The following is a 144,179-nucleotide window of genomic DNA, read 5'->3' on the forward strand; positions in this document are numbered from 1 at the left end:
AGTTATCTGGTTAGGTAGTCTATGTTATATTGGTAGTGTATGACTTGTATTGTATTATTCTTTTTGAACGTTCATTCATTTCCTTTAAAGGCGTTAGACCCTTAGACCGGTATTGTGTGTGTGTTCATTATATTGCAGTGGGTAGTAGGAGCGTCTCTATCGCTCAAACAGCTTTAGTGTAAACCAGCTTACACTGTGTTGCATTCTCACCTTATCACTGCACAAGGGTTTACAGTATAAGTACATTGTTTTATGGTATAGTTATAAAGGTTTTACATTGTGAGCGTCTGCGCCGCTGGTGATCTCTTCGTGGTCCCGAGCGTCCGCTACGCTAATAGCGTATCATTACGTTAGTCGGCAGCCTATAGCGTGCCTGCCTGTGATCTCTTGGCCGTGAGCGAACGTGACGCTCGAGCGTCTCGACTACGGCTAAGCGATTGTTACGCAACGTGCGTACCCTTACGGTATACCATACGCCAATAGCGTACTGTGTTCTTCCACATTTTAGAGGGTTTTAAGTAAGATAAATATTTAGCTTTATCAATTGGCGGCTCGTCCGTCCTTCACATATCTGTACTAGGAAATTTCAGCAGACATTATCCATCAGCAAAGGGCGGGAGGTCATATTCCTCGTAGTGCTGTCTGGATAAGCGTCTGCTTCGCTTAGTAAAGGGTGCTGAAGGAATCCGGAACCGGAGGTAAGAACAACACGCTAGTGTCTTTTTAAACTGTTTATTTCTGTCTTGCGTACGCACGCACGCACGCATATATCTGCATTTCTTTTCATTCGTGTATTTTCATATCACTCTCCTGTTTGCCATTTCACAATTGTTAACGGGCTAAGAAAGATTTGTTGCTATCAGTAGTTAAAGTGTAAAGGTAATACATTTAAGGGGTAATTTGTAAAGCACGCACACAGCTTTGCCTAAGATACAAGGAGAGACTTGTGTGGTGCTTGGTAGATGATCGAGGATCACCTACATTGATAAACGTGTTAATTGTGTTACGGTGGATATCTGCTTTGCGTACACGTGTCTCTAACAAAAGGCTGAGACTCGCGTACGCAACCCAAAGGCCGACGCACGCAGCGTATATTACGCAACGGAGCGTCCGGGTACGCCCACGTAACTCAAATCACAAGATAGTATTATTTTAACAGGCGAAAAGGTGGCAACGCGATAAGTAGCGCAAGTCAATTTTAGCGTCCGAAATTTAAGCTAATAGATCCTTCTCCAATTTACGACTCATCTGGTCTAAAGGAAAGAAATTTCTGCGCAGAAATAGAAAGAAATAGAAACAAAAGTAAAGTGTACATGTGGTGAGTGAGTGTAATTATATAAGTTTCTACAATTTTTGGGATTGAACCACAGGAAATCATCGAGTTCTCGTGAGGTACATACATGTAAGTGACGTGCATGGTGGCTAGGGAGGCATCCCTTGTTAAACATAAAATTTGAGCATTAGAGTATAGCAGACCAGGAGGTCATACTGTAGCACAGACCAGGAGGTCCAGAACAGACCAGGAGGTCCAGGTACAGCAGACAAGGAAGTCCGCTATAAATAGAGACAAGTAGCCCAACACCAGGAAGGGTTGGTGCGGAACCCATATAGGCCATAAAGCTCAGGCTGAAGGAATTCGCAGCTGCTAAATTTCGATTCCACTGGTCGCTCCGCACATAAGATTAGTTGCTTATGTGCTGAACGATTGTACCGCACGTAATTGTGTGCATTAGTTAGTAATTTGACCCAGTACCATTTGCGTACGCTAGAGGGGTCATAAACGCTATTTGTACATTTTAACGTGATTTGTGAATTTTTTTTATTTTAAGGGAGGTTCGCTGGTCACTCAGGAACTATCCAACAACCGATACTTGCTGGGGACTGGTAGGTCCAACACGCCCCAGTAAGTAAAGGTTCATAGGGGCCCTAGGTTGGGTACAACAGCTCTGGATACAGTGATTGCAGTACTGGCCAACGTGGGCGAGGAGTGAGTGGAGTACTCGGTAAACTTCGCCGCCGGCCTGCCCCGGACATCTTGGTTTTTGTAAGGGTTCGCTGAAGACCCTGATTAAGGTCAGAGGTAGTAAAAGCAACACCTGCAAGTTATGGGGGCCAGTTGTTCAGGTAGGGGGCGATCAACCTCGGTTCGGGTTGATTTAGTAAACCGACCAATCGGGTCGGCAAGGTATGTAATGTGTGAAAAATACGGTTCACACACAGAGGTTTTATGTGATGAATGGGAAAGAATGACTCTACATGACGGGGAGAAGTTCCCAAGAGTAGGCAGCTTTAGCCCAGATGTGTTACTGAATCTAAGGAGAAGGATAAGTCTTATTAAATCAGCAAAGAGACGGATCAAACATTATGATTGTTTAAAATTGTGGCAACAGGAAAGTGAAATGCAAAGAAGTTTAACTGACATATCTGACTCTCATCTTGGGAGGAGAGACATGGCAATGGAGAGGATTATGGTTGCGGAGAAAGGCACAATGTTGTACGATAAAAATGCACTTAGTAACTGTATTAAGGATGAAAGTAACAAATGTAATAATGTTTATGAAAATGAAAGTGTAAAAATTACAAATGTTGACCTGTGCAAGTCGCACCCCATGTCAAACTTCCCTCAGGATTACAAGCCAGAAAGTGAGCCCAGCACGATGTCGGCACCTCTTCCAGCAGCCATCGCACAAGACATCCAGGTGGACACGACCAAATCGGTAAAGGCAATAATCAAACCCCCTAACGGAGGGTCAGGTGAGGTCGTGTCCACAGGTACGTACAATGTTTTATGTCACGCACAAACAAATGTACCCCATATTGTAAGACCAACACAAGATGATGTAGTTGAATTTGATCCTGTCAGGGTGATCACAGTCCCCAATGGGAAGACTGACGATCAGGGAATCATTCCCGTCAAGGACAGTGCAATGCGCTGTCTCTGGTCCCGGACCGAATTAAGATCAATTATGTCTGAATTTCCTAATCCTAGGAAAAATCTAGTCGCATGTCAAAGGTTTATTAAAGAACTAGGAAACGCCACAGAACCCACCAACAAAGATTGGCGGACAGTGCTGAGGGCATGTTTGCCCTCCAGTGTTGACTCTGCGAAATTTATTACTGATTGTCAATTAGACACAGAAGTACCTCAAACGGAGGAACACAATCAGGAATGTATTAAGCAGATTAACCGACAGTTGGAAGTATATTTCCCTGCCGTTGTCAAGTGGAATGAAATTTTCTCCATAAGACAAAACGAAGGGGAAAGTATTTCTAATTATTTCAATCGAGCACTGCAAGTAATGGCTAGGAACACTGGGATCACAGACATCAAAACATGCGCACAGCATAGAGAAATAGCGGTTAAGGTATTAATGAATGGTTTAAAGGAGGTATTGAGAACAAGGGTACAGACCACCAACCCAAACTGGAGAAATATCTCGGTGGCCGCATTAAGAGAGGCCGCTATTGATCATGATCGAAATATCACCAGATACAGGGAGTCACAAAGTGATAAGTTAATGGCCGCAAGTATACAGGCCCTAACCACAAGACCACTCCAGCATAAGCCCCAAACCCCTGCGAGAAATTCAAATATGGAAGTCTGTTACAATTGCCAGAAGGAAGGTCATTTTGCAAGAGATTGTAGATCAGGAAGTAGACAAAAGTCATATCAACCCCCTAGACAACAACATAACCATGATATCCAAGGAAGCAGGGAAGTACAGGGAAAACGGTTGATGGTGATGAGCATCCGAGCGTTTGAGGAGGCATCAAATCAACCAAGACCTCAGGTCATTGACACTTGGAGGAAACCCAGGATTTGTTATCTTTGTAAAAGAGAAGGGCATTATGCCAGTAACTGTAACAGCCCACATAAAGTCAGACCCCCTAGACATGAATATGACACACCAAATTGTAATCAGGGATCACATAGGAAGGAGTTTGGGCCGCACCTGTAACATGCAATCAGGAAAGGTGGTCATTAGGACTGATGGTAAGCCTGAAACTATTGTTAACAAGTTGGGAGGTCATTCCTTGAGGACACAGGAATGACCGGGTAAAATTTGTAATGTATCTGTGAAATGTTTTCTTTTTCCCCATCTCTGACGGTTATCGGCAGGACTCAAACATTGCATAGCTACTTGGTCTTTGCAGAAGTCTACCAAACCCCAGCATGACCTACCCACATCAATGTATCCTGGCCAGATACAAAGGGTGCAGTATGGAGGTGCTGGTGGGAGGGACTGAGCAAGGATACCATTGGACATGTAGATATGACAGCCTGATGATGAACGACAGATCTGACAATGTTTTAAAATGTTTGAAAAATGTTTTTCCCTGTTGTTGTCTATTGTTGGTTTATGTAATATATATGTATATGAATTGTTCTCTCTCTCTTTTGTTTTTTTTTTGTTTTCTCTCTTCTCACTCATGTTTTCATATTTTAAAGATGGTATGTCACACATCAGTTAGACAAATGGTAATGCAAGATTTTTGCTCCTTACAGAAAGATCGCTGATTTGGAAGGAATATTGTATCACCAGAGTGTTCGGTTGGAAGACTGAGAGACAGCACCTTTGAGATGACAGCAGAACAAGAAGAACAACAAGACTAGAGAACTAATTATCGTAACAAGTTTCTCTCCCCCTCAAACTGTTTTTCTGTACCCCCATTACAAATTTCTCCTTTTCTCCTCCTGTAAAATGGACTTGCCCCAAGAGACTGTGATATGGATTTTCCTGTTGACCATGATGTTGACCAGAGCAGTCTGTTTCGGTGAGAGTACCAGTGAGGTCGAGAAAGGATCCAGAAGGGTTTCTGATGACTGAGATGGAGGTGTAAATTTCCAATAGCAACACAATCACCAAGCAAAGGCGAGTACCGGAAACGATCTAGCAGCCATGTTATTTGTAAACATTGTGAAGGATTGTTAGCTGAAAAAGAGAACTGTATCTGTAGACTCTGTGACAGTGTAGTAGAGGATGGGTGTATCAAGAAATGCCAATCTAATTTTAATATCCACATGGACCGGCATCCATTGAGTGACTATCACTCCTTAGTGGGTAAAGTGTTAAATCAGACAGATTGTTGGGTATGCTCTCAAGTACCTCAAGGCCACAGCAAGCCAGGACTAGTACCATTTCCTTTAACGATAGGGGAGGTACTTGAGCTAAGTGGTGGGAGGCCGGTGGACAGGAGGTTTAATATCTCCAGTCCTCCTAGTTTGAAGCTCCACCAATATCATGTGGATAGATCCCTAGTATGTTTTAACATTTCCAATCCCCGAAAGCCGGGAAATTGGGAAGTGTCATGGAATAACCAAACCATGACCTTTTCATACAGAGCCGATAGAATGCCAACAGATACAGAACTTATACGCCACATAGCCGGTAGTGGAAAATATTTCCGATATAGGTATACCCTAGGAAGTAGGACCATGAGAGTTGGAGAGGTATCACCAGGATACTGTGCACATATCATACAAACTGATACGTGTATTAAACAGATGGGAGAATTAGGGTTAGGAGATTTCATATGGAAAATGTGTAATATGGTTATGTCCTACTCCGTCCCATATGTTCTCCCCGATGATGCATATTTCATATGCGGGAGGAAGGCGTATAAGTGGCTTGCCCCAAACTCTGAAGGATTGTGTTATATTGGAAAAGTACTGCCTGAGGTAATGACTGTATCACATACTAAAATGAAAGATATTCACCGCAGTGCCCAAGCTCCTTATACTCACACCCATTACGAGCACATCGTTAAACGGCACCTGATAGAGAGAACAGAGCATCCGGCCTCTGACCTGATCAGTGAATCCACCGGGATTCAATTCCTAATCGCGTTAGATATCACTCGTACCGCCAGAGGAGTGATAAATTATAAATATATATCTGCGCTTGCAAATTTATTAGACAATATCACTGAAATGTATGATGACACGTTCAGGTATACTGGAAGGGAGCTCCAAGCTTATAAAACAGAACTGGTTCAGCATAGAATGATTCTCAATTATCTCACAGCTGTGACGGGTGGGTATTGTGTCACCCTGGCAACTCAGTATGGAATAAAGTGCTGCACGTATATCACAAACAGCACCGAGGACCCGGTCGAGGTCATAGACCAAAAGATGGACGACATTCTCCAATTAAAATGGGAGTTCCGAAGGAAACACAATCTCACCCTTGCCGCTGTGGGTAATGAGCTGACCAGTTGGGTGTCATGGTTGAACCCGCGAAATTGGTTCTCTGGTTTAGGAGAATGGGCTCAAGGAGTCATAATGGATGTAGGGAAGTTTCTTCTATGTATCCTGGGTGTTGTCATATCGATTGGCTTGATATTTAGATGCGTTCAGGCTTTAACAAAGTGTAAACGTGGCGCCCGAGTGATGAGTTTAAGGAGTGAAGATACTGTAATAACAACGACTGATGTGATTTATGACCCAACGATAGAGACACTGTTGTGATGAAAATGTGATTCTACGGTCCGTTTCTTTCACCTGTTTCTCGTTTTTCTCCAAGGTAAAAAGACCCGCATGGAAGAGGAATTTGATGACCCGGTACACAGACAACAGATGGACTAAAGAAGAAGTTTTGACAACCTTGTACACTGACAACTGATGGACTATGCCATAGACCCCCCATATCCCTAGTACCTTTAATTTTACGCTAGCCCAACACTCTTTGTAAGTCTATGGACATTGAAAAAGCTTTGCTTGCGTTTATTGGCAAAAGCACAAAGAGACTACAGTCAACATGTACTTCAGACAAGACTTCAGACAAGACCTCAATCGGCAAATGTATATTAACCTCACATAGAATATCAATGCATTTACCATAAGTGTTCTTTATCTTCATCTCTACAACCTTCAGGTAATAACACACATAGTCGATAGGGAATATAGGCACAGATATCAGCACTCACATATTTCCCCCATTCATGTATCATCAACTAAAATGTGCTCCCCCATTTTGTTGCAACCAAAAGCCGAAGAGAGCTCGGTAAAGTTTGATAGCCCATCCACAGACCCGTACCACGGGATAAGAAGGAATTCAAATGTATACTTCGCAATACCTCGAAGCTTGATTTAAAACACGTACGGCACGATGATACATGACCCCCCAAACATGGATTCATACACACATGCTTCTGCTATCTCACTAGGTCATACCCGTTTCCTACCTTCTTCTCTCCTCCCTTACCCAACCATGGAAATGTATTTACACATGACATATATTTTTCTCTTTTTGAAATGTTTTAGGAAGTGGCAGTTATTTGTGACTGCCAAAGGGTGGACTGTCAAAGTCAGAAAAATATCATGATGCACACTGCCATATTTGCACCTCATACATGTCCGCGCTGCGCATGCGTGCGCTCTCCCGTGCGTACGCATACCCGCTGTTACGTGCACCCGCAGGCGCACGGTATGCGCATTTACGGTAGAGTTTATGTGCGCCTAGCGTGCGACTCAATCGTTACATATTTATACCATATAATGTATTTTGTAGATTATGGTCCCTTTGATAGAATCTGAAAGTTTAGTTAATGTAGCATGTTCATAGACAAGGAGATCCCTCTTTGTTTGATACGAAGGGTCAGACAAGGGTTATACAGTGGTGTTTAGTATCCATCGGAAGAGTATTTAATTAGCAATATTCCGGTGTTGGTTTGAAGCGGATTAATCGCTCGTGCGAATAGTTATGGACATAAGAAGTTTATGGACTTTTACTATTATTTGCACTTTATTATCCATGCGGCGGGAAACCTAGTTTCCCACCCACCTGAGCAGTTGGAAATAGTCACAGCCCACCTGTATAAATCAACCTATGACCTTTTGTTATAATGCGAAGACGAATTCCTGTGTCCAATGAACAATGAGATTGTAGGGACCATTGTATTGTATTATGTGTGGTGCATAAATAGACAAGCCGATCTGATTCAGCTCTACTCTCTTCAACGGTTCTCATCACTGATAATCGGGAGCTGGATATTCAGAAAGGCGCATGCGATTGTTTCCTTTGTGCGTAAGTTTTCTCCGCAATCATATTGTCTTCATTATTATTGTGAGCCATATCTCTCTCTCTTTCTCTCTTCTCCCCTTTTCCCTCTCTTTTCCTCGTAAAGTGTTATTGTACTGTTATAGTATTTTAAGTGTAGTTATCTGGTTAGGTAGTCTATGTTATATTGGTAGTGTATGACTTGTATTGTATTATTCTTTTTGAACGTTCATTCATTTCCTTAAAAGGCGTTAGACCCTTAGACCGGTATTGTGTGTGTGTTCATTATATTGCAGTGGGTAGTAGGAGCGTCTCTATCGCTCAAACAGCTTTAGTGTAAACCAGCTTACACTGTGTTGCATTCTCACCTTATCACTGCACAAGGGTTTACAGTATAAGTACATTGTTTTATGGTATAGTTATAAAGGTTTTACATTGTGAGCGTCTGCGCCGCTGGTGATCTCTTCGTGGTCCCGAGCGTCCGCTACGCTAATAGCGTATCATTACGTTAGTCGGCAGCCTATAGCGTGCCTGCCTGTGATCTCTTGGCCGTGAGCGAACGTGACGCTCGAGCGTCTCGACTACGGCTAAGCGATTGTTACGCAACGTGCGTACCCTTACGGTATACCATACGCCAATAGCGTACTGTGTTCTTCCACCTTTTAGAGGGTTTTAAGTAAGATAAATATTTAGCTTTATCAACCGTGGGGGGTGACTCCCACTTTTCCCTGTCCCCAGAGGAGAACGGATATGCCACTGGAATTCTCTTGGGAATCTGAAATTTCTTGTCAGGATTTTCCCAAAACTTTTCAAAAAGCGTGTTCAGTTCATGAGAGGGAGGAAACGTTACCTCAGGTTTCTTTCCTTTATACATACAGACCCTGGTATCAGGAACAGCAGGGTCCTCCGTGATATGTAACACGTCTTTTATCGCCACAATCATATACTGAATGCTCTTAGCCAGTTTAGGATTTAATCTGGCATCACTATAGTCGACACTGGAATCAGAGTCCATGTCGGTATCTGTATCCGCTGTCTGGGTAAATTAACGCTTTTGTGACCCCGAGGGGGTCTGGACTTGTGATAACACATCCTCCATGGATTTTTTCCATGTTTGATTCTGAGACTCAGATTTATTCAATCTTTTATTCAATAGAGCCACACTTGCATTCAAAACGCTCAACACATTTACCCAATCAGCAGTCGGCGGTGCCGACAGGGTCACTCCCACAGCCTTTTCTGTCCCGACTTCAGCCTCCTCCTGGGAAGAGCACTCAGCCTCAGACATGCCGACACATGTGTACCGACACCTACAACCACACTGGGGCTATAGGGGACAGACCCACAGTAAAGTCTGACAGAGAAACACAGAGGGAGTTTGCCAGCTCACAACCCAGCGCCTATCCCGGTTCTGAAACGTTATAAACAATGCCTCAGACCTGTTAGCGCTTTTATAATCAATAAACCAGCACCAAATTAACTGTGCCCCCCCCCCCCTTTTCACCCTGTAACTTGTACAGCAGTGTAGGAGGACCAGCATCTCTGCAGCTCTGTGAAGAGAAAATGGCGCTGATGAGAGCTGTGAGGGCTAAGCCACGCCCCCTTAATGGCGCGCTTCAGCGCCGCTATTTTTTAAATATTTATATTGGCGGAGGTCCGGATTTAGTGCCCAGGCACTTAATACCACTCTTGCCAGTCTTGAAATAAGAATTTATGCTGCTCAGGGCGCCCCCCCCCCCCGCGCCCTGCACCCTGTAGTGCCGCTGTGTGTGTGTGAGCATGGCGCGCAGCGCGCCCGCTGTGCGGTACCTCAAAGCCGTCACTGAAGTCTTCTGATCTTCTTCTACTCACTCGTCTTCTGGCTCTGCAAGGGGGGTGACGGCGGGCTCCGGGAACGAGCATCTGGGCGTACCTAGCGATCAGACCCCCATGAGCTAATGGTGTCCTGTAGCCTAAGAAGCAGAGCCTTGAAACTCACAGAAGTAGGTCTGCTACTCTCCCCTAAGTCCCACGATGCAGGGAGACTGGTGCCAGCAGTGCTCCCTGAAAATAAAAAAACAAACAAAAGTCTTTTTCAGAGAAACTCAGGAGAGCTCCTCAGAGTGCACCCAGTCTCACTGGGCACAGAATCTAACTAACTGGAGTCTGGAGGAGGGGCATAGAGGGAGGAGCCAGTTCACACCCATTAAAAGTCTTAAAGTGCCCATGTCTCCTGCGGATCCCGTCTATACCCCCATGGTTCTTGAAGCGGGACGCTCTAGGACGTATGAGAAATATAGGAGTACTCACAATTATGCATGTAATAGACTCTCAGCATGGAGCAGAGCTTGAGCAGAACATACAGACACCACTGTATGGAGGCAGCGGAACAAGATGCAATTGGTGAATAGCAGGCGTGGAATGCAGTAATTGCAGGGTCTCTTAATGAGCTAAGGGGAAAACTTTCATGTTCCAGTGTGGTGGTGTAATGGCGCAAAATGGCGCCGTACATATGCAGAAGACCAGACAGTGGCCATCTTGGTAAATGACTTGATGCCTCCCCTCAGGAGCATCATTGATACTGCGCGGTAGTGCTCCCCAGGTTTCAGCACATTAAACAAGGAAGATCTCTGTTGCATGATCACCATTGATGTATAATTGTGACTATATAGTGCAGACTCCGAACTCCTCAGTGCCTCTGCTAGGGTTGTCCATCACTATGGATTTCAATCAATGGTGGAAAACCAGACGGTTGAAGCATTCAAGGTTCGCTGTCGGATAGTTGCAGATGGAAGTAGACCGCAGGAATTTTCTGCCCTATGCTGCCTCCAAACACGTGTCATCAAGATGTCACATCGAGGGGGCAGGGCCGCTAAGACAGAAGGAGCTGAACACCTGGAGCATCCTAAGAATGCACAAGGTGACACTCTAGGCTGCAGGGTAAGGCTTCAGGCCCTCTGCAAGCAAAATGCTGGTCCATCTGTCAGGGATGGTGGGCGAGTGGTGCCACCATGCAGAGCCTAGGGTATGGCACCAACATCAGTGACACATCCAGTGGCTGAGGTGATCAGGGCAATTGCCCACATAACATACACACCTCCATATTTACTTTGGGCAGCCGTGACCTCCCTCTCCTCCCTGGGTGCCTCACCTCCTCTTAGCCAGCCATGCTTCCTCATTCTCTCACCCACAGTCTGGCATTGTAAGCCGTAAGCAAGCAGATGAAGCCCTGGGGAGGAGATGAGGCACCATGGAAGAGAGGGAGGTCGTGGCTGCCGGTTCCGGTATGAATGGACGACCATGTTATGGTCGACAGTCATTAGGTCGACCACTATTGGTCGACATTGGCGTGGTCGACATGAACAAATGGTCGACACGTGAAAAGGTCGACATGGTTTTTTTTTTTACTTTTTTTGGGTGTCGTTTTCTGCGTAAAGTGACGGGGAACCCCAATTAGTGCGCCGCTTCGCTCGCCATGCTTCGGACAGATTTCCGTTCTCAATCGTAGTCCACGTGGATCGTAAAGTATGGAAAAGTTCCCCAAAAGGGAAAAAATATGAAAAACTCACGTCAACCTTTCATGTGTCGACCATTTGCCAATGTCGACCAATAGTGGTCGACCTAATGACTGACAACCATCCAAACGTGGCTGCCTGAAGTGACTATTTAGAAGTTGTGAGGGCAATGGCCATGATTGCCTCACTCGCCTGGATCCACCACTGACTACGTTGTCGCTCCCTAGGCCCTGCGAGGCGGCACCCCTCAAATTATTCTGATGTTTGGTTTTTTTTTGCCATTGATGGTGAGGTGCAATGGAAGTGTTAGGCTAAGCAATGAGCGATGCAATAGAATAAACTAGTGGGTCTCTGCCATTGATGGGGAAACCCGTGACCATGGGTAGCTGACCATCGATGGTGATGGCCATCGCTATTTCAGTGTGGCCATCTATGGACCATTTTCACATTTGGTGGCTGAAACAAGCACAAATGGCTGGTCCCAAGCCTTCTTCAGGACTAACCTAATATAAGAGGAGGTGATAAGCCAGTGGTTCCCAAACTTTTGTGAGTCACGGCACCCTGGAGTGTCAGATTTTTTTTCACGGCACCCCTAGGCCACAAGTTTCTTATTGAGAAATTTCGAAAAAAAATATTAGATTAAGTAAATTATGTTTATGCCATCCTTAGGGTCAATTATGTGGTGAGGGACAAGATTTGCTTCTGTTTGTCCACATATTTTATAACTGGAAGCCATCAGCACTGGTTTTGCCTATTAAATTGACAATAAATAGTTTGAATTGGTCCTTGACCACCAACCCAGGGCACCCCTGCAAGTGTCCCGCGGCACCCCAGGGTGCCACGGCACACAGTTTGGGAACCACTGTGATAAGCATTATATGTGTGACAGTAGCTAGATTACTACATATAAGTGACTGGAAATCACTGGAAACCATGATGTGACCTGGGTACTGCCAAGGTAGATGCTAGAATCAAGTGGGCTAAGGGACCTTTTCCGTAAGGGGGAGGAGTTACGACGCAAGGGGGAGGAGCTAGGCCAGCGGGATAGTTCCTCTACTATCCACGCCACCAACTATTACCTTTAGTAATTAGGTGGTGAGCGAAGCGGAGCGGAGCGAGCCACCGTGCCCGAAGCGTGGCGAGCGAAGCGAGCCCGCGAGGGTACTTTCCGGGTACCCTGTCGCCCGTAGCTCCTCCCCCTGGTGACGTAGCTCCTCCCCTCAATACGTCACAAGGTCCCTTCAGCCCCTCCGATATAGAACCAACCGTACTGCCAAGGTTGGTTCTTATCCCGCTGGCCTAGCTCCTCCCCCTTGCGTCGTAACTCCTCCCCCTTACGGAAAAGGTCCCTTAGCCCACTTGATTCTAGCATCTACCGTACTGCCAATGTTATGGCCCCATCCCTACTATACAGCTGTAACACACTGAGCCACAGCAGCAGCCAATCACACAGTTTCTTCCACTCTGTAACCTGCGCTTGGCAGATGAAAGGCGGGCGCTGATTGGCTGTGGGCGCACTGCTCTCGGCTCGCGTTAGTCACACACACGTCTCGCCCCCTCCCACGCTTCCGGCCGCCATGTTAATGACGCACGCACATTACGTAGCGCGCTCTCTGCCTCCTGACGTGGCCGCCGGGATCCGCCATCTTGTGCCGGACAAACCAACGCCTCAGAGACACGGAGAGAAGGGACGGGGAGCGGCGCCGAGAGCAGGACACAGGCAGCGGCCGGGACACCAGCGCAATCCGCGGCCCACACAGGTGAGGCGGAGGGACGGGGGCTGGCTGAGAGGAGGCCCGGGGAATGGATGGATGGAGGGACGGCGCAGGCCCGGGGAATGGATGGAAGGACGGCGCAGGCCCGGGGAATGGATGGAGGGACGGCGGAGGCCCGGGGAATGGATGGAGGGACGGCGGAGGCCCGGGGGATATAGTGTATGGGGAGTGGTGCGCATCAGTGGTAGGATGTCTGGTGTGGGGGATTCCGATGTAGTACTTACAGCGGTGCGGAGAGGGAGAGAGAGGTGAGTGGTGCTGGGGGTGGGGATAGGTGCACGGTGAGTGGTGCTGTGGGGATAGGTGCAAGGTGAGTGGTGCTGTGGGGATAGGTGCAAGGTGAGTGGTGCTGTGGGGATAGGTGCAAGGTGAGTGGTGCTGTGGGGGGGGGGGGGGTAGGTGCAAGGTTAGTGGTGCTGTGGGGGGGGTAGGTGCAAGGTTAGTGGTGCTGTGGGGGGGGGGGTGCAAGGTGAGTGGTGCTTTGGGGGGGGGGGTAGGTGCAAGGTGAGTGGTGCTTTGGGGGGGGGGGGGTAGGTGCAAGGTGAGTGGTGCTTTGGGGGGGGGTAGGTGCAAGGTGAGTGGTGCTTTGGGGGGGGGTAGGTGCAAGGTGAGTGGTGCTTTGGGGGGGGGGGTAGGTGCAAGGTGAGTGGTGCTGTGGGGGGGTAGGTGCAAGGTGAGTGGTGCTGTGGGGGGGTAGGTGCAAGGTGAGTGGTGCTGTGGGGGGGTAGGTGCAAGGTGAGTGGTGCTGTGGGGGGGTAGGTGCAAGGTGAGTGGTGCTGTGGGGGGGTAGGTGCAAGGTGAGTGGTGCTGTGGGGGGGTAGGTGCAAGGTGAGTGGTGCTGTGGGGGGGTAGGTGCAAGGTGAGTGGTGCTGTGGGGGGGGGGTAGGTGCAAGGTGAGTGGTGCTGTGGGGGGGGGATAGGTGCAAGGTGAGTGGTGCTGTGGGGGGGGATAGGTGCAAGGTGAGTGGTGCTGTGGGGGGGGATAGGTGCAAGGTGAGTGGTGCTGTGGGGGGGGATAGGTGCAAGGTGAGTGGTGCTGTGGGGGGGGATAGGTGCAAGGTGAGTGGTGCTGTGGGGGGGGGGGAATAGGTGCAAGGTGAGTGGTGCTGTGGGGGGGGGGAATAGGTGCAAGGTGAGTGGTGCTGTGGGGGGGGGGGGAATAGGTGCAAGGTGAGTGGTGCTGTGGGGGGGGGGGGAATAGGTGCAAGGTGAGTGGTGCTGTGGGGGGGGAGGGAATAGGTGCAAGGTGAGTGGTGCTGTGGGGGGGGGGGAATAGGTGCAAGGTGAGATAGGTGCTGTGGGGGGGGGGATAGGTGCAAGGTGAGTGGTGCTAACTTTTAATAAAACATTATGCGGCATGTTTGGGTGTAATTTTGCTCATACCAGTCCGTGCTTTTCACCGTTGGGTAAGGGGTGTATAATGCTTGGATTAGGTAAAGGATACACACCGGATGATTTTGAGCACAAAGTAGCTCGCTTACGGCGTTTTGAGCTCAAACTTGGCCAGTGCGTATGGACGGGCGGTGAGCGCTGATGCGCGCTCCTGCATCATCGCCAGCCGCTGCCGTCCGTCGGGCTGCTTGAACAGTTGAGTGAACCACTTTCCACAGACTCCTACTGTGGACAGTGGTTCACCCCTCGTGAACATGGCTGGGCACAGGGAAAATAGCTGTGTATGCACCTTTTAGAGTCTTATGCTAAACAGGCCGTGACATTGGCTATGAAAGTGGAAGGGTGGTGTGGGTGAGGGCACTAGGTGTAGTGTATGCTCATTCATTGCACTCCAGTGGTAAGGATGTGTGACTTGTATATGAGAAGTCACACTTGGTCTCCGCACTGCCAGTAGTCCCCTACCTGTAATTACTCCCAGTGAGGGTCGGGCAGCTGTCGGGGCTTGATGACTTTTGTGGCCATGCACGACACAGAAGAATCTGAAGAGCCACTCGGTTTAGTGTCAGCGTTACAATCTGATTTGCAGCAGCTATTGGTCACTGTGGAAAGCTGCCGTCATTAAATGTGGCCCACTTTTTGTGCCTGAAATCCATGCGTGTTCAGTTGCGTGCTGTGTGGAGATCATGTGATAAAGCAGTGTGTGTAGTTAATGTAGATCTATTCATTGCATCACAATACTTCACATTTTATACAGAGTGCTTCCTAGAAAGGGAGTTTATATGCATTCATTTAGTAAGTTTCTTATAGAGCGCTGCAAATTCCATTGCTCTTTACAATATGCACTTGTCTATATAGACTATGTACCAGTGGTTCTCAAAATGTGTTCTTAGGCAGGAACTTGCAGGGGTGCTCTGGATTGGTGGTCCAGGACCAATTCAAATTATTTATGGTCATTGTAAAACCAGTACTGGCAGCTGACAATCATAATCTATGCGGACAAATAGAAGCGAATCCCGCCCCTCACCACACAAGTGAACATAAGCATGACCTCTAAACACAGTTTACTTCATTTTAATGTCTCTATCGTCCTAGTGGATGCTGGGGTTCCTGAAAGGACCATGGGGAATAGCGGCTCCGCAGGAGACAGGGCACAAAAAGTAAAGCTTTAGGATCAGGTGGTGTGCACTGGCTCCTCCCCCTATGACCCTCCTCCAAGCCTCAGTTAGATTTTTGTGCCCGGCCGAGAAGGGTGCAATCTAGGTGGCTCTCCTAAAGAGCTGCTTAGAAAAGTTTAGCTTAGGTTTTTTATTTTACAGTGAGTCCTGCTGGCAACAGGATCACTGCAACGAGGGACTTAGGGGAGAAGAAGTGAACTCACCTGCGTGCAGGATGGATTGGCTTCTTGGCTACTGGACATTAGCTCCAGAGGGACGATCACAGGTACAGCCTGGATGGTCACCGGAGCCTCGCCGCCGGCCCCCTTGCAGATGCTGAAACGAGAAGAGGTCCAGAATCGGCGGCAGAAGACTCCTCAGTCTTCTTAAGGTAGCGCACAGCACTGCAGCTGTGCGCCATTTTCCTCTCAGCACACTTCACACGGCAGTCACTGAGGGTGCAGGGCGCTGGGAGGGGGGCGCCCTGGGAGGCAAATGAAAACCTTTTTTGGCTAAAAATACCTCACATATAGCCTCCGGGGGCTATATGGAGATATTTAACCCCTGCCAGAATCCGTTAAGAGCGGGAGACGAGGCCGCCGAAAAAGGGGCGGGGCCTATCTCCTCAGCACACAGCGCCATTTTCCCTCACAGAAAGGCTGGAGGGAAGGCTCCCAGGCTCTCCCCTGCACTGCACTACAGAAACAGGGTTAAAACAGAGAGGGGGGGCACTAATTTGGTGTTAGAAATATATAAAAGATGCTATAAGGGAAAACACTTATATAAGGTTGTCCCTATATAATTATAGCGTTTTTGGTGTGTGCTGGCAAACTCTCCCTCTGTCTCTCCAAAGGGCTAGTGGGTCCTGTCCTCTATCAGAGCATTCCCTGTGTGTGTGCTGTGTGTCGGTACGTGTGTGTCGACATGTATGAGGACGATGTTGGTGAGGAGGCGGAGCAATTGCCTGTAATGGTGATGTCACTCTCTAGGGAGTCGACACCGGAATGGATGGCTTATTTAGGGAATTACGTGATAATGTCAACACGCTGCAAGGTCGGTTGACGACATGAGACGGCCGACAAACAATTAGTACCGGTCCAGACGTCTCAGAAACACCGTCAGGGGTTTTAAAACGCCCGTTTACTTTAGTCGGTCGACACAGACACGGACACTGAATCCAGTGTCGACGGTGAATAAACAAACGTATTCCTTATTAGGGCCACACGTTAAGGGCAATGAAGGAGGTGTTACATATTTCTGATACTACAAGTACCACAAAAGAGGGTATTATGTGGGATGTGAAAAAACTACCGTAGTTTTTCCTGAATCAGATAAATTAAATGAAGTGTGTGATGATGCGTGGGTTCCCCCCGATAGAAAATATGGGCGGTATACCCTTTCCCGCCAGAAGTTAGGGCGCGTTGGGAAACACCCCTTAGGGTGGATAAGGCGCTCACACGCTTATCAGAACAAGTGGCGGTACCGTCTATAGATAGGGCCATCCTCACGGAGCCAGCTGACAGGAGGCTGGAAAAATATCATAAAAAGTATATACACACATACTGGTGTTATACTGCGACCAGCGATCGCCTCAGCCTGGATGTGCAGAGCTGGGGTGGCTTGGTCGGATTCCCTGACTAAAAATATTGATACCCTTGACAGGGACAGTATTTTATTGACTATAGAGCATTTAAAGGATGTATTTCTATATATGCGAGATGCACAGAGGGATATTTGCACTCTGGCATCAAGAGTAAGTGCGATGTCCATATCTGCCAGAAGATGTTTATGGACACGACAGTGGTCAGGTGATGCAGATTCCAAACGGCACAAAGGTGTATTGCCGTATAAAGGAAGAGGAGTTATTTGGGGTCGGTCCATCGGACCTGGTGGCCAGGGCAACTGCTGGAAAATCCACCGTTTTTACCCTAAGTCACATCTCTGCAGAAAAAGACACCGTCTTTTCAGCTTCAGTCCTTTCGTCCCTATAAGAGTCATATCTGCCCAGGGATAGAGGAAAGGGAAGAAGACTGCAGCAGGCAGCCCATTCCCAGGAACAGAAACGTTCCACCGCTTCTGACAAGCTCTCAGCATGACGCTGAGACCGTACAGGACCCCTGGATCCTACAAGTAGTATTCCAGGGGTACAGTTTGGAATGTCGAGACGTTTCCCCTGCGCAGGCTCCTGAAGTCTGCTTTACCAAGGTCTCCCTCCGACAAGGAGGCAGTATGGGAAAAATTCACGAGCTGTATTTCCAGCAGGTGATAATTAAATTACCCCTCCTACAACAAGAAAAGGGGTATTATTCCACACTATATTGTGGTACTGAAGCCAGAAGGCTAGGTGAGACCTATTCTAAATCTAAAAAAATTTTGAACACTTACAAAGGTTCAAATCAAGATGGAGTCACTCAGAGCAGTGATAACGAACCGGGAAGAAGGGGACTATCTGGTGTCCCGAGACATCAGGGATGCTTACCTCCATGTCCCAAAATTGCCCTTATCACTAAGGGTACCTCAGGTTCGTGGTACAGAACTGTCACTATCAGTTTCTGACGCTGCCGTTTGGATTGTCTACGGCACCCCGGGTCTTTACCAAGGTAATGGCCGAAATGATGGTTCTTCTTCGAAGAAAAGGCGTCTTAATTATCCCTTACTTGGACGATCTCCTGATAAGGGCAAAGTCCAGGAAACAGTTGGAGGTCGGAGTAGCACTATCTCGGATACTGTTACAACAGCAGGGGTGGATTCTAAATATTCCAAAATCGCAGCTGATCCTGACAACAAGTCTCCTGTGCTTAGGGATGATTCTGGACACAGTCCAGAAAAAGGTGTTTCTCCCGGAAGAGAAAGCCAGGGAGTTATCCGAGCTAGTCAGGAACCTCCTAAAATCAGTGCATCATTGCACAAGGGCCATGGTAAAAAAATGGTGACTTCCTTCGAAGCAATTCCAGTCGGCAGATTTCATGCAAGAACTTTTCAGTGGGATCTGCTGGACAAATGGTCCGGATCGCATCTTCAGATGCATCAGCGGATAACCCTATATCCAAGGACAAGGGTGTCTCTCCTGTGGTGGTTACAGAGTGCTCATCTTCTAGAGGGCCGCAGATTCGGCATTCATTTTTGGATGTTGGTGACCACGGAGGCCAGCCCGAGAGGCTGGGGAGCAGTCACACAAGGAAAAAATTTCCAGGGAGTGTGATCAAGTCTGGAGATTTTTCTCCACATAAATATAGCTAAGGGTAAATTTATAATGCTCTAAGCTTAGCAAGACCTCTGCTTCAAGGTCAGCCGGTATTGATCCAGTGGGATAAAACATCACGGCAGTCGCCCACGTAAATAGACAGGGCGGCACAAGAAGCAGGAGGGCAGTGGCAAAAACTGCAAGGACTTTTCGCTGGGCGGAAAATCATGTGATAGCACTGTCAGCAGTGTTTCATTCCGGGAATGGAAACTGGGAAGCAGACTTCCTCAGTAGGCACGACCTTCACCCGGCAGAGTGGGAACTTCATGGGAAAGTTTCCACATAATTGTAAACCGTTGGGAATTACCAAAGGTGGACATGATGGCGTCCCGTCTGAACAAAAAACGGGACAGGTATTGCGCCAGGTTAAGAGACCCTCAGGCAATAGCTGTGGACGTTCTGGTAACACCGTGGGTGTACCAGTCGGTGTATGTGTTCCATCCTCTGCTTTTCATACCTAAGGTACTGAGAATTATAAGACGTAGAGGAGTAAGAACTATACTCATGGCTCCGGATTGGCCAAGAAGGACTTGGTACCCGGAACTTCAAGAGATGCTCACAGAGGACTTATGGTCTCTGCCGCTAAGAAGGGACTTGTTTCAGCAAGTACCATGTCTGTTCCAAGACTTACCGCAGCTGCGTTTGACGGCATGGCGGTGGAACGCCGGATCCTAAGGGAAAAGGCATTCAGGAAGAGGTCATTCCTACCCTGGTCAAAGCCAGAAAGGAGGTGACCGCACAACATTATCACCACATGTGGCGAAAATATGTTGCGTGGTGTGAGGCCAGGAAGGCCCCACGAAGAAATTTCAACTCGGTCGATTCCTGCATTTCTTGCAAACAGGAGTGTCTATGGGCCTCAAATTGGGGTCCATTAAGGTTCAAATTTCGGCCCTGTCGATTTTTCTTCCAGAAAGAATTGGCTTCAGTTCCTGAAGTCCAGAAGTTTGTCAAGGGAGTATTGCATATACAACCCCCTTTTGTGCCTCCAGTGGCACTGTGGGATCTCAACGTAGTTCTGGGATTCCTCAAAACACATTGGTTTAAAACCAGTCAAATCTGTGGATTTGAAGCATCTCACATGAAAAGTGACCATGCTCTTGGCCCTGGCCTGGACCAGGCGAGTGTCAAATTGGTGTTTTTTTCTCAAAAAAGCCATATCTGTTTGTCCATTCGGACAGGGCAGAGCTGCGGACTCGTCCCCAGTTCTCTCCCTAAGGTGGTGTCAGTGTTTCACCTGAACCAGCTTATTGTGGTGCCTTGCACTTACTAGGGACTTGGAGGACTCCAAGTTGCTAGATGTTGTCAGGGCCCTGAAAATGTTTCCAGGACGGCTGGAGTCAGGAAAACTGACTTGCTGTTATCCTGTATGCACCCAAAAAACTGGGTGCTCTTGCTTCTAAGCAGACTATTGCTAGTTGGATGTGTAATACAATTCAGCTTGCACATTCTGTGGCAGGCCTGCCACAGCCAAAATATGTAAATGCCCATTCCACAAGGAAGGTGGGCTCATCTTGGGCGGCTGCCCGAGGGGTCTCGGCTTTACAACTTTGCCGAGCGGCTATTTAGTCAGGGGCAAACACGTTTGTAAAATCCTACAAATTTGATACCCTGGCTAAGGAGGACCTGGAGTTCTCTCATTCGGTGCTGCAGAGTCATCCGCACTCTCCCGCCCGTTTGGGAGCTTTGGTATTATCCCCATGGTCCTTTCAGGAACCCCAGCATCCACTAGGACGATAGAGAAAATAAGAATTTACTTACCGATAATTCTATTTCTCGGAGTCCGTAGTGGATGCTGGGCGCCCATCCCAAGTGCGGATTATCTGCATTACTTGTACATAGTTACAAAAATCGGGTTATTATTGTTGTGAGCCATCTTTTCAGAGGCTCCGCTGTTATCATACTGTTAACTGGGTTCAGATCACAGGTTGTACAGTGTGATTGGTGTGGCTGGTATGAGTCTTACCCGGGATTCATAAATCCTTCCTTATTGTGTACGCTCGTCCGGGCACAGTACCTAACTGAGGCTTGGAGGAGGGTCATAGGGGGAGGAGCCAGTGCACACCACCTGATCCTAAAGCTTTACTTTTTGTGCCCTGTCTCCTGCGGAGCCGCTATTCCCCATGGTCCTTTCAGGAACCCCAGCATCCACTACGGACTCCGAGAAATAGAATTATCGGTAAGTAAATTCTTATTATTTCTTTCTAGTTTTCATACTAAGACTTTTGGCCTAGGGGTGTCGTGAGTCAAAAAAGTTTGGGAACCACTGCTATATGAACCCACTCTGGAATGCCCTCCCACGCACAATAAGACTCTCCTCTAGTCTCCAAACCTTCAAGTGTTCCCTGAAAACTCACCTCTTCTGGCAGTTTATCACATTCCAGAACCACTCACTCAGCCTTTATAAGCTTTACTACGCAGGTACATCCTCTCTGGTATCCAGACTGTGGGTGACACGCATTACGTCAACATGGAGAAAGGGCGACGTGAGTTTTTAATTTTTCTTTTTCTGGCGAGTAGACACTGCACTAATTGGGGTTCCCCGTCACTTTACAAAGAAAAGACAATTTAAAAAAAAAAAAAAAACCTTGTGTCGACCTTGTTCAGGTCGACCTAATGGCTGTGTCGACCTAGTCACTGGCTACCAATAGGTGTCGACCCTGAGTCCCATACCGATCCTCTCTGTACAGTCCACACATCCTTCGCATGTTCTTTCTTCACTTTCCCTTCCACCTGACCCCAGGCCAACATCACTGTGTGACCATATTATACAGCCCACCAAGAACCTTTGCAATCTGGTGGAGCATCTGGATTTGTGTGTCAATGCCTATTTCTCTATAGAGTGTAAGCTTGTGAGCAGGACTCTCCTTCCTCTGTCTATTTAGTATTATCATTGTTTCCAATTGTAAAGCACAACTGAATATGCTGCACTGTGTAAGAAACTGTTAATAAGTAAAATATATACTATAGGAACTTAACTGTATCGAACACTATACAAGAGTTATATGAAATGAGCATTTAAGTGCCAACATATTGCATTTCGTTTTGACTATGATGGGCATAGTCATTAAATATTTGCATGCTACCCGTTTTCAGGGAGTACATGCAAATATAATAACCCCAGGCTTGGTAAAGGAGGGACCGCAGCAGCTATCTCTATCTGCCCCTCCATTTCCATCTGCAAAACCAGCCCCAATAGTTTTCTGTGGGAGTTGCTGAATTGTTTGAATTACCAAGTTTCGGAAGGCTTATCCCTGGCTGCTAATACCGTCTGAATAGTTGGCCCATAGTAGCCTACGGGCTGCTCGAGCGCAGATTTTACTGGCACTGGGAAATAGTGATCGCATATGGAGGCACTGTACTGATCGCCATTATTCTCAAATTATACATTTAGGTGAATAAAGATTCCTTATTGCCACAGAATGCGGTGATGATAAAATCTGTAGTATGCCCCAGAAATAAGGATTCCTTAAGTCATTTATGTTTGGATTTTATCCCCGTGCTTGCTTGGGTTTCCTCTGGGTACTCCGGTTTCACATAGGTGGTCATTCCGAGTTGATCGTAGCTGTGCTAAATTTATCACGGCTACGATCATCTTCCCTGACATGCGGGGGGACGCCCAGCACAGGGCTAGTCTGCCCCGCATGTCAGTCCGGATCCGCCCGCCCCGCACAAATACTGCGGCTGGCCGGGAGTTAATTGTCGCTGCAGCGGCTGCGTGAGACGTCACGCTGCCGCCGCGGACCCCCCATCCCCAACGGTTCGGCTACGCCTGCGTTGGCCGGACCGCTCCATCTAAACGGCGGCTTGCTGCCGTCCAGCTCCTCCTGCCCAGCGACCGCCTCTCTCTCGGCATGCGCAGTTCCGACTCGATAGCTGCAACAAACTGCAGCAAGCGATCGGGTCGGAATGACCCCTATAGAGTGTTAGCTCCGCCGGGGCAGGGACTGAAGTGAATGGCCAGGTATTCTCTGTGAAGTGCTGCGGAATGTGCGTTATATAAATAACCGCTAGTTAATAATTACTTATATAGTGGCATCATATTCCCTTGCACTTTACATTTAGGAACAACATAGTAATAAAGAAGACTTGTTAATAACAGAGAGGTAAGAGGGCTGTGGTCAAAAGCTTACACCCTATGGGGGGAATTCAGTTGCTGCACGCAGCTTGCTATTGAATTAGAGTACTGAAAGTGACACGCGGTAATTTCTATAGAAATCGCCACGTCTTTTTTTTTTTTTTTTCTTTTTTCTTTTTTTCATGCACCTCCAGAGCAAATGTGATTTTTTTTTTTTTTTTTTTCTTCCTAAAATCATACATTTTAGGAAAAATAACTGTGACTTGGTCTGGGACCTCTGCACCTGACCCGGGAATAACCCTTTCACACCGCACAGCGACCCGTGATGACCTGGCAATATAGCGGGTTGATTGCCAGGTTATTTTTGCAATGTGAAAGGGGTTTAAGTGACTTAACAAAAAATAGATGTGGATCATTCAAGGTTGTAAGATAGAAGCCACATCCCAGTGGAGCATAGAATGTAGGGAAGGAACACAAATACAAAGAAAGCATGTGTATATGGTCAAACAAGAAATAAGTAATATGCAACACAGTTGGCATTGTGGTTAGCATTACGGTCTTACAGCTATAAGGTCAAATCTTGACCAAGGTCTTGTGTGTGGCCGTTGTAGGACCCAAGTGTGTGTTTACTCTCATGTTCCAAAAACATACTGGCCGGTTTAGCTGGCTTCTGACTAAAAATGTAACCCTACCGTATTTGCATATATAAGTATATGTATATGCATTGTAAGCCCCACTGGGGCGGAGCCTGATGTGCTAAACTGCTTTAGAAACCCCGGGGACAGATGTATTAAGCCTGGAGAAGTGATAAGTGGAAGGTGATAATGCACCAGCCAATCATTACAGATCTGAAAAATGTTAAGAGCTGATTGGCTGGTGTGTTATCACCTTCCACATAATGGCTACATGGCAGTGTGTGGTTCAACCTAAGCACACCTGGAGCCTAAAGGCCCATATAGATGGGCCGATGCAGGAGAGATGTGTGCTGAGCGAACCGGTCGGCACACATCTCTCCCGCCGCTCAGCACAGCGCGATCTGTGCTGAGCGTGCGGGGGGGGGGGGCGCTCACTCCACCCAGCGACCCGCTAGATCTAGCGATGCGTGGGGCTGCGCATCGCTATCGCTGTTAGGGCTACACACGGAGCGATCTTGCTGAAAATCTAAGCAATCTAGTCAGATTGCTTAGATTATCACTCCGTGTGTACCCCCCTTAAACCTTTCTCTATAAATCCTGAGTAGCGCAGGGAGCCAGGCCTGCATTGCAGATAGGTCTCAGAGGTATAAATAGACCATTCACGCTTCTGCATTTGGTCTGTACCAGCCCTCGCCTTTTCCTGTATTTCCAGCATTACTTGAAAGTGAACATGATGGTTTCTGGGCTGTGTTCTGTGTTGCAATAATAGAATCAGTAATGATGTCACACGTTAAAGGTCCAAAAAAAAAGACCATAAAACCCCCATAAATATTTAAATGTCAAGGTATGAATCGGGAGGTTAAAATCCATTTCTTAGTGTGACCCTGAGATTGCACTGCTGCTCTGTTACATAGTACAGTACTAGGCAGCACACCTTTGTGGAAGGTTAGGAAATACTACAGTTTTATAACTTGCATTGTCTGTATTGATCTGCATTATGGGGTCGAGTTGCTGTGGATTTGTCTGTATATGTACGCAGTGTTGAGGTACCGTAATGGCAACATATAGCTGCTCTTACTTGTGGCCGCGAGTAAGATATGTCTAATGCTGCATTCAGATCGCAAATGCCGGATCCTACCCGGTAAGAGAAACGTGTACTTACCGGGTGGGATCCGGCATTTGCGCTCCGTTGCTGGCTTTCCGACTCGGCAATATACCGGGTCGGTTGCCATAGCAGCGGAGGGCGCAGCAGGGGTGGAGGCGGCCTGGGAGATGAGAGCCGTGTCGCATCGGAACGGCTCCCATTCACACTGCGCCTGACCCGGTAATCAACCCGGGTATAACCCTGCTTTTTTTACCGGGTCAGGCGACTTGCTAATTCTGAAAAGGAGCTTTCACATCGCACACTGACCCGTTTCGACCCGATACCGGGTTTTTAGTGCGATGTGAAAGGGGTATTATTTAATCAGCGCCTATGCAATTCTGCAAGGCGCCCTTTACTTCACGCCGGGTAGATTTAATTGTTTAGTATAATTTATTAACCACATTTTAATGAAGAAAAAAAGTGTGTGTGTGTATATATATATATATATATCTCTCTATCTCTATCTCTCTCTCAAAAAAATAAAGGGAACACTTAAACAACACAATGTAACTCCAAATCACACTTCTGTGAAATCAAACTGTCCACTTAGGAAGCAACACTGATTGACAATCAATTTCACATGCTGTGGTGCAAATGGAATAGACAACAGGTGGAAATTATAGGCAATTAGCAAGACACCCCCAATAAAGGAGTTGTTCTGCAGGTGGTGACCACAGACCACTTCTCAGCTCCTATGCTTTCTGGCTGATGTTTTGGTCACTTTTGAAAGCTGGCGGTGCTTTCACTCTAGTGGTAGCATGAGACGGAGTCTACAACCCACACAAGTGGCTCAGGTAGTGCAGGTCATCCAGGATGGGACATCAATGCGAGCTGTGGCAAGAAGGTTTGCTGTGTCTGTCAGCGTAGTGTTCAGAGCACGGAGGCGCTACCAGGAGACAGGCCAGTACATCAGGAGACGTGGAGGAGGCCGTAGGAGGGCAACAACCGAGCAGCAGGACCGCTACCTCCGCATTTGTGCAAGGAGTAACAGGAGGTGCACTGCCAGAGCCCTGCAAAATGACCTCCAGCAAGCCACAAATGTGCATGTGTCTACTCACACGATCAGAAACAGACTCCATGAGGGTGGTATGAGGGCCCGACGTCCACAGGTGGGGGTTGTGCTTACAGCCCAACACCGTGCAGGACGTTTGGCATTTGCCAGAGAACACCAAGATTGGCAAATTCGCCACTGGTGCCCTGTGCTCTTCACAGATGAAAGCAGGTTCTCACTGAGCACATGTGACAGACGTGACAGAGTCTGGAGACGCCAAGGAGAACGTTCTGCTGCCTGCAACATCCTCCGGCATGACCAGTTTGGCAGTGGGTCAGTAATGGTGTGGGGTGGCATTTCTTTGGGGGGCCGCACAGCCCTCCATGTGCTCGCCAGAGGTAGCCTGACTGCCATTAGGTACCGAGATGAGATCCTCAGACCCCTTGTGAGACCATATGTTGGTGCGGTTGGCCCTGGGTTCATCCTAATGCAAGACAATGCTAGACCTCATGTGGCTGGAGAGTGTCAGCAGTTCCTGCAAGACGAAGGCATTGATGCTATGGACTGGGCCGCCCGTTCCCCAGACCTGAATCCAATTGAGCACATCTGGGACATCATGTCTCGCTCCATCCACCAACGCCACGTTGCACCACAGACTGTCCAGGAGTTGGCGGATGCTTTAGTCCAGGTCTGGGAGGAGATCCCTCAGGAGACCATCCGCCACCTCATCAGGAGCATGCCCAGGCGTTGTAGGGAGGTCATACAGGCACGTGGAGGCCACACACACTACTGAGCCTCATTTTACCTTGTTTTCTCTAACGTCCTAGAGGATGCTGGGGACTCCGTAAGGACCATGGGGAATAGACGGGCTCCGCAGGAGATAGGGCACTTTAAGAAAGACTTTGGACTCTGGGTGTGCACTGGCTCCTCCCTCTATGCCCCTCCTCCAGACCTCAGTTTTACACTGTGCCCAGAGGAGAATGGGTGCACTGCAGGGAGCTCTCCTGAGCTTCCTGCTTAGAAAGCATTTTTGTTAGGATTGTTTCTCTTTTTACAGGGAGCACTGCTGGCAACAGGCTCCCTGCATCGAGGGACTGGGAAGAGAGGAGCAGACCTACTTAAATAATAGGCTCTGCTTCCTCGGCTACTGGACACCATTAGCTCCAGAGGGGGTGAACACAGGTTCGTCCTGGGCGTTCACTCCCAGAGCCAGAAGAAACGAAGCCAGAAGACGTCTAAGGCAGCAGAAGCCTTCGGTGCTTCACTGAGGTAACGCACAGCACTGCAGCTGTGCGTCATTGCTCCATACACCTCACACACTCCGGTCACTGTAAGGGTGCAGGGCGCAGGGGGGGCGCCCTGGGCAGCAATATAACACCTCTCCTATGGCAAAAAGTATATATACATGTACAGGTGGGCACTGTACATGTATATTTCTCTATCGTCCTAAGTGGATGCTGGGGTTCCTGAAAGGACCATGGGGAATAGCGGCTCCGCAGGAGACAGGGCACAAAAAAGTAAAGCTTTACTAGGTCAGGTGGTGTGCACTGGCTCCTCCCCCTATGACCCCCCTCCAGACTCCAGTTAGATTTTGTGCCCGAACGAGAAGGGTGCAATCTAGGTGGCTCTCCTAAAGAGCTGCTTAGAGAAAGTTTAGTTTAGGTTTTTTTTCTTTACAGTGAGTCCTGCTGGCAACAGGATCACTGCAACGTGGGACTTAGGGGGAAAGTAGTAAACTCACCTGCATGCAGAGTGGATTTGCTGCTTGGCTACTGGACACCATTAGCTCCAGAGGGATCGAACACAGGCCCAGCCGTGGAGTCCGGTCCCGGAGCCGCGCCGCCGACCCCCTTGCAGATGCTGAAGCGTGAAGAGGTCCGGAAACCGGCGGCTGAAGACTCCTCAGTCTTCATAAGGTAGCGCACAGCACTGCAGCTGTGCGCCATTTTCCTCTCAGCACACTTCACTGGGCAGTCACTGAGGGTGCAGAGCGCTGGGGGGGGGCGCTCTGAGAGGCAAATATAAACCTTATACAAGGCTAAAAATACCTCACATATAGCCCATAGGGGCTATATGGAGATATTTAACCCCTGCCTGACTGGAAAAATAGCGGGAGAAGAACCCGCCGAAAAAGGGGCGGGGCCTATCTCCTCAGCACACGGCGCCATTTTCTGTCACAGCTCCGCTGGTCAGAACGGCTCCCAGGTCTCTCCCCTGCACTGCACTACAGAAACAGGGTAAAACAGAGAGGGGGGGCACATTAATGGCTATATATATATATATATATTAAAGCAGCTATAAGGGAGCACTTAATATAAGGATATCCCTTGTATATATAGCGCTTTGTGGTGTGTGCTGGCAGACTCTCCCTCTGTCTCCCCAAAAGGGCTAGTGGGTCCTGTCTTCATTAGAGCATTCCCTGTGAGTTTGCGGTGTGTGTCGGTACGTGGTGTCGACATGTATGAGGACGATATTGGTGTGGAGGCGGAGCAATTGCCAAATATGCAGATGTCACCCCCCAGGGGGTCGACACCAGAATGGATGCCTTTATTTGTGGAATTACGTGATGGTTTATCTTCCCTTAAACAGTCAGTTGAGGACATGAGGCGGCCGGACAATCAATTAATGCCTGTCCAGGCGCCTCAAACACCGTCAGGGGCTGTAAAACGCCCTTTGCCTCAGTCGGTCGACACAGACCCAGACACGGGCACTGATTCCAGTGACGACGGTAGAAATTCAAACGTATTTTCCAGTAGGGCCACACGTTATATGATTTTGGCAATGAAGGAGACGTTACATTTAGCTGATACTACAGATACCGTAAAACAGGGTATTATGTATGGTGTGAAAAAACTACAAACAGTTTTTCCTGAATCAGAAGAATTAAATGACGTGTGTGATGAAGCGTGGGTTGCTCCTGATAAAAAGTTGATAATTTCAAAAAAGTTATTGGCATTATACCCTTTCCCGCCAGAGGTTAGGGCGCGCTGGGAAACACCCCCTAAGGTGGACAAGGCGCTCACACGCTTATCCAAACAAGTGGCGTTACCCTCTCCTGAGACGGCCGCACTTAAGGATCCATCAGATAGAATGATGGAAGTTATTCAAAAGAATATATACACACATGCAGGTGTTATACTACGACCAGCTATAGCAACTGCCTGGATGTGCAGTGCTGGAGTAGTTTGGTCAGAATCCCTGATTGAAAATATTGATACCCTAGATAGGGACAATGTTTTACTGTCGTTAGAACAAATAAAGGATGCATTTATCTATATGCGTGATGCACAGAGGGATATTTGCACACTGGCATCTCGGGTGAGTGCTATGTCCATTTCAGCCAGAAGAGCCTTATGGACACGACAGTGGACAGGCGATGCGGATTCAAAACGTCACATGGAGGTTTTGCCGTATAAAGGGGAGGAGTTATTTGGAGTTGGTCTATCAGACTTGGTGGCCACGGCTACTGCCGGGAAATCCACTTTTTTACCTCAAGTCACTCCCCAACAGAGAAAGGCACCGACCTTTCAACCGCAGCCTTTTCGCTCCTACAAAAATAAGAGAGCAAAGGGCTTGTCGTACCTGCCACGAGGCAGAGGAAGAGGGAAGAGACACCAACAGGCAGCTCCTTCCCAGGAACAGAAGCCCTCCCCGGCTCCTGCAAAAACCTCAGCATGACGCTGGGGCCTCTCAAGCGGACTCGGGGACAGTGGGGGGCCGTCTCAAAAATTACAGCGCGCAGTGGGCTCACTCGCAGGTAGACCCCTGGATCCTGCAGATAATATCTCAGGGGTACAGGTTGGAATTAGAGACGGATCCTCCTCATCGTTTCCTGAAGTCTGCCTTACCAACCGTCTCTTCCGAAAGGGAGAGGGTGTTGGAAGCCATTCACAAGCTGTACGCTCAGCAGGTGATAGTCAAAGTACCCCTATTACAACAAGGAAAGGGGTATTATTCCACTCTATTTGTGGTACCGAAGCCGGATGGCTCGGTAAGGCCTATTCTAAATCTGAAGTCCTTGAACCTCTACATAAAAAAGTTCAAGTTCAAGATGGAGTCACTCAGAGCAGTGATAGCGAACCTGGAAGAAGGGGACTTTATGGTATCCTTGGACATCAAGGATGCGTATCTACACGTTCCGATTTACCCCGCACACCAAGGGTACCTCAGGTTCATTGTTCAAAACTGTCACTATCAGTTTCAGACGCTGCCGTTCGGATTGTCCACGGCGCCTAGGGTCTTTACCAAGGTAATGGCCGAGATGATGATTCTTCTTCGAAGAAAAGGCGTATTAGTTATCCCATACTTGGACGATCTCCTAATAAGGGCAAGGTCCAGAGAACAGCTGGAGACAGCTTTAGCACTATCTCAAGAGGTGCTAAGACAACACGGGTGGATTCTGAATATTCCAAAATCCCATTTAATCCCGACAACTCGTCTGCTGTTCCTAGGAATGATTCTGGACACGGTTCAGAAAAAGGTTTTCCTTCCAGAGGAAAAAGCCAAGGAGTTATCCGATCTGGTCAGGAACCTCCTAAAACCAGGAAAAGTGTCAGTACATCAATGCACAAGAGTCCTGGGAAAAATGGTGGCTTCTTACGAAGCAATTCCATTCGGCAGATTCCATGCAAGAATATTCCAAAGGGATCTGTTGGACAAATGGTCAGGGTCGCATCTGCAGATGCACCTGCGAATAACCCTGTCACCAAAGACAAGGGTGTCACTTCTGTGGTGGTTGCAGAAGGCTCACCTATTAGAAGGCCGCAGATTCGGCATTCAGGATTGGATCCTGGTGACCACGGACGCCAGCCTGAGAGGCTGGGGAGCAGTCACACAAGGAAGAAACTTCCAGGGAGTATGGACGAGTCTGGAAAAGTCTCTTCACATAAACATTCTGGAACTAAGAGCAATCTACAATGCTCTAAGCCAGGCGGAACTTCTCCTGCAAGGAAAGCCGGTGTTGATTCAGTCGGACAACATCACGGCGGTCGCCCATGTAAACAGGCAGGGCGGCACAAGAAGCAGGAGTGCAATGGCAGAAGCTGCCAAGATTCTTCGCTGGGCGGAGAATCACGTGATAGCACTGTCAGCAGTGTTCATCCCGGGCGTGGACAACTGGGAAGCAGACTTCCTCAGCAGACACGATCTTCATCCGGGAGAGTGGGGTCTACATCCAGAAGTCTTCAACATGTTAATAGACCGTTGGGAAAGACCAATTGTAGACATGATGGCGTCTCGCCTCAACAAGAAACTGGACAAATATTGCGCCAGGTCAAGAGATCCACAGGCAATAGCTGTGGACGCACTGGTAACTCCTTGGGTGTACCAGTCAGTGTATGTGTTTCCTCCTCTGCCGCTCATACCAAAGGTATTGAAGATCATACGGCAAAGAAGAGTAAGAACAATACTAGTGGTTCCGGATTGGCCGAGAAGGACTTGGTATCCGGAACTTCAAGAGATGCTCACGGACGAACCGTGGCCTCTACCTCTGAGAAGGGACCTGCTACAGCAGGGTCCCTGTCTTTTTCAAGACTTACCGCGGCTGCGTTTGACGGCATGGCGGTTGAACGCCAGATCCTAAAAGGGAAAGGCATTCCAGAAGAAGTCATTCCTACCTTGATTAAGGCACGGAAGGAAGTCACCGTGAAACATTATCACCGCATTTGGCGAAAATATGTAGCGTGGTGCGAGGATCGGAGGGTTCCGACGGAGGAATTCCAACTGGGTCGTTTCCTACATTTCCTGCAATCAGGATTATCTATGGGTCTCAAATTGGGATCCATTAAGGTTCAAATTTCGGCCCTGTCAATATTCTTCCAAAAAGAATTGGTCTCTGTCCCTGAGGTCCAGACTTTTGTCAAGGGAGTACTGCATATACAGCCTCCTGTGGTGCCTCCGGTGGCACCGTGGGATCTAAATGTAGTTTTAGATTTCCTCAAATCCCATTGGTTTGAACCATTGAAAAAGGTGGATTTGAAATATCTCACATTGAAAGTGACTATGTTACTAGCCCTGGCCTCTGCCAGGAGAGTATCTGAATTGGCGGCTTTATCTTATAAAAGTCCTTATCTAATCTTCCATTCGGATAGGGCAGAACTGCGGACTCGTCCGCATTTTCTCCCTAAAGTGGTATCAGCATTTCATCTGAACCAACCTATTGTGGTGCCTGCGGCCACTAGCGACTTGGAGGACTCCAAGTTGTTGGACGTTGTCAGAGCCTTAAAAATATACATTGCAAGGACGGCTGGAGTCAGAAAATCTGACTCGCTGTTTATATTGTATGCACCCAACAAGTTGGGCGCACCTGCTTCTAAGCAGTCGATTGCTCGTTGGATTTGTAACACAATTCAACTTGCACATTCTGTGGCAGGCCTGCCACAGCCTAAAACTGTAAAAGCCCACTCCACAAGGAAGGTGGGCTCATCTTGGGCGGCTGCCCGAGGGGTCTCGGCATTACAACTCTGCCGAGCAGCTACGTGGTCGGGGGAGAACACGTTTGTAAAATTTTACAAATTTGATACCCTGGCAAAGGAGGACCTGGAGTTCTCTCATTCGGTGCTGCAGAGTCATCCGCACTCTCCCGCCCGTTTGGGAGCTTTGGTATAATCCCCATGGTCCTTTCAGGAACCCCAGCATCCACTTAGGACGATAGAGAAAATAAGAATTTACTTACCGATAATTCTATTTCTCGGAGTCCGTAGTGGATGCTGGGCGCCCATCCCAAGTGCGGATTATCTGCAATACTTGTACATAGTTATTGTTAACTAATTCGGGTTATTGTTAAGGAGCCATCTTTAAGAGGCCCTTTCTGTTGTCATACTGTTAACTGGGTTTAGATCACAAGTTGTACGGTGTGATTGGTGTGGCTGGTATGAGTCTTACCCGGGATTCAAAATGCCTCCCTTATTGTGTATGCTCGTCCGGGCACAGTACCTAACTGGAGTCTGGAGGGGGGTCATAGGGGGAGGAGCCAGTGCACACCACCTGACCTAGTAAAGCTTTACTTTTTTGTGCCCTGTCTCCTGCGGAGCCGCTATTCCCCATGGTCCTTTCAGGAACCCCAGCATCCACTACGGACTCCGAGAAATAGAATTATCGGTAAGTAAATTCTTATTAAAAGAGCCCCCGCCATTTTTTTTATAAGTTTGAGCGGGACTGAAGCCCGCTGCCGAGGGGGCGGGGCTTCTCGCTCAGCACTCACCAGCGCCATTTTCTTTCCACAGCACCGCTGAGAGGAAGCTCCCCGGACTCTCCCCTGCTTTACACACGGTGAAAGGGGGTTTGAAAGTAGAGGGGGGGCACATTATTGGCGTTTTATACATTACACAGCGCTACTGGGTAAAACATTCTGTGTTTGTTTCCAGGGGTATATTGCGCTGGGGTGTGTGCTGGCATACTCTCTCTCTGTCTCCAAAGGGCCTAAGGGGGAACCTGTCTTCAGAAAAGAGATTCCCTGTGTGTGTGAAGTGTCGGTATGCGTGTGTCGACATGTCTGATGCGGAAGGCTCATCTAAAGAGGAGGGGGAGAGCATGATTGTCAGGTCGCCGTCGGCAACGCCGACACCGGACTGGGTGGTTATGTGGAATGTCTTGAATGCAAATGTAAATTTACTGCATAAAAGATTAGACATGGCTGAAGCTAGGGATCAGTCAGGTAGTCAGACCATGCCTGTCCCTGTGGCACCAGGACCTTCGGGGTCTCAAAAACGCACCATATCACAGATCACTGACTCGGATACCGACACAGATACTGACTCTAGTGTCGACTATTAGGATGCAAAATTACAGCCAAAGGTGGCAAAAGGTATTCATTACATGATTATTGCCATTAAAGAGGTTTTGCATATCACTGAGGAACCCCCGGTCCCTGACACGAGGGTACACATGTATAAAGGAAAAAAACCTGAGGTCACTTTCCGTCCTCCTTTGAGCTAAGCGATTTGTGCGAAAAGGCTTGGGAATCTCCAGATAGGAGACTACAAGTTCCCAAAAGGATTCTTATGGCGTATCCCTTTCCGCAAAAAGACAGGATACGATGGGAATCTTCGCCTAAAGTAGATAAGGCGCTGACACGCTTATCCAAGAAGGTGGCACTGCCTTCCCAGGATACAGCTACCCTCAAGGATCCTGCTGATCGTAAGCAGGAAATTACCATGAAGCACATTTACATGCATTCCGGTACTATCGTTAGACCGGCTATGGCGTCGGCCTGGGTTTGCAGTGCTGTCGTAGCATGGACAGATTCCTTATCTACGGAGTTGGACACCTTAGATAAGGATACTATTCTAATGACCCTAGAGCATATCAGAGATGCTGCTTTGTATATGAGGGATGCTCAAAGAGACATTTGTTTACTAAGTTCCAGAATAAATGCTATGCCCATTTCTGCTAGGCGACTCTTGTGGACCCGACAGTGGACGGGGGATGCCGACTCGAAGCGGCATATGGAGTCGTTGCCTTACAAGGGGGAGGAGCTGTTTGGAGAAGGCCTCTCGGACCTGGTCTCTACTGCTACGGCCGGTAAAACGAATTTCTTACCTTATGTTCCCCCGCAGCATTCTAAAAAGGCACCTCATTATCAAATGCAGTCCTTTCGTTCCAATAAAGGCAAGAAGGTACGGGGGTCGACCTTTCTTGCCAGCGGAAAAGGCAAGGAGAAAAAGCTGCACACAGCTAGTTCCCAGGAGCAGAAGTCCTCCCCTACTTCTGCAAAATCCACCGCATGACGCTGGGGTTTCCCGGGGGGAGTCGGCTCAAGTGGGGGCACGTCTTCGATTTTTCAGCCAGGTCTGGGTTCACTCACAGGTGTATCCCTGGGCTATAGAGGTTGTTTCTCAGGGATACAGGCTGGAATTCGAAGACTTGCCCCCTCGCCGGTTTTTCAAATCGGCTCTGCCAGCTTCCCCCTTGGAGAGGGAGTTAGTGTTGACGGCAATTAAAAAATTGTATCTTCAACAGGTGATAGTCAAGGTTCCTCTTCTCCAGCAAGGGGAGGGGTATTACTCAACCCTGTTTGTGGTCCCGAAACCGGACGGTTCGTTCAGACCCATTTTGAATCTAAAATCCCTAAACCTGTACTTGAGGAAGTTCAAGTTCAAAATGCAATCACTCCGGGCAGTCATCGCCAGCCTGGAGGGAGGGGATTGGATGGTGTCCCTGGACATAAAGGATGCATACCTTCATGTTCCGATTTTCCCTCCTCACCAGGCATTCCTGAGATTTGCAGTACAGGACTGTCATTACCAATTTCAGACGTTGCCGTTTGGGCTTTTCACGGCCCCGAGAATTTTCACCAAGGTAATGGCGGAAATGATGGTGCTCCTGCGCAAGCAGGGTGTCACAATTATCCCATACTTGGACGATCTCCTCATAAAGGCGAGATCTCGGGAGATGTTGCTGGACAGCGTGTCACTGTCTGTGAGGACGTTGCAGAGGCATGGCTGGATTCTCAATATACCGAAGTCTCAGCTAGTCCCTACAACACGGCTGACCATTTTGGGCCTGATTCTAGACACAGACCAGAAAAAGGTTTTTCTTCCGCTAGAAAAAGCTCAGGAGCTCATAGCCCTGGTCAGGAACCTTTTGAAGCTAAAAAAGGTTTCAGTGCATCACTGCACGCGGGTCCTGGGGAAGATGGTGGCATCGTACGAGGCCATTCCCTTCGGCAGGTTCCATGCGAGGACTTTTCAATGGGATCTACTGGACAAATGGTCCGGATCCCATTTACAAATGCATCAGAAGATCACCCTGTCTCCCAGAGCCAGGGTATCTCTCCTGTGGTGGCTGCAGAGTGCTCACCTCCTAGAGGGACGCAGGTTCGGCATTCAGGACTGGATCTTGGTGACCACGGACGCAAGCCTCCGAGGTTGGGGGGCAGTCATACTGGGAAAGAATATCCAGGGTCTCTGGTCAAATCTAGAGACTTGTCTCCACATCAACGTCCTGGAGTTGCGGGCCATATACAACGCCCTACGCCAAGCAGAGGAATTACTTCGGGGAAAAACCGGTTCTGATTCAGTCAGACAATGTCACAGCAGTGGCTCATGTAAACCGCCAAGGCGGCACAAGGAGCAGAGTGGCCATGGCAGAAGCGACCAGGATTCTTCGCTGGGCGGAAAGCCATGTAAGCGCATTGTCGGCGGTGTTCATCCCGGGAGTGGACAACTGGGAAGGGGACTTCCTCAGCAGACACGACCTGCATCCGGGAGAGTGGGGACTTCATCAGGAAGTCTTCGCACAGATCGCGGGTTGGTGGGGACTGCCTCAGATAGACATGATGGCGTCCCGTCTCAACAAAAAGTTAAAGCGGTATTGCGCCAGGTCAAGAGACCCTCAGGCGGTAGCCATAGACACTCTGGTGACACCTTGGGTGTTCGGATCGGTCTGTGTTTCCTCCTCTACCTCTCATACCCAAGGTGTTGAGAATAATAAGACTAAGAAGGGTCAGAACAATCCTCATTGTTCCAGATTGGCCACGAAGGACTTGGTATCCGGCTCTGCAAGAGTTGCTCACGGAAGATCCGTGGCCTCTTCCTCTAAGACAGGACCTGCTGCAGCAGGGGCCCTGTCTGTTCCAAGATTTACCGCGGCTGCGTTTGACGGCATGGCGGTTGAACGCCGGATCCTAGCGGAAAAAGGTATTCCGGAGGAGGTCATTCCTACCCTGATAAGGACGTGACGGCTAAACATTATCACCGTATATGGCGAAAATGTCTCTTGGTGTGAGGCCAGGGCTGCTCCTGCGGAGGAGTTCCATTTGGGCCGTCTGCTTCACTTCCTTCAGACGGGAGTGAATTTGGGCCTAAAATTAGGGTCCATAAAGGTTCAAATTTCGGCCTTATCAGTGTTCGCTATAGCGCGTATTTTACCCCAAAACGGAGGATGAGGACTCACTTTTTAATAATTGGAGGGTCCCCGGGGACGCGCTCCGCTGGGATGCACTCTGGCGCTTGCTCTGACGTTACTTGTCAGACGTGCGCGTCAGGCGGCTGCTGCTGGGCAGGAGGACGTAGAGAGTACCACGCTCCCGCTGAGAGGAGCGAGGGACTGCACAATCATGCCGTCAACCACGGGAAGCCGCAGCACGGCTCTCCGGGGAAGGAGGAGGTTCGAGAGAGCCGGAGTCTGTGTCGGAGCCGGAGCCGCCGCCGGGTGACATTACTCGGCAGTGATGAAGTTTGCCGGACCCGCCACCAGGGGACAGCTCCCTGCAGTGCAGAAATTGAGGATGCAGGTAGGGCGCTGGGACAGTGGGGAAAGGAGTGTGTGGTGCTGGAGTCAGTGTGCAGGGCCAGGCAGAAACAGCAGCATGCCAATGCTCCCTTCACAGTGTCTGCCCCTTCTCCAGCCCAGTGTCCCCCAGCATTACTGACCCTGCCAGCAGAGCGTTTCCCCCTTCCCTCCCCATCCAGTCCACTGTGCCATCTCACTGCCCTCCCATCTAGAACCCCCAATCAGTCCAGACACACTGATCCCCCCCCCCCCAACCCAGTGTCACACCCCTATCTCACTGCCACCTTCCCACCCTGCTCAGTGCCTCCCCATTCATAGTGTCCCCCCCCCATACAGCCCAGTGTCCCCCACCATCTCATGGACTACCTCATCCCAGTCTCCCCTCCCCCAACTAGCCCCCTGCCCCCATCTCACTGCCCCCTCAGCAAGAACCCCACCAGCCAGTCCCATTACAGTGCCCCCTCATTCATTCCAGTGTACTCCCTTCTACTACTTAAGGGCCCTACACATTTAACGATCCGCGCCGAGCTGCCCGATGGCGGATACAGCCGAAGGGCGACCCGGCGGTGGAGAGCAGTGACGGGGGAGTGAAGTTTCTTCACTCCCTCCAATACCCGGCTCCATAGCAGTGCAAGCAAATATGGACGAGATCGTCCATATTGGCCTGCATGCACAAGGGAAGGAGCACCAGCGATGAACGAGCGCGGGGCCGCGCATCGTTCATCGCTTGTGCCTCCACACTGAAAGATATGAACTTTATCTTGTTCATTAATGAACGAGATCGTTTGTATCTTTCAGTCAGTTCGACCAGTGTGTAGGGCCTCTTAGTGATCCTGCATCCCACCACCATCTCGCTGCCCCCTTCCCATCCAGACCAGTGCTCTGCCTGGCGCAATGTGTATGACGTGCTCTGCCTGGCGCAATGTGTATGACGTGCTCTGCCTGGCGCAATGTGTATGACGTGCTCTGCCTGGCGCAATGTGAACTGGCACTATTATGTGGTCACGCCCCTTCCCCATGAAGCCACGCCCCTAATTTTTAGCAGCGCGCCTTCGGCGCGCAGTCCTTGCTTCCGTCCTTTGGAGAATGGGAGGGGGAGCACCTATTCACTTTCTGCTGGAGGGCACCAAAGTGTCTAGTTACAGCTCTGGTGCAGGGTGTCCTGTATGCTACACAGCGCAGCAGCATTGTCACCCCCCCTCCTCCCCCTTGCAACACTTTTTAGTGTCCAAATCAAGTCTGTGTTTTTATATTTGAATCATTAATACGATTAATAAGAGCCTTCATTCCGATGGGACCCAGAAAAGGACAGGTAGGACCCCAATCTTTAAAAGTGAGGGGTCCCTGGGACCCACTTTTTCTCTGACGTCCTAGTGGATGCTGGGAACTCCGTAAGGACCATGGGGAATAGCGGGCTCCGAAGGAGGCTGGGCACTCTAGAAAGATTTGACTACCTGGTGTGCACTGGCTCCTCCCACTATGACCCTCCTCCAAGCCTCAGTTAGATTTTGTGCCCGGCCGAGGTTGGATGCACACTAGGGGCTCTCCTGAGCCCTTAGAAAGAAAGTATAGTTTAGGTTTTTTATTTTCAGTGAGACCTGCTGGCAACAGGCTCACTGCAGCGAGGGACTAAGGGGAGAAGAAGCGAACTCGCCTGCTTGCAGCCGGATTGGGCTTCTTAGGCTACTGGACACCATTAGCTCCAGAGGGATCGACCGCAGGCCCAGTCCTTGGTGTTCGGTCCCGGAGCCGCGCCGCCGCCCCCCTTACAGAGCCAGAAGCAAGAAGAGGTCCGGAAAAACGGCGGCAGAAGACATCAGTCTTCACCAAGGTAGCGCACAGCACTGCAGCTGTGCGCCATTGCTCCTCATACACACTTCATACTCCGGTCACTGAGGGTGCAGGGCGCTGGGGTGGGGGCGCCCTGAGAAGCAATAATAACACCTTGGCTGGCAAAAATTCCACAATTATATAGTCCCAGAGGCTATATATGTGGAAAATACCCCTGCCAGAATATGGAAAAAAGCGGGAGAATTGTCCGCGGAAAAGGGGCGGAGCTATCTCACAGCACACTGGCGCCATTTCTCCTTCACAGATCCGCTGGAAGGAAGCTCCCTGGCTCTCCCCTGCAGTCTACACTACAGAACAGGGTAAAAACAGAGAGGGGGGGCACTAAATTTAGGCGCAGTATATATTATATAAAAAAGCAGCTATAGGGGACATAACTCAGTTAGTCCCTGCATTATATAGCGCCCTGGTGTGTGCTGGCATACTCTCACTCTGTCCCCCCCAAAGGGCTTTTGTGGGTCCTGTCCTCATTCGGAGCATTCCTTGTGTGTGCGGTGTGTCGGTACGGCTGTGTCGACATGTTTGATGAGGATAATGATGTGGAGGCGGAGCAGATGCCTTTAGAAGGGATGTCACCCCCTGCGGGGCAGACACCTGAGTGGATGGGCTTATGGAAAGTAATGAGTGCACGTATAGACTCCTTACATAAGAAAATTGACGACATGCCAAATGTGGGACAGCCGACTTCTCAGCTCGTGCCTGCCCAGGCGTTGCATGGGTCGTCAGGGGCTCTAAAACGCCCGCTACCTCAAGCAGACCCAGATGTCGACACTGATACTGACACCAGTGTCGACGACGATGAGTCTAACCTGATGCCCACTAAGGCCATTCACTGCATGATTGAGGCAATGAAAGAGGTGTTACACATTTCTGATATAACTACAGGTACCACTAAAAAGGGTATTATGTTTGGAGAGAAAAAACTACCCGTAGTTTTTCCCCCATCAGATGAATTGAATGAAGTGTGTGAAGAAGCGTGGGCTTTCCCTGATAAAAAATTGGTAATTCCTAAGAAGCTACTAATGGCGTTCCCTTTCCCGCCAGAGGATAGGTCACGTTGGGAAACACCCCCTAGAGTGGATAAAGCGCTCACACGTTTGTCTAAAAAGGTGGCACTACCGTCTCCGGATATGGCCGCCCTCAAGGAACCTGCTGATAGAAAGCAGGAGGCGATCCTGAAGTCTGTATACACACACACAGGCATTATACTTAGGCCAGCTATTGCGTCAGCTTGGATGTGCAGTGCTGCCGCTGCGTGGTCAGATAAACTGTCAGAAAATATTGACACATTAGACAGAGACACGATCCTGTTAACCATAGACCATATAAAAGACTCAGTCTTATATATGAGAGATGCACAGAGGGAAATCTGCCGACTGGCATCTAAAGTAAGTGCATTGTCCATTTCTGCTAGGAGAGGCTTATGGACTCGCCAGTGGACAGGAGATGCAGATTCAAAAAAGCACATGGAAGTGTTGCCATATAAGGGTGAGGAATTATTTGGGGATGGTCTCTCGGACCTAGTTTCCACAGCAACGTCTGGGAAGTCAGCATTTTTACCCCATGTCCCCTCACAGCCTAAGAAGGCGCCGTTTTATCAGGTTCAGTCCTTTCGGACCCAGAAAAACAGGCGTGGAAAAGGCGGGTCCTTTCTGTCCAGAGGCAGAGGTAGGGGAAAAAGGCTGCAACAAACAGCAGGTTCCCAGGAGCAAAAGTCCTCCCCCGCTTCTTCTTCCAAGTCCGCCGCATGACGGTGGGGCTCCACAGGCGGAGCCAGGTACGGTGGGGGGTCTCCTCAAAAATTTCAGCGATCAGTGGGCTCGCTCACAGGTGGATCCCTGGATCCTGCAAATAGTATCTCAGGGGTACAAGCTGGAATTCGAGGCGTCCCCACCCCACCGGTTCCTAAAATCTGCCTTGCCGATTGCTCCCTCAGACAGGGAGGCGCTGCTAGCGGCAATTCACAAGCTGTATTCCCAGCAGGTGATAATCAAGGTACCCCTACTTCAACAAGGCCGGGTTTATTATTCCACACTATTTGTGGTACCGAAACCGGACGGTTCGGTGAGACCCATTCTAAATTTGAAATCCTTGAACATGTACATAAAAAAATTCAAGTTCAAGATGGAATCGCTCAGGGCGGTTATTGCAAACCTGGACGAGGGGGATTACATGGTATCCCTGGACATCAAGGATGCTTACTTGCATGTCCCCATTTACCATCCTCACCAGGAGTACCTCAGATTTGTGGTACAGGATTGCCATTACCAATTCCAGACGCTGCCGTTTGGACTCTCCACGGCACCGAGGGTATTTACCAAGGTTATGGCGGAAATGATGATACTCCTTCGAAGAAAGGGAGTTTTAATTATCCCGTACTTGGACGATCTCCTAATAAAAGCGAGGTCCAAGGAACAGTTGTTGGTGGGAGTAGCACTATCTCAGGAGGTGCTGCACCAGCACGGCTGGATTCTGAATATCCCAAAGTCACAGCTGGTTCCGACGACACGGCTACTGTTCCTGGGTATGATTCTGGATACAGTCCAGAAGAAAGTGTTTCTCCCGGAGGAGAAAGCCAGGGAGTTGTCATCTCTAGTCAGAGATCTCCTGAAACCAAAACAGGTATCAGTGCATCGCTGCACACGGGTCCTGGGAAAGATGGTGGCTTCTTACGAAGCAATTCCCTTCGGCAGGTTTCATGCCAGAATCTTTCAGTGGGACCTGTTGGACCAGTGGTCCGGATCGCATCTTCAGATGCATCGCTTAATAACCCTGTCTCCGAGAACCAGGGTGTCTTTACTGTGGTGGCTGCAGAGTGCCCATCTTCTAGAGGGCCGCAGGTTCGGCATACAGGACTGGGTCCTGGTGACCACGGATGCCAGCCTTCGAGGCTGGGGGGCAGTCATACAGGGAAGAAACTTCCAAGGACTATGGTCGAGTCAGGAGACTTCCCTTCACATAAATATTCTGGAACTAAGGGCCATCTACAATGCCCTAAGTCAAGCAAGATCCCTGCTCCTACACCAGCCGGTGCTGATCCAGTCAGACAACATCACGGCAGTCGCCCATGTAAATCGACAGGGCGGCACAAGAAGCAGGATGGCGATGGCAGAAGCCACAAGAATTCTCTGATGGGCAGAGAATCATGTACTAGCACTGTCAGCAGTGTTCATTCCGGGAGTGGACAACTGGGAAGCAGACTTCCTCAGCAGACACGACCTCCACCCGGGAGAGTGGGGACTTCATCCAGAAGTCTTCCAGATGCTGGTAAACCGTTGGGAAAAACCACAGGTGGACATGATGGCGTCCCGTCTCAACAAAAAGTTAAAAAGATACTGCGCCAGGTCAAGGGACCCTCAGGCGATAGCTGTGGACGCTCTAGTGACACCGTGGGTGTACCAGTCGGTTTATGTGTTCCCTCCTCTGCCTCTCATACCAAAGGTATTGAGAATAATAAGAAAGCGAGGAGTAAACACAATTCTCGTGGTTTCGGATTGGCCAAGACGAGCGTGGTACCCGGAACTTCAAGAGATGCTCTCAGAGGACCCGTGGCCTCTACCGCTCAGACAGGACCTGCTGCAGCAGGGGCCCTGTCTGTTCCAAGACTTACCGCGGCTGCGTTTGACGGCATGGCGGTTGAACGCCGGATCCTGAATGAAAAGGGTATTCCGGAAGAAGTCATTCCTACGCTTATTAAAGCCAGGAAAGATGTGACTGTACAGCATTATCACCGCATATGGCGGAAATATGTTGCTTGGTGTGAGGCCAAAAAGGCCCCAACAGAGGAATTTCAACTAGGTCGATTTCTGCATTTCCTACAAGCAGGAGTGACTATGGGCCTAAAATTAGGCTCCATTAAGGTACAGATCTCGGCTCTGTCGATTTTCTTCCAGAAAGAACTGGCTTCGCTACCTGAAGTTCAGACGTTTGTGAAAGGAGTGCTGCATATTCAGCCCCCATTTGTGCCTCCAGTGGCACCTTGGGATCTCCACGTGGTGTTGAGTTTCTTAAAATCACATTGGTTTGAGCCACTTAAAACCGTGGCTCTAAAATATCTCACGTGGAAAGTGGTCATGTTACTGGCCTTGGCTTCAGCCAGGCGTGTGTCGGAATTGGCGGCTTTGTCATGTAAAAGCCCTTATCTGATTTTCCATACGGATAGGGCAGAATTGAGGACTCGTCCCCAGTTTCTCCCTAAGGTGGTGTCAGCGTTTCACCTGAACCAGCCTATTGTGGTGCCTGCGGCTACTAAGGATTTGGAGGATTCCAAGTTGCTAGGCGTTGTCAGGGCCCTGCAAATATATGTTTCCAGGACGGCTGGAGTCAGAAAATCTGACTCGCTGTTTATCCTGTATGCACCCAACAAGCTGGGTGCTCCTGCTTCTAAGCAGTCTATTGCTCGCTGGATTTGTAGTACAATTCAGCTTGCACATTCTGTGGCAGGCCTGCCACAGCCAAAATCTGTAAATGCCCATTCCACAAGGAAAGTGGGCTCATCTTGGGCGGCTGCCCGAGGGGTCTCGGCTTTACAACTTTGCCGAGCAGCTACTTGGTCAGGGGCAAACACGTTTGCAAAATTCTACAAATTTGATACCCTGGCTGAGGAGGACCTGGAGTTCTCTCATTCGGTGCTACAGAGTCATCCGCACTCTCCCGCCCGTTTGGGAGCTTTGGTATAATCCCCATGGTCCTTACGGAGTTCCCAGCATCCACTAGGACGTCAGAGAAAATAAGAATTTACTCACCGGTAATTCTATTTCTCGTAGTCCGTAGTGGATGCTGGGCGCCCATCCCAAGTGCGGATTGTCTGCAATACTTGTAAATAGTTATTGTTAACTAAAGGGTTATTGTTGAGCCATCTGTTGAGAGGCTCAGTTGTTTTCATACTGTCAAACTGGATATAGTATCACGAGTTGTACGGTATGTTTGGTGTGGCTGGTAAGAGTCTTACCCGGGATTCTAAATCCTTCCTTATTATGTCTGCTCGTCCGGGCACAGTGTCCTAACTGAGGCTTGGAGGAGGGTCATAGTGGGAGGAGCCAGTGCACACCAGGTAGTCATAAATCTTTCTAGAGTGCCCAGCCTCCTTCGGAGCCCGCTATTCCCCATGGTCCTTACGGAGTTCCCAGCATCCACTACGGACTACGAGAAATAGAATTACCGGTGAGTAAATTTTTATTTTTTTTCGGGTCAGCGTGATCACTGCTTATCCATTTTCTTTCAAAAAGAATTGGCTTCTCTTCCTGAAGTACAGACATTTGTGAAGGGGGTGCTGCATATTCAGCCTCCTTTTATACCTCCGGTAGCGCCTTGGGATCTTAACGTGGTATTAAGTTTCCTCAAGTCTCCCTGGTTTGAACCACTCAAAACAGTGGAGTTGAAATATCTCACTTGGAAAGTGGTCATGTTGTTGGCCTTGGCTTCGGCAAGGCGGGTTTCGGAATTGGCGGCTTTATCACATAAAAGCCCCTACCTGATTTTTCACGTGGATAGGGCAGAGTTGAGGACACGTCCTCAATTTCTGCCTAAAGTGGTCTCCTCTTTTCATATGAACCAACCTATTGTCGTGCCTGTGGCTATGCGGGACTCCGAGTCCTTGGATGTGGTCAGGGCTTTGAAGATTTGTGACCAGAACAGCTAGGACCAGGAAGACTGAAGCTCTGTTTGTTCTGTATGCGGCCAATAAAGTTGGCGCCCCTGCTTCAAAGCAGACTATTGCTCGCTGGATCTGTAACACGATTCAGCAGGCTCATTCTACGGCAGGATTGCCATTGCCTAAATCGGTTAAGGCCCATTCCACTAGGAAGGTGGGCTCTTCTTGGGTGGCTGCCCGAGGGGTCTCGGCACTACAACTATGCCGAGCTGCTACTTGGTCGGGGTCAAACACCTTTGCAAAGTTCTATAAGTTTGATACACTGGCTGAGGAGGACCTCCTGTTTGCTCAATCGGTGCTGCAGAGTCATCCGCACTCTCCCGCCCGTTTGGGAGCTGTGGTATAATCCCCATGGTCCTTACGGAGTCCCCAGCATCCTCTAGGACGTTAGAGAAAATAAGATTTTACTTACCGGTAAATCTATTTCTCGTAGTCCGTAGAGGATGCTGGGCGCCCGTCCCAAGTGCGGACTTCTTCTGCAAGACTTGTATATAGTTATTGCTTACATAAGGGTTATGTTATAGTCTCATCGGTTTGAACCAAGACTATGTGGTTGTTCATGCTGTTAACTGGGTAGTTTATCACAGGTTATACGGTGTGATTGGTGTGGCTGGTATGAATCTTGCCCTTGGATTAACTAAAATCCTTTCCTCGTACTGTCCGTCTCCTCTGGGCACAGTTTCCCTAACTGAGGTCTGGAGGAGGGGCATGGAGGGAGGAGCCAGTGCACACCCGGAGTCCAAAGTCTTTCTTAAAGTGCCCTATCTCCTGCGGAGCCCGTCTATTCCCCATGGTCCTTACGGAATCCCCAGCATCCTCTACGGACTACGAGAAATAGATTTAACGGTAAGTAAAATCTTATTTTAAGGACATTACATCAAAGTTGGATCAGCCTGTAGTGTGTGTTTCCACTTTAAGTTTGAATGTGACTCCAAATCCAGACCTCCATGGGTTAATTTGATTTCCATTGATAATTTTTGTGTGATTTTGTTGTCAGCACATTCAACTATGTAAAGAACAAAGTATTTAATAAGAATATTTCATTCATTCAGATCTAGGATGTGTTATTTTAGTGTTCCCTTTATTTTTTTGAGCAGTGTATATTCATTTTATTTTTTTATACTGTGCAGCACTTTTAGGCAGGTGTGGGGGAAAATGCTGCAAAGCACGAATGCTTTCAAAAATAGACGTTTGGTAGTTTTTTATAATTTAACAAAATGCAAAGTGAATGAAGAGAAGAGAAATCTAAATCCAATCATTGGGGTCAATTCTATTCAGCGACAGTTGAATAGCGCCGGGAGTTAGCTCCCGGCACTATTCAATACAGCGCCAAGTGACACCAATTGTCTGTAATTTTCTCCTCTCACCCCCGGGGGATGAGAGGAAATCCGACAAAAGTGCTGACGTGCAACAGAATCGCGGCGTGGAGTTATGTCTGAGAATGCCCGTTCTGACAATTCAACCTGTCAAGTCGGCCAGAACGGGCCTTTGCTGACTTAACATGAGCTGAATTGAATAGCGATGGGAGCTAACGCCCGATGCTATTCAACTGTTGCTGAATAGAATTGACCCCATTGTTTGATGTGACCAGCCTTTTGCCTTCAAAACGGCATCCATTCTTCTAGGTACACTTGCACACAGTTTTTGAAGGTTCTTGGCAGGGAGATTGTTCCAAACATCTTAAGCTGGGTACACACAACGCTATATTTGAAATGATATCGCTCCCCCCCCCCTTTTGAGCAGTATCATTTGTAATATCGCCCAGTGTGTGGGCACTATGGGGTATATGCAATTCCGGGCGAATTGCGGCAATTTTTCGCCCATTTTTTAATTCGACCGTCTAATTCCGGCAGGTGGGTGCCGGAATTCGACATATTCAATAAAAAACGGATTCGACAGTCCCGCTGTCGAAAAACGTCTGATTTGACGGTTTTTGATTAGATTTTTAAAAATGTTTTTAAAAAAAAACCTGTAAAAAACCCGAAAAAAAATTGCGTGGGGTCCCCCCTCCTAAGCATAACCAGCCTCGGGCTCTTTGAGCCGGTCCTGGTTGCCAAAATAGGAGAAAAAAATTACAGGAGATCCCCCGTATTTTAACAACCAGCACCGGGCTCTGCGCCTGGTCCTGGTGCAAAAAATACGGGGGACAAAGAGTAGGGGTCCCCCGTATTTTTTGTACCAGCACCGGGCTCCACTAGCTGGACAGATAATGCCACAGCCGGGGGTCACTTTTATACAGCGCCCTGCAGCCGTGGCATTAAATATCCAACTAGTCACCCTGGAGGAGTGGGGACCCCTTCAATCAAGGGGTCGCCCCCCCCTCCCCCAGCCACCCAAGGGCCAGGGGTGAAGCCCGAGGTTATCTCTCCCCCCTCCCCCCCCCCAATCCAAGGGCTGCGGATGGGGGGCTGATAGCCTTGAGTAAAATGTAAGAATATTGTTTTTTGCAGAAGAACTACAAGTCCCAGCAAGTTCTCGTACCCGTTGGTAGTAACATTTTTTTGTAATGAACCCTCCACAATAGTATCTCACAAATGGATCAAAAGTGCTTGTGCAGCAAATAGACGTGGAGAATTCAGAATTCTCCACATGTCTGTTTGCTGCACAAGCAGTTTTGATCCATTTGTGAGATACTGTTGTGGAGGGTTCATTACCAAAAAAATATTTGTTCTAATTCTGGTTATACACTCAGGAGAACTTTGGCAAGTTCTATCTGAATCTTTCTGGATGTAAGAGTTTTCTTCATCTATTCAGGTGTTTTTAAGGACTTTTTTTTTTTTAATACACATTTTCCATCATGGTAGCCGATGGTCCTCATCAAATTTACTGAATCTTATTAAGATGCCTCCCTTTTGAGATTATAAAATTTCTCCAGGTCGTGATAGACCAGTTGCATTTATAATCGCAATTTCTGCTTCGGGATACACTGGGCTCCACAAGTCTGGACAATGGGGTGTAGATTAGGATCTTGATCTGAGGCACCAACAGGCTCAAAGCTTTGACTGTTCCCAGAATGCACAGCGCCGCCTCCTATATCACCCCGCCTCCCAGCACAGGAGCTCAGTTTGTCAGTTGGTGCTGCAGTAAGCAGGCACTGAACAGAGGGGCTGCTCCAAGCAGCCCTGAGAAAAGCTTTTTATGAGGTAAAAAGTGAAGACTTCAATGGCAGCAGCAGTGGTAAATGTCTTCTGACATTCACTGCTGCAGCTCCAGCTCTCCCTAGCGGCGCTGTACACTCCCGAGCCCTGGTTGCCGGGTACCTACAGAGGAGGCTCCGGTTTTCTTCATGTTAGACACACACGGCTGGGGCTCTCCCTGATCGCGTGGCCGCACTTCGGGAGGTGGTAAGTGGGTCCCGCTCGCGATCCGGCGCGGTCAGTGGGAGGCGGGCCGTGAGCGCTGGCGGTGGACACAGGCGATCCCACTAGATCACCAGGGCATGGGCGCAGGTCAGGTTTTCTCTTAAAACCAATTTTAATATCGCCCACAGTACCCGGTGGTTTTGCCAGCAAGGGGGATAAGGCTTAGACCTGAAGCCCCAGGGCGCCATTTCCCGCAAGTGTTCCCACCCTGGAGCTGCATCTCTGTCTTTTCCTCACTCCCTGTCAGTGTCTGCGGCGCCATTATCTCTCAGCTTCACTGTTCCTGGGACTGCTTGGGCAAATCCTCCTATGTAAAGCCGCCTGGTTGTCAGCGCTGTGCCTTTACATGACACTTAAGTATTCTACCTGCCTTTTTAGTCAATGTTAAACCCCTTTTCCACTAGCTGCTTAAAACACGGGTAAATGTGCGGGGGCGCGCATTTACCCGTGTTTTTCCCTTGTGGAAACGGGTCCCCCGGCAAATTCCCGGCTCAAGTGATCTGGGAATCCTACCCTGGTAGCTAGCCGGGTTGAACACGTGTTCAACCCGGCTAGCTGTCTAGTGTGAACAGGAGCCGTGTCGAGGCGACACGGCTCCCATTCACAGTGCATAGGGAGGGCGGTGCTGGGAGATCATGTGATCTGCCGCGTCACTAGCGTCAGGCGACACGGCTGCGTCCCGTGCTACTCTAGTGGAAAAGGGGTATTAGTAAGAGAGTGCATTTAGTCAGGGTTTAGCTGTGTAAGCTAGTCCGGTGCAGTATTGTCTGTAATAACCTCTGCATTGTACAAACTGTGACTATTTGTGTGTGCATTTGATAGCTGAGTGGTGTCCATCTCGTGTCTTTCACTCAACTTGCTATCCCTATATTTCATAACCTGAGGGGGCTTGGTGCATCAGGTGTTATTTACCGTATATACTCGATTATAAGCCGACTTTTTTAGCACTTTTTTTTTGTGCTGAAAAAGCCATCTCGGCTTATACTCTAGTCCGCTTTAGGAGGGACACGGAGAGCACAGCGCGCAGCTCTCCTGTGTCCCTCCTGCGTCTTCGGCAGCAGCTGCGTCTGTGTGGTAAAGGAAGTGCACGAACCGGCACTTCCTTTAACACGCGCCGCTGCTGCCGAAGACGCAGGAGGGACACAGGAGAGCCGCGCGCTGTGCTCTCCGTGTCCCTCCTTCAGAAGACAGCGCGGGAGCAACGGAGGGTAAGTATCTAGCACTGTGGGGCATATCGGGCACACCTGGCACTGTGGGGCACACCTGGCACTATGAGGTCTGTGTACGGGTAGAGCTGCATTTCCCACCCTAGGCTTATACTCGAGTCAATAAGTTTTCCCAGGTTTTTGTGGTAAAATTAGGTGCCTCAGCTTATATTCGGGTCGACTTATACTCGAGTATATACGGTAATATAGGATTTTCACAGATACTGAATTACGTATTTTTCTCTGTGATTTAGTCACCATATCTCTCCTTTATCTCTGCTGGTGCTGACTACACTGCGCAGGGGTTTGGGTTTAGGGAAATAGTGCTGCTAATAATTGTACTGTGTTACCTCATACTGCAAGTTATATCATGTCTGCTTCTGAGGGTAACGGTTCTGGGGCTGAACACACTGCTGGTGTTGCTGAAGCCACAGGCACATATGAAGAGAATATAGCAGCTGTGGGCTCTGGTTCTGGGGGCTCCTTGCCCCCCAGTGGGACTGTGGCAACGGAGGCACATACTGACCTTCTGTGGGCCGCTTTTTCCACGCTTCTGCATACGCTAGTTCATAAACTAACACCCCCTATGGGACCCCCAATGCCGGTACAAACGTATGTGGTCCCTGCAGCTAACCCGCCATGGGCGGACGATTTATCTGCTCAATTAAAGAAGTTGAACCAGTCCCTGACTACTAAAAAGTCTGACCATCGCTCGCCTAAGTCCAAGAGGTCCTCTAAGCGAGCGCTCGTCTCCTCACAATCCACTGCTGTCACTGACACCTCGTCTGATGAAGACAGCACATACACTGACCCCACAGGTTCTGACTCGGATACGGCTGATGGGGAGGGTAGTTCACATGTGGATGTTCCTGATCTTTTGGAGGCTATTAAGTTAATTCTGCAGATTACGGATGATCCCGAGCCATCCGTTCCTCCTAAGAAACCAGATAGGTTCAAGCGTCAGAAGGTGATTAAACAAGTTTTACCTCACTCTGACCACCTAGTGGATATACGTCAGGAACCCTGGCAAAGCCCGGGTACGAAGTTTGTGCCTCAAAAGAAGATGCTGGCTCGCTATCCCCTCGCGCCAGAGCTGTCTAAGAATTGGGAAACGCCTCCTCCAGTAGACTCACATGTGGCTAGGATGGTGGTTTCCTCAGCTCTACCTGTCACTACCGTCACGTCTCTAAAAGAGTCTTCGGATAAACGTGTGAAGGGTTGTCTAAAAGCGATTTACACCCTCACGGGTGCTGCACAAAGGCCCACTATTGCAGCTACATGTGCGGCAGAGGCTATTGAAGCATGGGCCTTGGAGTTAGAGGCTGACATCTCCTCTGACCATGCTAGACAATGCTTGTCATAAATTGTCACAGCTTCTCGCTTTATTATAGAGGCTGCTTCTGATGCCGGTATCCTTGCAGCCAAGGCCTCTACTACGTCAGTCCTGGCTCGCAGGATATTGTGGCTGAGAATCCTGGTCTGTGGATCTGGACTCTAGAAGAACCCTGGAGGTACTCCCTTTCAAGGGGGATATTCTGTTTGGGGAGGACTTAAATAAGATAGTGGCTGACTTGGCTACTGCCAAAACTGCCTGTCTGCCTAATACAGCTCCTTCTGTGTCGAAGGCCAAAGGCACGTCCTTTCGCCCCTTTCGTCCTTCAGGTAAAGCAAAAGGTCAGGCGTACCATAAGCAGGCCCGCACTTCCAAACCTGGTAAGCCGAAGCCCAAAAGAGCCTGGGCTGTCCGTCAGCCAGCAGCCAAGACCGATAAGCCTGCCGCATGACAGGGCGGGCCACCCCCTGGGGGATCCCAGGGTGGGGGGCCGGCTTCTAGGGTATACCCAGGAATGGTTGAAGACCACTTCAGATGCCTGGGTACGGGAAGTCGTCACTCGAGGTTACGCCATAGCCTTCAAAAACGGACCCCCTCATCGATTTTACCAGACAGACATCTCGTCGGACCAGACAAAGGCAAACACTCTGCATTCGGTGGTACAGACCCTCCTGGATACAGGAGTCGTAGTACAGGTGCCTCTTGCTCAGAGGGGCCGGGGGTACTATTCTCCGCTGTTTCTAGTCCCGAAACCGAATGGGTCCTCCTGGCCCATTCTCCACCTCAAGGCACTGAACAAGTTTGTGAAGGTTTCCAAGTTCCGCATGGAAACCCTTCGCTCTATAGTTCTGGCCTTGGAACCTGGGGACTACATGGTCTCCCTGGACATACAGGATGCTTACCTGCATATTCCTATAGCAGCGTCACATCAGCAATACCTGAGGTTTGCTATTGGCAACCTCCATTACCAGTTTCGGGCTTTACCTTTTGGGTTGATATGGCATTAGCCGCTGACACTTCTCTTGTCGTGAGAGTGTGGTGTATGTGGCTACTAACCGTTGTCGTCTCTCTTCCTGCTACTGCATTGGGCTGGTTAACTAAACTGAGCTCCTGTGCCGGGAGGCGGGGTGATATAGGAGGTGGCGCTATGCATTCTGGGAACAGTCAAAGCTTTGAGCCTGTTGGTGCCTCGGATCCAGATCCTACTCTATACCCCATTGTCCAGACTTGTGGAGCCCAGTGTATCTCGCAGAAAGAGTTTTAACAAGGGTAAGTTCTTACCATAAAACTCGTTTTGTGTATCTGGTCCTGCTTTTATTATTATTACCCCTGATGAAGTCGATTAGACCAAACGCGTAGGGTCTGTCAGTCATGAGTTTGCAATCCAGTCTGTGAGGATTCTCCCTCTTTTTTGAGCTCACACCTGGTTAAGGTGAGGGAGGATCTATTTTACCATCACCAGGATCTATTTTACTCACTGATTTATGTATTTTATTGTTGTACAATTTTATATTTTGTATGTTTTAAATCTGTGATTAAACCATAAATTGGTACTAATTGGCCTTTTGGCCGTCTGTCTGGGTGATCTTTTGGTGAAGGGTTTCTCGTCTTAGGACCCCGGATAATAATTGCCATAAGAATTCTCCAACTAGTAATCCATACCAGCTGGGATCTTGTTTGGAAGAATTTGAGAAAACCGCATTCGATCAATATAGCGCAATTGGGAATTGTGTGTTTATTCTATGTATTTTTGAGATTTGTCAACAGAGATCTCTCCTGTAGTGTCGCTCCTGCTGCCGGGCGCAAGATAAGAATACTGTTGAGAGAGATGGATAGAGAGAGAATTTTATGAGTTTAGTGGGTCAGTCTCTACTCCGTACAGCGCGGCTCCCCCCTCAATCTGGATTTGTCTGTTTTGCGGTCAGTCTCCCTGATGTGCTGTTATACACTGATTAGACTAGGGTATATAACCTCATGAACACACTATATATGCTCCTGGTTCTCATTGTGTATGAAGCCCCCTAATGAGCATGTCAGCTGAAGGCCTGATGGCGTTTTAAAAATGGGTTTATTAATTTTATTGATGAGCGAGATTGGAGTACTGACTATTTATAAGGCAGTCGGTTGAATTTGGTTGCTAATTTCTCTTAACATACCGGCATGTATAACCAAAGCCAGGGCAACATGTAAGATCCTGCCTTCCTGTCCCAACAGATACCTGCCATTACACCTATAACTATAGGCTGGCGCCACACTGTATTCTGCAACAAAATCCCATTCCCTGGTATCTCCATTAGGACCCTGCACCAGGATCAGTACGAGATCCCGGCGGCGATCGCAGCATGTACCCTCGCGGGCTCGCTGCGCTCTCCATGCTTCGGGCCCCGGTGGCGTGGACCACCACCCAAAAGGGGGCTAACCAGCCGGCGATCGGGACTCTGACCACCAGTATTTCAGCTGGTGTCGGTATTCCGGCTTTGAATCCCGTCAGGCAGTCAATTGACTGCCTCCCCCTGCACCCGAGTCATTACCCTCCATGCAGATACACCACATGTTGACTTGTTTCAGGTGACAGTTCCGAGTTTATCTTCTCAGTAACTTAAAACACTCACTTTAGAATATACGAATCTACATTTAAAAATGACTCCATGTCCTGCAATATCCCAGACTGCACACACACGGTTCCACCTGCTGCAGAATCTCCCTTTCAGTACACCATAGACCCTCCCACGCTGCGTCACACGGATGTGGTCTCCTGGAGCACACAGTGCCACCTACCTGCACATCCCAGGACTCGCAGACATGACACATGGGAACTGCTCTGCATTTTATTATAGCTCAGTGACAAGTGCGCAGGACATACAAGTGAGAAAAGGAATGTATGCTATAGAGATTAAATGTCTGATTATTCCTCTTATGGAGACCATTTATTAGATGTGGGATTTTAGTGTGCATAAGCTGAATGGGAAATACAGTGATACTGAGTAGGTTTTGCACCCCTTAATGCTGCTGCTTTTTCTCTACAGGTTTTTCTTGACATATCTTGATACCGTCACATTACCAACATGGGGAATATGTTTGCCAACCTCTTCAAGGGCCTTTTTGGGAAGAAGGAGATGCGTATACTCATGGTTGGGCTGGATGCAGCCGGCAAAACCACTATTTTATACAAGCTGAAGCTGGGGGAAATAGTCACTACAATCCCTACAATAGGTGAGTGCCTGCGGCAGTAGCTCTATGTCCATCGCTACTCAGTATCCTCTGTTTTATACACCGTCTATTTCTTTCTCCCAGGTTTTAATGTTGAGACGGTAGAATATAAGAACATCAGTTTCACGGTCTGGGACGTGGGCGGTCAGGACAAGATCAGACCCCTCTGGCGTCACTACTTCCAGAACACACAAGGTGAGAGACGCTGACAGGTCCGTAGCTTTGCAGGAGGCTGTGCTCTCTCTCATGGTAACTGTCTCCGCTCTCCCTGCAGGCAGCGCTGATAGTTGGTAACATGTATTCCAGGGGTGGGGAACCTGCGGCCCTCCAGCTGTTTTTGAACTACACATGCCAGCATGCCCTGCTACAGTTTTGCTATTTGGCCATGCTAAAACTGTTGCAGAGCATGCTGGGATGTGTAGTTCATCAGCAGCTGGAGAGCTGCAGGTTCCCCACCCCTGACGTAATCATTGGGAGGGGAGTTTTTCATTTCGGTGTTGTGCAGTACTCTTGTCTGACCACTTGGCATCGTACCTTTCTTTTCAAGTATGTTGTCCGTTGTATCCCCTTCATTATTCTCCATCTTGACGAGAACTACTGATGGTTGATGCAGATACTACAGTAAATGGGACTCATTGGACCCAGTTTATGGCAAGGGATTCATACGACTTAAGATCACTAATAAACCCTTACGCTGGGCATACACTGTCAGACCGACAGACCTTTTATCTGACACCCAGCGGATACACTGGACATATGGTGATATTTCAGCGTATGACCTCAATATGTGGGCTCCTCCCCTGTGACTGAACGGGAGATGTCTGCTGGACAGGCACGGCTGCGAATTAACATCCAGATGCGGCCGGCCAATTGTCGCATCTCTCAGACATGTCACGTGAGGACACAGTACAATTATCTGGCGGATCACCCAGATCAGTGTATAATGCATTAGATCTACATCTCTGATCAGCTGTCTTCCACCAGCAAGCATGTTCTGTGCTGCTACAACACTCAAATACTCTACCCCAGCCTTCAAACCTGTACACACCCTCTGCGTACTCCCGCCCGTAGCGCTCTCAGTGGGACTACCTCCCACCCAAACGCTCTCACCAATGCACCTACACTGCTTATTCCTTTGTATATGCAGACCGCCATTCCTGCCCCAGGATTCAGGTTACATGTATCTATTGTAATGCATAGAATGTTTGAAGTGGTCATAGTAAACACTAAGGGGCCAGTCTATCCTGAATGATTGCAGTTTAACACTTTTTAGACAGTAAGGGGGGAATTCAATTGTTCTTCGCCCTAACTGCCACAGGATGGCGCCCAACGGAGCAATTCGATTGCTGCTCCGTTGGTGCGCCCAATGCATCCAGGGGGACACATTTCAGCTCATAGCTTCCTGAGGTGCGAGTTGAAATGTGCGAAAACTACGTGGTTTGGGTTTGAGCGCCCTAACCTGGACTTTAGATGGGTTTAGCTGCTTTGCGTGGCTAAATTGGGTACTAATGGGCGCGCATACGGGGCATGCATGCCCAGCCGGGGGGGGGGCAGTTGAGTAGCTCCAGTGGACGACCATTACGTTTGGGCGCCCACAAAACAATTTCATCTCCTCTGAGTGGTATAAAGTGTGTATAGGGTAACATGAATGTGTTTACCTGCGCAGGTCTGATCTTTGTGGTGGACAGCAACGATCGGGAGAGGGTGAATGAAGCCCGGGAGGAGCTGATGAGAATGTTGGCGGAAGACGAGCTCCGAGATGCTGTTTTGCTGGTCTTTGCTAACAAACAGGTAGGCGATCGGTCGTCACTGTCCTCACAGCAGGGACACAGGCCTAGCAAGTAGTCTGCGGCAGATTCAGAACCCTGCAACTAACTCCTTTGTCACTTCTTCCAGGACCTGCCCAATGCAATGAATGCTGCAGAAATCACAGACAAGTTAGGACTGCACTCCCTCCGCCACAGAAACTGGTACATTCAGGCCACCTGCGCCACTAGTGGAGATGGGCTCTATGAAGGACTGGACTGGTTGTCCAATCAGCTCCGGAACCAGAAATGAAACCACAAATCATAATCATTGGGTTTTTTTTTTTGGGCTTTGTTTTTGTCCCTGTCCCACCTCCTCCTCTTCATGCCTTCCTCCTCCCTCTTCGCTTCTCTCTAACGTGGCAAACTGTTCTACTTTGCGGTATTGAGTGCCGGAACCAGTACATTATTATATTTTTCTCACAGTATGTATTGCGCCATGCTGTAAATGTGGCAGAGCCTGAATACAGTTGGGTATCTTATTTAATGTAAATAGTTTTTGTTTTTTTGTTTCCAATGAGGCAACTTCTGGTACTCCTATGCAATATTCCCTTTTTTTTTTTTCATTTTAAAATCAGATCAACATGTAGTACTGGAAAGGAGGGTTAGATTCATGCGTGTTTTAGGCTGCGGTATTCACCATTACATTTTCTATTTAAACAATCAGTGGAATCCTTTGCCAGTTTACCGCCACAAGCTGACGTTGCGCATCAGGCTTTCCTCTAGTGGCCGCACAGATAGCAGCGTTGTTCAGCCATGTTGCTGCCTGGGGTGTCCCAAGCGTGGTAGCCCCCTTCCACATTGCTCTTAGAGGGTCAGCAGGGTGGGCCGTCTTTAAAACGCACAACAGTATGACCTCATTGGCGCTGGAGAGGATCGTGTAACACTTAAGGGGTTAATCTCAGTGCTCCATTTCTCTGCATGGTTAGAGAACAGCTCCAGCTAATTGCTATGCTGCTGGATCTGTCTGCATTTTGCAGCTTATGTGCTAATGTTTGTGATCGAGTGACGACTATTAGAAATCTATTTCATGTATGTCTAAACAAAGCCACGGGAGTTCGTAAAGCGGGCAATACGTTTTGTTGCGTCACACTGGAACTATTTGTTTTTTTTTTTGGGGGGGGGGGATTCTTTTTATGCCTGGTTATGTTATGGGGGGTTTGGTCCTTGCAGATCTTGCTGTGCTATTGATGCTGTGCTGATGTCCCGGTTTTGTTTTTTTATGTACTTATTTAAAGAATTCATTACTGTCACATATATACAGTGAAGGCAGCCGTCCAGTTTCCAGGTAACGATGAATCAGTGAAATCGGGGAGACCTGAGTGATGTCACCCCTTCCGGCTGATTTGATTGGTTAGGTTCTCATGGAAATTGGTGTTGTGTAGAGAATGTCTGTCACTGCTGTGTGTATTTGGCAGTTACAGTGTATTCTTCACTTAAAGTATTTGGTTTATTTGCATTAGTTTTGGTACATTAAAGCCAGTTAGAGGGGGAGATGCACCAATTGTACCGCCTGTTTTCCTCTGTACCAACTTTTAAGCAGCCACCCCACTACCAAAGTAGTATTGGTGAGCGTTTATAAGTTCCACCTGGTTATCCAGTCCGGGCGTTTCTGGGGTTACTGGACGAAGACACAAGAAGCATCCATGTTGCACATTAATCTATCCATTTTCTTCCTGCATCCGGAACCTCTCCGCTCTTGGTGGTGGCGGCTCATTGCTTGAGTAACACGGGGTACGTCCCTTCTCCCGGACTAGGCGACAGCAGCCCTAAATGTCTGTGCCTGATGCCTAGCAATTCACACGCAATCATTCCATTGCAGAGCGCAGACCCCTCTCTGAAATCATTCCCCGGCGGCATGCCTCGTGCTGCAAGGCTCAGATTTGCCATTTGATAATGAAAACTATTCTTATTTTATTCTTATTTCTGATCAACACTGAAAAGCCGGAGCTGTTGGAACTTGGAACCGTAAGGACCCGTCTGAGCTGGTTCATCTAGTGATGTGGAATCTTGCTTTCAGTAAACCAATTGTAATCAACTGTTTTGTAAACTTGTTTTCATTTGGACAAACAAGCACTGTAATTACAGCTATTAGAATAAAATTCCATCTATTTCACATCCGGCTGCCTGTTTGTGTAATGTACGTTTTCTTGCATCAGGTAAATCCAGTTTTTGAACATATAAAGTATATACATGTGTATATAATATCTACGGGGCTATTAAGCTTTCATTCTCTGCATCAGGTGGTGTGATAGGAGAGTGTCTCTGTTACAGGCACACAGTGACCGACAGCCAGACAGGCTTGCAGATACTGTGTGTTCTTACACGGGGTGGGACTAGCGGTGTCACTGCAAGTCTTCACCTGTATTCGCTTCCATTATGGCACGGTCCTCAAAATGTGCTTTCCGCTGTCTGTAATGGACTGGATGGTAGTGACTTTCAAAGTATATTTTGGGTATTAATGATACTGTAAATATCTATTATATGCACTAATCATGCAGTGGTTCTCAAACTCGCCCCTTGAGGCACCCAAACAGTCAAGGTTTTAAGGATATCCATCCTTGAGCACAGATGGTTAAGTCGAATTAACTGAGGTAGTAATTAAGCCACATGTGCTCACGCATGGATATCCTGAAAACCTGGACTGCTAGTGTTCCTTAAGGCAGAGGTTCCCAAACTCTTTCCTCAAGGCACCCCAACGGTCCTGGTTTTAAATGTATCCATGCTTGGCCACAGGTGACTGAATTAGCAACTTAGTCAATTTGATTTTAACCATCTGTGCTGAGCCATGGCTATGCCTAAATCCTGGACTGTTGGGCTGCCTTGAGGACCGCGTTTGGGAACCTCTGCCTTAAGGACTGCTTTTGGGAACCACTGTGCTAATGGATGGCCAGATCATATAGAGCAAAGGTTCCCAAATAAAGTCCTCGGTGCACCCAAACAGTCCATGCTTGAGCACAGGTGACTTAATAATATCCCAGTCCACTTGATTTTATCTGTGCTCAACCATGGATAGGCTTAAAACCTGGACTGTTGGGGTGCTTTGAGGATGGAGTTTGGGGACCACTGACATAGAGGACAATAATTACATTCCTGAAATGCTACAAAATACACTGAATGTCCTGTGCCAGCTCCTGGGTTCTTGGATGTATCAGTCCTTTAAAAGAGTGGAGTTTCCCATAGCAACCAATCTGCTGCTGCTTAGCATTTATCAAGTGGTCTCCAGAATGATAGGAGAGCTGGGTAGGTTGCTATGGGCTACTTGTCCGCTCTTTAGAAAAGTTTAATATCTCTCCCTTAATTACCAGTTTCCATACTCGGATTCCTACTGGGAGTAACTGCTTTGTGGTGAGTTGGATCTACAGCTCAATGGCCGGCTGGTGTCTCGTCAAACAAAAAGGGATGATGGAAATAAGGCTGTGGGTGGTGTCGGCAGGGCGGGTACTTCCTGCTGTGTACTGGTGGCCGATACATGAAGCCTTCTGCTAGGATGTGGATATGTCACTCCTGTAATGCCTAAGCAGGGTGGACGGGGGTCAGCTTTTGCTGGGTCTCGGCCACTGGACTTGGTATTTGTTGTCCATGCTTACTATTGTTTTGGCAGATCTGTCTGTAGGCTATATGGTGTCACTGAAGCCTTGTGGGTAATTCTAGGCCAGATTGTATGTGAGGAACCAGGAGGTTATCTGGGTGCAGTATGGCTGACCGGCGGTCTACTTACCGACACCGGGATCCCGGCAGCATACCGTCGCCGGGATCCCGGCGGGGAGGGGCGAGTGCAACAAGCCCCTTGCGGGCTCGGTGGTGACCTGCGGTCGCCACGGGTTCTATTCCCACTCTATGGGTGTCGTGGACACCCACGAGTGGAAATAGTCCCTGTTGGTTGGCATGCCGACCATCGGGATGGTGGAGGAGATCATGTGACTGTCGTTCACATGAATACCACCCGGTTATCTTGGGGGTAAGCAAGCTTTGGATGTCCTTTGTCACTGAACAACAGGAAACCATTTTCCCCATTAACCACCTGTAAAAGAGCCTTTGTGAGTGAGACATATGTGACAATACTGCCCTGAGGAAGCTCAATAGGAGTGAAATGCGCATAGGCTTGTGCTATGTGTTCCCGAATTACTATTAATATTTAAATGTACAAATGTTGCACTACATGCTTTGAGACCTATACCATATAACTGGGAGCTATTGTACCAATGTTATAGAGAGAACGCTTGCACGGTTGCATCTTATACTTAAGCTGAACGCTATTTCAGTGTTGTGGATCACGCTGTCATTTAGACTCAACACGAGAGAGAGCAGGGGATTTATATAATTTACAGTGTAGTACATATACATACACGGACTTACTGATTGTGTTGGATCATATACAGGGTTATTATCTCCATGTGTTCATGCAGGCTATAATACACCTGCACACATACAACTAAGTATAGTTAACGCTATTTAAGAACTGCTATCGCTTATAAGCACAGATAGCGGGTATAAAGCGCTACCGTGTGTTACCAAAATTTATACAATCCAATACAGCAAGGCAGATAGCTAACCACTGCGTACTAATATCATACAGGAGATATTAACATATTTTCTCTGTTATACTCATCCCTGTATATTTAGTATCTGTTTATATTAAGAATGATGTACCACCAGTACGAACAGCAGATATAAAGCACTACTGTGATTTCAACTTAATACAGTGCAGCAAGACAGTCCATTATTGTCTAATGACATTATACAGGAGATATCAACTTATCTTCTCCACATACTTACTGAATTTCTCTGACGTCCTAGTGTATGCTGGGAACTCCGTAAGGACCATGGGGAATAGACGGGCTCCGCAGGAGACTGGGCACTCTTAAAAGAAAGATTAGGTACTATATCTGGTGTGCACTGGCTCCTCCCTCTATGCCCCTCCTCCAGACCTCAGTTAGTATCTGTGCCTGGCCAGAGCTGGATGCACCTAGTGGGCTCTCCTGAGCTTACTAGAAAAGAAAGTATATTTTAGGTTTTTTATTTTCAGTGAGATCTGCTGGCAACAGACTCACTGCTACGTGGGACTGAGGGGAGAGAAGCGAACCTACCTGCTTGCAGCTAGCTTGTGCTTCTTAGGCTACTGGACACCATTAGCTCCAGAGGGATCGAACACAGGGCCGACCTCGATCGTCCGTTCCCGGAGCCGCGCCGCCATCCCCCTTGCAGAGCCAGAAGACTGAAGATAAAGATGAAAAACGGCGGCTGAAGACTCCTGTCTTCATTAAGGTAGCGCACAGCACTGCAGCTGTGCGCCATTGCTCCCATAGCACACCACACACTCCGGTCACTGTTGGGTGCAGGGCGCTGGGGGGGGGGCGCCCTGGGCAGCAATTAGTTTACCTTTTGGCACAAATAGCACATAATACAGTGTATAACACTGTATATGTGCAAAACCCCCCGCCATTAACATAAAAAGCGGGAGAAGCCCGCTGCTGAAGGGGCGGGGCTATCTTCCTCAGCACAGCAAGCGCCATTTTCTCTTCACAGCTCCGCTGGAAGGACGCTCCCCAGGCTCTCCCCTGCAGTATCCAGTACAACAAGGGTAAAAAAGAGGGGGGGGGCACATAAATGTAGGCGCAAATTGGTCTTAATAAGCAGCTATTGGGAAAAATCACTCTGTATAGTGAAAATCCCTGTGGTGTGTGCTGGCATACTCTCTCTCTCCCCAAAGGACTTTGTGGGGTCCTGTCCTCAGTCAGAGCATTCCCTGTGTGTGTGCGGTGTGTCGGTACGGCTGTGTCGACATGATTGATGTGGAGGGCTACGTGGAGGCGGAGCAGGAGCCGATAAGTGTGATGTCGCCCCCTACGGGGCCGACACCGGAGTGGATGGATATGTGGAAGGTATTAACCGACAGTGTCAACTCTTTACATAAAAGGTTTGATGATGTAACAGCCTTGGGACAGCCGGCATCTCAGCCCGCGCCTGCCCAGGCGTCTCAGGGGCTCAAAAACGCCCGCTAGCTCAGATGGCAGACAGATGTCGACACGGAGTCTGACTCCAGTGTAGACGAGGATGAGACAAATGTACAGTCCACAAGGGCCATCCGATGCATGATTACGGCAATGAAAAATGTGTTGCACATTTCTGACATTAACCCAGTTCCCACTAAAAAGGGTATTATGTTTGGGGAGAAAAAGCAGCCAGTGACTTTTCCCCCATCTGATGAATTAAATGAATCGTGTGAAGAAGCGTGGTGTTCCCCTGATAAGAAACTAGTGATTTCTAAGAGGTTACGGATGGCGTACCCTTTCCCGCCAACGGATAGGTTACGCTGGGAGACATCCCCTAGGGTGGACAAGGCGCTCACACGATTATCTAAAAGGGTGGCACTGCCGTCTCAGGATACGGCCGCCCTAAAGGAGCCTGCAGATAGAAAGCAGGAGGCTATCCTGAAGTCTGTATATACACACTCGGGTACTATACTGAGACCTGCTATTGCTTCAGCATGGATGTGTAGTGCTGCAGCAGCATGGTCTGATACCCTGTCAGACAACATTGATACCCTCGACAGGGATGCTATTTTGCTAACCATAGAGCATATAAAGGACGTTGTCTTGTATATGAGGGATGCACAGAGGGACATTTGCCGGCTGGCATCTAGAATTAATGCAATGTCCATTTCTGCCAGGAGAGTATTATGGACTCGGCAGTGGACAGGTGATGCTGATTCTAAAAGGCACATGGAGGTTTTGCCTTATAAGGGTGAGGAATTGTTTGGGGACGGTCTCTCGGACCTCGTATCCACAGCAACAGCTGGGAAGTCGACTTTTTTACCTCAGGTTTCCTCACAGCCTAAGAAAGCACCGTATTATCAAGTACAGTCCTTTCGGCCTCAGAAAGGCAAGCGGGTCAGAGGCGCATCCTTTCTGCCCAGAGGCAGGGGTAGAGGGAAAAAGCTGCACCAGACAGCCAGTTACCAGGAACAAAAATCCTCCCCTGCTTCCACTAAGTCCACCGCATGACGCTGGGGCTCCACAGGTGGAGCCAGGTGCGGTGGGGGCGTGTCTCCGGAACTTCAGCGACCAGTGGGTTCGCTCACAGGTGGATCTCTGGGTTCTACAAGTGGTATCTCAGGGATACATGCTGGAGTTCGAGGCGACTCCCCCTCGCCGTTACCTCAAATCAGCCTTGCCAGCGGCTCCCAGGGAAAGGGAGGTAGTGCTGGCGGCTATTCATAAGCTGTACCTTCAGCAGGTGATAATCAAGGTTCCCCTCCTTCAACAGGGACGGGGTTATTATTCCACAATGTTTGTGGTACCGACACCAGACAGTTCGGTGAGACCCATTCTAAATTTGAAATCCTTGAACACTTATGTAAGGAAGTTCAAGTTCAAAATGGAATCGCTCCTGGCGGTTATTGCAAGCCTGGACGAGGGGGATTACATGGTATCCCTGGACATCAAGGATGCTTACCTGCATGTCCCCATTTACAATTCTCACCAGGAGTACCTCAGATTTGTGGTACAGGATTGCCGCTGCCGTTTGGACTCTCCACGGCACCGAGGGTATTTACCAAGGTTATGGCGGAAATGATGATACTCCTTCGAAAAAAGGGAGTTTTAATTATCCCATACTTGGACGATCTCCTAATAAAGGCACGATCCAAGGAACAGTTGTTAGTGGGAGTAGCACTATCTCAGGAAGTGCTGAGCCAGCACGGTTGGATTCTGAATATCCCAAAGTCACAGCTGGTCCCCACGACACGTCTAATGTTCCTGGGAATGATTCTGGACACGGCCCAGAAAAAAGTGTTTCTCCCGGAGGAGAAAGCCAGGGAGTTGTCTTCTCTAGTCAGGACCTCCTAAAACCAAAACAGGTATCGGTGCATCACTGCACGCGAGTCCTGGGAAAGATGGTAGCTTCTTACGAAGCAATTCCATTCGGCAGATTCCATGCCAGAATCTTTCAGTGGAACCTGTTGGACAAGTGGTCCGGATCGCATCTTCAGATGCATCGTTTAATAACCCTGTCTCCACGAACCAGGGTGTCTCTTCTGTGGTGGCTGAACAGTGCTCATCTTCTGGAGGGCCGCAGATTCGGCATACAGGACTGGGTCCTGGTGACCACGGATGCCAGCCTACGAGGCTGGGGGGCAGTCACAAAGGGAAGAAATTTCCAGGGACTATGGTCAAGTCAGGAGACTGCCCTTCACATAAATATTCTGGAACTAAGGGCCATTTACAATGCCCTAAGTCAAGCAAAATCCCTGCTCCTACACCAGCCGGTGCTGATCCAGTCAGACAACATCACGGCAGTCGCCCATGTGAATCGACAGGGCGGCACAAGAAGCAGGACGGCGATGGCAGAAGCCACAAAAATTCTCCGATGGGCGGAGAATCATGTACTAGCACTGTCAGCAGTGTTCATCCCGGGAGTGGACAACTGGGAAGCAGACTTTCTCAGCAGGCACGACCTCCACCCGGGAGAGTGGGGACTTCATCCAGAAGTCTTCCAAATGATTGTAAATCAATGGGGTCGTCCACAGGTGGACATGATGGCGTCCCGCCTAAACAAAAAACTAGAGAAGTATTGCGCCAGGTCAAGAGACCCTCAGGCGATAGCGGTGGACGCCCTAGTGACACCGTGGGTGTACCGGTCAGTGTATGTATTCCCTCCTCTACCTCTCATACCAAAGGTACTGAGAATAATAAGAAAGCGAGGAGTAAACACAATTCTCGTGGTTCCGGATTGGCCAAGAAGAGCGTGGTACCCGGAACTTCAAGAGATGATCTCAGAGGACCCTTGGTCCCTGCCGCTCAGACAGGACCTGCTACAGCAGGGCCCCTGTCTGTTCCAAGACTTACCGCGGCTGCGTTTGACGGCATGGCGGTTGAACGCCGGATCCTGAAGGAAAAGGGCATTCCGGAGGAAGTCATTCCTACGCTTATTAAAGCCAGGAAAGATGTTACGGCAAAACATTATCACCGCATATGGCGGAAATATGTTGCATGGTGCGAGGCCAAAAAGGCCCCAACAGAGGAATTTCAACTGGGTCGATTTCTGCATTTCCTGCAAGCAGGAGTGAATATGGGCCTAAAACTAGGCTCCATTAAAGTACAGATCTCGGCTCTGTCGATTTTCTTTCAAAAGGAACTAGCTTCAGTACCTGAAGTTCAGACATTTGTGAAAGGAGTGCTGCATATTCAGCCCCCATTTGTGCCTCCTGTGGCACCGTGGGATCTCAACGTGATGTTGAATTTCTTAAAATCACATTGGTTTGAGCCACTAAAAACCGTGGATCTGAAATATCTCACGTGGAAAGTGGTCATGTTATTGGCCCTGGCATCAGCCAGGCGAGTGTCAGAATTGGCGGCTTTATCATGTAAAAGCCCTTATCTGATTTTTCATATGGATAGGGCAGAATTGAGGGCTCGTCCCCAGTTTCTCCCTAAGGTGGTGTCAGCGTTTCACCTGAACCAGCCTATTGTGGTGCCTGCGGCTACTAAGGATTTGGAGGACTCCAAGTTGCTAGACGTTGTCAGGGCCCTGAAAATATGTTTCCAGGACGGCTGGAGTCAGAAAATCTGACTCGCTGTTTATCCTATATGCACCCAACAAGCTGGGTGCTCCTGCTTCTAAGCAGACTATTGCTCGTTCAGCTTGCACATACTGTGGCAGGCCTGCCACAGCCTAAATCTGTCAATGCCCATTCCACAAGGAAGGTGGGCTCATCTTGGGCGGCTGCCCGAGGGGTCTCGGCTTTACAACTTTGCCGAGCAGCTACTTGGTCAGGGGCAAACACGTTTGCAAAATTCTATAAATTTGATACCCTGGCTGAGGAGGACCTGGAGTTCTCTCATTCGGTGCTGCAGAGTCATCCGCACTCTCCCGCCCGTTTGGGAGCTTTGGTATAATCCCCATGGTCCTTACGGAGTTCCCAGCATCCACTAGGACGTTAGAGAAATTAAGAATTTACTTACCGGTAATTCTGTTTCTCGTAGTCCGTAGTGGATGCTGGGCGCCCATCCCAAGTGCGGTCTATCTGCAATACTTGTACATAGTTATTGTTAACCCATCTGTTGAGAGGCTCCATCGTTTCATACTGTTAACTGTGTTTCATATCACGAGTTGTTCGGTGTGATTGGTGTGGCTGGTATGAGTCTTACCCGGGATTCAAAATCCTTCCTTATTGTGTACGCTCGTCCGGGCACAGTACCTAACTGAGGCTTGGAGGAGGGTCATAGTGGGAGGAGCCAGTGCACACCAGGTAGTCTAAGATCTTTCTAGAGTGCCCAGCCTCCTTCGGAGCCCGCTATTCCCCATGGTCCTTACGGAGTTCCCAGCATCCACTACGGACTACGAGAAACAGAATTACCGGTAAGTAAATTCTTAATTTCTCTATCGTCCTAGTGGATGCTGGGGTTCCTGAAAGGACCATGGGGAATAGCGGCTCCGCAGGAGACAGGGCACAAAAAGTAAAGCTTTAGGATCAGGTGGTGTGCACTGGCTCCTCCCCCTATAACCCTCCTCCAAGCCTCAGTTAGATTTTTGTGCCCGGCCGAGAAGGGTGCAATCTAGGTGGCTCTCCTAAAGAGCTGCTTAGAAAAGTTTAGCTTAGGTTTTTTATTTTACAGTGAGTCCTGCTGGCAACAGGATCACTGCAACGAGGGACTTAGGGGAGAAGAAGTGAACTCACCTGCGTGCAGGATGGATTGGCTACTGGACATTAGCTCCAGAGGGACAATCACAGGTACAGCCTGGATGGTCACCGGAGCCTCGCCGCCGGCCCCCTTGCAGATGCTGAAACGAGAAGAGGTCCAGAATCGGCGGCAGAAGACTCCTCAGTCTTCTTAAGGTAGCGCACAGCACTGCAGCTGTGCGCCATTTTCCTCTCAGCACACTTCACACGGCAGTCACTGAGGGTGCAGGGCACTGGGAGGGGGGCGGCCTGGGAGGCAAATGAAAACCTCTTTTGGCTAAAAATACCTCACATATAGCCTCCGGGGGCTATATGGAGATATTTAACCCCTGCCAGAATCCGTTAAGAGCGGGAGACGAGGCCGCCGAAAAAGGGGCGGGCCTATCTCCTCAGCACACAGCGCCATTTTCCCTCACAGAAAGGCTGGAGGGAAGGCTCCCAGGCTCTCCCCTGCACTGCACTACAGAAACAGGGTTAAAACAGAGAGGGGGGGCACTAATTTGGCGTTAGAAATATATAAAAAAGATGCTATAAGGGAAAACACTTATATAAGGTTGTCCCTATATAATTATAGCGTTTTTGGTGTGTGCTGGCAAACTCTCCCTCTGTCTCTCCAAAGGGCTAGTAGGTCCTGTCCTCTATCAGAGCATTCCCTGTGTGTGTGCTGTGTGTCGGTACGTGTGTGTCGACATGTATGAGGACGATGTTGGTGAGGAGGCGGAGCAATTGCCTGTAATGGTGATGTCACTCTCTAGGGAGTCGACACCGGAATGGATGGCTTATTTAGGGAATTACGTGATAATGTCAACACGCGCCAAGATCGGTTGACGACATGAGACGGCCGACAAACAATTAGTACCGGTCCAGACGTCTCAAAAACACCGTCAGGGGTTTTAAAACGCCCGTTTACTTTAGTCGGTCGACACAGACAGGGACACTGAATCCAGTGTCGACGGTGAATAAACAAACGTATTCCTTATTAGGGCCACACGTTAAGGGCAATGAAGGAGGTGTTACATATTTCTGATACTACAAGTACCACAAAAGAGGGTATTATGTGGGATTGGAAAAAACTACCGTAGTTTTTCCTGAATCAGATAAATTAAATGAAGTGTGTGATGATGCGTGGGTTCCCCCCGATAGAAAATATGGGCGGTATACCCTTTCCCGCCAGAAGTTAGGGCGCGTTGGGAAACACCCCTTAGGGTGGATAAGGCGCTCACACGCTTATCAGAACAAGTGGCGGTACCGTCTATAGATAGGGCCGTCCTCAAGGAGCCAGCTGACAGGAGGCTGGAAAAATATCATAAAAAGTATATACACACATACTGGTGTTATACTGCGACCAGCGATCGCCTCAGCCTGGATGTGCAGAGCTGGGGTGGCTTGGTCGGATTCCCTGACTAAAAATATTGATACCCTTGACAGGGACAGTATTTTATTGACTATAGAGCATTTAAAGGATGTATTTCTATATATGCGAGATGCACAGAGGGATATTTGCACTCTGGCATCAAGAGTAAGTGCGATGTCCATATCTGCCAGAAGATGTTTATGGACACGACAGTGGTCAGGTGATGCAGATTCCAAACGGCACAAAGGTGTATTGCCGTATAAAGGAAGAGGAGTTATTTGGGGTCGGTCCATCGGACCTGGTGGCCACGGCAACTGCTGGAAAATCCACCGTTTTTACCCTAAGTCACATCTCTGCAGAAAAAGACACCGTCTTTTCAGCTTCAGTCCTTTCGTCCCTATAAGAGTCATATCTGCCCAGGGATAGAGGAAAGGGAAGAAGACTGCAGCAGGCAGCCCATTCCCAGGAACAGAAGCGTTCCACCGCTTCTGACAAGCTCTCAGCATGACGCTGAGACCGTACAGGACCCCTGGATCCTACAAGTAGTATCCCAGGGGTACAGTTTGGAATGTCGAGACGTTTCCCCTGCGCAGGCTCCTGAAGTCTGCTTTACCAAGGTCTCCCTCCGACAAGGAGGCAGTATGGGAAAAAATTCACGAGCTGTATTCCCAGCAGGTGATAATTAAATTACCCCTCCTACAACAAGAAAAGGGGTATTATTCCACACTATATTGTGGTACTGAAGCCAGAAGGCTAGGTGAGACCTATTCTAAATCTAAAAAAATTTGAACACTTACAAAGGTTCAAATCAAGATGGAGTCACTCAGAGCAGTGATAACGAACCGGGAAGAAGGGGACTATCTGGTGTCTCGAGACATCAGGGATGCTTACCTCCATGTCCCAAATTTGCCCTTATCACTAAGGGTACCTCAGGTTCGTGGTACAGAACTGTCACTATCAGTTTCAGACGCTGCCGTTTGGATTGTCTACGGCACCCCGGGTCTTTACCAAGGTAATGGCCGAAATGATGGTTCTTCTTCGAAGAAAAGGCGTCTTAATTATCCCTTACTTGGACGATCTCCTGATAAGGGCAAAGTCCAGGGAACAGTTGGAGGTCGGAGTAGCACTATCTCGGATACTGTTACAACAGCAGGGGTGGATTCTAAATATTCCAAAATCGCAGCTGATCCCGACAACAAGTCTCCTGTGCTTAGGGATGATTCTGGACACAGTCCAGAAAAAGGTGTTTCTCCCGGAAGAGAAAGCCAGGGAGTTATCCGAGCTAGTCAGGAACCTCCTAAAATCAGTGCATCATTGCACAAGGGCCATGGTAAAAAAAATGGTGACTTCCTTCGTAGCAATTCCAGTCGGCAGATTTCATGCAAGAACTTTTCAGTGGGATCTGCTGGACAAATGGTCCGGATCGCATCTTCAGATGCATCAGCGGATAACCCTATATCCAAGGACAAGGGTGTCTCTCCTGTGGTGGTTACAGAGTGCTCATCTTCTAGAGGGCCGCAGATTCGGCATTCAGTTTTGGATGTTGGTGACCACGGAGGCCAGCCCGAGAGGCTGGGGAGCAGTCACACAAGGAAAAAATTTCCAGGGAGTGTGATCAAGTCTGGAGATTTTTCTCCACATAAATATAGCTAAGGGTAAATTTATAATGCTCTAAGCTTAGCAAGACCTCTGCTTCAAGGTCAGCCGGTATTGATCCAGTGGGATAAAACATCACGGCAGTCGCCCACGTAAATAGACAGGGCGGCACAAGAAGCAGGAGGGCAGTGGCAAAAACTGCAAGGACTTTTCGCTGGGCGGAAAATCATGTGATAGCACTGTCAGCAGTGTTTCATTCCGGGAATGGAAACTGGGAAGCAGACTTCCTCAGTAGGCACGACCTCCACCCGGCAGAGTGGGAACTTCATGGGGAAGTTTTCCACATAATTGTAAACCGTTGGGAATTACCAAAGGTGGACATGATGGCGTCCCGTCTGAACAAAAAACGGGACAGGTATTGCGCCAGGTTAAGAGACCCTCAGGCAATAGCTGTGGACGTTCTGGTAACACCGTGGGTGTACCAGTCGGTGTATGTGTTCCATCCTCTGCTTTTCATACCTAAGGTACTGAGAATTATAAGACGTAGAGGAGTAAGAACTATACTCATGGCTCCGGATTGGCCAAGAAGGACTTGGTACCCGGAACTTCATGAGATGCTCACAGAGGACTTATGGCCTCTGCCGCTAAGAAGGGACTTGTTTCAGCAAGTACCATGTCTGTTCCAAGACTTACCGCAGCTGCGTTTGACGGCATGGCGGTGGAACGCCGGATCCTAAGGGAAAAGGCATTCAGGAAGAGGTCATTCCTACCCTGGTCAAAGCCAGAAAGGAGGTGACCGCACAACATTATCACCACATGTGGCGAAAATATGTTGCGTGGTGTGAGGCCAGGAAGGCCCCACGAAGAAATTTCAACTCGGTCGATTCCTGCATTTCTTGCAAACAGGAGTGTCTATGGGCCTCAAATTGGGGTCCATTAAGGTTCAAATTTCGGCCCTGTCGATTTTTCTTCCAGAAAGAATTGGCTTCAGTTCCTGAAGTCCAGAAGTTTGTCAAGGGAGTATTGCATATACAACCCCCTTTTGTGCCTCCAGTGGCACTGTGGGATCTCAACGTAGTTCTGGGATTCCTCAAAACACATTGGTTTAAAACCAGTCAAATCTGTGGATTTGAAGCATCTCACATGAAAAGTGAACATGCTCTTGGACCTGGCCTGGACCAGGCGAGTGTCAAATTGGTGGTTTTTTGAGAAAAAAACCCATATCTGTTTGTCCATTCGGACAGGGCAGAGCTGCGGACTCGTCCCCAGTTCTCTCCCTAAGGTGGTGTCAGTGTTTCACCTGAACCAGCTTATTGTGGTGTCTTGCGCCTACTAGGGACTTGGAGGACTCCAAGTTGCTAGATGTGGTCAGGACCCTGAAAATATAGGTTCCAGGACGGCTGGAGTCAGGAAAACTGACTTGCTGTTATCCTGTATGCACCCAACAAACTGGGTGCTCTTGCTTTTAAGCAGACTTTTGCTAGTTGGATGTGTAATACAATTCAGCTTGCACATTCTGTGGCAGGCCTGCCACAGCCAAAATATGTAAATGCCCATTCCACAAGGAAGGTGGGCTCATCTTGGGCGGCTGCCCGAGGGGTCTCGGCTTTACAACTTTGCCGAGCGGCTATTTAGTCAGGGGCAAACACGTTTGTAAAATCCTACAAATTTGATACCCTGGCTAAGGAGGACCTGGAGTTCTCTCATTCGGTGCTGCAGAGTCATCCGCACTCTCCCGCCCGTTTGGGAGCTTTGGTATAATCCCCATGGTCCTTTCAGGAACCCCAGCATCCACTAGGACGATAGAGAAAATAAGAATTTACTTACCGATAATTCTATTTCTCGGAGTCCGTAGTGGATGCTGGGCGCCCATCCCAAGTGCGGATTATCTGCATTACTTGTACATAGTTACAAAAATCGGGTTATTATTGTTGTGAGCCATCCTTTCAGAGGCTCCGCTGTTATCATACTGTTAACTGGGTTCAGATCACAGGTTGTACAGTGTGATTGGTGTGGCTGGTATGAGTCTTACCCGGGATTCATAAATCCTTCCTTATTGTGTACGCTCGTCCGGGCACAGTACCTAACTGAGGCTTGGAGGAGGGTCATAGGGGGAGGAGCCAGTGCACACCACCTGATCCTAAAGCTTTACTTTTTGTGCCCTGTCTCCTGCGGAGCCGCTATTCCCCATGGTCCTTTCAGGAACCCCAGCATCCACTACGGACTCCGAGAAATAGAATTATCGGTAAGTAAATTCTTATTTTCTTTTTCATCCACTCGGGGTCACTGGAGTACTCTTGGGACGTACCAAAGCTTCCCCCGTGGGCGGGAGAGCTGTTTGGCACCTGTAACACTAGGCGGCCAAAGCTAGATGCTGATGCAGCAAACGTATCAAACTTGTAAAAGCGCACAAACGTGTGCACTGAAGACCATGTAGCTGCACGGCAAAGCTGCGTCGTAGAAGCTCCCCGACCAGCTGCCCATGAAGTTCCCACAGAACGTGTGGAATGAGTGGTTACTGATGTAGGCGGCTGTAACCTAGCATGAAGGTAAGCCTGACGTATGGTCAGTTTTATCCATCTGGATAAGGTTTGTTTAGACGCTGGCCAACCCATCTTGGCAGCATCATAGAGAACAAACAACGTATCCGTCTTACGAACTGAAGACGTTCGGGATACGTAAATGCGTAATGCGCGTACCACATCCAGAGTTCCAGAATGTGCTGTCAACACAGGAACTACTATTGGTTGATGTGAAAAGATGACACTACCTTTGGTAAGAAAGCGGGATTCGTCCGAAATTCCGCTCTGTCATCATGAAACACCAAATACGGTGGCTTGCATGACAAGGCACCCAAATCTGAAACACGCCTTGCCGAAGCTAAGGCTAGAAGAAAAATTGTTTTCCAAGTGAGAAACTTTATATCCACTTGCTGTAAGGGTTCAAAATATGAAGACTGTAAGAAATCTAAAACCAGATTCAAGTCCCATGGCGCTGTAGGTGGAATGAATGGAGGCTGAACTCTGAGGACACCTTGGAAAAAAGTGTGTATAGACGGCAATAGAGCCAATCGTCTTTGAAAGTAAATTGACAAAGCAGATACCTGCACCTTTAGTGTAGATAAACGCAGTCCTCCATCTAAACCGTCTGTAGAAATAACAAAAGGCGGGATAACTTGAAAGATGATGTCGGAAACTTCCGAGCTTCACACCAACCTATATAGGTACGCCATATTCTGTAATAATGAGCTGCCGTAACCGGCTTCCTAGCTCGTAACATGGTTGGTATAACTGATTCTGGGATGCCCTCTCTTCTTAAGAGGGCGGTCTCAACAGCCACCCCGTCAAACGCAGCCGCGCTAAATCGGGGTAAAGGAACGGACCCTGTTGTAACAGGTCTGGACGTAGTGGGAGCGGCCAAGGATCGTCTGCGAGTAGTCCTCGGAGATCCGAGAACCAAGCTCTCCGAGGCCAATGAGGCGCCACTAGTATGACTGACAGACTCTCTTTTGATACGTTTTAGCACCAGAGGGAGCAATGGAAACGGTGGAAACAGATACACAAGGCTGTACGGCCACGCAACGATGAGAGCATCCACTGCCTTTGGATCTCTTGTTCTGGACACATACTGGAGCGTTTGGTGATTGTGGCGAGACGCCATCAGGTCCACCTGAGGATAACCCCATCGCTGAACCAACATGTGAAACACTTCTGGATTTAATGCCCATTCTCCTGGATGAAAATCCCGACGACTGAGATAATCCGCTTCCCAGTTGTCCACTCCCGGAATGAACACGGCCGACAATATCACCTGGTGGTATTCCGCCCAATTGAGGATTCGAGCTACTTCCCGCATTGCCATGCGGCTTCTCGTTCCTCCTTGTTTGTTGATGTATGCGACCGCCGTCGCATTGTCTGACTGCACTTGGACAGTCTGAGAGCGAAGCATGTGCACTGCTTGTCGTAGCGCATTGTAAATTGCGCGGAGTTCCAGGACATTTATAGACAGCAATCTTTCGTGATCCGCCCAGAGACCCTGGAGCTGACAATTTTGAATTACCGCTCCCCAACCTCTGAGACTGGCGTCCGTCGTTAGAATTATCCAATTCCAGCCTCCGAACAGTCTCCCTGCGTTTAAATTGTGTTCCTTGAGCCACCAGAGCAGAGACACTCTTGCCCTTGGCGACAACCTCACCCTGTGGTGAATCTGCAGATGCGAGCCCGACCACTGGGCGAGCACATTCAGTTGAAATGGACGCGAGTGAAATCTTCCGAACTGAAGCGCTTCGAAAGCTGCCACCATTGTGCCTAAGAGGCGAATGCACAAGTGTACAGACACTGTGCGTGGCTTGAGCACTAATTGTACTAGATGGCGTAGAATTTGTACTTTCCGTTGTGGTAGGTAAATTCTTTGATTGACCGTATCGAGAATCATACCTAGGAATTGAAGGCGTTGAGACGGAATTAGATGTGATTTCTTGAAGTTGATAATCCAACCGTGGTGAACCAGTACATCGTACGTTAGCAGCGCATGTTGGAGAAGCATCTGTTGAGATGGAGCTTTGATGAGCAGATCGTCTAAATACGGAACTATTGTCACTCCCAGGGATCTGAGATGAGCTATCATCACAGACATCACTTTGGCCTGTCGTCAGAGCCTCAGGTATTCACCAAACAGTAGAGCCTGAAACTGGTAATGGTTCTGGCGTATTGCAAACCGCAAGAATTTCTGATGAGGCTGCCAAATTGGAATGTGTAAGTACGCATCCTTGAGATCTAGCGCAATCATAAATTCCTTTGGCTCTAAACCCGCAATCACGGAACGCAGAGACTCCATCTTGAATCTGTAGTAAGTTACGTACTGATTTAGACCCTTTAAGTTCAATATTGGTCTGACTGAGCCATCCGGCTTCGGTACCACAAACAGACTGGAATAATAACCCTGACCCTGTTGATGTACAGGGACCGGAATCAAAACTGCTGAATCCAGTAGGGACTGAATGGCAATTTGCAGAACCGCCCTCTTGTCGTCCGACAGAGGCAATCCTGTTTTGAAAACCCGCAGAGGCGGAAGACAGTCTAACTCTATTTTGTAACCTTTTAACACTAAATTGCGGATCCACCCATCCACGGATGTGTGGAACCACGCCAAATGGAACGTCTGAAGGCGTGCTCCCTTCTGGATTCTGTCGTGTTTCTACTAACATCTGATTAAGAGATTCAGAGACAGGAAAACTTATTGGAGTTTTTTGTCGTTTAGTAAATACGACCTGATCATTTGTGAGAGGCTCCTCAGTTTCAGTAAACTTCAGAGACTGATGCACAGCTCTGATGAGATCATCAATGCCGGAATTGTTAAAATCCTCACTATCTGACTCCACTTCGCCCTCCTCACCCTCATCTTGTTCCGTGAGGTCTGGTATGGAATCGTCAGAATGCAACATAGCAGAAACTGGAAAATCATAAGACATATGAAATTTATCCCGTTTACCCAAAATGGATTTGGACCTTACGCAAGGCGGAGACGCCTCCGTTAGTTCTGGCGGTCTCACTCTAGACTCGGATCTTGCCGTTTCCCGCTCCTGTCGAGCGGCGGTCAATTCTGATTGCAACCCAGCCAATACATTTGCTAACATTTCCCAAGGAGGGGTCGGTGAGGAAATAGGCTGTAAAACTGGAGCAGAAATTGTATTCTGAACCGAATCCACAAAACATACTGTACATGTGGTAGATCCATCCGGTAACACACTGCTACAGACTTTGCAATTATGCTTTTTAGTTTTTGCTGGTGCCTTACTTATTATGGCGACAGACAATACAATACACAGACACTTGCACGACTCAGTAAAATAGTAGTAAGGTGTGTCTCTCTCTCTATATATATATATATATATATATATATATATATATATATATATCCAAACGTTGTGACCAAGATCCACAAAAACCAGCACACCTTATGTAGCAATAAACAATTTACTGAATCCTCATTTTAAAGTGCACCGTGCATAAGATAGTACAAATCGTATACTTAGCAGTTCAATTCACAATGGTAACCCCGCATATTGGCAACTCCAACAGCTGTTTCGGTGCAGCAGCACCTTCGTCAGGGAAAGCCAGCAGTATAACTAACCATCACCAAACACCACACTTATATACACAAAGACAATTAAAAACAATTACATACACCTGTTCATTCTAATCAAGCTGCAAGTCATGTGATCCCATGGTCCAATACCGGACCAGGGTACTGCCCCCCCCTCCGGCGCCATGGTAACAAAATGCAAGTCTGAACAATGTGTGTGCTTAAATGTAAATTATCAACTGATGGAGCATGAGTAGTTCAATCAAATGAATATTGTATACAAAGCACGCCTCACCCACTCTCTCAACAGCTGCAATGGCCGGATGCATCTAAAGCCGGTTACTACCGGCGTGCGGAACTAATCTCATGCGGTGGGGTTGGAGGGGACCCAGTTGTGAGACGCGTCATCCGGAAGTGACGCGATTTCGCTGTTGTTGTACCGTTTCCACGGCAGCGGGACGCGTCACCCGGAAGTGACGTAGTCGCGCTGCTATCATGAAGAAAGACCTCCCTAATCCACTGTGTATGTATATTAAAATACACACACACACACACACACACACACACAGAATATGAACAATTGGCGCAGTATATGGGAAGTGGCCAGAAAAATCCCATCACCATCAATCAGTCCACAGGATCACATGACTAGACTGCATATCATAAACTATAAATACATGCTAAATCTAGCAGAAAAATATAAACAAAAAAAGTTTTTTTAAACACGACAAAAATGAAATATGATCATGGACATTGTCCCAATAAGGCCAGGCTGACTGTGTCTCTACAGGTAAGTGTGAACTAATAAATCATCACCAGGCTATATCAACATGGAAATAAATATATTACGTCCACCAGACTCATAAAATGACCATTGCAAATCAGAATCTATAGGAAAGGCGTAAAGGACAGTTCTTCATTTAACCCTCTTGGTGTCATCGCATCTAGATTATAAATCCATTTACTTTCTTTTTGTAAAAGAACTTTGTTCCTATCTCCTCCTCTACGAGCCGGAGGGACTTGCTCTATAGGCATAACTTTCAAGTCCTTTATCGTGTGCTTCGCTGCTGCAAAGTGACGAGCTACTGGCGGTGTGCTGGTATCGATTTTTGTTAGTGCTTTTTTAATGGAACTGAAAGTTATGCCTATAGAGCAAGTCCCTCCGGCTCGTAGAGGAGGAGATAGGAACAAAGTTCTTTTACAAAAAGAAAGTAAATGGATTTATAATCTAGATGCGATGACACCAAGAGGGTTAAATGAAGAACTGTCCTTTACGCCTTTCCTATAGATTCTGATTTGCAATGGTCATTTTATGAGTCTGGTGGACGTAATATATTTATTTCCATGTTGATATAGCCTGGTGATGATTTATTAGTTCACACTTACCTGTAGAGACACAGTCAGCCTGGCCTTATTGGGACAATGTCCATGATCATATTTCATTTTTGTCGTGTTTAAAAAAACTTTTTTTGTTTATATTTTTCTGCTAGATTTAGCATGTATTTATAGTTTATGATATGCAGTCTAGTCATGTGATCCTGTGGACTGATTGATGGTGATGGGATTTTTCTGGCCACTTCCCATATACTGCGCCAATTGTTCATATTCTGTGTGTGTGTGTGTGTGTGTGTGTGTGTGTGTATTTTAATATACATACACAGTGGATTAGGGAGGTCTTTCTTCATGATAGCAGCGCGACTACGTCACTTCCGGGTGACGCGTCCCGCTGCCGTGGAAACGGTACAACAACAGCGAAATCGCGTCACTTCCGGATGACGCGTCTCACAACTGGGTCCCCTCCAACCCCACCGCATGAGATTAGTTCCGCACGCCGGTAGTAACCGGCTTTAGATGCATCCGGCCATTGCAGCTGTTGAGAGAGTGGGTGAGGCGTGCTTTGTATACAATATTCATTTGATTGAACTACTCATGCTCCATCAGTTGATAATTTACATTTAAGCACACACATTGTTCAGACTTGCATTTTGTTACCATGGCGCCGGAGGGGTGGGCAGTACCCTGGTCCGGGATTGGACCATGGGATCACATGACTTGCAGCTTGATTAGAATGAACAGGTGTATGTAATTGTTTTTAATTGTCTTTGTGTATATAAGTGTGGTGTTTGGTGATGGTTAGTTATACTGCTGGCTTTCCCTGACGAAGGTGCTGCTGCACCGAAACAGCTGTTGGAGTTGCCAATATGCGGGGTTACCATTGTGAATTGAACTGCTAAGTATACGATTTGTACTATCTTATGCACGGTGCACTTTAAAATGAGGATTCAGTAAATTGTTTATTGCTACATAAGGTGTGCTGGTTTTTGTGGATCTTGGTCACAACGTTTGGATGTTAACATTGGACCGAGCACCCTGACAAAACGATTGAAGGTGTGTGCGTTCCAAATTTGTATATATATATGTATATGTATATATATATATATATATATATATAAAAAAAAATCTGGCCAAGTGCAGTACACGTGGCCAGTACTATGAAATGTGATCCCAAATTCCCACTAACACCCCTGTGCCTCCGGTGGAGTAGAGATGTAGTACTGGAACGTTCTGGAATCACAGCAGGAAGACACAGGAAGCATGGTTAAAAATGGCTGCCATGCTTATACATACAATCACAGTGCAGGTTCTATTCCCACTGATATCCTAAATAGCCTGTGTAACCATCCCTGCCAGTCCTACATATATACATATACATCATACTGCCATGTTGCTGCTGTACCTCCCCCCCCCCCCCCCCCCCCCGCTCCGCCGCGGATGCAGTGAGGGCCGGGCAGCGGGTTCGTGGGGAAGCCAGCGGGACGGGGAGCGCGCTGTGAAGCGCCATGAGTAGCAGAGCAGCTGAACAAGCGGCGGCGTGAGCAGCAGCCGGGCTTCTGAGAAGCGGCGGCCGGAGCAGCGGGCGGGCTATGCGAAGCGGCGGCCGGAGCAGCGGGCGGTCCATGAGACACGGCGGCCGGAGCAGTGGCGGCGCCTGCAATCAATGTCCCCACACCTCGGAGCGGGAGCTGTCCGCCCCGCACACATACCTGCACTTCGTTGTGATGAGGCTCCGACGGGGCTTCTCAGTAAGCGCCGGCCAGCCTGTGTACAGAAGATCTGTGTGTGGCTGTGAGGGTGCTCATTTAGTGAGGACCGACACGCCCCTGCTGCTATCAGCAGCTTGCACTATCCCTGACCCTGCCTTTTGGAAGGGGGAAAGGGATGTAATAAAAATAGAAAAAATATTCCAAAAAAATAAATAAAATTCAAAGTAATTGTGGACTCAGCCACAGAGCTGTTACTACGTCGAGCACAGAAAAAACACTGAGGTACTCGGGGATATGGAGGGGTGGAGTGTTCTAAATTTAAATATTCAGTGCTGTTTCCTGCGGAAGCCGTCCATATCCCAAGAGTACTCCAGTGACCCCTAGTGGATGAAAAAGAAATGATGATACTCCTTCGGAAGAAGGGAGTTATAATTATCCCGTACTTGGACGATCTCCTTATAAAGGCGAGGTCCAAGGAGCAGTTGTTAGTCAACGTAGCACTATCTCGGGAAGTGCTGCAACAGCACGGCTGGATTCTGAATATCCCAAAGTCGCAGCTGATTCCTGCGACGCGTCTGCTCTTCCTGGGCATGATTCTGGACACAGAACAGAAGAAGGGGTTTCTCCCGGTGGAGAAGGCCCAGGAATTGTCATCTCTGGTCAGGGACCTCCTGAAACCAAAACAGGTGTCGGTGCATCACTGCACGCGAGTCCTGGGAAAGATGGTAGCTTCTTACGAAGCAATTCCCTTCGGCAGGTTCCATGCAAGGATCTTTCAGTGGGATCTGTTAGACAAGTGGTCCGGAACGCATCTTCAGATGCATCGGCTGGTCACCCTGTCCCCGAGGGCCAGGGTGTCTCTGCTGTGGTGGCTGCAGAAGGCTCATCTTCTCGAGGGCCGCAGATTCGGCATACAGTACTGGGTCCTGGTGACCACGGATGCAAGCCTCCGAGGTTGGGGGGCAGTCACTCAGGGAAGGAACTTCCAAGGACTGTGGTCAAGTCAGGAGACTTCCCTTCACATAAATATTCCAACCGGTGCTGATTCAGTCAGACAACATCACGGCGGTCGCCCGTGTAAACCGACAGGGCGGCACAAGAAGCAGGATGGCGATGGCAGAAGCCACAAGGATTCTCCGATGGGCGGAGAATCACGTGCTAGCACTGTCAGCAGTGTTCATTCCGGGAGTGGACAACTGGGAAGCAGACTTCCTCAGCAGGCACGACCTCCACCCGGGAGAGTGGGGACTTCATCCAAAAGTCTTCACGCTGATTGTAAATCGTTGGGAACGGCCACAGGTAGACATGATGGCGTCCCGTCTCAACAAAAAGCTAAAAAAATATTGCGCCAGGTCAAGGGACCCTCAGGCGATAGCTGTGGACGCACTAGTGACACCGTGGGTGTACCAGTCGGTTTATGTGTTCCCTCCTCTTCCTCTCATACCCAAGGTACTGAGGATTGTAAGAAAGAGAGGAGTAAGAACTATACTCATCGTTCCGGATTGGCCAAGAAGAACTTGGTACCCAGAACTACAAGAAATGATCTCAGAGGACCCATGGCCTCTGCCTCTCAGACAGGACCTGTTACAGCAGGGGCCCTGTCTGTTCCAAGACTTACCGCGGCTGCGTTTGACGGCATGGCGGTTGAACGCCGGATCCTAACGGAAAAGGGCATTCCGGATGAAGTGATTCCTACACTGATAAAGGCTAGGAAAGACGTGACAGCACAACATTATCACCGTATATGGCGAAAATATGTTGCTTGGTGTGAGGCCAGGAAGGCCCCTACAGAAGAATTCCAGCTGGGTCGATTCCTGCACTTCCTACAGTCAGGAGTGACTATGGGCCTAAAATTAGGATCTATAAAGGTCCAGATTTCGGCCCTATCTATTTTCTTTCAAAAAGAACTGGCTTCGCTGCCTGAAGTTCAGACGTTTGTTAAGGGAGTGCTGCATATTCAGCCCCCTTTTGTGCCTCCAGTGGCACCTTGGGATCTTAACGTTGTGTTGGATTTCCTGAAATCCCACTGGTTTGAGCCACTTAAGACCGTGGAGCTTAAATATCTCACGTGGAAAGTGGTCATGCTATTGGCCTTAGCTTCGGCTAGGCGTGTGTCAGAATTGGCGGCTTTGTCGTGTAAAAGCCCTTATCTGATCTTCCATATGGACAGGGCAGAATTGAGGACTCGTCCCCAATTTCTCCCTAAGGTGGTATCAGCGTTTCATTTGAACCAACCCATTGTGGTGCCTGCGGCTACTAGGGACTTGGAGTACTCCAAGTTACTAGATGTAGTCAGGGCTTTGAAAATATATATAGCCAGGACGGCTGGAGTCAGGAAGACTGACTCGCTGTTTATCCTGCATGCGCCCAACAAGCTGGGTGCTCCTGCTTCAAAGCAAACTATTGCGCGCTGGATCTGTAGCACGATTCAGCAAGCTCATTCTGCGGCAGGATTGCCGCATCCTAAATCAGTAAAAGCCCATTCCACAAGGAAGGTTGGCTCTTCTTGGGCGGCTGCCCGAGGGGTCTCGGCTTTACAGCTTTGCCGAGCTGCTACTTGGTCGGGTTCAAACACATTTGCTAAGTTCTACAAGTTTGATACCCTGGCTGAGGAGGACCTTGCCTTTGCTCATTCGGTGCTGCAGAGTCATCCGCACTCTCCCGCTCGTTTGGGAGCTTTGGTATAATCCCCATGGTCCTTACGGAGTACCCAGCATCCACTAGGACGTCAGAAAATAAGAATTTACTCACCGGTAATTCTATTTCTCGTAGTCCGTAGTGGATGCTGGGAGCCCGTCTCGAGTGCGGACTTTCTGCAATACATGTATATAGTTATTGCTTAACTAAAGGGTTATTGTTATGAGCCATCTGTTACTGAGGCTCAGTTGTTAACCATACCCAGTTAACAGTATGAACATCACAAGTTGTACGGTGTGGCTGGTAGGAGTCTTACCCTGGATTCCAAATCCTTTCCTGGTAATGTCGGCTCTTCCGGGCACAGTTTCCCTAACTGAGGTCTGGAGGAGGGACATAGAGGGAGGAGCCAGTGCACACCAGATATAGTACCTAATCTTTCTTTTAAGAGTGCCCAGTCTCCTGCGGAGCCCGTCTATTCCCCATGGTCCTTACGGAGTTCCCAGCATCCACTACGGACTACAAGAAATAGAATTACCGGTGAGTAAATTCTTATTTTAAGATAGGATTAAAGTTTCATTGTTGCAATATCTGAATACTAGTTCGTGACTCAATAGCAGGGTCATATATTTAATTCTGCAATACATGGTACAAGCTCCACTTAACATAGAAATCATATGTCTTGAATAAATTTAGCACTGATACAGTGCTGTATAGGCATGGGTGTGTACATTTGAAATAATTATAAGGAAGTACATAAAGGGAATAACACATCAGCTTTGTTTTTAAATCTTTATTCACATAATGTTCATTTTCTATCACATCTTTCTCTTTTGGTTTTAATAATTCGCTCTATTAATAAAGGACATATCCAGTCCCACAAGAAAAATAGTTTCGGGCAACAATTTAGGTCATGGGCATTTAAACCGTTATATGCTATCATTTTTGTGGATATACATTCTCGTTAAATTATATTTAAAATTGTCAGTTGGGTAGAGTGCACCACGAATTATACCTGGTTTCTTTTGTCCTCCCCATCTCTTGGGGATCTGTATTTCAAATACTGCCATTTTGCCTCTGTATAATGAGACTTCTGCCTGTGTTGTCCTCTGATGATCCCTTTAACTTTATACATAAATGTGGTGATTTTTATCTACCCATAAATCTACAGTTGTAGATGTATGACACAGCTCCAATAACCAAGAGGACTACACACCTTCCACTAGATCCTTTATTCTAAGTCCCCCGTCTACACGTGGAAACTTCCATTCTCTCATTATTCGTCACCAGTAACTCAGATCACTATTGCGTCAGATAACATTATCACCAGATACTGTGCAAAAAAAAAAAAAAAAGTTGCAGTAGTCTGAGGAAATGAGAATAAAATAAGAATTTACTTACCGATAATTCTATTTCTCGGAGTCCGTAGTGGATGCTGGGGTTCCTGAAAGGACCATGGGGAATAGCGGCTCCGCAGGAGACAGGGCACAAAAGTAAAGCTTTCCGATCAGGTGGTGTGCACTGGCTCCTCCCCCCATGACCCTCCTCCAAGCCAGTTAGGTACTGTGCCCGGACGAGCGTACACAATAAGGGAGGAATTTTGAATCCCGGGTAAGACTCATACCAGCCACACCAATCACACCGTACAACTTGTGATCTAAACCCAGTTAACAGTATGATAACAGCGGAGCCTCTGAAAAGATGGCTCACAACAATAATAACCCGATTTTTGTAACTATGTACAAGTATTGCAGATAATCCGCACTTGGGATGGGCGCCCAGCATCCACTACGGACTCCGAGAAATAGAATTATCGGTAAGTAAATTCTTATTTTCTCTATCGTCCTAGTGGATGCTGGGGTTCCTGAAAGGACCATGGGGATTATACCAAAGCTCCCAAACGGGCGGGAGAGTGCGGATGACTCTGCAGCACCGAATGAGAGAACTCCAGGTCCTCCTTAGCCAGGGTATCAAATTTGTAGAATTTAGCAAACGTGTTTGCCCCTGACCACGTAGCTGCTCGGCAAAGTTGTAAAGCCGAGACCCCTCGGGCAGCCGCCCAAGATGAGCCCACCTTCCTTGTGGAATGGGCATTTACATATTTTGGCTGTGGCAGGCCTGCCACAGAATGTGCAAGCTGAATTGTATTACACATCCAACTAGCAATAGTCTGCTTAGAAGCAAGAGCACCCAGTTTGTTGGGTGCATACAGGATAACAGCAAGTCAGTTTTCCTGACTCCAGCCGTCCTGGAACATATTTTCAGGGCCCTGACAACATCTAGCAACTTGGAGTCCTCCAAGTCCCTAGTAGGTGCAAGGCACCACAATAAGCTGGTTCAGGTGAAACACTGACACCACCTTAGGGAGAGAACTGGGGACGAGTCCGCAGCTCTGCCCTGTCCGAATGGACAAACAGATATGGGCTTTTTTGAGAAAAAACCACCAATTTGACACTCGCCTGGTCCAGGCCAGGGCCAAGAGCATGGTCACTTTTCATGTGAGATGCTTCAAATCCACAGATTTGACTGGTTTTAAACCAATGTGATTTGAGGAATCCCAGAACTACGTTGAGATCCCACAGTGCCACTGGAGGCACAAAAGGGGGTTGTATATGCAATACTCCCTTGACAAACTTCTGGACTTCAGGAACTGAAGCCAATTCTTTCTGGAAGAAAATCGACAGGGCCGAAATTTGAACCTTAATGGACCCCAATTTGAGGCCCATAGACACTCCTGTTTGCAGGAAATGCAGGAAACGACCGAGTTGAAATTTCTTTGTGGGGCCTTCCTGGCCTCACACCACGCAACATATTTTCGCCACATGTGGTGATAATGTTGTGCGGTCACCTCCTTTCTGGCTTTGACCAGGGTAGGAATGACCTCTTCCGGAATGCCTTTTTCCCTTAGGATCCGGCTTTCCACCGCCATGCCGACAAACGCAGCTGCGGTAAGTCTTGGAACAGACATGGTACTTGCTGAAGCAAGTCCCTTCTTAGCGGCAGAGGCCATAAGACCTCTGTAAGCATCTCTTGAAGTTCCGGGTACCAAGTCCTTCTTGGCCAATCCGGAGCCATGAGTATAGTTCTTACTCCTCTACGTCTTATAATTCTCAGCACCTTAGGTATGAGAAGCAGAGGAGGGAACACATACACCGACTGGTACACCCACGGTGTTACCAGAACGTCCACAGCTATTGCCTGAGGGTCTCTTGACCTGGCGCAATACCTGTCCCGTTTTTTGTTCAGACGGGACGCCATCATGTCCACCTTTGGTATTTCCCAACGGTTTACAATCATGTGGAAAAAACTTCCCGATGAAGTTTCCACTCTCCCGGGTGGAGGTCGTGCCTGCTGAGGAAGTCTGCTTCCCAGTTTCCATTCCCGGGATGAAACACTGCTGACAGTGCTATCACATGATTTTCCGCCCAGCGAAAAGTCCTTGCAGTTTTTGCCATTGCCCTCCTGCTTCTTGTGTCGCCCTGTCTGTTTACGTGGGCGACTGCCGTGATGTTTTTCCCACTGGATCAATACCGGCTGACCTTGAAGCAGAGGTCTTGCTAAGCTTAGAGCATTATAAATTTACCCTTAGCTCCAGTATATTTATGTGGAGAAAAGTCTCCAGACTTGATCACACTCCCTGGAAATTTTTTCCTTGTGTGACTGCTCCCCAGCCTCTCGGGCTGGGCTCCGTGGTTACCAGCATCCAATCCTGAATGCCGAATCTGCGGCCCTCTAGAAGATGAGCACTCTATAACCGCCACAGGAGAGACACCCTTGTCCTTGGATATAGGGTTATCCGCTGATGCATCTGAAGATGCGATCCGGACCATTTGTCCAGCAGATCCCACTGAAAAGTTCTTGCGTGAAATCTGCCGAATGGAATTGCTTCGTAGGAAGCCACCATTTTTACCAGGACCCTTGTGCAATGATGCACTGTTTTTAGGAGGTTCCTGACTAGCTCGGATAACTCCCTGGCTTTCTCTTCCGGGAGAAACACCTTTTTCTGGACTGTGTCCAGAATCATCCCTAGGCACAGCAGACGTGTCGTCGGGATCAGCTGCGATTTTGGAATATTTAGAATCCACCCGTGCTGTTGTAGCAGTATCCGAGATAGTGCTACTCCGACCTCCAACTGTTCCCTGGACTATGCCCTTATCAGGAGATCGTCCAAGTAAGGGATAATTAAGACGCCTTTTCTTCGAAGAAGAATCATCATTTCGGCCATTACCTTGGTAAAGACCCGGGGTGCCGTGGACAATCCAAACGGCAGCGTCTGAAACTGATAGTGACAGTTCTGCACCACGAACCTGAGGTACCCTTAGTGAGAAGGGCAAATTTGGGACATAGAGGTAAGCATCCCTGATGTCCCGGGACACTATATAGTCCCCTTCTTCCTGGTTCGTTATCACTGCTCTGAGTGACTCCATCTTGATTTGAACCTTTGTAAGTGTTCAAAAAATGTTTTAGAATAAGTCTCACCTAGCCTTCTGGCTTCAGTACCACAATATAGTGTGGAATAATACCCCTTTTCTTGTAGTAGGAGGGGTAATTTAATTATCACCTGCTGGGAATACAGCTTGTGAATTTTTTCCCATACTGCCTCCTTGTCGGAGGGAGACCTTGGTAAAGCAGACTTCAGGAGCCTGCGAAGGGGAAACGTCTCGACATTCCAATCTGTACCCCTGGGATACTACTTGTAGGATCCAGGGGTCCTGTACGGTCTCAGCGCCATGCTGAGAACTTGTCAGAAGCGGTGGAACGCTTCTGTTCCTGGGAATGGGCTGCCTGCTGCAGTCTTCTTCCCTTTCCTCTATCCCTGGGCAGATATGATCTTATAGGGACGAAAGGACTGAGGCTGAAAAGACGGTGTCTTTTTCTGCAGAGATGTGACTTAGGGTAAAAACGGCGGATTTTCCAGCAGTTGCCGTGGCCACCAGGTCCGATGGACCGACCCCAAATAACTCCTCTTCCTTTATACGGCAATACACCTTTGTGCCGTTTGGAATCTGCATCACCTGACCACTGTCGTGTCCATAACATCTTCTGGCAGATATGGACATCGCATTTACTCTTGATGCCAGAGTGCAAATATCCCTCTGTGCATCTCGCATATATAGAAATGCATCCTTTAAATGCTCTATAGTCAATAAAATACTGTCCCTGTCAAGGGTATCAATATTTTTAGTCAGGGAATCCGACCAAGCCACCCCAGCTCTGCACATCCAGGCTGAGGCGATCGCTGGTCGCAGTATAACACCAGTATGTGTGTATATACTTTTTATGATATTTTCCAGCCTCCTGTCAGCTGGTCCTTGAGGACGGCCCTATCTATAGACGGTACCGCCACTTGTTTTGATAAGCGTGTGAGCGCCTTATCCACCCTAAGGGGTGTTTCCCAACGCGCCCTAACTTCTGGCGGGAAAGGGTATACCGCCCATAATTTTCTATCGGGGGGAACCCACGCATCATCACACACTTTATTTAATTTATCTGATTCAGGAAAAACTACGGTAGTTTTTTCACATCCCACATAATACCCTCTTTTGTGGTACTTGTAGTATCAGAAATATGTAACACCTCCTTCATTGCCTTTAACGTGTGGCCCTAATAAGGAATACGTTTGTTTATTCACCGTCGACACTGGATTCAGTGTCCCTGTCTGTGTCTGTGTCGACCGACTAAAGTAAACGGGCGTTTTAAAACCCCTGACGGTGTTTTTGAGACGTCTGGACCGGTACTAATTGTTTGTCGGCCGTCTCATGTCGTCAACCGACCTTGCAGCGTGTTGACATTATCACGTAATTTCCTAAATAAGCCATCCATTCCGGTGTCGACTCCCTAGAGAGTGACATCACCATTACAGGCAATTGCTCCGCCTCCTCACCAACATCGTCCTCATACATGTCGACACACACGTACCGACACACAGCACACACACAGGGAATGCTCTGATAGAGGACAGGACCCACTAGCCCTTTGGAGAGACAGAGGGAGAGTTTACCAGCACACACCAAAAACGCTATAATTATATAGGGACAACCTTATATAAGTGTTTTCCCTTATAGCATCTTTTTTATATATTTCTAACGCCAATTTAGTGCCCCCCCTCTCTGTTTTAACCCTGTTTCTGTAGTGCAGTGCAGGGGAGAGCCTGGGAGCCTTCCCTCCAGCCTTTCTGTGAGGGAAAATGGCGCTGTGTGCTGAGGAGATAGGCCCCGCCCCTTTTTCGGCGGCCTCGTCTCCCGCTCTTAACGGATTCTGGCAGGGGTTAAATATCTCCATATAGCCTCCGGAGGCTATATGTGAGGTATTTTTAGCCAAAATAGGTATTCATTTGCCTCCCAGGGCGCCCCCCTCCCAGCGCCCTGCACCCTCAGTGACTGCCGTGTGAAGTGTGCTGAGAGGAAAATGGCGCACAGCTGCAGTGCTGTGCGCTACCTTTAGAAGACTGAGGAGTCTTCTGCCGCCGATTCTGGACCTCTTCTTACTTCAGCATCTGCAAGGGGGCCGGCGGCAAGGCTCCGGTGACCATCCAGGCTGTACCTGTGATCGTCCCTCTGGAGCTGATGTCCAGTAGCCAAGAAGCCAATCCATCCTGCACGCAGGTGAGTTCACTTCTTCTCCCCTAAGTCCCTCGTTGCAGTGATCCTGTTGCCAGCAGGACTCACTGTAAAATAAAAAACCTAAGCTAAACTTTTCTAAGCAGCTCTTTAGGAGAGCCACCTAGATTGCACCCTTCTCGGCCGGGCACAAAAATCTAACTGGCTTGGAGGAGGGTCATGGGGGGAGGAGCCAGTGCACACCACCTGATCGGAAAGCTTTACTTTTGTGCCCTGTCTCCTGCGGAGCCGCTATTCCCCATGGTCCTTTCAGGAACCCCAGCATCCACTAGGACGATAGAGAAATAAGATTTTACTTACAGGTAAATCTATTTCTCGTAGTCCGTAGTGGATGCTGGGGACTCCGTAAGGACCATGGGGAATAGACGGGCTCCGCAGGAGACAGGGCACTTTAAGAAAGATTTAGTACTACTGGTGTGCACTGGCTCCTTCCTCTATGCCCCTCCTCCAGACCTCAGTTAAGGAAACTGCTCGGAAGAGCTGACAGTAGAAGGAAAGGATTTTGGAAACCAGGGTAAGACTCATACCAGCCACACCAATCACACCGTACAACTTGTGATAAACTTACCCAGTTAACAGTATGAACAAGAACAGAGCACCAGATAAACCTGATGCAACCATAACATAACCCTTATTTAAGCAATAACTATACACACGTATTGCAGAAAGTCCGCACTTGGGACGGGCGCCCAGCATCCACTACGGACTATGAGAAATAGATTTACCGGTAAGTAAAATCTTATTTTCTCTAACGTCCTAGTGGGGGTGGTCTTCTGTATGCCGGCGGTCAGGCTCCCGGCGCCCGACCGCCGGCATACCGACACTTATTTTCCCTCGTGAGGGTCCACGACCCCCATAGAGGGAGAATAAAATAGTGTAGCGTGCCACCGTGCCCGTAGCGTGGCGAGCGCAGCGAGCCCGCAAGGGGCTCATTTGTGCTTGCCACACTGTCGGTAAGCCGGCGGTCGGGCTCCCGGCGCCGGTATGCTGGTCGCCGGGAGCCCGACCGCCGGCCAGCCGTAGTGAACCCCCTAGTGGATGCTGGGGACTCCGTAAGGACCATGGGGATTATACCAAAGTTCCCAAACGAGCGGGATAGTGCGGATGACTCTGCAGCACCGAATGAGCAAACACAAGGTCCTCCTCAGCCAGGGTATCAAACTTGTAGAACTTTGCAAAAGTGTTCAAACCCGACCAAGTAGCCGCTCGGCAAAGCTGTAATGCCGAGACCCCTGGGGCAGCTGCCCAAGAAGAGCCCACCTTCCTTGTGGAATGGGCTTTGACTGATTTTGGAGGCGGCAATCCAGCCGCAGAATGAGCCTGCTGAATCGTGCTACAGATCCAGCGAGCAATAGTTTGCCTATGAAGCAGGAGCACCCAGCTTGTTGGATGCATACAGGATAAACAGCGACTCAGTTTTCCTGACTCCAGCCGTTCTGGCTACATAAATCTTCAAAGCCCTGACTACATCTAGTAACTTGGAATCCTCCAAGTCACAAGTAGCCGCAGGCACCACAATAGGTTGGTTCAAATAAAAAGAGGACACCACTTTTGGCAGAAATTGTGGACGAGTCCGTAATTCTGCCCTGTCCATATGGAAAACCAGATAGGGGCTTTTATGTGACAAAGCCGCCAATTCTGACACACACCTAGCCGAAGCTAAGGCCAATAGCATGACCACCTTCCACGTGAGATATTTTAACTCCACGGTTTTAAGTGGCTCAAACCAGTGTGATTTCAGGAAACTCAACACCACGTTAAGATCCCAAGGTGCCACTGGTGGCACAAAAATAAGAATTTGCTCACCGGTAATTCTGTTTCTCGTAGTCCGTAGTGGATGCTGGGAACTCCGTAAGGACCATGGGGAATAGCGGGCTCCGAAGGAGGCTGGGCACTCTAGAAAGATCTTAGACTACCTGGTGTGCACTGGCTCCTCCCACTATGACCCTCCTCCAAGCCTCAGTTAGGTACTGTGCCCGGACGAGCGTACACAATAAGGAAGGATTTTGAATCCCGGGTAAGACTCATACCAGCCACACCAATCACACCGAACAACTCGTGATATGAAACACAGTTAACAGTATGAAACGATGGAGCCTCTCAACAGATGGCTCAACAATAACCCGATTTAGTTAACAATGACTATGTACAAGTATTGCAGATAGACCGCACTTGGGATGGGCGCCCAGCATCCACTACGGACTACGAGAAACAGAATTACCGGTGAGTAAATTCTTATTTTCTCTAACGTCCTAGTGGATGCTGGGAACTCCGTAAGGACCATGGGGATTATACCAAAGCTCCCAAACGGGCGGGAGAGTGCGGATGACTCTGCAGCACCGAATGAGAGAACTCCAGGTCCTCCTCAGCCAGGGTATCAAATTTATAGAATTTTGCAAACGTGTTTGCCCCTGACCAAGTAGCTGCTCGGCAAAGTTGTAAAGCCGAGACCCCTCGGGCAGCCGCCCAAGATGAGCCCACCTTCCTTGTGGAATGGGCATTGACAGATTTAGGCTGTGGCAGGCCTGCCACAGTATGTGCAAGCTGAATTGTACTACAAATCCAACGAGCAAGAGTCTGCTTAGAAGCAGGAGCACCCAGCTTGTTGGGTGCATATAGGATAAACAGCGAGTCAGATTTTCTGACTCCAGCCGTCCTGGAAACATATATTTTCAGGGCCCTGACAACGTCTAGCAACTTGGAGTCCTCCAAATCCTTAGTAGCCGCAGGCACCACAATAGGCTGGTTCAGGTGAAACGCTGACACCACCTTAGGGAGAAACTGGGGACGAGTCCTCAATTCTGCCCTATCCATATGAAAAATCAGATAAGGGCTTTTACATGATAAAGCCGCCAATTCTGACACTCGCCTGGCTGATGCCAGGGCCAATAACATGACCACTTTCCACGTGAGATATTTCAGATCCACGGTTTTTAGTGGCTCAAACCAATGTGATTTCAAGAAATTCAACATCACGTTGAGATCCCACGGTGCCACAGGAGGCACAAATGGGGGCTGAATATGCAGCACTCCTTTCACAAATGTCTGAACTTCAGGTACTGAAGCTAGTTCCTTTTGAAAGAAAATCGACAGAGCCGAGATCTGTACTTTAATGGAGCCTAGTTTTAGGCCCATATTCACTCCTGCTTGCAGGAAATGCAGAAATCGACCCAGTTGAAATTCCTCTGTTGGGGCCTTTTTGGCCTCGCACCATGCAACATATTTCCGCCATATGCGGTGATAATGTTTTGCCGTAACATCTTTCCTGGCTTTAATAAGCGTAGGAATGACTTCCTCCGGAATGCCCTTTTCCTTCAGGATCCGGCGTTCAACCGCCATGCCGTCAAACGCAGCCGCGGTAAGTCTTGGAACAGACAGGGGCCCTGCTGTAGCAGGTCCTGTCTGAGCGGCAGGGACCAAGGGTCCTCTGAGATCATCTCTTGAAGTTCCGGGTACCACGCTCTTCTTGGCCAATCCGGAACCACGAGAATTGTGTTTACTCCTCGCTTTCTTATTATTCTCAGTACCTTTGGTATGAGAGGTAGAGGAGGGAACACATACACTGACCGGTACACCCACGGTGTCACTAGGGCGTCCACCGCTATCGCCTGAGGGTCTCTTGACCTGGCGCAATATTTCTCTAGTTTTTTGTTTATGCGGGACGCCATCATGTCCACCTGTGGACGACCCCATTGATTTACAATCATTTGGAAGACTTCTGGATGAAGTCCCCACTCTCCCGGGTGGAGGTCGTGCCTGCTGAGAAAGTCTGCTTCCCAGTTGTCCACTCCCGGGATGAACACTGCTGACAGTGCTAGTACATGATTCTCCGCCCATCGGAGAATTTTTGTGGCTTCTGCCATCGCCGTCCTGCTTCTTGTGCCGCCCTGTCGATTCACATGGGCGACTGCCGTGATGTTGTCTGACTGGATCAGCACCGGCTGGTGTAGGAGCAGGGATTTTGCTTGACTTAGGGCATTGTAAATGGCCCTTAGTTCCAGAATATTTATGTGAAGGGCAGTCTCCTGACTTGACCATAGTCCCTGGAAATTTCTTCCCTTTGTGACTGCCCCCCAGCCTCGTAGGCTGGCATCCGTGGTCACCAGGACCCAGTCCTGTATGCCGAATCTGCGGCCCTCCAGAAGATGAGCACTGTTCAGCCACCACAGAAGAGACACCCTGGTTCGTGGAGACAGGGTTATTAAACGATGCATCTGAAGATGCGATCCGGACCACTTGTCCAACAGGTTCCACTGAAAGATTCTGGCATGGAACCTGCCGAATGGAATTGCTTCGTAAGAAGCTACCATCTTTCCCAGGACCCGCGTGCAGTGATGCACCGATACCTGTTTTGGTTTTAGGAGGTCTCTGACTAGAGAAGACAACTCCCTGGCTTTCTCCTCCGGGAGAAACACTTTTTTCTGGGCCGTGTCCAGAATCATTCCCAGGAACATTAGACGTGTCGTGGGGACCAGCTGTGACTTTGGGATATTCAGAATCCAACCATGCGGGCTCAGCACTTCCTGAGATAGTGCTACTCCCACTAACAACTGTTCCTTGGATCGTGCCTTTATTAGGAGATCGTCCAAGTATGGGATAATTAAAACTCCCTTTTTTCGAAGGAGTATCATCATTTCCGCCATAACCTTGGTAAATACCCTCGGTGCCGTGGAGAGTCCAAACGGCAGCGTCTGGAATTGGTAATGGCAATCCTGTACCACAAATCTGAGGTACTCCTGGTGAGAATTGTAAATGGGGACATGCAGGTAAGCATCCTTGATGTCCAGGGATACCATGTAATCCCCCTCGTCCAGGCTTGCAATAACCGCCCTGAGCGATTCCATCTTGAACTTGAATTTTTTTATGTATGTGTTCAAGGACTTCAAATTTAGAATGGGTCTCACCGAACCGTCCGGTTTCGGTACCACAAATAGTGTGGAATAGTAACCCCGGCCTTGTTGAAGTAGGGGTACCTTGATTATCACCTGCTGGGAATACAGCTTGTGAATTGCCGCTAGCACTGCCTCCCTGTCTGAGGGAGCAATCGGCAAGGCGGATTTTAGGAAACGGCGGGGTGGAATCGCCTCGAATTCCAGCCTGTATCCCTGAGATACTATTTGAAGGATCCAGGGATCCACCTGTGAGCGAACCCACTGATCGCTGAAATTCCTGAGGCGGGCCCCCACCGTACCTGGCTCCGCTTGTGAAGCCCCACCGTCATGCGGCGGACTTGGAAGAGGAAGCGGGGGAGGACTTTTGTTCCTGGGAACCTGCTGTTTGCTGCAGCCTTTTTCCCCTGCCTCTGCCTCTTGACAGAAAAGACCCTCCTTTTCCCCGCTTATTTTTCTGGGATCGAAAGGACTGAACCTGATAAAATGGCGCCTTCTTAGGCTGTGAGGGGACATGGGGTAAAAATGCTGACTTCCCAGACGTTGCTGTGGAAACTAGGTCGGAGAGACCATCCCCAAATAATTCCTCCCCTTTATAAGGCAAAACTTCCATGTGCCTTTTGGAATCTGCATCTCCAGTCCACTGGCGAGTCCATAAGCATCTCCTAGCAGAGATAGATAGTGCACTTACTTTAGATGCCAGCCGGCAGATTTCCCTCTGTGCATCTCTCATGTATAAGACTGAGTCTTTTATATGGTCAATTGTTAACGATCGTGTCTCTGTCTAGTGTGTCAATATTTTCTGACAGGTTATCTGACCATGCAGCGGCAGCACTGCACATCCAAGCTGACGCAATTGCTGGTCTGAGTATAATGCCTGAGTGTGTATATACAGACTTCAGGATCGCCTCCTGCCTTCTATCAGCAGGTTCCTTAAGGGCGGCCGTATCCTGGGACGGTAGTGCCACCTTTTTTGACAAACGTGTGAGCGCTTTATCCACCCTCGGGGGTGTTTCCCAACGTAACCTATCCTCTGGCGGGAAAGGGAACGCCATTAGTAATTTCTTAGGAATCACCAATTTCTTATCAGGGGAAGCCCACGCTTCTTCACACACTTCATTTAATTCATCTGACGGGGGAAAAACTACAGGTAGTTTTTTCTCCCCAAACATAATACCCTTTTTTGTGGTACCTGGATGTAAATCAGAAATATTTAACACCTCTTTCATTGCCTCAATCATGCAGCGAATGGCCTTAACGGGCATTAAATTTGACTCATCGTCGTCGACACTGGCGTCAGTATCCGTGTCGACATCTACTTGTGCCACGTGAGATAACGGGCGTTTTAGAGCCCCTGATGACTTTTGAGACCCTTGGACAGGCACGAGCTGAAGACTCGGCTGTCCCACAGTCGGCATGTCGTCAAATTTTTTATGTAAGGAGTCTATACGTGCACTCATTTCTTGCCATAATACCATCCACTCAGGTGTCTGCCCCGCAGGGGGTGACATCTCTGCTAAAGGCATCTGCTCCCCCTCCACATCATTATCCTCCTCAAACATGTCGACACAGCCGTACCGACACACTCCACACACACAGGGAATGCTCAAATAGAGGACAAGACCCACAAAAGCCCTTTGGGGGGACAGAGTAAGAGTATGCCAGCACACACCAGAGCGCTATATATATACAGGGACTAACTGAGTTATGTCCCTAATAGCTGCTTATACTGTATACAGTGCCAATTTAGTGCCCCCCCTCTCTTTTCCCTCTTACTGTACTGTAGAAATGCAGGGAAGAGCCAGGGAGCTTCCTTCCAGCCGAGCTGTGAGGGAAAAATGGCGCCAGTGTGCTGAGGAGATAGGCTCCGCCCCTTTTTCGCGGCCTATTCTCCCGTTTTTTTTGGGGATTCTGGCAGGGGTATTTACCTCATATATAGCCCCAGGGGCTATATATTAGAGATGAGCGCCGGAAATTTTTCGGGTTTTGTGTTTTGGTTTTGGGTTCGGTTCCGCGGCCGTGTTTTGGGTTCGACTGCGTTTTGGCAAAACCTCACCGAATTTTTTTTGTCGGATTCGGGTGTGTTTTGGATTCGGGTGTTTTTTTCAAAAAACCCTAAAAAACAGCTTAAATCATAGAATTTGGGGGTCATTTTGATCCCAAAGTATTATTAACCTCAAAAACCATAATTTACACTCATTTTCAGTCTATTCTGAATACCTCACACCTCACAATATTATTTTTAGTCCTAAAATTTGCACCGAGGTCGCTGTGTGAGTAAGATAAGCGACCCTAGTGGCCGACACAAACACCGGGCCCATCTAGGAGTGGCACTGCAGTGTCACGCAGGATGTCCCTTCCAAAAAACCCTCCCCAAACAGCACATGACGCAAAGAAAAAAAGAGGCGCAATGAGGTAGCTGTGTGAGTAAGATAAGCGACCCTAGTGGCCGACACAAACACCGGGCCCATCTAGGAGTGGCACTGCAGTGTCACGCAGGATGTCCCTTCCAAAAAATCCTCCCCAAACAGCACATGACGCAATGAAAAAAAGAGGCGCAATGAGGTAGCTGACTGTGTGAGTAAGATAAGCGACCCTAGTGGCCGACACAAACACCGGGCCCATCTAGGAGTGGCACTGCAGTGTCACGCAGGATGGCCCTTCCAAAAAACCCTCCCCAAACAGCACATGACGCAAAGAAAAAAAGAGGCGCAATGAGGTAGCTGACTGTGTGAGTAAGATAAGCGACCCTAGTGGCCGACACAAACACCGGGCCCATCTAGGAGTGGCACTGCAGTGTCACGCAGGATGGCCCTTCCAAAAAACCCTCCCCAAACAGCACATGACGCAAAGAAAAAAAGAGGCGCAATGAGGTAGCTGACTGTGTGAGTAAGATAAGCGACCCTAGTGGCCGACACAAACACCGGGCCCATCTAGGAGTGGCACTGCAGTGTCACGCAGGATGGCCCTTCCAAAAAACCCTCCCCAAACAGCACATGACGCAAAGAAAAAAAGAGGCGCAATGAGGTAGCTGACTGTGTGAGTAAGATAAGCGACCCTAGTGGCCGACACAAACACCGGGCCCATCTAGGAGTGGCACTGCAGTGTCACGCAGGATGGCCCTTCCAAAAAACCCTCCCCAAACAGCACATGATGCAAAGAAAAATAAAAGAAAAAAGAGGTGCAAGATGGAATTGTCCTTGGGCCCTCCCACCCACCCTTATGTTGTATAAACAGGACATGCACACTTTAACCAACCCATCATTTCAGTGACAGGGTCTGCCACACGACTGTGACTGATATGACGGGTTGGTTTGGACCCCCCCCAAAAAAAGAAGCAATTAATCTCTCCTTGCACAAACTGGCTCTACAGAGGCAAGATGTCCACCTCATCATCATCCTCCGATATATCACCGTGTACATCCCCCTCCTCACAGATTATCAATTCGTCCCCACTGGAATCCACCATCTCAGCTCCCTGTGTACTTTGTGGAGGCAATTGCTGCTGGTCAATGTCTCCGCGGAGGAATTGATTATAATTCATTTTAATGAACATCATCTTCTCCACATTTTCTGGATGTAACCTCGTACGCCGATTGCTGACAAGGTGAGCGGCGGCACTAAACACTCTTTCGGAGTACACACTTGTGGGAGGGCAACTTAGGTAGAATAAAGCCAGTTTGTGCAAGGGCCTCCAAATTGCCTCTTTTTCCTGCCAGTATAAGTACGGACTGTGTGACGTGCCTACTTGGATGCGGTCACTCATATAATCCTCCACCATTCTTTCAATGTTGAGAGAATCATATGCAGTGACAGTAGACGACATGTCCGTAATCGTTGTCAGGTCCTTCAGTCCGGACCAGATGTCAGCATCAGCAGTCGCTCCAGACTGCCCTGCATCACCGCCAGCGGGTGGGCTCGGAATTCTGAGCCTTTTCCTCGCACCCCCAGTTGCGGGAGAATGTGAAGGAGGAGATGTTGACAGGTCGCGTTCCGCTTGACTTGACAATTTTCTCACCAGCAGGTCTTTCAACCCCAGCAGACTTGTGTCTGCCGGAAAGAGAGATCCAAGGTAGGTTTTAAATCTAGGATCGAGCACGGTGGCCAAAATGTAGTGCTCTGATTTCAACAGATTGACCACCCGTGAATCCTTGTTAAGCGAATTAAGGGCTCCATCCACAAGTCCCACATGCCTAGCGGAATCGCTCCGTGTTAGCTCCTCCTTCAATGTCTCCAGCTTCTTCTGCAAAAGCCTGATGAGGGGAATGACCTGACTCAGGCTGGCAGTGTCTGAACTGACTTCACGTGTGGCAAGTTCAAAGGGCATCAGAACCTTGCACAACGTTGAAATCATTCTCCACTGCACTTGAGACAGGTGCATTCCACCTCCTATATCGTGCTCAATTGTATAGGCTTGAATGGCCTTTTGCTGCTCCTCCAACCTCTGAAGCATATAGAGGGTTGAATTCCACCTCGTTACCACTTCTTGCTTCAGATGATGGCAGGGCAGGTTCAGTAGTTTTTGGTGGTGCTCCAGTCTTCTGTACGTGGTGCCTGTACGCCGAAAGTGTCCCGCAATTCTTCTGGCCACCGACAGCATCTCTTGCACGCCCCTGTCGTTTTTTAAAAAATTCTGCACCACCAAATTCAAGGTATGTGCAAAACATGGGACGTGCTGGAATTTGCCCATATTTAATGCACACACAATATTGCTGGCGTTGTCCGATGCCACAAATCCACAGGAGAGTCCAATTGGGGTAAGCCATTCTGCGATGATCTTCCTCAGTTGCCGTAAGAGGTTTTTAGCTGTGTGCGTATTCTGGAAAGCGGTGATACAAAGCGTAGCCTGCCTAGGAAAGAGTTGGCGTTTGCGAGATGCTGCTACTGGTGCCGCCGCTGCTGTTCTTGCGGCGGGAGTCCATACATCTACCCAGTGGGCTGTCACAGTCATATAGTCCTGACCCTGCCCTGCTCCACTTGTCCACATGTCCGTGGTTAAGTGGACATTGGGTACAACTGCATTTTTTAGGACACTGGTGAGTCTTTTTCTGACGTCCGTGTACATTCTCGGTATCGCCTGCCTACAGAAGTGGAACCTAGATGGTATTTGGTAACGGGGGCACACTGCCTCAATAAATTGTCTAGTTCCCTGTGAACTAACGGCGGATACCGGACGCACGTCTAACACCAACATAGTTGTCAAGGCCTCAGTTATCCGCTTTGCAGCAGGATGACTGCTGTGATATTTCATCTTCCTCGCAAAGGACTGTTGGACAGTCAATTGCTTACTGGAAGTAGTACAAGTGGGCTTACGACTTCCCCTCTGGGATGACCATCGACTCCCAGCAGCAACAACAGCAGCGCCAGCAGCAGTAGGCGTTACACGCAAGGATGCATCGGAGGAATCCCAGGCAGGAGAGGACTCGTCAGAATTGCCAGTGACATGGCCTGCAGGACTATTGGCATTCCTGGGGAAGGAGGAAATTGACACTGAGGGAGTTGGTGGGGTGGTTTGCGTGAGCTTGGTTACAAGAGGAAGGGATTTACTGGTCAGTGGACTGCTTCCGCTGTCGCCCAAAGTTTTTGAACTTGTCACTGACTTATTATGAATGCGCTGCAGGTGACGTATAAGGGAGGATGTTCCGAGGTGGTTAACGTCCTTACCCCTACTTATTACAGCTTGACAAAGGGAACACACGGCTTGACAAATGTTGTCCGCATTTCTGGTGAAATACTTCCACACCGAAGAGCTGATTTTTTTGGTATTTTCACCAGGCATGTCAACGGCCATATTCCTCCCACGGACAACAGGTGTCTCCCCGGGTGCCTGACTTAAACAAACCACCTCACCATCAGAATCCTCCTGGTCAATTTCCTCCCCAGCGCCAGCAACACCCATATCCTCCTCATCCTGGTGTACTTCAACACTGACATCTTCAATCTGACTATCAGGAACTGGACTGCGGGTGCTCCTTCCAGCACTTGCAGGGGGCGTGCAAATGGTGGAAGGCGCATGCTCTTCACGTCCAGTGTTGGGAAGGTCAGGCATCGCAACCGACACAATTGGACTCTCCTTGTGGATTTGGGATTTCGAAGAACGCACAGTTCTTTGCGGTGCTTTTGCCAGCTTGAGTCTTTTCAGTTTTCTAGCGAGAGGCTGAGTGCTTCCATCCTCATGTGAAGCTGAACCACTAGCCATGAACATAGGCCAGGGCCTCAGCCGTTCCTTGCCACTCCGTATGGTAAATGGCATATTGGCAAGTTTACGCTTCTCCTCCGACAATTTTATTTTAGGTTTTGGAGTCCTTTTTTTACTGATATTTGGTGTTTTGGATTTGACATGCTCTGTACTATGACATTGGGCATCGGCCTTGGCAGACGGCGTTGCTGGCATTTCATCGTCTCGGCCATGACTAGTGGCAGCAGCTTCAGCACGAGGTGGAAGTGGATCTTGATCTTTCCCTAATTTTGGAACCTCAACATTTTTGTTCTCCATATTTTAATAGGCACAACTAAAAGGCACCTCAGGTAAACAATGGAGATGGATGGATACTAGTATACAATTATGGATGGACTGCCGAGTGCCGACACAGAGGTAGCTACAGCCGTGGACTATTGTACTGTACTGTGTCTGCTGCTAATATAGACTGGATGATAATGAGATGTAGTATGTATGTATAAAGAAGAAAGAAAAAAAAACCACGGGTAGGTGGTATACAATTATGGATGGACTGCCGAGTGCCGACACAGAGGTAGCTACAGCCGTGGACTACTGTACTGTGTCTGCTGCTAATATAGACTGGTTGATAAAGAGATGTAGTATGTATGTATAAAGAAGAAAGAAAAAAAAACCACGGGTAGGTGGTATACAATTATGGATGGACTGCCGAGTGCCGACACAGAGGTAGCTACAGCCGTGGACTACCGTACTGTGTCTGCTGCTAATATAGACTGGTTGATAATGAGATGTAGTATGTATAAAGAAGAAAGAAAGAAAAAACCACGGGTAGGTGGTATACAATTATGGACGGACTGCCGAGTGCCGACACAGAGGTAGCTACAGCCGTGGACTACCGTACTGTACTGTGTCTGCTGCTAATATAGACTGGATGATAATGAGATGTAGTATGTATAAAGAAGAAAGAAAAAAAAACCACGGGTAGGTGGTATACAATTATGGATGGACTGCCGAGTGCCGACACAGAGGTAGCTACAGCCGTGGACTACCGTACTGTGTCTGCTGCTAATATAGACTGGTTGATAATGAGATGTAGTATGTATAAAGAAGAAAGAAAAAAAAACCACGGGTAGGTGGTATACAATTATGGACGGACTGCCGAGTGCCGACACAGAGGTAGCTACAGCCGTGGACTACCGTACTGTGTCTGCTGCTAATATAGACTGGTTGATAATGAGATGTAGTATGTATAAAGAAGAAAGAAAAAAAAAAACCACGGGTAGGTGGTATACAATTATGGATGGACTGCCGAGTGCCGACACAGAGGTAGCTACAGCCGTGGACTACTGTACTGTGTCTGCTGCTAATATAGACTGGTTGATAAAGAGATGTAGTATGTATGTATAAAGAAGAAAGAAAAAAAAACCACGGGTAGGTGGTATACAATTATGGACGGACTGCCGAGTGCCGACACAGAGGTAGCTACAGCCGTGGACTACCGTACTGTACTGTGTCTGCTGCTAATATAGACTGGTTGATAAAGAGATGTAGTATGTATGTATAAAGAAGAAAGAAAAAAAAACCACGGGTAGGTGGTATACAATTATGGATGGACTGCCGAGTGCCGACACAGAGGTAGCTACAGCCGTGGACTACTGTACTGTGTCTGCTGCTAATATAGACTGGTTGATAAAGAGATGTAGTATGTATGTATAAAGAAGAAAGAAAAAAAAACCACGGGTAGGTGGTATACAATTATGGACGGACTGCCGAGTGCCGACACAGAGGTAGCTACAGCCGTGGACTACCGTACTGTACTGTGTCTGCTGCTACTATAGACTGGTTGATAAAGAGATGTAGTATGTATGTATAAAGAAGAAAGAAAAAAAAACCACGGGTAGGTGGTATACAATTATGGATGGACTGCCGAGTGCCGACACAGAGGTAGCTACAGCCGTGATCTACCGTACTGTGTCTGCTGCGACTGGATGATAAATAATGATATAAAAAATATATATATATCACTACTGCAGCCGGACAGGTATATATTATATAATGACGGACCTGCTGGACACTGTCTGTCAGCAGAATGAGTTTTTTATGGAATAAAAAAAAAACACCACACAAGTCACACGACGAGTGTTTAACTTTTTCAGGCAATCACAATATAGTATACTACTAACTATACTGGTGGTCAGTGTGGTCAGGTCACTGGTCAGTCACACTGGCAGTGGCACTCCTGCAGCAAAAGTGTGCACTGTTTAATTTTAATAATATGTACTCCTGGCTCCTGCTATAACCTATAACTGGCACTGCTCCCCAGTCTCCCCCACAATTATAAGCTGTGTGAGCACAGTCAGATATATACATAGATGATGCAGCACACTGGGCTGAGCAGTGCACACAGATATGGTATGTGACTGAGTCACTGTGTATCGTTTTTTTCAGGCAGAGAACGGATTATATTAAATAAAACTGCACTGTCTGGTGGTCACTGTGGTCAGTCACTACTAAACTCTGCACTCTCTACAGTACTCCTAAGCTCCAGTAAATCAAGTGTCTCTGTCTCAAATCAATCTCACTCTCTCTCTTCTAATCTAAATGGAGAGGACGCCAGCCACGTCCTCTCCCTATCAATCTCAATGCACGTGTGAAAATGGCGGCGACGCGCGGCTCCTTATATAGAATCCGAGTCTCGCGAGAATCCGACAGCGTCATGATGACGTTCGGGCGCGCTCGGGTTAACCGAGCAAGGCGGGAAGATCCGAGTCGCTCGGACCCGTGAAAAAAAACATGAAGTTCGGGCGGGTTCGGATTCCGAGGAACCGAACCCGCTCATCTCTACTATATATTGAGGTATTTTAGCCAGCCAAGGTGTTTTTATTGCTGCCTCAGGGCGCCCCCCCCCAGCGCCCTGCACCCTCAGTGACCGGAGTGTGAAGTGTGTATGAGGAGCAATGGCGCACAGCTGCAGTGCTGTGCGCTACCTTGGTGAAGACAGGATGTCTTCATGCCGCCGATTTTCCGGACCATCTTCCTGCTTCTGGCTCTGTAAGGGGGACGGCGGCGCGGCTCCGGGACCGAACATCAAGGCTGGGCCTGCGGTCGATCCCTCTGGAGCTAATGGTGTCCAGTAGCCTAAGAAGCCCAATCCGGCTGCAAGCAGGCGAGTTCGCTTCTTCTCCCCTTAGTCCCTCGCTGCAGTGAGCCTGTTGCCAGCAGGTCTCACTGAAAAAAAACAAATTCTAAGACTATAACTTTCTAAGAGCTCAGGAGAGCCCCTAGTGTGCATCCAACCTCGGCCGGGCACGAAATCTAACTGGGGCTTGGAGGAGGGTCATAGTGGGAGGAGCCAGTGCACACCAGTCTAAGATCTTTCTAGAGTGCCCAGCCTCCTTCGGAGCCCGCTATTCCCCATGGTCCTTACGGAGTTCCCAGCATCCACTAGGACGTTAGAGAAAGGGGGTTGAATATGCAGCACTCCCTTTACAAACGTCTGAACTTCAGGAAGAGAAGCCAGTTCCTTTTGAAAGAAAATGGAATATGCTGAAATCTGGACCTTAATGGACCCCAATTTTAAGCCCAAAGTCACTCCCGACTGTAGGAAGTGAAGGAAACGGCCCAGCTGGAATTCCTCTGTAGGGGCATTCCTGGCCCCACACCAAGCAACATATTTTCGCCATATATACGGTGATAATGTTTAGCCGTCACGTCCTTCCTAGCCTTTATTAGCGTAGGAATAACCTCATCCGGAATGCTTTTTTCTGCTAGGATCCGGCGTTCAACCGCCATGCCATCAAACGCAGCCGCGGTAAGTCTTGGAACAGACAGGGCCCCTGTTGCAACAGATCCTGTCTGAGAGGCAGAGGCCATGGGTCCTCTGTGAGCATTTCTTGTAGTTCCGGATACCAAGTCCTTCTTGGCCAATCCGGAACAATGAGTATTGTTCTCACTCCTCTTTTTCTTACGATTCTCAGCACCTTGGGTATGAGAGGAAGAGGAGGAAACACATAAACCGACTGGAACACCCACGGTGTCACTAGTGCGTCCAAAGCTATCGCCTGAGGGTCTCTTGACCTGGCGCAATACATTTGTAGCTTTTTGTTGAGGCGGGATGCCATCATGTCCACATGTGGCAGTTCCCATCGATTTGTAATCTGTGTGAAGACTTCTTGATTAAGTCCCCACTCTCCCGGGTGGAGGTCGTGCCTGCTGAGGAAGTCTGCTTCCCAGTTGTCCACTCCCGGAATGAACACTGCTGACAGTGCTTGCACGTGATTCTCCGCCCAGCGAAGAATTCTGGTGGCTTCCGCCATCGCCACCCTGCTCCGTGTGCCGCCTTGGCGGTTTACATGAGCCACTGCGGTGATGTTGTCTGACTGAATCAGCACCGGATGGTTGCGAAGCAGAGGTTCCGCTTGACTTAGGGCGTTGTATATGGCCCTCAGTTCCAGGATATTGATGTGCAGACAAATCTCCTGACTTGACCACAGACCCTGGAAATTTCTTCCCTGTGTGACTGCCCCCCACCCTCGGAGGCTTGCATCCGTGGTCACCAGGACCCAGTCCAGAATGCCGAACCTGCGACCCCCGAGAAGGTGAGCACTCTGCAGCCACCACAGAAGAGACACCCTGGCCCTGGGGGATAGGGTGATCAGCCGATGCATCTGAAGATGCGATCCGGACCACTTGTCCAACAGATCCCACTGAAAGGTCCTCGCATGGAACCTGCCGAAGGGAATGGCCTCGTATGACGCCACCATCTTTCCCAGGACTCGCGTGCAGTGATGCACCGACACCTGTTTTGGTTTTAAGAGGTCTCTGACCAGAGTCACGAGCTCCTGAGCCTTCTCCGTCGGGAGAAAAACCTTCTTCTGGTCTGTGTCCAGAATCATGCCCAGGAAGGGCAGACGCGTCGTAGGAATCGGCTGCGACTTTGGAATATTCAGAATCCAGCCGTGCTGTTGCAACACTTCTCGAGAGTGTGCTACGCTGATCAGCAACTGCTCTCTGGACCTCGCCTTTATGAGGAGATCATCCAAGTATGGGATAATTGTGACTCCTTGCTTTCGCAGGAGCACCATCATTTCTGCCATTACCTTGGTAAATATTCTCGGTGCCGTGGACAGACCAAACGGCAACGTCTGGAATTGGTAATGACAGTCCTGTACCACAAATCTGAGGTACTCCTGATGAGGTGGATAAATGGGGACATGCAGGTAAGCATCCTTTATGTCCAGAGACACCATAAAATCCCCCTCTTCCAGGCTTGCAATGACCGCTCTGAGCGATTCCATCTTGAACTTGAACCGTTTCAGGTAACTGTTCAGGGATTTTAAATTCAATATGGGTCTGACCGAACCGTCCGGTTTCGGTACCACAAACATTGTTGAATAGTAACCCCTTCCCTGTTGAAGGAGGGGAACCTTTACCACCACCTGCTGGAGATATAATTTGTGAATTGCCGCTAACACTATTTTCCTCTCTATGGGGGAAGCTGGCAGGGCCGATTTGAGGTAACGGTGAGGGGGCATCACTTCGAATTCCAGCTTGTATCCCTGAGATACAATCTGTATAGCCCAGGGATCCACCCGTGAGCGAACCCACTGGTGGCTGAAATTTCGGAGACGCGCCCCCACCGATCCTGGCTCCATCTGTGGAGCCCCAGCGTCATGCGGTGGATTTAGTGGAAGCCTGGGAGGACTTCTGTCCCTGGGAACTAGCTGTATTGTGCAGCTTCTTCCCTCTACCCCTGCCTCTGGCAAGAAAGGACGCACCTCGGACTCTCTTGCCTCTTTGTGATCGAAAGGACTGCATTTGGTAATAAGGTGCTTTCTCTGACGTCCTAGTGGATGCTGGGAACTCCGTAAGGACCATGGGGAATAGACGGGCTCCGCAGGAGACTGGGCACTCTAAAAGAAAGATTAGGTACTATCTGGTGTGCACTGGCTCCTCCCACTATGACCCTCCTCCAGACCTCAGTTAGATTTCTGTGCCCGGCCGAGCTGGATGCACACTTGGGGCTCTCCTGAGCTCCTAGAAAGAAAGTTTATTTTAGGTTTTTTATTTTACAGTGAGACCTGCTGGCAACAGGCTCATGCATCGAGGGACTAAGGGGAGAAGAAGCGAACCTACCTGCTTGCAGCTAGCTTGGGCTTCTTAGGCTACTGGACACCATTAGCTCCAGAGGGATCGACCGCATGGAACTGGCCTTGGTGTTCGTTCCCGGAGCCGCGCCGCCGTCCCCCTTACAGAGCCAGAAGCAAGAAGAGGTCCGGAAAATCGGCAGCAGAAGACTTCAGTCTTCACCAAGGTAGCGCACAGCACTGCAGCTGTGCGCCATTGCTCCTCATGCACACTTCACACTCCGGTCACTGAGGGTGCAGGGCGCTGGGGGGGGGGGGGGGGGCCCTGAGCAGCAATAAAAACACCTTGGCTGGCAAATATATCACAATATATAGCCCCAGAGGCTATATATGTGATAAATACCCCTGCCAGAATCCATAAAAAAGCGGGAGAAAAGTCCGCGAAAAAGGGGCGGAGCTATCTCCCTCAGCACACTGGCGCCATTTTCTCTTCACAGTGCAGCTGGAAGACAGCTCCCCAGGCTCTCCCCTGTAGTTTGCAGGCTCAAAGGGTTAAAAAGAGAGGGGGGGCACTAAATTTAGGCGCAATATTGTATATACAAGCAGCTATTGGGAAAAATTCACTCAATATAGTGTTAATCCCTAAATTATATAGCGCTCTGGTGTGTGCTGGCATACTCTCTCTCTGTCTCCCCAAAGGGCTGTGTGGGGTCCTGTCCTCAGTCAGAGCATTCCCTGTGTGTGTGCGGTGTGTCGGTACGGCTGTGTCGACACGTTTGATGAGGAGGCTTATGTGATGGCAGAGCAGATGCCGATAAATGTGATGTCGCCCCCTGTGGGGCCGACACCAGAGTGGATGGATAGGTGGAAGGTATAAACCGACAGTGTCAACTCCTTACATAAAAGGCTGGATGACGTAACAGCTATGGGACAGCCGGCTTCTCAGCCCGCGCCTGCCCAGGCGTCTCAAAGGCCATCAGGGGCTCAAAAACGCCCGCTCCCTCAGATGGCAGACACAGATGTCGACACGGACTCTGACTCCAGTGTCGACGAGGTTGAGACATATACACAATCCACTAGGAACATCCGTTACATGATCCCGGCAATAAAAAAAAATGTGTTACACATTTCTGACATTAATCCAAGTACCACTAAAAAAGGGTTTTATGTTTGGGGAGAAAAAGCAGGCAGTGTTTTGTTCCCCCATCAAATGAGTGAATGAAGTGTGAAAAAGCGTGGGTTCCCCCGATATGAAACTGGTAATTTCTAAAAAGTTACTGATGGCGTACCCTTTCCCGCCAGAGGATAAGTTACGCTGGGAGATATCCCCTAGGGTGGATAAGGCGCTCACACGTTTGTCAAAAAAGGTGGCACTGCCGTCTTAGGATACGGCCACTTTGAAGGTACCTGCTGATAAAAAGCAGGAGGCTATCCTGAAGTCTGTATTTACACACTCAGGTACTAGACTGAGACCTGCAGATAGTGCTGCTGCAGCGTGGTCTGCAACCCTGTCAAACAGGGATACTATTTTGCGAACATAAGACGTCGTCTTATATATGAGGGATGCACAGAGGGATATTTTGCCGGCTGGCATCCAGAATTAATGCAATGTCCATTCTGTCAGGAGGGTATTAGGGACCCGACACTGGACAGGTGATGCTGACTTTAAAAGGCACATAGAGCCTTATAAGGGTGAGGAATTGTTTGGGGATGGTCTCTGGGACCTCGTATCCACAGCAACAGCTGGGAAGAAATTTTTTTACCTCAGGTTCCTCACAGCCTAAGAAAGCACTGTATTATCAGGTACAGTCCTTTCGGCTTCAGAAAAGCAAGCGGGTCAAAGGCGCTTCCTTTCTGCACAGAGACGAGGGAAGAGGGAAAAAGCTGCACCAGTCAGCCAGTTCCCAGAATCAAAATTCTTCCCCCGCTTCCTCTGAGTCCACCGCATGACGCGGGGGCTCCACAGGCGTAGCCAGGTACAGTGTGGGGCCGCCTCAAAAATTTCAGCGATCAGTGGGCTCGCTCACAGGTGGATCCCTGGATCCTTCAAGTAGTATCTCAGGGGTACAAGCTGGAATTCGAGGCGTCTCCCCCCCGCCGTTTCCTCAAATCTGCCTTGCCGACAACTCCCTCAGGCAGGGAGGCTGTGCTAGAGGCAATTCACAAGCTGTATTCCCAGCAGGTGATAGTCAAGGTGCCCCTACTTCAACAAGGACGGGGTTACTATTCCACACTGTTTGTGGTACCGAAACCGGACGGTTCGGTGAGACCCATTTTAAATTTGAAATCCTTGAACACATACATAAAAAAAAAAAATTCAAGTTCAAGATGGAATCGCTCAGGGCGGTTATTGCAAGCCTGGAGGAGGGGGATTACATGGTATCCCTGGACATCAAGGATGCTTACCTACATGTCCCCATTTACCATCCTCACCAGGAGTACCTCAGATTTGTGGTACAGGATTGCCATTACCAATTCCAAACACTGCCGTTTGGACTGTCCACGGCACCGAGGGTCTTTACCAAGGTAATGGCAGAAATGATGATACTCCTTCGAAAAAAAAGGGAGTTTTTAATTATCCCGTACTTGGACGATCTCCTTATAAAGGCGAGGTCCAAGGAGCAGTTGTTGGTCGGAGTAGCACTATCTCGGGAAGTGCTACAACAGCACGGATGGATTCTATACATTCCAAAGTCACAGCTGGTTCCTACCACACGCCTACTGTTCCTGGGGATGGTTCTGGACACAGAACAGAAAAAAAAAAGTGTTTCTCCCGCAGGAGAAAGCCAAGGAGCTGTCATCTCTAGTCAGAGACCTCCTGAAACCAAAACAGGTATCGGTGCATCACTGCACACGAGTCCTGGGAAAAATGGTAGCTTCTTACGAAGCAAAATTCCATTCGGCAGGTTCCATGCAAGAACCTTTCAGTGGGACCTCTTGGACAAGTGGTCGGGATCGCATCTTCAGATGCATCGGCTGATAACCCTATCTCCAAGGACCAGGGTATCTCTACTGTGGTGGCTGCAGAGTGCTCATCTTCAAGAGGGCCGCAGATTCGGCATACAGGACTGGGTCCTGGTAACCACGGATGCCAGCCTTCGAGGCTGGGGGGCAGTCACACAGGGAAGAAATTTCCAAGGACTTTGGTCAAGTCAGGAGTCGTCCCTACACATAAATATTCTGGAACTGAGGGCCATTTACAATGCCCTAAGTCTGGCAAGGCCTCTGCTTCAAAACCAGCCGGTACTGATCCAAACAGACAACATCACGGTAGTCGCCCATGTAAACCGACAGGGCGGCACAAGAAGCAGGATGGCGATGGCAGAAGCCACAAGGATTCTCCGATGGGCGGAAAATCACGTCTTAGCACTGTCAGCAGTGTTCATTCCGGGAGTGGACAACTGGGAAGCAGACTTCCTCAGCAGACACGACCTACACCCGGGAGAGTGGGGACTTCATCCAGAAGTCTTCCAACTGTTGGTAAACCGTTGGGAAAGGCCACAGGTGGACATGATGGCGTCCCGCCTAAACAAAAAACTAGATATTGCGCCAGGTCAAGGGACCCTCGGGCAATAGCTGTGGACGCTCTAGTGACACCGTGGGTGTACCAGTCGGTTTATGTATTCCCTCCTCTGCCTCTCATACCAAAGGTACTGAGAATAATAAGAAAACGAGGAGTAAGAACGATACTCGTGGTTCCGGATGGGCCAAGAAGAGCTTGGTACCCAGAACTTCAAGAAATTATATCAGAGGACCCATGGCCTCTACCGCTCAGACAGGATCTGCTACAGCAGGGGCCCTGTCTGTTCCAAGACTTACCGCGGCTGCGTTTGACGGCATAGCGGTTGAATTCCGGATCCTAAAGGAAAAGGGCATTCCGGAGGAAGTCATTCCTACGCTGATAAAAGCCAGGAAAGAAGTAACTGCAAACCATTATCACCGTATTTGGCGAAAATATGTTGCGTGGTGTGAGGCCAGGAAGGCCCCAACAGAGGAATTTCAGCTGGGTCGTTTTCTGCACTTCCTACAGTCAGGAGTGACTATGGGCCTAAACTTGGGTTCCATTAAGGTCCAGATTTCGGCTCTGTCGATTTTCTTCCAGAAAGAACTGGCTTCACTGCCTGGAGTTCAGACATTTGTAAAGGGAGTGCTACATATTCAGCCCCCTTTTGTGCCTCCTGTGGCACCTTGGGATCTCAACGTGGTGTTGAGTTTCTTAAAATCACATTGGTTTGAGCCACTTAAAACTGTGGATTTGAAATATCTCACGTGGAAAGTGGTCATGTTATTGGCCTTGGCTTCGGCCAGGCATGTGTCAGAATTGGCGGCTTTGTCATGTAAAAGCCCTTATCTGATTTTCCATATGGATAGGGCAGAATTGAGGACTCGTCCCCAGTTTCTCCCTAGGGTGGTATCAGCTTTTCACTTGAACCAACCTATTGTAGTGCCTGCGGCTACTAGGGACTTGGAAGATTCCAAGTTACTGGACGTAGTCAGGGCCTTAAAAATTTATATTTCCAGGACGGCTGGAGTCAGGAAAACTGACTCGCTTTTTATCCTGTAGGCACCCAACAAAATAGGTGCTCCTGCTTCTAAGCAGACTATTGCTCGCTGAATTTGTAGCACAATTCAGCTGGAGCATTCTGCGGCTGGATAGCTGCATCCTAAATCAGTAAAAGCCCATTCCACGAGGAAAGTGGGCTCATCTTGGGCGGCTGCCCGAGGGGTCTCGGCTTTACAACTTTGCCGAGCTGCAACTTGGTCAGGGGCAAACACGTTTGCTAAATTCTACAAATTTGGTACCCTGGCTGAGGAGGACCTTGAGTTCTCTCATTCGGTGCTGCAGAGTCATCCGCACTCTCCCGCCCGTTTGGGAGCTTTGGTATAATCCCCATGGTCCTTACGGAGTTCCCAGCATCCACTAGGACGTCAGAGAAAATAAGATTTTACTCACCGGTAAATCTATTTCTCGTAGTCCGTAGTGGATGCTGGGTGCCCATCCCAAGTGCGGATTGTCTGCAATACTTGTATGTAGTTATTGCCTAACTAAGGGTTATTGTTGAGCCATCTGTTGAGAGGCTCAGTTATATTTCATACTGTTAACAGGGTATAGTATCACGAGTTATACGGTGTGATTGGTGTGGCTGGTATGAGTCTTACCCGGGATTCAAAATCCTTCCTTATTGTGTCAGCTCTTCCGGGCACAGTATCCTAACTGAGGTCTGGAGGAGGGTCATAGTGGGAGGAGCCAGTGCACACCAGATAGTACCTAATCTTTCTTTTAGAGTGCCCAGTCTCCTGCGGAGCCCGTCTATTCCCCGTGGTCCTTACGGAGTTCCCAGCATCCACTACGGACTACGAGAAATAGATTTACCGGTGAGTAAAATCTTATTTTCTTAGGTTCTGAGGGAATATATGGCAAAAAATTTGATTTCCCAGCCGTAGCTGTGGAAACTAGATCCGAGAGACCGTCCCCAAACAATTCCTCACCCTTGTACGGTAAAACCTCCATGTGCCTTTTTTGAGTCGGCATCACCTGTCCATTGCCGAGTCCACATGACCCTTCTGGCAGAAATCGACATTGCATTTATTCTAGAGCCCAGTAGGCTAATGTCTCTCTGGGCATCTCTCATATATAGGACAGCGTCTTTTATATGCCCCAGGGTCAGTAATATAGTATCCTTGTCCAAGGTATCAAGTTCCTCAGACAGGGTATCTGTCCATGCTGCTACAGCACTACACATCCAGGCCGACGCAATTGCCGGCCTTAGTAGGGTACCTGAATGTGTATAAATGGACTTCAGGATACCTTCCTGCTTTCTATCCGCAGGATCTTTTAGGGTGGCTGTATCCTGTGACGGCAGGGCTACCTTCTTAGATAAGCGTGTCAAAGCTTTGTCTACCCTAGGGGAGGATTCCCAGCGTAATCTGTCCGTTGGCGGGAAAGGATACGCCATAAGCAACCGTTTGGAAATCTGCATTTTTCTATCTGGAGATTCCCAAGCCTTTTCACATAACTCATTTAACTCATGTGAAGGGGGAAAGGTTACCTCATGCCTTTTTTCCCCAAACATATAAACCCTCTTGTCAGGGACTGGGTTTTCCTCTGAGATGTGCAATACATCCTTCATTGCTATAATCATGTAGCGGATGGCTTTAGTAATTTTAGGCTGCAACTTTGCATCATCGCCATCGACACTGGAGTCAGAATCCGTGTCGATATCTGTGTCAACAATTTGGGATAGTGGGCGCTTCTGAGACCCTGACGGCCTCTGCGCTGTAGGAGCAGGCATGGGTTGAGACCCTGACTGTCCCAAGGCTTCAGCTTTATCCAACCTTTTATGCAAGGAATTAACATTATCATTTAAAACCTTCCACATATCCATCCAATCAGGCGTCGGCGGCGATCCCACATTCATTTGTACCTGCTCTGCTTCCACATAGCCTTCCTCGTCAAACATGCCGACACAAGCGTACCGACACACCACACACACAGGGGATGCTCTATTTGAGGACAGAACCCTCAGAGAGAGAGTATGCCAGCACACACCCCAGCGCTATATGTCCCAGGAATTACACAGTAACTTAGTGTTTACCCAGTAGCTGCTGTATATACTGATTTTGCGCTAAATGTATGTGCCCCCCCTCTCTTTTTACCCTCTTTCTACCGTGAATCTGCAGGGGAGCTTCCTCTCAGCGGAGCTGTGGAGAGAAAATGGCGCTGGTGAGTACTGAGGAAGAAGCCCCGCCCCCTCAGCGGCGGGCTTCTGTCCCGCGATTGTGTAAAATAATGGCGGGGGCTCATGCATATATACAGTGCCCAACTGTATATATGCCCACTTTGCCAAGAGGTCTCTAATTGCTGCCCAGGGCGCGCCCCCCTGCGCCCTGCACCCTACAGTGACCGGAGTGTGTGGGTTTAATGTGGGAGCAATGGCGCACAGCTGCAGTGCTGTGCGCTACCTCATGTGAAGACTGGAGTCTTCTGCCGCCGCTTTTGAAGTCTTCTTGCTTCTCACGCCGGCTTCTGGCTCTGCGAGGGGGACGGCGGCGCGGCTCTGGGATCGGACGACCAAGGGTGCGTTCCTGTGTTCGATCCCTCTGGAGCTAATGGTGTCCAGTAGCCTAAGAAGCATGACCTATCCACAGTGAGTAGGTCTGCTTCTCTCCCCTCAGTCCCACGTAGCAGAGAGTCTGTTGCCAGCAGAGCTCCCTGAAAATAAAAAAATCTTAACAAAATACTTTCTATTCAGCAAGCTCAGGAGAGCTCACTAAAGTGCACCTAGCTCGTCCGGGCACAGATTCAAACTGAGGTCTGGAGGAGGGACATAGAGGGAGGAGCCAGTACACACCAGTATTCCTAATTCTTTCTTAAGGTGCCCTGTCTCCTGCGGAGCCCGTCTATTCCCCATGGTCCTTATGGAGTCCCTAGCATCCACTAGGACGTTAGAGAAAAGTTGTGCACAGATTGGACATGCCTGCATTAGAGTGATGACGCAAACTGCGGCCCTCCAGCGGTTGAGAAACTACACATCCCAGCATGCCCTGTCACAACTTTAGCATTCTCTGACAGAAAAACTGTGTCAGGGCATTCTGGGATATGTAGTTGCACAACAGCTGGAGGGCCGCAGTTTAGACATGCCTGCTCTAATGTCTTCATACGTCATGGGAAGACAGAAGCCACATCTACAGAGCTCGGGAGCCATCACGCCACTGTTGGGAAACCCAGGAGATCCTTTGTGTAAAACATGACTGCATTATGCATCCAATCATTGCTGCTGTAATGTTTGTGTATGACGTGTGTTACAATGATCCCTCTACCTCAGTCCTTGTCATAACATTATCCGGACCCTGGGTCGAGACGAACAAGGGCGACATGAGTTTTTCAAATTTTTTTTTTTTTTGGGACTTTTCCATATTTTACGATTCACGTGGACTACAACTGGGAACAGTAACCTTGCCCGCAGTTTGCTCGCCATGCAAGGGGACGCGGTGCACTAATTGGGGTTCCCGGTCACTTGACGGGAGAAAACGACGCCTAAAAAACTAATGTCAACCTTTTTTCACGTGGCTGTGTTGACCTTTTTCTAGTGTCGGCCAATGGGTGTCGACACTGAGTCCCATACCCATGTTAAACTAAGCTCCCTATCCCACACTGGTGAGCCTTAAGATGGGTGGAATATGCATATGCAAAATTCTATATGACGCTTAAACACCCATCAGTAAAGCTTCGCCTGACATGGCTGCTTATGTCAGTGGAATTCCCCAGAAGACTTCGGTCTATGAATGGATTATTGTGAATGTAGATAAGACTGTGAGTCATTGGCAAGAGGAAGCACAAAGCGTATGGGGGGGATGATGTATAGAATGGGAGGGGGGGAGGAGAGTAACGGGAAGTTAGGAAATAAAATGTGCAAGGTATGTTGCTCCAGATTACAGGACATACAGTTTCCTTGTCGCCGCTGAAATAACGCCTTCCTTCACTATAGACTGGAGAGCAGTCTGCCTCCCTCTGACAGGGAACTAGGTGCAGGCTAAAGCTTGGTCTTTATGTGAATTATAAGATCATGTACAGGCCTATGTATTGAAGAGTCATTATGTTGGAATATACAGTCTTTTACAAATGGTCTATGTTACAGACAAAGCTGTGTCTAGGGGTGGGTGAGCTGTGAAATCGCACGGGGAGCCTGCTGGCTGCTGTGCTGCCTCCGGAGGGGAGACCTGTTTGAGCGACCTGCCTGGCTTCCTGTGTACATGCATTATTTCTCTAACGTCCTAGTGGATGCTGGGAACTCCGTAAGGACCATGGGGAATAGCGGGCTCCGAAGGAGGCTGGGCACTCTAGAAAGATTTATGACTACCTGGTGTGCACTGGCTCCTCCCACTATGACCCTCCTCCAAGCCCCAGTTAGATCTTGTGCCCGGCCGAGGTTGGATGCACACTAGGGGCTCTCCTGAGCCCTTAGAAAGAAAGTATAGATTTAGGTTTTTTATTTTCAGTGAGACCTGCTGGCAACAGGCTCACTGCAGCGAGGGACTAAGGGGAGAAGAAGCGAACTCGCCTGCTTGCAGCCGGATTGGGCTTCTTAGGCTACTGGACACCATTAGCTCCAGAGGGATCGACCGCAGGCCCAGTCCTTGGTGTTCGGTCCCGGAGCCGCGCCGCCGTCCCCCTTACAGAGCCAGAAGCAAGAAGAGGTCCGGAAAAACGGCGGCAGAAGACATCAGTCTTCACCAAGGTAGCGCACAGCACTGCAGCTGTGCGCCATTGCTCCTCATGCACACCACACACTCCGGTCACTGAGGGTGCAGGGCGCTGGGGGGGGGGGGGCGCCCTGAGCAGCAATATAAACACCTTGGCTGGCAAAAATATATCACATATAACCCCCAGGGCTATATGGATGTATATTAACCCCTGCCAGATTCCATAAAAATGCGGGAGAAAAGTCCGCGAAAAAGGGGCGGAGCCTATCTCCTCAGCACACTGGCGCCATTTTTCCCTCACAGCTCCGTTGGAGGGAAGCTCCCTGGCTCTCCCCTGCAGTCTACACTAAACAGAACAGGGTTAAAACAGAGAGGGGGGGCACTAAATTTAGGCGCAGTATAAATTATATAAAAGCAGCTATAGGGGACATAACTCAGTTAGTCCCTGCATTATATAGCGCTCTGGTGTGTGCTGGCATACTCTCACTCTGTCCCCCCAAAGGGCTTTTGTGGGTCCTGTCCTCATTGGAGCATTCCTTGTGTGTGTGCGGTGTGTCGGTACGGCTGTGTCGACATGTTTGATGAGGAGACTTATGTGGAGGCGGAGCAGATGCCGATAAATGAGATGTCGTCCCTGTGGGCCGACACCAGAGTGGATGGATAGGTGGAAGGTATTAACCGACAGTGTCAACTCCTTACATAAAAGGCTGGATGAAGCCCGCGCCTGCCCAGACGTCTCAAAGGCCATCAACGCTCCCTCAGATGGCAGACACAGATGTCGACACGGAGTCTGACTCCAGTGTCGACGAGGTTGAGACATATACACAATCCACTAGGAACATCCGTTACATGATCCCGGCAATATAAAATGTGTTACACATTTCTGACATTAACCCAAGTACCACTAAAAACAAAGGGTTTTATGTGTGGGGAGAAAAAGCAGACAGTGTTTTGTTCCCCCATCAAATGAGTGAATGAAGTGTGAAAAAGCGTGGGTTTCCCCGATAAGAAACTGGTAATTTCTAACAAGTTACTGATGGCGTACCCTTTCCCGCCAGAGGATAAGTTACGCTGGGAGATATCCCTTAGGGTGGATAAGGCGCTCACACGTTTGTCAAGGTGGCACTGCTGTCTTAGGATACGGCCACTTTGAAGGTACCTGCTGATAAATAGCAGGAGGCTATCCTGAAGTCTGTAATTACACACTCAGGTACTAGACTGAGACCTGCAGACTGCTGCAGCGTGGTCTGTACCCCTTTCAAACAGGGATACTATTTTGCGAACATAAGACGTCGTCTTATATATGAGGGATGCACAGAGGAATATTTTGCCGGCTGGCATCCTGAATTATTGCAATGTCCATTCTGTCAGGAGGGTATTGGAGACCCGTCACTGGACAGGTGATGCTGACTTTAAAAGGCACATAGAGCCTTATAAGGGTGAGGAATTGGTTGGGGATGGTCTCTGGGACCTCGTATCCACAGCAACAGCTGGGATGAAAATATTTTACCTCAGGTTTCCTCACAGCCTAAGAAACGCACTGTATTATCAGGTAGAGTCCTTTCGGCTTCAAAAAAGCAGGCGGGTCAAACGAGGGAAGAGGGAAAAATAGTCAAGGTGCCCCTACTTCAACAAGGACGGGGTTACTATTCCACACTGTTTGTGGTACCGAAACCAGCCGGTTCGGTGAGACCCATTTAAAATGGAAATCCTTGAACACTTACATAACAAAGTTCAAGATGGAATCGCTCAGGGCGGTTTTTGCAAGCCTGGACGAGAGGGATTACATGGTATCCGTGGACATCAAGGATGCTTACCTGCATGTCCCTATTTATCTTCCTCACCAGGAGTACCTCAGATTGTGGTACAGGATTGCCATTACCAATTCCAGACACTACCGTTTGGACTGTCCACGGCACCGAGGGTGTTTACCAAGGTAATGGCAGAAATGATGATACTCCTTCAAAAAAAAAAAAGGGAGTTTTTATTTATCCCATACTTGGACGATCTCCTTATAAAGGCGAGGTCCAGGGAGCAGTTACTGGTCGGAGTAGCACTATCGCAGGAGGTGCTACAACAGCATGGCTGGATTCTGAACATTCCAAAGTCACAGCTGGTTCCTTCCACTCGCTTACTGTTCCTGGGGATGATTTTGGACACAGAACAGAAAAAAGTGTTTCTCCCGCAGGAGAAAGCCAAGGAGCTGTCATCTCTAGTCAGAGACCTCCTAAAACCAAAAAGGGTATCGGTGCATCGTTGCACACGAGTCCTGGGAAAAATGGTGGCTTCATACGAAGCAATTCCATTCGGCAGGTTCCATGCGAGGACCTTCCAGTGAGACCTCTTAGATAAGTGGTCGGGATCGCATCTTCAAATGCATCAAATGATAACCCTGTCTCCAAGGACCAGGGTGTCTCTACTGTGGTGGATGCAGGGTGCTCATCTTCTAGAGGGCCGCAGTTTCGGCATACAGGACTGGGTCCTGGTGACCACGGATGCCAGCCTTCAAGGCTGGGAAGCAGTCACACAGGGAAGAAACTTCCAGGGCCTATGGTCAAGTCAGGAGACTTCCCTACATATAAATTCTGGAACTGAGGGCCATTTACAATGCCCTAGGTCAGGCATGACCCCTGCTTCAAAACCAGCCGGTACTGATACAGTCAGACAACATCACGGCAGTCGCCCATGTGACCCGACAGGGCGGCACAAGAAGCAGGATGGCAATGGCAGAAGCCACAAGGATTCTCCGATGGGCGGAAAATCACGTACTAGCACTGTCAGCAGTGTTCATTCCGGGAGTGGACAACTGGGAAGCAGACTTCCTCAGCAGACACGACCTACACCCGGGAGAGTGGGGACTTCATCCAGAAGTCTTCCTGCTGTTGGTAAACCGTTGGGAAAGGCCACAGGTGGACATGATGGCGTCCCGCCTCAACAAAAAGCTAAAGAGATATTGCGCCAGGTCAAGGGACCCTCAGGCGATAGCTGTGGACGCTCTAGTGACACCGTGGGTGTACCAGTCGGTTTATGTGTTCCCTACTCTGCCTCTCATACCAAAGGTACTGAGAATAATAAGATGGCGAGGAGTAAGAACGATACTCGTGGTTCCGGATTGGCCAAGAAGGGCTTGGTACCCGGAACTTCAGGAAATTATATCAGAGGACCCATGGCCTCTGCCGCTCAGACAGGACCTGCTTCAGCAGGGGCCCTGTCTGTTCCAAGACTTACCGCGGCTGCGTTTGACGGCATGGCGATTGAGCGCCGGATCCTGAAGGAAAAGGGTATTCCGGAAGAAGTCATTCCTGCGCTTATTAAAGCCAGGAAAGATGTTACGGCAAAGCATTATCACCGCATGTGGCGGAAATATGTTGCATGGTGCGAGGCCAAAAAGGCCCCAACAGAGGAATTTCCACTAGGTCGATTTCTACATTTCCTGCAAGCAGGAGTGAATATGGGCCTAAGTCTAGGCTCCGTTAAAGTACAGATCTCGGCTCTGTCGATTTTCTTTCAAAAAGAATTAGCTTCAGTACCTGAAGTTCAGACATTGTGAAAGGAGTGCTGCATATTCAGCCCCCGTTTGTGCCCCCTGTGGCACCTTGGGATCTCAACGTGGTGTTGAGTTTTCTTAAAATCACATTGGTTTGAGCCACTAAAAACCGTGGATCTAAAATATCTCACGTGGAAAGTGGTCATGTTATTGGCCTTGGCTTCAGCCAGGCGAGTGTCAGAATTGGCGGCTTTATCATGCAAAAGCCCTTATCTGATTTTCCATATGGATAGGGCAGAATTGAGGACTCGTCCCCAATTTCTTCCTAAGGTGGTGTCAGCGTTTCACCTGAACCAGCCTATTGTGGTGCCGGCGGCTACTAGTGAATTGGAGGACTCCAAGTTGCTAGACGTTGTCAGGGCCCTGAAAATATATGTTTCCAGGACGGCTGGAGTCAGAAACTCTGACTCGCTGTTTATCCTGTATGCACCCAACAAGCTGGGTGCTCCTGCTTCTAAGCAGTCTATTGCTCGCTGGATTTGTAGTACAATTCAGCTTGCACATTCTGTGGCAGGCATACCACAGCCAAAATCTGTAAATGCCCATTCCACAAGGAAGGTGGGCTCTTCTTGGGCGGCTGCCCGAGGGGTCTCGGCTTTACAACTTTGCCGAGCAGCTACTTGGTCAGGGGCAAACACGTTTGCAAAATTCTACAAATTTGATACCCTGGCTGAGGAGGACCTGGAGTTCTCTCATTCGGTGCTACAGAGTCATCCGCACTCTCCCGCCCGTTTGGGAGCTTTGGTATAATCCCCATGGTCCTTACGGAGTTCCCAGCATCCACTAGGACGTTAGAGAAAATAAGAATTTACTCACCGGTAATTCTATTTCTCGTAGTCCGTAGTGGATGCTGGGCGCCCATCCCAAGTGCGGATTGTCTGCAATACTTGTAAATAGTTATTGTTAACTAAAGGGTTATTGTTGAGCCATCTGTTGGGAGGCTCAGTTGTTTTCATACTGTCAAACTGGATATAGTATCACGAGTTGTACGGTGTGATTGGTGTGGCTGGTAAGAGTCTTACCCGGGATTCTAAATCCTTCCTTATTATGTCTGCTCGTCCGGGCACAGTGTCCTAACTGAGGCTTGGAGGAGGGTCATAGTGGGAGGAGCCAGTGCACACCAGGTAGTCATAAATCTTTCTAGAGTGCCCAGCCTCCTTCGGAGCCCGCTATTCCCCATGGTCCTTACGGAGTTCCCAGCATCCACTACGGACTACGAGAAATAGAATTACCGGTGAGTAAATTCTTATTTTTTCTGTTCACACAGGGTGGGATATTGACTAGAAACAGCCCTGGTTACAGATCACTGCCTGTTCAATAAAACAATGGCGCTCCAAGATGTGTTTCCCAAAGTATTCTTTGACTTGTCATACCAATGTTTGGCCACTAGAGGAGCTGCGCTACTGGAGGCTATGGCTGGAGTCTCTGTCCTGTGGGTGTGCTGCCATCTAGCAGTAGCAGGGGGGAGATACAAGCTTCATGGTTTATTATGTGACTATACATGTGATGGGGAGGTGCCCAATTACATGACTCACGGCTGTCATGGTGTATACAGAGAATGGTAGTTTCTAAAATCAATTTCTGCTGCCGGGTACACTGGGCTCCACAAGTCTGGACAATGGGGTGTAGAGTAGGATCTTGATCTGAGGCACCAACAGGCTCAAAGCTTTGACTGTTCCCAGAATGCACAGCGCCGCCTCCTATATCACCCCGCCTCCCAGCACAGGAGCTCAGTTTGTAAGTTTGTGCTGCAGTAAGCAGGCACTTAACAGAGGGGCTGCTCCAAGCAGACCTAAGAAAAGCTTTTTATGAGGTAAAAAGTGAAGACTTCAAGGGCAGCAGCGGTGGTAAATGTCTTGTGACATTCACTGCTGCAGCTCCATCTCTCCCCCAGCGGCGCTGTACACTCCCGAGCCCTGGTTGCCGGGTACCTACAGCGGAGGCTCCGGTTTACTTCACGTTAGGCACACACGGCTGGGGCTCTCCAGGATCGCGTGGCCGTGCTTCGGGAGGTGGTAAGTGGGTCCTGCTCGCGGGACCCGGTCTTTATCGCGATCCGGCGCGGTCAGTGGGAGGCGGGCTGCGCGTGCTGGCGGTGGACACTGTGGATACAGGCGATCCGACTAGATCACCAGGGCATGGGCGCAGGTCAGGTTTTCTCTTAAAACCGATTTTAATATCGCCCACAGTACCCGGTGGTTTTGCCAGCAAGGGGGATAAGGCTTAGACCTGAAGCCCCAGGGCGCCATTTCCAGCAAGTGTTCCCGCCCTGGAGCTGCATCTCTGTCTTTCCTCACTCCGTCAGTGTCTGCGGCGCCATTACTCCTCAGCTACACTGTTCCTGGGACTGCTTGGGCAAATCCTCCTATGTAACACTTAAGTATTCTACCTGCCTTTTTAGTCAGTGTTAGTTAAGAAAGAGTGCATTTAGTCAGGGGTATATGGTACAATTACCCTGTGATATACATCCAGTTTCTAATACCCCTTTTCCACTAGCTCAAAAAACACGGGTAAATGCACGGGGGCGCGCATTTACCCGTGTTTTTTGCAAGTGGAAAAGGGTCAACCCGGATCAAGTGACCCGTGAATCCTACCCGGCTATCTACCTGGGTAGGACACGGGAATGATCCGGGTAGAGTTGTAGTGTAAACGGGAGCCGTGTCGATGCGACACGGCTCCCGTTTACACTGTATGGAAGGGCGGCGCTGGGAGATCATGTGATCTCCCTGCGCCGCCCCTGCCGCGTCACTAGAAGCGTCACCAACCCGGCATATGCCGGGTTGTGACTGCTGATGGGAAAGGGACCGAGCACAGGTCGCAGCAGGGGGCAGCTCCCGTGTGAGGCACCTGGCTGCGACCCGTGCTCGTAGGTGGAAAAGGGGTATTACTGTGTAGTGTTATATCTATTGACTATATAGCTGTGTAAGCTAGTCCAGTGCAGTATTATTGTCTGTAATAACCTCTGCATTGTACAAACTGTGACTTTCTGTGTGTGCATTAGATAGCTGAGTGGTGTCCATTTCGTGTCTTTCACTCATCTTGCTATCCCTATATTCCATAACCTGAGGGGGCTTGGTGCGTCAGGTGTTATTTAATATAGGATTTTCGCAAAGATATACTGTATTACAGTGGTGGCCAACGCGTGGCTCTTGAGCCACATGCGGCTCTTTCTTCATTCAAATGTGGCTCCCAACACTCAAAGTCACGTGACCACAAGAGATCCGTAAACCGCTGCACTCCAGCCAGACATGCAGCAGCTCTACGTAGACTGAGAACTGAGGGAGCCAAATACACAGGCGGGTGCTGGCTGGAGTGACACAGGTGGGTGCTGGCTGGAGTGACACAGGAGGGTGCTGGCTGGAGTGACACAGGAGGGTGCTGGCTGGAGTGACACAGGCGGGTGCTGGCTGGAGTGACACAGGTGGGTGCTGGCTGGAGTGACACAGGCGGGTGCTGGCTGGAGTGACACAGGTGGGTGCTGGCTGGAGTGACACAGGAGGGTGCTGGCTGGAGTGACACAGGCGGGTGCTGGCTGGAGTGACACAGGTGGGTGCTGGCTGGAGTGACACAGGCGGGTGCTGGCTGGAGTGACACAGGAGGGTGCTGGCTGGAGTGACACAGGCGGGTGCTGGCTGGAGTGACACAGGTGGGTGCTGGCTGGAGTGACACAGGCGGGTGCTGGCTGGAGTGACACAGGCGGGTGCTGGCTGGAGTGACACAGGAGGGTGCTGGCTGGAGTGACACAGGCGGGTGCTGGCTGGAGTGACACAGGTGGGTGCTGGCTGGAGTGACACAGGAGGGTGCTGGCTGGAGTGACACAGGCGGGTGCTGGCTGGAGTGACACAGGTGGGTGCTGGCTGGAGTGACACAGGCGGGTGCTGGCTGGAGTGACACAGGAGGGTGCTGGCTGGAGTGACACAGGCGGGTGCTGGCTGGAGTGACACAGGAGGGTGCTGGCTGGAGTGACACAGGCGGGTGCTGGCTGGAGTGACACAGGCGGGTGCTGGCTGGAGTGACACAGGTGGGTGCTGGCTGGAGTGACACAGGCGGGTGCTGGCTGGAGTGACACATGGGGGAACAGAAGCGTATTATGTGAATCTGGCTTTCAATATATTTTATGCGGATCTGGATTTTTCAATTATTTGATGTAGAAGGGTCACACCCCATTTTTGCAAGTGCGCCTTTGGCTCGAGGTCGGCTCTTTGATGTACTAACGAGATTTCTTGGCTCTTTGTCTCTGACTGGTTGGCCACCTCTGCTGTATTACGTATTTTTCTCTGTGATTTAGTCACCATATCTCTCCTTTACCTCTGCTAGTGCTGACTACACTGCGCAGGGGTTTGGGTAAGAGGTATTGTGCTGCTAATAATTGTACTGTGTTACCTGATACTGCAAGTTATATCATGTCTGCTTCTGAGGGTAACGGTTCTGGGGCGGAACACACTGCTGGTGTTGCTGAAGCCACAGGCACATATGCGGAGAATATAGCAGCTGTGGGCTCTGGTTCTGGGGGCTCCTTGCCCCCCAGTGGGACTGTGGCAACGGAGGCACATACTGACCCTCCGTGGGCCGCTTTTTCCACGCTTCTGCTAGTTCATAAACTAACACCCCCTATGGGACCCCCAATGCCGGTACAACCGTATGTGGTCCTTGCAGCTAACCCGCCATGGGCGGACGATTTATCTGCTCAATTAAAGAAGTTGAACCAGTCCCTGACTACTAAAAAGTCTGACCAACGCTCGCCTAAGTCCAAGAGGTCCACTAAGCGTGCGCTCGTCTCCTCACAATCGACTGCTGTCACTGACACCTCGTCTGATGAAGACAGCACATACACTGACCCCACAGGTCCTGACTCAGATACGGCTGATGGGGAGGGTAGTTCACATGTGGATGTTCCTGATCTTTTGGAGGCTATTAAGTTAATTCTGCAGATTACGGATGATCCCGAGCCATCCGTTCCTCCTAAGAAACCAGATAGGTTCAAGCGTCAGAAGGTGATTAAACAAGTTTTACCTCTCTGACCACCTAGTGGATATACGTCAGGAACCCTGACAAAGCCCGCGTACGAAGTTTGTGCCTCAAAAGAAGATGCTGGCTCGCTATCCCCTCGCGCCAGAGCTAAGAATTGGGAAACGCCTCCTCCAGTAGATTCACATGTGGCTAGGATGGTGGTTTCCTCAGCTCTACCTGTCACTACCGTCACGTCTCTAAAAGAGCCTACGGATAAACGTGTCGAGGGTGGTCTAAAATCGATTTACACCCTCACGGGTGCTGCACAAAGCCCACTATTGCAGCTACATGGGCGGCAGAGGCTATTGAAGCACGGGCCTTGGAGTTAGAGGCTGACATCTCCTCTGACAATGCTAGACAATGCTTGTCATAAATTGTCACAGCTTCTCGCTTTATTAAAGAGGCGGCTTCTGATGCCGGTATCCTAGCAGCCAAGGCCTCTACTACGTCAGTCCTGGCTCGCAGGATATTGTGGCTGAGATCCTGGTCTGTGGATCTGGACTCTAGAAAATCCCTGGAGGTACTCCCTTTCAAGGGGGATATTCTGTTTGGGGAGGACTTAAATAAGATAGTGGCTGACTTGGCTACTGCCAAAACTGCCTGTCTGCCTAATACAGCTCCTTCTGTGTCGAAGGCCAAAGGCACGTCCTTTCGCCCCTTTCGTCCTTCAGGTAAAGCAAAAGGTCAGGCGTACCATAAGCAGGCCCGCACTTCCAAACCTGGTAAGCCGAAGCCCAAAAGAGCCTGGGCTGCCCGTCAGCCAGCAGCCAAGACCGATAAGCCTGCCGCATGACGGGGCGGGCCTCCCCCTGGAGGATCCCAGGGTGGGAGGCCGGCTTCTAGGGTATACCCAGGAATGGTTGAAGACCACTTCAGATGCCTGGGTATGGGAAGTCGTCACTCGAGGTTACGCCATAGCCTTCAAAAACCGACCCCCTCATCGATTTTGCCAGACAGACGTCCCGTCGGACCAGACAAAGGCAAACACTCTGCATTCGGTGGTACAGACCCTCCTGGATACAGGAGTCGTAGTACAGGTGCCTCTTGCTCAGAGGGGTCGGGGTACTATTCTCCGCTGTTTCTAGTCCCGAAACTGAATGGGTCCTCCCGGCCCATTCTCCACCTCAAGGCACTGAACAAATTTGTGAAGGTTTCCAAGTTCCGTATGGAAACCCTTCGCTCTATAGTTATGGCCTTGGAACCTGGGGACTACATGGTTTCCCTGGACATACAGGATGCTTACCTGCATATTCCTATAGCAGTGTCACATCAACAATACCTGAGGTTCGCTATTGGCAACCTCCATTACCAGTTTCGGGCGTTACCTTTTGGTTTAACAATGGCTCCGCGAGTCTTCACCAAAGTTATGGCGGTGATGACGGTGGTACTCCGCCGTCAAGGGGTCAGGATACTGCCGTATCTGGACGACTTGTTAATCCTGGCAAATTCCCCAGATCTTCTCCTGCGTCATCTGGATATGACGGTCTGGTTTCTACAAGCCCACGGGTGGCTCATCAACTAGAAGAAATCCTCCCTGGTCCCTGCTCAGAGCATGGTGCATCTGGGAGCACTGTTGGACACTCACAACCAGAGGTTGTTCTTGTCTCAGGAGAAAGTCCTGAAGATTCAGGACAGGAGTCGTTGCTTCCTTTCTCGTCCGCAAGTGTCGATACATTCGGCAATGCAAGTGCTGGGCCTCATGGTGTCAGCATTCGACATGGTGGAGTATGCTCAATTCCATTCTCGCCCCCTCCAGAAGCTGATTCTAGACAAGTGGGACGGCCTGCCTCACCGGATCAGGTCTCACATGATCTCTTTGACTCCGGAGGTCCGTCTGTCGCTGCTCTGGTGGCTCCTGGTCTGACAATTGTGCAGAGGCCGTCCCTTCTGGATATCCAACTGGGTCCTGTTGACGACAGATGCCAGTCTAAGAGGTTGGGGCGCGGTGCTGGAGCAGCACTCCTTGCAGGTTTGGTGGACCAAGGAGGAATCTCTCCTCTCGATCAACATTCTGGAATTGCGGGCGGTCTTCAATGCGTTGAACCTAGCCCAGCATTTGAGTCAGAACCGTCCTGTTCAAGTACAGTCGGACAACGCCACCACAGTGGCTTACATAAATCATCAAGGCGGCACTCGAAGCCGTTTGGCAATGAAGGGAGCCTCACGGATTCTACGTTGGGCAGAACACCATCTACCGGCAATATCGGCAATATTCATTCCGGGAGTCCTGAATTGGGAAGCGGACTTTCTCAGTCGTCAGGACGTGCATGCCGGCGAGTGGGGCCTCCATCCAGAAGTGTTTCAACTCCTCGTGGAAAGGTGGGGTCTTCCAGATGTGGATCTGATGGCGTCTCAACACAATCACAAGGTTCCGGTCTTCGAGCAAGGACAAAGGATCCTCAAGCAGCATTCGTGGATGCGCTGGCAGTGCCGTGGAGGTTTCGGCTACCGTACGTGTTCCCTCCGGTGTCACTCCTGCCCAGGGTAATTCGAAAGTTCAAGCAAGAAAAAGGAAATCTGCTTCTCATAGCTCCGGCATGGCCCAGACGGCACTGGTTCTCAGACCTGCAAGGCCTATCGTCAGAGCATCCACTTCTACTTCCACAACGCCCAGACCTCCTCGTTCAGGGCCCCTGTGTCTACCAGGACCTAGCCCGGCTGTCTTTGACGGCGTGGCTCTTGAAGCTTCCGTCTTAAGAGCTAAGGGTTTTTCTGAAGAGGTCATTAAAACAATGTAGCGGCCCCGGAAACCGGCCTCTGCTCGGATTTATCATCGGGTCTGGCATTCCTACTTTGTTTGGTGCGCATCTAACCATTATGACGCTTCCAAGTTTAGTACAGTCAAACTTTTGGCTTTTCTACAGCAGGGCCTAGATTTAGGCCTGCGTATGGCCTCCCTCAAGGTTCATATTTCTGCCTTGTCAGTGTGGTTTCAGAGAAAAATTGCGACTTTACCTGATGTTCATACTTTCACTCAGGGTGTGTTGCGTATCCAACCTCCCTATGTCCCGCCTGTGGCTCCTTGGGACTTGTCGGTGGTTTTGGAGGCGTTGCTGGAGCCTACATTTGATCCTCTTGGTTCAAGCTGACCTTAAGTGGCTTTCTCTTAAGGTGGTGTTCTTGCTGGCTATTGCCTCTGCTAGAAGAGTGTCGGATTTGGGTGCCTTGTCTTGTAGTTCCCCATATCTGATTTTTCACCGTGACCGGGCAGTTCTTAGGACTCGTCCCGGATATTTACCTAAGGTGGTTTCTTCGTTCCACCTTAATCAGGAGATTGTGGTTCCAGCTTTTGTCTCTCCTGATTTGTCTCCCAAAGAGCGGTCTTTGGATGTGGTACGGGCTCTCCGTATCTATGTGAAGAGAACTGCTTCTATTCAAAAGTCTGATTCTCTCTTTGTTTTGTTTGGATTTCACAAACGTGGCTGGCCTGCTCACAAGCAGACCCTGGCCAGGTGGATTAGAATGGTGATTGCGCATGCTTATGTGAAGGCTGGTCTCTCTGCTCCTGTTCACATTACGGCCCATTCTACTCGGTCTGTTGGACCTTCTTGGGCGGCCCAACTTGGTGCGACCCATGACCAATTGTGCAAGGCGGCTACGTGGTCCTCCGGGAACACGTTCATAAGGCTCTATGCCTTCGATACTGCCGCTTCCCAGGATGCTTCCTTTGGACGCCGGGTTCTTGTGCCCGCTACAGTGCGTCCCCTCCCATAAGGAACTGCTTTAGGACATCCCCATTGTCCAGACTTGTGGAGCCCAGTGTACCACGCAGCAGAAAACGAGTTTTATGGTAAGAACTTACCGTTGTTAAAACTCTTTCTGCGAGGTACACTGGGCTCCACAAGGTGCCCACCCTGACGCACTTAGCTTCTTCGGGTTGGTATGGCATTAGCCGCTGACACTTCTTTTGTCGTGAGAGTGTGGTGTATGTGGCTACTAACCGTTGTCGTCTCTTTTCCTGCTACTGCATTGGGCTGGTTAACTAAAACTGAGCTCCTGTGCTGGGAGGCGGGGTGATATAGGAGGCGGCGCTGTGCATTCTGGGAACAGTCAAAGCTTTGAGCCTGTTGGTGCCTCGGATCAAGATCCTACTCTACACCCCATTGTCCAGACTTGTGGAGCCCAGTGTACCTCGCAGAAAGAGTTTTAACAAGGGTAAGTTCTTACCATAAAACTCGTTTTTTCTCTAATGTCCTAGTGGATACTGTGGATGTACTTTAGTACCATGGGGTATAGATCGGGTCCACTGGAGCCTGGCACTATAAGAAAACATTAGTGTGTGTGCTGGCTCCTCTCCAACCAGACTCAGTTTAGAAAAATGTGCCCAAGGAGCCGGGACTGGGACTTGGAGGGGGGACAACACACCGAACCAACCTCCCTAGGGTTAATGGTTCGTAATCCCAGCTGACAGGACACTGATCTCCTGAGACGCTGTTTCACATACCACACTGTGTACACACGCCGCCCCCCCCTAACAGATGCTGAAGATAAACACAGGTGCGGTGAGTGTTAACACTGGGGTCTCCGAGCTGCGGTGCCCGCCATGGACCTATAACTGGCACTAAAAAGGAAACTTCCTCACAGAAGGGGTTATTAAGCTCCTCATAAAGCCAGTATAATACTGATAGGGACCGCGCGCCATTGAAGGGGCGGGGCTTCCCGGAGAGCGGGACCAGAGGCTGAAAAGGTGCCATTTCCTGCTGCTGCTGACTGAACGGCTGCATGTAGGAGCTGCTCCTCCACAGACCCGCCTAAACCATCAATAGTACTAAGGGGGGAGCATATCAGCGGTGGTGACACTGCGGCCGTACAAATGAGATTATATTAAGTATGACCAGTGGAGTGCTGCTTTGCCGGGTATTGTGTGCTGGTCCCAATCCTCTCCATGTCCCTCCATTCGGACTTATAGGACAGAAGTGACAGAAAATAGATCACAATGCGCTAAGAGGGTGTGATAAAATAAAACTGAATACGTTCACCACTTTTTTCTCCTCCACGTTTGCGTATGTGGATATATTCCTCATGTGCATGTAAGGAAATTAAAGAGAAAAATATACCATATGGTGAAGCACAGTTTAATATATTAAAAACATATCACAATTTCCAACATCAACATTTAAAAAGTGCAAGTGCAATATATTAATAACAACAAGTGTGGAGAATCCTTCGGAGGCTGCAAAGTGAACAATTACCGGCTGGATATAAGACTATTCGCAAGGAACAATCCTGACAGTGCATAAGTCCGTTAGATAGCCCGGGTTCCACAGACCACATATGCAGATGGCTCTCCTGTCAGTTCTTAGTCCGGTCATCTGCCTCCGTCACCCCACACGTCCACCAACGCGTTTCAACCCGCCAAATCGGGTCTTTTTCAAGGTGTGTATCCAGAAAGAAGATGTCCATCCCCATCCAGCTATCCATTTTTGAATTCACTCTGTCCAATCCCCGGCCGGCGAGCGCAGCTGATTCCTATACACAAATCCAACTACAAGTCCCATGAATCATTGCTGCGCCCATCCTGCCTGTTTGTATATTTGAATGTTTAAAAGTCCGGTCCTCGGTTTACTAGTTTTTTTTATCAAGATACTACAGATAGGATCTGTATTAATTTTTATGTCCCCTTCCTTCCGGAGGTGCTATATTGGGAATCTGAGCGGCAATGGCAGAGGTGTCAAAGATCCTCCGCTGGGCAGAAAGACATGCAAAAGCTCTGTTGGCAATTTTCATTCCGGGAGTAGACAACTGGGAAGCAGACTTCCTCAGCAGACACGAGAATGGGGCCTCCACCAAGAAGTCTTCGTAAAAATTGACAGGTCTTTGGGGAATTCCTCAAATAGACATGAATGGCATCTCGTCGCAACAAGAAGCTTCAGAGATATTGTTCCAGGTCGAGAGACCCTCAAGCAATAGCAGTGGATGCACTAGTGACCCAGTGGGTGTTTCGGTCGGTATATGTCTTCCCTTCATTTCCACTGATACCAAAAGTTCTCAAAATCATAAGAAGAACAGGAGTTCAAGCGATCCTCAAAATATGTCTTGGTGTGAAACCAAGAAGACTCCAATGGAAGAGTTTCAGTTAGGACGTTTTCTCCATTTTCTCCAGGCGGGTGTGGATGCGGGCCTACGATTGGGTTCAATCAAGGACAAATTTCGGCCTTGTCCGTTTTCTTTCAGAAACAATTGGCTTCCCTTCCAGAAATTCAGACATTTGTGAAAGGGGTGCTACACATCTAACCTCCATTTGTGCCTCCTGTGGCACCATGGGATCTTAACGTGGTGTTGCGATTCCTTCAATCGGATTGGTTTGAACCTCTCCAGTAGATTGAGTTGAATTTTTTCACTTGGAAAGTGGTCATGCTGTTGGCCTTGGCATCCGCAAGAAGGGTGTCTGAGTTAGGGGCCTTGTCTCACAAGAGCCCTTACTTTGTTTTCCATGAAGATAGGGCTGAGTTAAGAACTCGTCAACAATTTCTTCCAAAGGTGGTTTCTTCTTTCCATATAAACCAACCTATTGTGGTGCCAGTGGCTACTGACACCATCACTACTTCAAAGTCCCTAGATGTGGTCAGGGTTTTGAGAATCTATGTCGCAAGAACGGCTCGGATAAGGAAAACAGAGGCTCTGTTTGTCCTGTACGCTCCCAACAAGATTGGGTGTCCTGCTTCTAAGCAGACTATTGCGTGCTGGATCAGAGGTACGATTCCACACGCTCATTCTACGGCAGGATTGCAGATACCGAATTCAGTGACTGCCCATTCTACTAGGAAGGTGGGCTCATCCTGGGCGGCTACCCGGGGGGTCTCGACATTACAACTTTGCCGAGCAGCTACTTGGTCAGGGGCAAACACATTTGCTAAGTTTTACAAGTTTGACACCTTGGCCGATGAGGACCTACAGTTTGGTCAATCGGTGCTGCAGGGTCATCCGCACTCTCCCGCCCGTACTGGAGCTTTGGTATAACCCCATGGTACTGAAGTCCTCTAGGACATATGAGAAAACAGGATTTTAATACCTACCGGTAAATCCTTTTCTCCTAGTCCGTAGAGGATGCTGGGCACCCAAGCCAGTGCGTACTTTACCTGCAGTTGTTAATTTGTTAAAAATGTTTTCAGCACGGTTGCTGTAATGTTCATGCCCGTTGGCATGTGTTTTGTTGAATACCATGTTGTGCGGCATGGTTGAAGTGTGAGCTGGTAGGAATCTCACCATTGACTTAAAAGTAAATCCTTTCCTCAAAATGTCCGTCTCCCTGGGCACAGTTCCTATACTGAGGTCTGGAGGAGGGGCATAGAGGGAGGAGCCAGTTCACACTCTGAAAAAGTCTTAAAGTGCCCATGGCTCCTGCGGAACCGTCTATACCCCACGGTACTGAAGTGGACCCCAGCATCATCTACGGACTAGGAGAAAAGGGTTTACCGGTAGGTATTAATAATCTGTTTACTGCATTAACACGTCTGCAAATAAGACTGTGTGTACTTCATGTAACACTAAGTTTACACCTTCCTCTGCAGGGTCTCTCCTGTGTAACCAATGTTCCTTACCCAACCAGGGTAATAGCATGCAGGCACCTGACTGGTTAGAATCATTCTAAAACATCGGGGGTCATTCCGAGTTGTTCGCTCGTTATTTTTTTCGTTACGGAGCGATTAGTCGCAAACTGCGCATGCGCAATGAACGCAGTGCGCCTGCGCCAAGTAAATTTGCACAAAAGTTTGGTATTTTACTCACGGCCTAACAAGGTTTTTTCATCGTTCTTCTGATCGTAGTGTGATTGACAGGAAGTGGGTGTTTCTGGGCGGAAACTGGCCGTTTTCTGGCAGTGTGCGGAAAAACGCAGGCGTGTCAGGGAAAAACGCGGGAGTGTCTGGAGAAACGGGGGAGTGTCTGGGCGAACGCTGGGTGTGTTTGTGACGTCAAACCAGGAACGAAAAGGACTGAACTGATCGCAGTGTAGGAGTAAGTCTCGAGCTACTCAGAAACTGCTAAGAAATTTTTATTTGCAATTCTGCTAATCTTTCGTTTGCAATTCTGCAAAGCTAATATTCACTCCCAGAGGGCGGCGGCTTAGCGTGTGCAATGCTGCTAAAAGCAGCTAGCGAGCAAACAACTCGGAATGAGGGCCATTATTCATAATATTAATTCAAAGTTAGCTACGGCTAGACAAGAACGACAGACCCTTAGACAATCTGTCGATAACATGGTTGCTAAAGTTACTGACCACAGACAGGCTCCTCAGCTCCCTCTGTTGGTCTCACATAAATGCACACTCCCACAGGCACTCCAGTCAGATTCTGATACTGAACTACCAGAGCTGGATGAGGCGGAAGTTGATAAGGAGGAGGACAATTCTCTGTCCCCGGGTGTCGAGGCCCTAATATATTCTATTAGGTAGGTCCTCAACATACCGGATAAGGAAGCAGATCCAGAAGAGGATTTGTATTTCTCTTACGTCCTAGAGGATGCTGGGGACTCCGTAAGGACCATGGGGGTATAGACGGGCTCCGCAGGAGACATGGGCACTATAAAGAACTTTTAGTATGGGTGTGCACTGGCTCCTCCCTCTATGCCCCTCCTCCATACCTCAGTTAGATTTTGTGCCCAGAGGAGACTGGGTGCATTACAGAGGAGCTCTCCTGAGTTTCTCTGATTAAAGAATTTTGTTAGGTTTTTTATTTTCAGGGAGCACTGCTGGCAACAGACTCCCTGCATCGTGGGACCGAGGAGAGAGAAGCAGAGCTGGCTTGTGAAGTTGGGCTCTGCTTCTAAGGCTACTGAACACCATTAGCTTCAGAGGGAGTCGGAACGCAGGTCTCACCCTGCCGTTCGTCCCAGAGCCGCGCCGCCGTCCTCCTCGCAGAGCCGGAAGATATAAGCCGGGTGAGTATTAGAAGAAAAGAAGACTTCAAGGCGGCTGAAGACTTCAGATCTTCACTGAGGTAAGCCATTACTCCTACAACACACACACACAACAGGCACAGATGGGTGCAGGGCGCAGGGGGGGCGCCCTGGGCAGCAATAAACCTCGGAACTGGCATATTGGGAGGTATTAGACTGCGGAGGCAGTAAATCCATGAACCCCCGCCATTTTTTGTAAATTCAAGCGGGACTGAAGCCCGCCGCTGGAGGGGGCGAAGCTTGATCCCTCAGCACTAACCAGCGCCATTTTCTCCACAGAAGCTGCAGATACGCTGGCTCCCCGGACTCTCCCCTGCTGAACTCAGACAAGAGGGCTAAAAAAGAGGAGGGGGGCACAATTTTTGGCGCAGTGAGTGTATAGGTTATTGTTATAACATAAAAGCGCTATCTGGTAAATTTCCAGTGTCAGTGGGCGCTGGGTGTGTGCTGGCATACTCTCTCTCTGTCTCTCCAAAGGGCCTTGGTGGGGAATTGTCCCCTTATAGTTATATCCCGGTGTGTGTGGGGTGTCGGTACGTGCGTGTCGGCATGTTTGAAGCGGAAGGCTCGTCCAAGGAAGAGGTGGAGCAGATGAGTGGTGAGTCCCCGTCGGCGGTGCCGACTCGGGAGTGGATGGATATGTGGCATATGTTAAATGCAAGCGTGGCATCATTACATAAGAGACTGGACAAAGCAGAGTCCAGGGAGACAACAGGGGGTCAATCCACGGATTGGACCGACTCACAGGGCCCTTCAGGGTCTCAGAAACGTCCCTTGTCACAGATAGTAGACACGGATACCGACACGGAGTCTGACTCCCGTGTCGACTACGATGAAGCAAGGTTGCACCCTAGGGTGACAAAAAGTATTCAGTGTATGATTATTGCAATAAAAGATGTTTTGCATATTACTGATGAACCATCTGTTCCCGACACGAGGGTACACAAGTTTTAGGGGAAGAAGCCTGTAGTAACCTTTCCCCCATCCCATGAACTTAATGAGTTATTTGAAAAAGCTTGGGAAACTCCACATAAGAGACTGCAGATTTCCAAAAGGGTTATTATGGCGTATCCTTTCCCTTCGCAGGACAGGATATGTTGGGAATCCTCTCCCACAGTGGACAAGGCTTTAACACGCCTGTCCAAGAAGGTGGCGCTGCCGTCTCCGGACACGGCGACCCTCAAGGATCCTGCTGACCGCAGGCAGGAGACTACGTTAAAGTCTATTTATATACATACTGGTGCTTTGCTTAGGCCGGCAATTGCGTCGGCATGGGTATGTAGCGCAGTTGCAGCTTGGACAGATACCTTGTCAGCTGACCTTGATACCCTGGACAGGGATACCATTTTACTAACTTTGGCCCATATTAAGGACGCGGTCTTATATATGAGAGACGCTCAAAGAGACATTGGACTGCTGGGTTCTAGAGCCAATGCCATGGCTATTTCTGCGAGACGAGCCTTATGGACCCGCCAATGGACCGGTGATGCGGACTCAAAAAAGCATATGGAGGTTTTACCTTACAAGGGTGAAGTGTTGTTTGAGGAGGGGCTCGCGGACCTGGTTTCCACAGCTACCGCGGGTAAATCTACCTTTTTGCCTTTTGTTCCCCAACAGCAAAAGAAAACTCCACAGTATCAGATGCAGTCCTTTCGGTCGCAAAAGTTCAGAAGAGGTCGGGGCTCCTCCTTCCTTGCCAGAGGTAAGGGTAGAGGAAAGAGAACACCTGCTGCGGCTAGTTCCCAGGAGCAAAAGTCCTCCCCGGCTTCTACAAAATCAACCGCATGACGCTGGGGCTCCCCTAAGGGAGTCCGCACCGGTGGGGGCACGCCTTCGACTCTTCAGCCAGGTCTGGGATCGGTCAGACGTGGATCCTTGGGCGATGGAAAATGTTTCCCAGAGCTACAAGCTGGAATTCGAAGAGGTGCCCCCTCGCCGATTTTTCAAGTCGGCCTTACCAGCTTCTCCCCAAGGGAGGGAAGTAGTGTTAGCTGCAATTCAAACGCTGTGCCAGCAGCAAGTGATTGTCAGGGTTCTCCTGGCCCAACAGGGAAAAGGGTATTATTCGACCCTGTTTGTGGTCGCGAAGCCGGATGGTTCGGTCAGACCCATTTTAAATTTAAAATCCCTGAACTTGTACTTGAAAAAATTCAAATTCAAGATGGAATCGCTCCGAGCTGTAATATCCAGCTTGGAAGGGGGGGATTTTATGGTGCTGCTAGACATAAAGGATGCATACCTTCATGTCCCCATATATCCCTCTCATCAGGAGTACCTGAGATTCGCTGTACAGGACTGTCATTACCAGTTTCAGACGTTGCCGTTTGGGCTTTCCACGGCCCCGAGGATTTTCACCAAGGTGATGGCGGAAATGATGGTGCTCCTGGCAAGCAAGGAGTCACAATTATCCCATACTTGGACGATCTCCTGATAAAGGCGAGATCAAGAGATCAATTGCTGAAAAATGTGTTGCTCTCCCTGAGAGTGCTCCAATAGCACGGTTGGATTCTCAATCTGCCAAAGTCAGAATTGGTTCCAACGACTCGACTATCGTTTCTAGGCATGATTCTGGACACGAAGCGGAAGAAGGGTTTTCTCCCGTCAGAAAAAGCCCATGATCTCCAGAACATGGTCCAAGACCTGCTAAAGCCAAAAAGAGTGTCAGTTCATCAATGCACTCGAGTTCTGGGAAAAATGGTGGCAGCCTACGAGGCCATACCCTTCGGCAGGTTTCATGCAAGGACTTTTCAGTGGGACCTTCTGGACAAGTGGTCCGGGTCCCATCTACAGATACATCAGAAAATAACACTGTCCCCCAGGGCCAGAGTATCTCTACTATGGTGGCTGCACAGTGCTCACCTTCTAGAGGGTCGCAGGTTCAGCATTCAGGACTGGGTTCTGGTAACCACGGACGCGAGCCTCCGAGGGTGGGGAGTAGTCACGCAAGGAAGACATTTTCAGGGAATATGGTCAAGCCAGGAGGCTTGTCTGCACATCAACGTGCTGGAATTAAGGGCCATATACAACGGCCTTCGACAAGCGGAGAATCTTCTTCGCAACCTACCGGTTCTGATTCAATAAGACAATGTCACAGCAGTGGCTCATGTAAACCGCCAAGGCGGGACAAGGAGCAGAGTCGCGATGGCAGAAGCCACCAGGATTCTTCGATGGGCGGAAAATCACGTAAGCGCTCTGTCAGCTGTCTTCATTCTGGGAGTGGACAACTGGGAAGCAGACTTCCTCAGCAGACACGATCTCCATCCAGGAGAGTGGGGATTTCATCGAGAAGTCTATGCAGAGATAACGGGTCTCTGGGGAATTTCTCAAATAGACATGATGGCGTCACGCCTCAACAAGTAGCTTCGGAGGTATTGTGCCAGGTCAAGAGACCCTCAGGCAGTAGCAGTAGACGCCCTGGTGACACCATGGGTGTTTCAGTCGGTCTATGTGTTTCCTCCTCTTCCTCTCATCCCAAAAATATTGAGGATCATAAGACGCAAAAGAATACAGACAATACTAATTGTTCCAGACTGGCCTCGAAGGGCCTGGTACTCAGATCTTCAGGAAATGCTCACAGAAGATCCTTGGCCTCTTCCTCTCAGGGAGGACCTGTTGCAGCAGGGGCCCTGCGTGTTCCAAGACTTACCGCGGTTACGTTTGACGTCATGGCGGTTGAACGCCGAATCCTAGCTGGGAAAGGAATTCCGGAGGAAGTCATACCTACTCTGATAAAGGCTAGGAAGGAGGTGACGGCGAAACATTATCACCGTATTTGGAGGAAGTATGTCTTTTGGTGTGAAACCAAGAAAGCGCCTACGGAAGATTTCCATCTGGGCCATTTTCTCCACTTCCTACAGACGGGAGTGGATATGGGCCTGAAGCTAGGCTCCATTAAAGTACAGATTTCGGCCCTATCTATATTCTTTCAGAAGGAATTGGCTTCTCTCCCAGAAGTGCAGACTTTTGTAAAGGGAGTACTGCACATCCAGCCTCCTTTTGTGCCCGCAGTGGCACCATGGGACCTTAACGTGGTGTTACAGTTCCTTAAATCACACTGGTTTGAACCCCTTCAAACGGTTGAATTCAAATTTCTCACCTGGAAGGTGGTCATGTTATTAGCCTTGGCTTCCGCAAGGCGGGTGTCTGAATTGGCGGTCTTGTCTTACAAGAGCCCCTACTTGATTTTTCATGTGGATAGAGCAGAGTTGAGGACTCGTCCTCAATTTTTGCCTAAGGTGGTGTCTTCATTTCATATGAACCAACCCATTGTGGTACCTGTGGCTACGAATGACTTGGAGGACTCCAAGTCCCTGGATGTAGTCGGGTCCTTAAAGATTTATGTAGCCAGGACGGCTAGAGTTAGGAAAACAGAGGCTCTGTTTGTCCTGTATGCGGCCAACAAGGTTGGCGCGCCTGCTTCAAAGCAGACTATTGCTCGCTGGATCTGTAACACGATTCAGCAGGCTCATTCTACGGCTGGATTGCCGTTACCAAATTCGGTAAAGGCCCATTCCACTAGGAAGGTGGGCTCTTCTTGGGCGGCTGCCCGAGGCGTCTCAGCTTTACAGTTGTGCCAAGCAGCTACTTGGTCGGGTTCAAACACTTTTGCTAAATTCTACAAGTTTGATACCCTGGCTGATGAGGACCTCGCGTTTGCTCAATCGGTGCTAAAGAGTCATCCGCACTCTCCCGCCCGGTTTGGAGCTTTGGTATAAACCCCATGGTCCTTACGGAGTCCCCAGCATCCTCTAGGACGTAAGAGAAAATAAGATTTTAAACCTACCGGTAAATCTTTTTCTCCTAGTCCGTAGAGGATGCTGGGCGCCCGTCCCAGTGCGGACATGTTTCTGCAAGACTTGTATATAGTTGTTGCTTACATAAGGGTTATGTTACAGTTGGAATCGGTCTCTGACTGATGCTGTGTTTTGTTCATACTGTTAACTGGTTACGTATATTCCAGGGTATATGGTATGATTGGTGTGGGCTGGTATGAATCTTGCCCTTAGATTTGCAAAATCCTTTCCTCGTGTTGTCCATCTCTTCTGGGCACAGTTTTCTAACTGAGGTCTGGAGGAGGGGCATAGAGGGAGGAGCCAGTGCACACCCATACTAAAAGTTCTTAATAGTGCCCATGTCTCCTGCGGAGCCCTTCTATACCCCATGGTCCTTACGGAGTCCCCAGCATCCTCTACGGACTAGGAGAAAAAGATTTACCGGTAGGTTTAAAATCTTACTTTTAATGTTAAACTAAAATCCTCAGTCATGTTTCCTATATCAAAAGAATTAAACTCCCTGTCCAGGGAGGCATGGGTCAATCCTGACAAGAAATTCAAAACTCCTCAGAGATTATTATCTTACTTTCCTTTCCCTCCTGAGGACATGAAATTGTGGAAAAATCCCCCGTCCGTGGATATGTCTGTGTCCAGGCTGTCATGTAAACTTGTACTGCCGGTACCTGGGACTATGGGGGTCATTCCGAGTTGTTCGCTCGTTATTTACTTTTGCTACGGAGCGATTAGACGCAAACTGCGCATGCGCAATGTACGCAGCGCGCCTGCGCCAAGTAAATTAGCTCAAAAGTTTGGTATTTTACTCAAGGCGTAACAAAGTTTTTTCATCGTTCTGCTGATCGTACTGTGATTGACAGGAAGTGGGTGTTTCTGGGCGGAAACTGGCTGTTTTCTGGGAATGTGCGGAAAAACGCAGGCGTGTCAGGGAAAAACGCGGGAGTGTCTGGAAAAAACACGTGAGTGTCTGGAAAAACGGGGGAGTGGCTGGGCGAACGCTGGGCGTGTGTGTGACGTCAAACCAGGAACGAAACTGACTGAACTGATAACAGTGTAGGAGTAAGTCTCGAGCTACTCAGAAACTGCTAAGAAATTTCTATTCGCAATTCTGCTAATCTTTCGTTCACAATTCTGCTAAGCTAGGTTTCACTCCCAGAGGGCGGCGGCTTAGCGTGTGCAAAGCTGCTAAAAGCAGCTAGCGAGCGAGCAACTCGTAATCACCCCCTATATCTCTCAAAGACCCAGCTGACTGTAAAATTGAGACCATGCTCAAATCAATTTATACTGCAGTGGGCGTAGCTCAACGGCCCACTATAGCTTGCAGCTGGATATCAAGGGCCGTGGTAAAATGGTCTGATAATGAGGGTCATTCCGAGTTGATCGCTAGGTGCCGTTGTTCGCTGCGTAGCGATCAGTGAAAAAAACGGATAATCTGCGCATGCGTATGCTCCGCAATGCGCACGCGTGTCGTACGGGTACAAAGTCCATTGTGGTTTTGCACTGGTTCTAGCGACTATTCCAATCGCACAGCCAGCCGCAAGGAGATTGACAGAAAGATGGCGTTTCTGGTTGTCAACTGACCGTTTTCAGGGAGTGATTAGAAAAACTTAGGCGTGGCAGAAAAAACGCAGGCGTGGCTGGGCGTTCGCTGGGTGGGTGTGTGACGTCAAAAGCCGCCCCTCCGTTGTTAGAATCAACGCACACGAAGAGTAACTACAGGGCTGGTCTTGTTTTGCACAAAAAGATTTTGCAGGCGCTCTGCTGCACAGGCGTTCGCACTTCTGCAAAGCGAAAATACACTCCCTGGTGGGCGGCGACCATTCGTTTGCACGGCTGCTAAAAACTGCTAGCGAGCGATCAACTCAGAATGACCCCCAATATCATAGTGGTTTTGACTCCTTGTCTCAGCAGGACATCATTACACTGCTGCAACATATACAGGACGCTGCAAGTTTTATGAGTGAGGCAATTAAAGAATTATGTCTCATTAATGGCCGTACCACATCTATGGCAATCACAGCTCGCAGAGCTCTGTGGCAGCGACAATGGTCAGCGGATGTTGATTCCAAAAAAGGTGTGGAGAATCTTCCTTTTACAGCGGAGGTCTTGTTTGGGGAAGAACTGAACAAGTGGATCTCTCAGGCGATGGCAGGTAAGTGTACCTATCTGCTGTCTGCGGCACCTCCTGCTAGACGTCACTACCCTGGGCCCTCTCTGCAGTCCTCTCGTGTGGCCAGAGGTGCCTCCAATGTTGCTATAGGAACTCGCGGTAAGTCCTCATCCACGAAGTCCTCATCCACGAAGCCCAGTTCCAGTGGAAGTGGTCGAGTCAAGAATCTGTCCTCCCAATAAATGTCCTGGAACTCAGGGCAATTTACAATGCTCTTCTGCAAGCTTCATATCTTCTCAGGAATCAAGCCATCCAGGTACAGGTGGACAGCGCCACTGCGGTGGCGTACATAAACTGACAGGGAGGAACAAGTAGCAGGGCCGCAATGCGAGAGGTGTCAAGAATACTCCTCTAGGAGGAGGCCAACGCAAAGGCCATCTCAGCCATATTCATTCTAGGCGTGGACAATTGGGAAGCGGACTTCCTCAGCAGGCACGACCTCCATCCTGTGGAATGGGGCCTTCATCCTCAGGTGTTTCAACAACTGGTTCACCGGTGGGGCTGTCCGCAGATAGACCTTATGGCTTCTGGTCTCAACAAGAAGCTCTGTCGTTACTGTTCCAGAATGAGGGATCCGCAGGTTACAGCAGTGGACGCTATGACGGCGCTGTGGACTTACCAGTTCGTATACCTGTTTCCTCCAATCCCTCTCATTCCCAGAGTTCTAAAAATACTCAAAAGGGAAAAAGTTCAGGCAATTCTAATTGCCCTGGATTGGCCTCAACGGGCCTGGTATGCAGACCTCCTGATCTTGTCTCTGGAGGAACTCTGGCCTCTGCCGCTTCTCAAGGACCTTCTTCAGCAAGGACCATTCGCCTATCCAGACTTACAGCGGCTATGTATGACGGCTTGGAGGTTGAGAGGGAAATTCTAACAAGAAAAGATCTTCCCTCCAAGGTTGTTTCTACTTCAGTCTAGGCCCGGAAGGTGGTTACATCAAAGCATTACCACTGGATCTGGAAGAAATATGTTTCTTGGTGTCAGGGTAGAAAATATTCTCCTGTGGAATTTCGACTTGGTCGTTTTCTTCTGTTCCTGCAAGCAGGAGTTGTTATGAGCCTAAGGTTAGGTTCCATCAAAGTCCAGATTTCGTCTCTCTCCATCCTTCAGAAACAACTTGCAGTGTTGCCAGAAGTACAGACATTCCTGAAGGGGGTTCTCCATATTCAATCACCCTTCGTACCTCCCACGGCTCCGTGGGATCTCAATGTGGTCTTTACCTTTCTCCAGTCGGACTGGTTTGCAAAGGGTGGAATTTAAATATCTAACTTGGAAGACTGTCATGTTGCTGGCATTAGCCTCTTCAAGACGTGTGTCAGAATTGGGGGCCTTATCCTGTAAGAGCCCGTATTTGATATTTCACGCGGATAGGGCAGAGCTTAGGTCTCGCCCGCAGTTTTTGCCGAAAGTCGTGTCGGCCTTTCACGTAAAACAACCAATAATAGTTCCAGTTCTGGCGGACACATCTATTGCTCCAAAGTCCTTGGACGTTGTGAGGCCTTTGAAAATTTACGTCAAAAGGACAGCTCGTCACAGGAAATCTGACTCGCGTTTTATCCTTTATGACGCTACCAAAATTGGTTGTCCTGATTCTAAGCAGTCAATTGCTCGTGGGCTCAGGTTGACCATTCAACAGGTCTATTCTTCGGCAGTGTTGCTGCTGCCAAGTTCTATCCAGGTCCACTCCACAAGGTCGGTGGGTTCTTCCTGGGCGGCTGCCCGGGGTGTTTCAGCCTCACAGTTGTGTCGTTCAGCTACTTGGTCTGGTTCGAACACGTTCGTTAAGTTCTATAGGTTTGACACCTGGGCCCGAGATGACCTTCAGTTTGGTCAGGTGGTTTTACAGGGGTCTCAGCAATCTCTCACCCGTTCTGGGAGCTTTGGGACTTCCCCATGGTACTAAAGTACATCCTCAGTATCCACTAGGACATTAGAGAAAATAGGAATTTAATACTTACCGGTAATTCCTTTTCTCGTAGTCCATAGTGAATACTGGGTGCCCGCCTCAGTGCTTCGTATTTCTTAAATTCCTATTATTGGTCCATCACATGTGCATGTAAGGAAGTGGTTAATGTAGTCTAGAGTAAACAAATTCCCGCTGCACGTCATAATGGACCAGCAAATGAGACCTACATGATAACAGTAATGCAGAGATCTCCATTACATATATCTGCAAACATAAGGTAAGCCACCAGCCACAGAAAGGGGTCCCTGCTCTGGTGGTCCTACACTACATGATAATAGCAACTTCTTTGGGTCATACATGTATATGTTTCTAAATTGAGAGCCAACTTCCAAGGAGGTGCCCACGATCCTCCAACATGGCACTACAAGGGTCAGCATACACTCCCATCCATCCCTCTTGGAACAGTGATAAACTACGTCCTGTTCTAGTAATTTAGAAAATGTTCTAAAGGAAGACGATGCAGCCTATTGCTATGTCTTTTGTCACAAAGAAGAAAAGACTTTGTGCCTGACATGTCTAAGACAGTAATGTATCTCCCTATCCAGTCTCCCTTTGAAGGAAAAACTCTGGACGCCTTGGTTGAAGGTTACTAAGGTCAGAATCAGTGTAATAGCTGGATGGCTGAGTAACTATTAGTAACAGCAGAAATATGGTGGATGTAAGGGAAATGATAGGGGCAAGTCGAATAATGAGAGTTGTCCGGGGGCTTGAAGACTTTTGCAAAATGGATTGTGGTCAGTTTGCGCACATCACACTATAACGGAGGATATCCGGATGATAGCTCGACCCTAATTATAGGTCGCCATGTAAAAGGCCAACGGTGCTTATGTACCGCCTACTGAGAAAGTCACCAAAGGTGACGAAACACGTCTAGGACTCCCACCCGCTATCATCCGATATCACCATTATTCGGGGTTACTTTGGAGCTCGTATACGCATAGTCATGGAGAGGGTTAGTTGAGGAACTTAATTACCCTGCTGATGTCCGGAGACGCTGAGCATCTAATTGCCGCTGCACCCGGGGACGCTCGGAATACGGCTTTCTCCTCCTACCTTGTAATAGGTCCCCGTGTACTGGGATAGAGTGAGTAATTGCAACTGAACATTTTCCGATATAACTAGACGTCTTAAATATCCTCACGGACACATGATACAGAACTCTCCAGGCGGGTATAAATACTGCTAACCCAAAATTACGAATTTATATTTTATCTCTCCTGGACTCCAATGATACTAACCCTGTTAATATTGACTGTCAAATTAACGTTATCACCTGGAATAGGAACTATCCACTTTTAACATTGTTTCTAGTGGAGGAATCTACACAAAATAATTCCTCCCTGAGAATCGTTTGATACACATTTATCATACTATTTATGATTTTTTTCTAAATGTATGTTTATTAGTATGATTGTCTTTTTTGTTGTTCTTATATGAAGAAAGCGTAATAATAAATTTTGATTATAAAACCGCTGGCAGTGATAAAGATAAAGGTTCTTTAGTGCGACCTTTTTTCTTCTTTTAAGGTGCTTATGGTTGACAGGTTCTTTACCATCCACCTGGACTACGATTGGGAATAGTAACCTGCCCGAAGCCTGCGAGCAGACGCCGCGTACTGATTGGGGTTCCATGTGCTTTGAAGGAAAAAAATGACTCAAAAAAACATAAACATATAAAAATGTGTCGACCTTTTGTAACCTTTCATTCTTTTCCAGTGTCGACCTTTTACCTGGCAACCAAATAATCACGTCAACCTTTTGTCCCACTCAACCAATTGCCAGTCGACCGAGTGATCCATACCCACCTGGACTTTGTGAACATAGAGGGGTTATTCAGGTTGCATAACCGCAATTGCCCCAGGTACCGTCCTGCGCGTGCACGGCCACTGAATGCGATGTGATCGCATTGGCTGCGAACGCCTCAGATTGACAGGCCGAGGCTTTGGCAAGGCGTCGACGGAGCATTGCAAGGTCGGGTCGGCTGCATTTTTGGGGCGGCTCCATGTTGTCACACGCAGCCGCTCTGATCTAATAGATGTCGGCGGACCTCCTGCATACTCGGCCTGGCTGCGGCTGCAGGGCGTCGTCCACAGTTGCTGTGACCGCAATTAAACGCTGGGCAGGCCATTGTGCATGTTGGGTGGCCCCGAGCAGGCTTCGGAATGGATTGCAGCGTCTGCTTTTTGGCAGAATCTACAATCCGTACTGAATAACCCCCATAGTCGCAAGTTAACTCACTTCATATAAGTTAAAAATAAAACCCCAAGTGGAGGATGAAAGTTGGACAGACGCTGAGTGACTTGGTTAAATCTCCCCTCAAGGGTGATTGCTGCATCCTGAACTTGAGGTCATCACTTCTCCATTTACACAGTCCCAGGTTTTCCCCGCTTCCCTGTCATATTTCTTTAAGCTGATAACTGTAAGCCGCACAGCGGACCGTCACACAGGACCCACACCTCTGCCTGCAAATACCTGCAGACGGCCAGACATATCTTCACCAGCAGATCAGAGGCGGCTGAAACACTTCATCTTGTTAATCAAATGACAGCACATCCAGGGAGCCGAGTGAGACACCTTTCATGCCTCGTCTTGTGTGCCTCATGCCAACTGTCTGACTGCTGTCCGCCATTCTGCAATAAAATGGCCTTCAGGGTGTAACATGGCTGCTGCACCTGGCTGGTCTCAAGATGAAGCAATTAGCACCAGACCCTCATCTAACCGTCTGCCTGTTACGTGCGGAGGAACACGTCAGTTTTGTGGCTTTTTGACATGAGTTATCTCCTGAGGCCCCAGTCCCACCATTGGCTGACAAATACCTCAGATATATGTTTCCCCAATCCTCGGCGGCTCTGCCATTAATATATGCCTGTGGCGCATTTTGTTTGGGGGGGAGAAGACCTCCCTGCTTCATCTGTCAGATCCTTTTTGGCCGCGTGTGATTTTTCAGTAGACAGATTGTCAAGAAGCTGAACGTCACCATTCTCAGAGGAATGCTGTGACCTGAGAGCGGATTGTTATGGGTGGCCCTGTCCTAAAAGATTATCACGTCTAGATTCTAAAGGTGATGTATGACCTGGAGAACGATTACACATGATCTCACAGGTTGCAAGTTACTTTTATGTTGTTTTTAACATACATACTAATGTCTCATACTCCGCTGCCATCGCATTGAGTAACACACGTCCAAAGGGTTGGGTATGAAATGCCGGTGTTTGGGATGACCGACCGCGTTATCCTGACAGTGAAAATCCCGATGTCGGACGGGGGTAAGTATTTTACCCTTCCCCTAACCTTAACCCTCTGTGTGGTGTCGGCTACGTCTAAAGCTCATAGGTGATTGGACTCCGATCATGGAAGCAGGCTGTTCTGTTGATGACCCTACGCATTTCGTCCACACGCTGGACTTCATCAGGGGTACAGTTCAAAAAGAAAGAATTCAATTAGTATTCACCAGTGTTTTTGCACCGGGATGTAATATCCAAAATAACGTTATTAGAGCCCAATAGATTGTTGTAACAACATAGCTATAGGTGCCTCGTATGCTGTTAATAAACGGCCAATAGATAGGACTCTCTCCTGTATGTGTCTCCTTCCCAAACAGCAATAAAGTGAGGCCGTCTGTTAACAGACAGAGTGGTAAGAGGGTCCTGCTTGGCAGCTTGCAATCTATAGGTTAACAGGGACGTTATACATGAGTGCAACTGCCATGTTGGTCATCCCAGATTGCAACGGGAATAATTGCAGTCACACAGCAAATCTGGAGGTCAGACAGTTGTTTAATTATAGAAAAAGAACACTTGTAAGTTTTGTGTGAACTGTGTAGCGGTGTGGTAAATTTGAGTAGTTGTCTAGTGAGATTATGAGGGTAGTTTGGGAA

The 144,179-nt window shown here is 48.9% G+C and overlaps 1 protein-coding gene across 1 annotated transcript; it reads left to right on the plus strand.

The window, feature by feature from the left end:
- The first annotated feature begins 13,075 nt into the window (after positions 1 to 13,075).
- Positions 13,076 to 57,671, plus strand: ARF1 (ADP ribosylation factor 1). The gene is made up of 5 exons (XM_063924530.1): positions 13,076 to 13,254; positions 53,567 to 53,753; positions 53,835 to 53,945; positions 55,417 to 55,541; positions 55,647 to 57,671. Exons 2-5 carry the CDS (start codon positions 53,606 to 53,608, stop codon positions 55,806 to 55,808), a joined length of 546 nt encoding a protein of 181 aa, XP_063780600.1. The 5' UTR covers positions 13,076 to 13,254; positions 53,567 to 53,605; the 3' UTR covers positions 55,809 to 57,671.
- The last annotated feature ends 86,508 nt before the right edge of the window (positions 57,672 to 144,179 follow it).

This window comes from Pseudophryne corroboree, chromosome 5 (genome assembly GCF_028390025.1).
Source record: "Pseudophryne corroboree isolate aPseCor3 chromosome 5, aPseCor3.hap2, whole genome shotgun sequence".
NCBI classification, from domain to species: domain Eukaryota; kingdom Metazoa; phylum Chordata; class Amphibia; order Anura; family Myobatrachidae; genus Pseudophryne; species Pseudophryne corroboree.

What these genes read in the sequence shown, in the direction of transcription:
- ARF1 (XM_063924530.1), top strand. Translation starts at nt 53,606, where the DNA reads ATGGGGAATATGTTTGCCAACCTCTTCAAGGGCCTTTTTGGGAAGAAG. An exon ending in CACTACAATCCCTACAATAG is followed by an intron (nt 53,754 to 53,834) that starts GTGAGTGCCTGC and finishes TCTTTCTCCCAG; the next exon opens with GTTTTAATGTTGAGACGGTA. An exon ending in TGGTCTTTGCTAACAAACAG is followed by an intron (nt 55,542 to 55,646) that starts GTAGGCGATCGG and finishes CACTTCTTCCAG; the next exon opens with GACCTGCCCAATGCAATGAA.